The sequence below is a fragment of the Lygodium microphyllum genome, chromosome 26, assembly GCF_053477565.2.
Source record: "Lygodium microphyllum isolate KBCC chromosome 26, Lygodium_microphyllum_v1.1.10, whole genome shotgun sequence".
Taxonomy (NCBI): Eukaryota; Viridiplantae; Streptophyta; class Polypodiopsida; order Schizaeales; family Lygodiaceae; genus Lygodium; species Lygodium microphyllum.
In genome coordinates, this window is record NC_141160.1 from 74,934,484 (window position 1) to 75,078,662 (window position 144,179).

Here is a 144,179-nt window from a genome sequence, read left to right on the forward strand (position 1 = left end):
ATGATTTACTATAAAAGAGAATATCATTGAAGAAGTCTAACATAAATTTGAAGAGAAATGGTTGCACTATCCTATTCATAAGACATTGATAGGTGGCTGGGGCATTCATTGATCCAAATGGCATCATAAGGAAATGATAAAGCCCTCTATTTGTTCTAAAAGTTGTCTTCAACTTATCACCCTCTCTCATCTTGATCTGATGATAACTTGACCTCAAATATATATTTGTGAATAACTTTTTTCCCTTAAGCTCATCCAAGAGATGATCAACTCGTGGGATAGGGTACATGTTCTCAATAGTAATCTTATTTAAATCCCGATAGTCAAAATACACATACAAAAAGTACCATCCTTCTTCTTAAATAGTAGCACTAAAGAAGCATGTGTGGAAGAACTAGGCTCTCTGAATCTCATCTCCAACAAGTCCTATATCTGCTTGGCCACCTTCAAATTTGCACTTTGAAAGCCTATAAGGGGTTTATTGACAACATTTTAGTTGGCTCCACATCTATAGGATGATCAACTACTCTTTTTGGAGGGTGAGTAGTGGGCACCTAAAATAGATCCTTGTACTTCTCCAATAGAGCTTTTAGGGTTGCATCTCCTGCTGAATTCTTAGGCCGATTTGGGATTTCCTTATTGAGATGCAAGACAAAAATCTAAGACCGTTGCTTGAACTATTTCTTAAATTTATTTTAGTAGTAATAAACTAAAAATATGATGTATACTAAACCCCATCTAAATGTACTAATTGTCCATCACTCCCAAACTCCATAAAACATCTCATTTAGACTTTGGATCAAATGGTACATGCCCACCAGGTCAAAGGAAAAGCCATTGGATGGATCATAGAATTGCTCTTAAGTACCCTCCTCATCATATTCTTCAATTTTAGCATGAGCCATATTGTTTGGATCCTCATCTTCATCCTCAATATCTTCAATGATAAACATATTGTTAACTTTGGCCTTTTTGTATGCACATTTGGAAGCATGGAGGAGAGAGAAATACTAGTAGGGGAGAGAGAGATGAAAAACAAAAACAAAAAGAAGAGAGAGAGACGAGAGGAAGCCATAGAAGCTGAAGGAGAAGCTTGGAAATGAAGAGGATCTTGCATTATTGATTGAATGAATGAAAAATTAATCCTCTTATATCTTACACTTATGCTAGTGTGGCTAGAGTATTTCTCACACTAAAAATAATTGCCCATTTCTTCTTCATTACAAAATTTTAGGCAATTAAATTGAGAAATAGATTTGTATGTGTTTGAGTATGTTTTCAAGAAACATACAATGTCTAATTATGAAGTAATATTTTATAATCTATAATGTCATTGAAATAAATATCACATTTTTTTGTGTTCAATATTTATATTAGAGCAATATCTTTATTATTTATAATATCATTGAAGTGTGGATCAAATTTATTTGCATTTAATATTTGTATTAAAGTGTTTGTTAGTTCTAATTTACATAAAATTTTGTTTGTGAATTCCCATATTATTTCTCTTTCTAATCTTTATGTGTCTTCAATTACTAAAGGATGTACATGTATGTGGCTTTTTTGAAGTGGGCTTAGAAAGTCACTATAATGGATGAGGAAAATTCTAACACAAAATTCTATCACGCATCTTTAAAAAATCAAAATACCTATATATATATGCACCAGTGTTTGTGTCGATATGCCCATTTGTATGTGTGTTGGTATTCATTTATAAAAATACCAATGCACATATCAATGTGCATAGCAATGCAAATTAAAATATTTTCCGTTGAACATTTTGATGCATATATAAATGCTATCACTTCGATCAAGACTTCCCTACTCTACTCATTTTCATGCCATTAAATGTGGAGGTAAGTCTTTATATCCTAATGTTCCTTTTTTCCCCCACTTTTGTATTATATTTTTGAAAGCTTGAGCATGAATGTGCAATGCAGGTTTAAATTAGTGAAAATTTATGTGTTTCTTTGAAGTTTTAGTGTGGATTCACACACACACAAAAGAAAGAGGAGAGAGGTAGAAAAGAGAAGAGAGGAGAGAGAAATTGGGAGAGAGTAGAGTAATAGGGAGACAATACAAAGAGATTGGAGTAGAGAGAGAGAGAGAGAGAGAGAGAGAGAGAGAGAGAGAGAGAGAGAGAGAGAGAGAGAGAGAGAGAGAGAGAGAGAGAGAGAGAGAGAGAGAGAGAGAGAGAGAGAAAGACAAGGGGACTAGAGAGAAAATAGAGTAGAGAGGTGAGAGGAGAGAGAATAGAGACGTGAGAGTAGATAGCAGAAAGAGAAGGGAGGAGAGCAGGAAGAGCATAGAGAGAGGAGAGATAAGGAATAGAGAAAAAGACGAGATAGGAGAGAGACTAGAGAAATGAGAATAGATAGTAGAAAGAGAAGGGAGGAGAGTAGGAAGAGAGTAGAGAGAGGAGAGGTAGGGAGTAGAGACATAGTAGAGTACAAAGAGCAGAGGGAGTAGAGAGAAAGTAGAGTACACATATAGGATACATAAGTATGCATCTTTAAAGTAAATGTTATTAGTTCTTTTGCTAGTTTTCTTACATGAGTAGGATATGTGTATGTGTATTATAAGCTACGATACCACAAGGTTGGTTGTCTTAGTACTATAGCTTTGTGCTTCAATGCTGCAATATGAGTTAGATGCACACATGAAAAGAGGAAAGAATGGTTGTGCAATTACACTTCGATAAATGAGAGCCTAGTTGTGCACAATGCATTCTCTTCTTGCATCATATGTTTCATACTCATGCACCACTAATTGCTTTTGGACCAAGCATGTGAGGATCCAAGCTATAGGGTAGATATGTTAGAATCTAGATTTATTTGGCTTTGGTAAGTGAAAGTGGAGTCTTTGTTTATGATGTTACTTGTACGAGATAGGAATGATGAATATTTAATCCCTCAATTGTATAGAAACACTTGTATTTAAGAGCCATGGTGGCTATCTTCTAGGAGGTGCTTATTGTTATGTGTGTGAGAGGTGATGTATTCACCACTTTATTTGGAGTAAACTCTCACTTGGGGAGTTTGGGATGGGTAATTATCAAGATTAGATAGATGTGCTATGATTGTTTATCTCCTTTTAGTATGACCAAGTTGCCATGGCCACCAAGCTTCACTATGATGCAGAAGGTGAGACCCTATGAGCCCCTTTGGCAAGCATGCAAACCCTTGCCACTTGTGTTGTTGCCATCTAGACACCACCTTCACTTTAGCCTCTATTAAGAAAATTAACTTTTATTAAAAATAGAACATTTAAAAATAGAATTGACATTTTTAGAATGAAAGAAAATTAGTGTTTTGATCAAGTTTGATTCCTAGTGACAAATCAACTTTGATTTGCCTTATCCATATGGGGGTCTTGGCACCTTTAAAATTTTGTGTGTGTGTGTGTGTGTGTGTGTGTGTGTGTGTGTGTGTGTGTGTGTGTGTGTGTGTGTGTGTGTGTGTGTGTGTGTGTGTGTGTGTGTGTGTGTGTGTGTGTGTGTGTGTGTGTGTGTGTGTGTGTGTGTGTGTGTGTGTGTGTGTGTGTGTGTGTGTGTGTGTGTGTGTGTGTGTGTGTGTGTGTGTGTGTGTGTGTGTGTGTGTGTGAATAGTCTAATTTTTTCACGGGATCTATGAATCAAATGCATGCACCCATGTTCATAGTTGGGAGATTTAACCAATAGCCAAGCTATGCTCCTAACATCAGAAAAATTATATTTTAGAGAGAGAAGAAATAGTATTTTAGCTACTTTATTTAAAAAAAGCCAAAAAATAAATGGAAAATAGAATTTAACAATTTTTCTTAATACATCATATTAAAAACGAACAAAAGCTTTCTACATCTATGTTAAGAAATAGCATTTTAAATTAAAAAAGAAGGATTAGTATTTTAGATTTACATGAGCTGCTTTGAGGTAGTCCCTCACCCCACAGTGTTGAGCCGAGTGTGTCGTGTGTTGGATACCACCACCCTCACCCGTGAAACTAAGTCCCTCACACCTTTTGGCACCCTTGTAAAGCTTATGTGCCTTCGTGCCAATGTGCAATATAACTTCGGGCCCTCGTTTTTTAGCCCCCTCTCACTTGTTGTTTCCTCATGTCGTGTCGTGTTACGCTTTCGCAAACTTGTGGGCACACCGAGTGGTGGGTACTACCCCATGAGTTGGGTTCCAAGAGGCAGGTCACCCGTACCCCAAGATGGACCCATGGCATGTTCATCACACTTGGTATAAGAGCAAACTCCATGGTAGGTGCATGTGTGCCCCCAGGAGGTCGAGCCTGGTCTAAGGAAAACGGCCCTTGTGCGAAAGTTAAAAGCCGTGGTGCTTAAAGAAGAAATCAAACGTACATATGCCAAAAAGAGGCAACTCCTACTAGATTACATGATGCTAGAATTTAAAAGAAGGGATATGTGGCAAACCAAGGTGAACTTGCTCAAAGGCAGTGAAAAGCCCCTTGGCATGATGCTATTGGACTTGGACCAGCGCATCAAACAAGTCCGTAGTGACCTCGCATGGAACCATCATGAATTGAGATATCTAAATACAAGATCTTATTGAGGAGTGGTGCGACCACCTCATCGAAGCGAGAGATTGGGATACCCTAGACTATGAGAGCACCCTCAAGTGAGAGATTGCAAGGGACTACAATGTGAGATTGTGGCGGCAGGCACCACATCGAATTTAGCATCTTAGAAGAAAAACTTTCCTTGTCCAACTCAAAAACAGGTGACCACATCAACCCTAACTTCCCACACAATGTAGTGTGTTGCTCCTCATCGCCGATGACTCTGTGGAGTTAAGCGATGATGAAGATGGACCGAGTGCCCCAACATTTTTGAAGAAGGCCGCAAGGGCCATGGTAATGCTATGATGGACTGAGGCCCAAGCTCAACAAAAGAAGCATGTTTTCACAGAGCTGGGTTCGAGCTCACATGGAGGTGACCTTCCTATGGCACAAAGTCAGGTTTGAACTCTTGTGACCACTTCATTGGCAATGCCACCCTCTTGTCCCAACCTTCATGCAAAGGTTCGACACGTGGTTATGAGGTCCATGTTAAAACAAATCTTACTCATGATGCAGAGGGGGGATGAGCCTCCTTGTGCGGGAGGGTAAACAAATGGCCTACCCCAAAGCAGTCACCAGAGAAGACTCCTTGAGTCGGGAGGATAATGAATGGCCAACTCTCATGCCAAGACCCACAAAGACTCCTTGAGTTGGGAGAATAAAGAAATGGCCATCTTCAAGGATGATACCCGAGAAGACTACTTGCAGCGGGGGTAGAATAAAGAAATGGGCAACCCCCATGCCAATGAAGGATATCAAACAAGCTCCTTGTGTTGGGAGGATAAACAAAAGGCCACCCACCTTGAGCCCCTATCGCATATCACAAGGATGAAGAATTCCTTGAGCAAGGAGTCTAAAGAAATGACCACCCTTGAGGTGTAAGACTTCAGAGTCGCACAATGGAAGACTCGTGGAGTCACAAGACTAAAGAAACGGCCATCCCCCATGCAAATGAAGGTTATCTAGCAATCTCCTTGTGTCGAGAGAATAAAGCAACAGCCCTCACAGTAGAAAGGATAGAAGGAGCCAAGTTGAACTCCAAGAAGCGGAAAAGATGAAGGCCTAAGATGATGCATGAGTGAAACCAAAGAACTTGACTCCTTGTCCTAAGGTGAAGGATGTGACTCCCATGTCAACTCTCGAGCCTCAATTTGAGTCCGTGATTAGGAGAAAACGGGTGACATTTGCTACGCAAATGACCATCCACTCCTATGAGCTTAATGAGGAGATAACCATCTATACTGAAGTGGCTGAATCAAAGGGGATTGAGCCCTCACACAGTAAAGCAAAGGCAACTGTTGGGGTGCCTCTTTTGTGGACTGATCATGGTGATCGGATCTTCATGAATGGATCCCAAGTGATTGAGTTACACATCAATGCAGAGCCTGTGCTCACCATGAAGGTGAATTTCAAGGAGATATCTTTGGTTGAAAGGCCTACTTGTGCATTCAAGCCCATTTCAGCCTTTGGACCAAAAGGGTGCAATCTTCTTGGTGAGATCAAGGTAGTTGGTTGGCTACATGATTGGATCCAAGTTGGTTCCAAGGAGGCTTCACCCTCCAGGTCACTCACGATGGATACAACTCATCATGGAGCGAGAAAGGTTGGAACGAGCTAGGTGTGAAGACTTAGCTTGCATACATGCCCCTCAGACAGATCTGGACATGACAAGGTTCCAAAGTGATGTGGGCATGGGGCACAATGCTAGTCCACACCCAACCTCATGTGCCTTCAAGTATTATGCGGCCGTTGAGGGTCAATTCAAAGTTGTCACGACGCAGGCATGGCATGGGCCATGCAAGCTAGGTGGTTTGATGCTATGCATTTGATTGTCCTACTTGCACCCAACGCCTCAAGTTTCGGGCACTTTGCTTCTGGTTTAACTGAAGCACTTATGTAAGTTTTATTACTATTACCTTATTATGTATTTAATGCGTAATCTAGCCATCTTAGTTGGGTTACCCTCCACTCTATGCTTGTAAATATGGTCAGTAGGTGGACGAATTGAAGTGCACAATAAAATCTATCTTCCTAGCCAATATGCCCGGGCCACTCCACACTTGTACATTGAGTCTGTGGGTGGTACCTCAACTGCAGTCTGAAAAGATCATGTTCCATACTTGTAATCAAGTCAATGGGCATGGTACCTAGCCAATAGACCCTGGCCAGCTTGATAGTGAGTCGACAAAGACCCTCGAAGTTTTGAAGTCAAGCAGTCTAGCAGGTAGACATTGACTGGCTTGATAGTGAGGCGTGTTAGGACCCCCAAATTTTATACTCATACTACCACCCCTTGGGTTGAGTTATTGTTTTAGGGACTCGACAAGGGCGTCGAGTTCTTTAAGGGGGGGTGTCTATGAGGGATATGAGCTTCTTGAGCTAATCCCTCACCCCATAGTGTTGAGCTAAGTGCATCGCATGTTGATATCGCCACCCTCACTCGTGAAACTAAGTCCCTCGTGCCTTTTGGCACGCAAGTACCTAGAAAGCCACATTTGGATGCAGTCAGACGCATATTGAGATATGTGAAGTCCACATTACATTATGGACTTTTCTATGAGGCCAGTACAGATGTACAAGTGTTTGGATACATAGATGCAGATTGGGCTGGTAGTATGTCTGATAGAAGATCTACCAGTGGATACATGTTCTCTCTTGGTAGTGCAACAGTTACTTGGAGCAGCAAAAAGCAATCTACAGTTGCTTTGTCGAGTACAGAGGCTGACTATAGAGGTGCTGCTGTTGCAGCATGTGAGGTAGTATGGATGCAAAAGCTATCTGGGTTCCTAATGGCCAAGGTCACAAATCTGGATTCCTAGTGGCCAAGGTATCTCTGCATAAAGTAGGATGTCTAGGACTCGACACTAGAATGCTGTTAGGAGACCTTGGCCACTAGGAACCCAGATTTTAGGTCAATCGTAGTGGGTTCGACTGCGAACATTCCGTTGCGAGGTGGAATTGGGAAACCCTAGGTAGAGTCCGATTATTAGAATCGGGCGTCCAATTTTGGGTTGGTCCGATCGGCCTAGTGGTCTGATTTTGGTCACGTCCGATTTCTAGAATCGGACGTCCGATTTTGACAGGTGTTCGACTTTGAGCCATCCGATTTCTTGTGTCCGATTTTCAGGGTCCGAGTGTCTGATTTTCAAAATCAGATGGTCAAGTGTCCGATTAGACAGGCAAAGGCGGTCCAATTCTAGGACAGCTTCGAATCTTTTGAAGCTTCTCTATACCCAATGCCTTCGTAAGATGTTAGCTATCTGATCATGTGCACTCACATACACCAAGTCAAACTCACCTGCTAGTACCTTCTCTCTCACAAAGTGGTAGCGTACCTCAATATGTTTTGTTATCAAGTAAAATTTTCCAAAGAAACCTGAAGCATAGTCCCCAACAATGGGCACTAAAAGCCATCTCCCAAGAGACACAAAGTCATTGTCAATATATCTCCTACATGAACCATGAATGACTTCTAACATTAACTCTGATAGTGAGATAGAAGCATGGATATATTTTTCTCCCTATTGCATGGCTATATTAGAGTCAAAGACAAAAGCAAAAGCTAAAATAGAGAGTATGTTCTTCTCTTACAAAGCCCCTATAGAAGTAGAGACAGAGCTTGAAGAGGAAGATGGAAGCAAAGATGAAGATAATGAAAGCAATGATGAGCAAGAATCCCTACAACCTAAAAAGGATATCCATGACGACATGATAGCGCCTATTATTGGATGGAATGGTCACTTTTGGACTCGTCAATGGTCCACAATGTATGTAGAGGATGTATACAAAGTGGAACAAACAAATAAAAATCTCCTTTACCAATGGCTATTATCATCTTGCACCACTAGTTTTTAGAAGTGATGATGATGATGAACCATACCAATAGGCACCAATCCTTTAATAGTAAAGAACCTTAGAAGGCCCTTGTCATGTTACATTCCTATATGTATCCTTAGAAGATGAATCCTCAAGTCAAGAAGTGAGTATCCCACTACCTAAATTAGAGAGAACTCGCATACCATTTTAGCATCTAGAAGAATCTGAAGAGGTGTAGCCAAAAGCGGAGAATGATGGTTCTAATGGAGCCTTAGAGGAAGAAGCTACTTGCTTAAATAAGTCAGATATGTATCCAAAAGCAATTCATGGAACCTTCATCAAAGAGGTAGAAGGTGAAAAGCAGTTGACTTTTATTAATGGAGATAGTATAGAAAGACATCTCGAAGTGGGCAGTTGTCTTTCAGAAGAGGAGCTGTTGACTCTTCATAACCTATCGAAGGAGAATTTGGATGTGTTTGCTTGGTCTTATAAAGACTTGAAGGGTATTGGTCCCATTGTATGTTAGTATCACATTGACATGGAGCCTAATGGCAAGCCTATATAGCAGTGCTAGAGGTGTATAAATCCCAATTATTATTTCCCCATTTTGGTCATACCAAAGAAGAATGGAAAGCTCCATACATGTCTAGATTTTTGTAAGCTGAATTCCAAAACAAGTACATATCATTTTCCTATCCCCTTCACTGATGAATTGTTAGACACAGCGGGGCAAGACATAAACTCTATTCCTTGCTAGATGGTTTTAGTGGATATAATCAGGTGCAGATCACATCACAAAAAAAAGACTAGTCCAAGACAACCTTCACAATAGAATGGGGTACTTATGCCTATAGGGTGATGCCATTTGGGCTCTATAATACTCCTACTACCTTCCAATGAGTAATGATTGCCGCATTCCAAAACCATTCATGTGACTTGATTCAGGTATATTTAGATGATTTCTATACTTCAATTTACTTTTCTAGCATTGGGGACACTTGGAGCAATGCTTTGAGCAGCATCGAGAGTATGAAATCTACCTCAACCATGACAAAATGCATCTTTGAAGTCTCCTTGAGTGTTCTGTTAGGCCATATTATTTCTACATAAGGGATAGCAACATATCTTGCTAAGATTGAAAAGATTGTAGTTCTAATTGCACCAACCAATCTAAAGTAGTTGAGAGGATTTATTGGCCATCTAGGCTCCTACATGTAATTCATCGCATATTTTACAACTAATGTAGCATCCTTGTATAAGGTTCTCAAGAAAGATGCAGAGTTCATCTGGACAGATGATTGCAAAGAAGCTTTCAACACCTTGAAGCAATGCCTGATGAAAGCACCTATCTTGTAACCTCTTGATTGGATGAAGAAGTTCCATGTGCAGATAGATGCATCAGTTGAAGTGCTAGGTGCCATTATTTGCCAGAAAGGTACCTCAAAGCTAGACCAGCCCATTTATTATGTGAGTTGAAAGTCATTGATTGGAAGGAACTATACAGTGACAAAGATAGAGTGCTTGGCAATGGTGTTTCCTTGGAGAAGTTTTGGCATTACCTCCTATCAATGCATTTCAAGTTTTATGTAGATCATGAGGCTCTTTCCATTTCCTTGTTGATCATCTATTGTGAATTCCTTAGAGTGAAGAAGAGGAGCAAAATGATCCAAACATTCCTAATGCAGCTCTGTTTCTCCTAATGGATATTGTGATCGCAAGGTATGAAGAAATTGCCAACCTCTTGAAAAACACAATAGTATCCTCTTGGTATCTCTAGTAAAGAGAAGAAAAAGCTTCTATTAGAATCAATCCTCTACATCCTACTAGGCAGCACTCTATATAAGAATGGTAAAGATGAAATATTGCAGAGATGCATAGCATGAGATGAGATTGGAATCTTTTTGAAGGCATACTAGGATAAGCCATGTGGTGGACACTTTACTGGAGAAGCCACACCGTTTTTGTGAGATGAGTCACCATGCATATTAATTTCTTTGGTAATTATTAGAGACACCAACTCATCAAAATTTGAAAATGGCTTTTGTATATATACAAAAGTGATAAATGATTTCCAAGCCTTCCCATTATTAAGGCCACCCAAAGGAGATGAAACTAAATCATCATTATCAAACATTGTATTAATTGTTTTCAAAGCATGTCAGGACCTAAAATGAGCCCGTCACTGGTTGTAGGCACTAGCCAAACCTCTAATGCTCTCAAGAACACCCCACACGGCCTCACTACCAAAAGTGTCTAAGGGACACATTGCCCTAATTGCTAATGTAGATATTGTGTTTGTAGTGGAACGTAGTCCAAAGATTTCCCTTTCCTACTCCTCAGAGGGAGATCCCACATATCTTGGTGTAATATACCAACGTGATACAAACAAAAAGGAGCCACCCTCCTTCACTGAATGTCATGGCCCCATTGCAGCTCTCCTACACCTCGGGGATTGGCCCCTCAATGCGTTGCTAACACAAATAATACAGACGTAACAAGCTCCACTCTTATTTTAAATGTTCCAGGATATAAAATTTCCTCACTTGAAGATTTTCCCAAAGAACACAATGCCTAAACCTACAGCTTAGGTGCCTTACAACTTAGTGTGGATCATATATATCAGAAACCAATTGCAATGCATCCAAGAGTTACCATGTGATATGCACAATGCAATTGTGGATGACACACATCGTGCTCAAACATTTTATGATAAAAAACTAGCAACATGAGGTGCAAAGACAATCCTTTAATGATTTCCAAGGTACTCGTAATTGCGACACTGTTAGAGACTTTCTAGCACCGAGTTTCCTCGTGCTACTAGTCTCTCTTAAATTTAAATAATGATCAGCCTGTATACTATGCATAATCAAATGAATCAGAATTTAAAACATTTTCAGCGGGGGACTTACACAGTTTGGTATTGCCACCGGCTTGAGATCACTCATGTTGATAGTTGCCTTTTGACCACTGCTAACTCATTTTTGAGTAGGAATTCCACCTTAGCAGTTTGTCTAGTACAAGTGATTTATTGCCCATAAGTTAGCTCGATAAGCAAAGTGGGTGCAACTACATTGGTTATCCCTAATCTTCTTAAACAGGCTGGTAAAATGAAAGAATGAGTGTTTTGGGTTTTGAATTTCTTACCCTCGTAGTCCGATGGTGTTTGAATTATCGAGAATTAGTGGTTTGGCCCCTTCTTATGGAGAGCGGCATGAATGGTTGCCCTCTCAATCTCAGCTTCCATGGACGAATCTTCTTCTTTGACGATTCCTTTAATGGTAATATTGGAAGTTTTTGCCCTTCCCCGACCCCGGCCATGGGTAGCCTTGGCTTGGCCACTAAATTTTCCTTGACGACAATCTCTGCCAAGTTTGGGTCATTCCCTTTTGAAGTGCCTAGGTTCATTGTAGTGAAAACAATGTAGACTTTGATCACTTCTTTGAGTGGGGACAAAGTCACTGATTGCATTTTCCCTCGGTTTCTTCCATTGGTCTTGACTCTGTCCTTGCAACCTTTTAATTTGAGCTTTCGACATCCCCGGATTCTGGTCTTTGTTAGACTAGGGTCTGGACTTCGGCTAGACTTCTTGGGCAATAGGTCCTGCTCTTATCAATGCATCTTGCAAATCTAAAGGACACATTGATTCAAGCCGAGTGTTCATTGGTGGGTTCAGCCCATCATTCTAGGGGCATATTTCAGCAAAGAGACTAATCTTGAGTAGTACGCCTCCAAAGACAACAGGCCCAACTATTTCAACTTGAAAAACTCATTCATATTTTGAGTTCTATATGCAGGTGGCATGTATCTTCCCTGCACTCCTTCCTTTAGTTTTTCCCAAATTATTGTGCTTTCAGGTGACTGCTTGGTCTTTACACCATTACTTGCACCACATCCTAGCTTTGCCAGTGAGCTTGAGCTTGAAAATCATGGCTTGGTTCATAGGTACTGTTTGTCAAGAATCGTATGGTGGGAGAACTTGCTTAAGCTGTTGCGCCAAACACACGCGGTATACACAAGAGAAAGCTCACTCAAGAACACAAGAAGAGAGATGGAGGCCAAAACGTTTTCTTGTTGATTTCTTCTTCTTCTTCCACACACTATACAATGTACACAAAGTATATTCATCAATTTGGAAATCTGTTACTTACAACTGGTACCACGGTTGGATGGGCAGTGATGTCCTCGCTCAAGGCTTTCATTGCAGGATTGCCATCCACATGTGACATCTTCCACTCGGGGGTCATTCTTGGTCTTTGTCTCCCTTAGGCACAAATCACACAAGACTTCCGCACCTTATGTTTGATTAGTGGGGACAATTGGGGGGGGAGGGGGGAAACTAGGCTGCAAATAACCAAGCGAAACGAGGGGGGAAGAAGAACACCGCATGTGATCACCCTCTAAGGAGGGAAAAAGAAGGAGAACCTTCTTGGGGGGTTCTCTCTCTCTCTCTCTCTCTCTCTCTCTCTCTCTCTCTCTCTACAGCAAAGGGGGGCAAGAGATGGTTTATATGTCCCTCGCTTAAAGATGGGGGGGTTATAAGGGTTTGGGGGTGTATTATTGGGGGGAAGGAACAGCATGATAAGGAGGCATTTCCCTCCACCTGGGTGGGCAAGTTTGGCTTGCCACCATGCAGTTTACCAGTGGGGGGAAAAGAATAATGGAGGGGAGGAATGCCATTGTCTGCATCGACTCCATATTCTTCCACGTTGGGATCACCTTTCACATCATCATCGATATCTTCGCCTACTCCTCATCCCGTCGTCTTGCCCCTACGTCATCTGCCACTCCCTCCTTCTATCATTGACGATAGAGAATTAAAAAAAATTTGAAATAATTGGGTTTTTTTTTGGGGGGGGAGAGGGAGTGGTTCCCATGCGGGACCGGAACGGGGTGTTACAAATTCGAAATCCCATTGCCAATGTGGAGATGGGTCAAAATGATGCATTGGACACATTGATTAGGGCAGCTATGAGAGAGGAGAAAAGACTTGGTACCTCTAGATCCAAGAATAGTAAAGATGAGGATTCTTCGAACTCAGATTTTGGTACAAATTTAGAATCAAATTCAGACACACATGGTGATGCTGAGGATAGAGATTACAGCTTAGATTCAGATGATGATTCAAGTGATTCTGATGAGGATTACTCTAGCAGGAGGAGGCATAAGAAGAAGAAGAAATGAGGATCAGTCAAGACCAAAAAGAAGAAAGCAAAGGACAAACATGGGAAGAAGTTAGAGGACAACAAGTTGGAAAAAATGATAAAACAAAAGTTAAAAGATTTGGGTATTTCTAAAAGTAAGAAGAAGGAAAAGCATTGTGAAATAGGTCAGAGAAAGGGCTATGAAATTGGGACTTGCTGGTATAATCCTAATGTCAAGATGGCACAACAGATACCAATTATGTAGGCTAGGCCAAGACCTATTCAACCAGCTGCAGTAAATCAGATTATTCCTGACAACATACCATGAAGACCCTTTAGAGGACCTAGAAGAATGCAAGCAAGAGATCCTTGGGAAAATTTTCAAGCATAGCAACAAACTACCCAAATGGGAGCATGCCACTATTATGGAGGTCAAGGACACTTTGTTGGACCAAACTATGAACTTTGGGCAAGACACATGACTGAGAGAGGAATGCCAGTAGCAAGGTCCCGCAATGACAAAAGACCTGCAGAAGCATCTTGTCAACAGCATCCACTTGCCCCAATTGTATCAATCCTTATAGAGTTACCTAATCAAGATGAGAAAAGGCAATCTCCTAATGGTGTAGGAACTGTTGGCTATAGGAAAATTCAGCAAGAGAAGGTTCAACATGAGGCAAAGGGGATGTCATGTAATATTAATGCTGCAAGTATGCATATTCATTATGATTGTTCTAATTGTATTGAAGTGTTGGAATGTCAGGAGGAACCAAGTGTTCTAGCAGTAACTAGGAGCCAAGCTAGTATGAAGCTTGATTGGTAGGAGCAAGAGAAGACAAGGAAAAGGCAAGAAAGCAAGTTAGAAAATGCAAAAAATGGCTGAAGAATTTGAATCTAATCAAGTTGATGATGTAGGGGATTCAGGTTTGCAAAAACCTAAACTATAGAAGTAGTTTCTTGAATATCAGGAGTATGTTCCTGAACAGTGGAATCAGTCTCCTGATGATCAAGAGCAGGTTCCTGATAGCATAAATGCTCGAAAATTACAATAAAGAGACTATGAGGAGCTATTTCAAGCTTTAGCAAAGTGTTCTTTGCATTTGACCTTGGAGCAAATTTTGGATCTAATACCAGGATTTAAGGAGAAATTACTACCAAAGATCAAGTAGAAGCAACAAGAAGCTCTTGAAAGTATAACAATTCAAGATCAAGTAATTCTTGAGTGTCAAGAAGTCATACCAACCATTCAAGTACCCACTATTCAAGTTGAGTATGCAGAAAGAAAATATGATGATGTCTTATTGGATGGAGGTTTAGAAGTTAAAATGCTTCCTGAACATACATATTTGGCAACTAAGCAAGAAGAGTTGTTCCCAGCCCCATTTCAGGTCCGGATGGCCGACCAAAGGAGGTTACAACCTTTGGGTATTCATAGAAATCAACAAATTTGAGTAGCTGGCCTGAAGTTTAGGGTTAGTTTTGTCGTTTTGAGAATGTCAGAAATTGGAGACTCTTCTACAATGCTATTGGGAAGACCGTGGTTTAGACTGGCTAAACTTAAGCAAGATTGAGGAAATGACTACGTGTGCATCCCAAGCCAAGAGGACTTAAGGAAATCTGATTATCCACATTAAATAAGATTGTTTTGAAAAGTTCAACTAGACCTGTAGTAGCTCAAACTATTAATTTCATAGATGAGGTAGAAGATGATGAGGAGGAGTTATTTCTTCAAGAAAATCCTTTTGTGGTTCCAGTTTTTGAAATTGATGTTGATGGTATTATACATGAGTATCAGGAGCAGCCCAATATGGTTGGAAATGTTGCCCAACAATAGCAAGCTGTTCAAACTGTAGTACAAAATCAGTCAAGGCAAAATTTGGAAGGTTTTCCTGAAGATCAGGAGCAACCTGTATTTCAAGATAGGTCTGGGAATGAGCAGAATAAATTAATTCAGGATCAAAGTACAACTTATCCTGAAGTTTCTTAGTAGGAGATTTAGTAGGAGATACCTAAAAAACAGCAAACTGATATGGATAGTTTTATGGATAGTTTTATGGACAGTTCTGGTGAATTGGATGAAGAAGGGCAAAAAGCTATTCTTTGGGCTGAACTAAGATATGAGCATACAATGAGAAGATCAGCAAGAGTGGTTGAAGCTGAGGTTCAGGAGGTTAACCTGAATATTGAAGGAGAGCCTAAACCCATCAAGGTTAGTATTTTTGTGGAAGACAATTTCAAGTAGGATTTAATTTAGTTGTGTAGAGAGTTTCAATACATTTTTGCTTGGGATTACACAGATATGAAAGGATTTGATCCAGGTATGTGTCAGCACATGATAACTTTAAAGAAATATGCTAAGACTATTGTCTAGAAGAGGTATAGAATGAATCCTAACTATGCCAAACATGTCAAGGAAGAAATTGACAAGCTTTTGAGAGTTGGGTTTATCAAACCGGTTAATGAGGTTGCTTGGTTATCTCCTATTGTTGTAGTGCCAAAGAAGAACGGGAAGATCAAAGTTTGTGTGGATTACAAGAAATTGAATGCAGCTACTATCACTGATCCCTTTCCCTTTCCTTTTACTTGTTATCTTCTGGATGATGTAGCAAGTCATGAGATGTATAGTTTCCTGAATGGTTTTTTAGGATATAATTAGATCAGGATGTATCTAGAAGATATGAATAAGACAACTTTCATTACAGAGTGGGGAGCATATGTTAGCATAGTTATAAACTTTGGGTTGAAGAATGGACTGCTTGAGTTCCAAGGATCTTCTCACAAAACATTTGAACCATATTTAACAACTTTTATGAGAGTATTCATTGATGATTTTGTGTTTTTGGTAGCAAAAGAAAACACTTAAACCACCTCAGACTATGCTTTCAAAGATGCAAAATGTTTGATATGTCATTAAATCCTTTCAAGTCAATGTTTGCAGCCAAAAGAGGTGTGTTGTTGGGTCATATCCTATCTAAAGAGGGTATGAGTATAGACCCCAGGAAGATTGCAGTTGTGCAGAAGGCTAAGGCTCCCAGTAATGTACAAGAGATCATGAGGTTTGTGGGGTAGATTAAGTGGCATAACAAATACTTAAGGTACCTGTCACATATATGTTCTCCTCTTACAACTCTCACAAAGAAGGGGATGCAATTTGTCTGGAGGGAAGATCAGGAGAGAGCTTTTAGTGTTTTGAAAAAGATATTGGTGGTGGCTCCAATTTTGCAACCTCCAGCATTGGGAATCACCTTTTCATGTTTGTGTGGATGCATTTAATTTGGCAATGGAGCTGTTCTCATGTAGGATAAAGTGCCAGGTTGGTACATGCCAATTTACTATGCAAGTAGGAGATTGACTGCTGCAGAGAAAAACTATTCAATAATAGAAAGAGAAGCACTTGGAATGATCTTCTCCGTGTGCAAAAATTCAGACATTATTTATTGGGAAATCGGGCTGTTTTCCATGTGGATCATCAAGCATTGTTGTTTTTTATTAATAAGCCCTAGTTGACATGTAGATTGGCTAGATGGATGCTACTGCTGCAGGAGGTTGATTTTAAGGTTATTCATACCCTTGGGAAAGAGCATGCCATTGATGATTATCTCAGCAAATTGCAAACTGATGAGTTTGAAACAGGAATTCATGATCAGTTACCTGATGCTGAACTTTTTGAGGTTTAGATGCTTGACCTTGATTCATATTATGACCATATGCTCCATTTCCTAAAGTCAGGAATTATGCATGCACACCTTTCAAAGTAGATCAAAGAAGAAGGGTGGCATTAAAGAGTAGATTATTTTAGGTTATTTTGAACACATTGTATAGAAGGGGAGTTGATAATTTATTGAGAAGGTGTGTTTCTAAATTCGAGCAACCAGCAGTGTTGCATGAAGCTCATTTCGGACTATCAAGAGGCCATTTTTCAGGTGAGATTACAAGTAGGAAAATATTGCAGGCAAGCCTTTGGTGGCCTACTATGTTGAAAGATGCTCATCAATATGCTAAGGAGTGTTTGCAATGTCTGAAGGAAGGTCAACCACTTGACAGGGATAGGATGCAAGATCATCTTGTATTACCACTTGAGCCGTTTCAAAAATGGGAAATTGACTTTGTCAGGCCCATCAAACCAGCAGCTAAAAGGACATGTAACAGATACATTTTGGTTTGCACTGATTATGCTACAAAGTGGGTAGAAGCTCAAGCATTAAAAGATAATAAAGCAGCAAGTGTGGCCAAGTTTTTATACTCTAACATTATGACCAAATTTGGTTGTCCTATTGAGCTAATTAGTGATCGAGGAAAGCATTTTTTGAATCAAGTGATTAGAAAACTCACTATCATACATATGATTTTGCACAAGAAATCTACTCAGTATCACCCTCAAGCTAATGGTCATGCTAAAATTTCCAACAAGATTTTACTCCGCATTTTGAAGAAATTTGTTGAGGATAATAGGGAAGATTGGGATATTAAACTTGATTCAGCATTATGGGCATTTAGGACTGCATACAAGGTTACAACTAGATTGACACCTTTTAGACTTGTGTATGGGTTGGAGGCTGTGGTGCCTATGGATTTTGTGGTCCCAAGCCTAAGGATAGCACACATAAATTGGATCCCCAGGAATCAATGAACCACAGGTTAGGACAACTCCTGAAGCTAGAGGAGGACAGGGTTCTTGCTGCCTACATTTCAAGGATTACTCATCAGAGGAGGCAAGCTTGGGTTAAGGCATATCAAAAAGAAAAATTTTCAAGAAGATGATCGGGTTGTGGTGTATAATTACCAACTTGGTAAGTTTCTAGGTAAATTGAAACTCTGTTATGCAGGCCCATTTATGGTATTTAAAGATGTTGGGTAGGGCACATTTTTTCTTAAGGATCTGCAAGGCAAGGTGTTGCAGCTTGCAGTCAATGGATTCAGGCTCAAAAGACTGGTTCAACCTTATTATGCACAAGTTAAATTAATTTTACCATGGTTAGTCAATTCACGTGTGACATACAGTGATTGTGTGGAATGGCCTGAGATACCTTGTACTGAAATGACAAATGGCACGAAAAGATGTAAATTAGTAGTATACTGGGCCATAGAGATGGAGAAGACGAGTTCTTCATTTGTTGCCTCTTCTTTCTCTCCTTCTTTGTTTGTGTGTCGACCTGTGTTGGCTGCCATGACACACACTCGGTGTACATCTACCAATGCACTATCCACGAAGTGAAGAGTTTGTGTTGAGGATGATGAATATACTGAGTATGATCCGAAGCAGCATGAGGCGACACCAATAATGAAGACTTCTCGTAAGGTAAATGCTGCAAGTGTTGCATCTAAACCATTTGTAGACTCTATTTTGACATTGGATGTTAACCATGAACCTACTAAGGCATGGTTGGAAAGGATAGGGCTGTATGAATTTGCCTGTCTTCCATGGCACACATGGGCCAATAGCATACATGCCTCAGTACAGCTAGATGTCCTGAGACAATCTCTAAGATTGCAGGTCAGTTGGAGCTTACAATTGATGTGGTAAGCCATGTGTTCACACTTCCAATGAATGTGAATCCTACCTTGTGGAGATGCTCTGATGAGCAAATGCATCATGCATTTGGTGATGCCACAAGTCCACGCAAGGTTTATGTTATGAAGAGAATTGAGACTGATCGCAGGATGTATCTTTGGTGGTTTATGGAGAAATTCATGATGTTCATTAAGACTGATTCAATAGCTCGGGAGACTTATGGGCTGATTTATTATGTAGAGAATGTTGGGATGCCAAATTGGGTTGGAGTATTGTATGACACTAACATTAGGAAATCTCCGCTCTCGCCCCCCTAAAATGATGTTAAGCATGGTAACTAATCTTACCGATATTGGGAGGGTCATGATTTAATCAACTCTATCTAATGTTGGAAAGTTACCCGACTTATTGGGTCCTCCCATCATCCAATCAGCTTATCCCTCATTAGGAAATTGTGGAGTTTATAGCTTAAAAAGTAATCCTTTTTTTTATGTACTAAACCTAATTATCTCCATTCAGCCATCCATCGTGATTACGGTTTATGGCCGCAACCTCGATTTGTTGTGGAATAACCCATCCTTAGGGTTGAATTATTAACTTCCGCTTGTGTTTCGACGGCAACTACTTCTTCACATTGGGGAGTCCTCTGAGCATGACCTTGCTCAGCATCTCGACATCTCTTGGGAGCCATGGAAAAAGCTTGATGGATTTGAGCAGCGCTTCCATGTAGGGGTGAAGAGAGAGAGAGAGAAAGAGAGGGTGATTGCATTAGAGATTTGTCGTGTCAACAGCAGCGAGACTTTTGAACATGTCATTATGTGTGTGTCAATGTCTGTCAAACATGACACTCTACCCCTGTTTATATAGTAACCAAGGGGTAAAGAGAGGACGCTTACTTTTTCAGTGTTTTTGATTACGTCATCAAGATGACAAAGAGAGAACGCTTTCTTTTAGCGTTTTTTTTATGATCTCATTGATAACATCAAGGAGGGGGTCCATTTTTGTAGGGTGAATATAGAAATTGACGAAAATATGGGCGAGGACGCACCGGGGTAGTGTCATCACTCCAAGGTATACAATCAAGGCGAGAACCAAGGCATAGACCTTGGCATACTTGGCAACAGGCTACAAAGGCTTCGTTGGTGTGGTTGGCTGCGCATGAGAAGCTCCCACTAGCTTGTAGGAAAATCTTCCCGAGAGGTCACCCATCCCGGCAGTGTCGTCACCCAAGTGCACTTAACCGCCCACTAGCCTAGTTATTTTTGTTGTTCTATACTACAAACATAGTTTTAATAAGCTAGTCTTGGGAAGGTTTCCTCATAATTATAGCCAGTTTGTTTAAAAATGTGCAACATAAATCAATTTTCTTTGGAATGTATACGCACATTGTTTATTAAAATAAACTGAGTAATGGGGACATTACATATTAGCATACCTCTCTTGGTCCTATGCCTTGCTCAAAGTTCACAATTTGATCCAACAAAATGTCAATGACCTCCACAATAGTGGCATGCTCCCGCTATGCTTGAAAATTTTCCCAAGGCTATCTTATTTGCATTCTTCTAGGTCCTCTAAAAGGCCTCTGAGGCATTGTGTCACTAATAACCTGGTTTACTTCAACTAATTGCATGGGTTTTGGCCTCTACTACATCACGCACATCTACTGTGCCATCTTGACATTAGGATTGTACCAACAAGTCTTGGTTTCATGGCCATTCCTTTGGCATATTTCACAGTACTTTTTCTTCCTCTTGGTATCCAAAAGACTTAAATCTTTCAACTTTGGTTTGATCTTCTTATCCAGTTTACTCTCCTTTGCCTTTTTCCTAGTTTTATCCTTTGATTTCTTCTTCTTAATATTGGCTAAACCTAGTTTCTTCTTTTTCTTCCTATGTTTCTTCTTGCTAGACTCTCCATCATTAGAGTCACTAAATTCATCATATGATTCTAAACTAAACTCATTGTCCTTATCCTCACTATTAGTTTCTAATATTGAATTGGAATCTACATCAAAATCTAAAATCCAAGGAATCATCATCCTTATAGGCCTTTGATTGGGAGCTACCACGTCTCCTCTCCACCCTCAGAGAAACTCTTATCATGGTATCTAGTGTGTCATCTTGACCAAGATCCACATTAGCAAAGGGATTCCTAATTTGACCCCTAAGACCCTTAATGAAATAAGTAATCTTCATTTCTATTAATGGTGCATCTCCACCATCCAGCCTATTAAGCAAATTTTTAAACTTTTGAGCATAATCTTCAACCATCATATTCTTCTGCTTGATCTTCTTGACCTTTCTTAAGATGTCTCCCAGAGATTCATCCTTTTGGAACCTTCCTCAAAATGTTGTTCTTAATGTATCATATGTATTAAATGTTGCCATACCATAATTGGCAAACTAGTCCATGGCTTTTTCTTGTGAGGTGGCTACAAATTGCTACTTCTTAACTTGATCTCCATACATATGGTTAAATCCACTTGCCATACCTTGTCTCAAATTGGGCCACATGACAATCAAGGTATTTCCTCTTTTTCCTTGAAAATTAAGATGTTCTCACCTTCGAGTTAACAAGATTATTTGGATTCATTGTTCTTTTCTTTTGAGACTTCCTCAATAGTGGTAAGGGATTAAACTTAAGAGACTTCCTTGATTGAAGTCTTGTCTTCTACAATAGCACTACCCTCCTAAATACTATATGTTGCAATCTCTCCAATGCTTGTTGAGGAGGAGTATCTTGATATTTAGGTAACAATATTGAATCATCATCTTGATACACTTGGTGGGGTTGTTGGAGACTCTGTAGATGTTGCAAGGGAATGGTATATTGTTGCAGTACCCAGAAAGGTACCCACATCTTGATAGTCCTATCTATCATTTGTAAATTGTTCTTTATCTAGCCTGCCCAATCCTTCTACTTTTCCTCTATTATTCAGCAATGCCTCCTGTTCCTGTTTCCTTGCAAAGGCTTCCCTTAATCCTTGTTCCTCCTTGTTAAAATGGGTTTTGAGGTATATAAATAATTAGTTGATATATATGTTGCCCATAAAAGGCACCTTGCATATGTTCAATGCCATCCTACACTCCTATCACTTGACCTTGTGGAAATTGGTTCCATGCTTGATGCCTAAATTATGAGAATTTTTCCAATGAAACTAGAAAGATCACCAAAGTGTTATGGCCTCTCAAGACCACAACAAGAACACAAAACATATCAATCTGCCTGAAAATAGTCCTAGTGTTGCAAATGACTTCTTGAATCTATTTAGTACCATATTAAGCATTTAATATTCGGGAATGATATGCAGACATGAAAAACATATTATAATCATCCAATTGACATCACTCTCTTGAAAATCATCAAACAGTTTAGTGTTATCACAACCATTCCTAATTGAATAACTTGAATTAGACATCATTAGGCCAACACATATAGGTAGAATCAAATATCAATGACCATATTTTGATGTTGTTCTAAAAGATGTTTCTCATTCGTGATCATGCTGAATCTGAAAAGATACAACTCTTTAACCCCCAAGACAGGGATCTGAACTTCAAGTGAACATCATATGAAATATAAAGTTGCTTTACACATGTTGATTCTAAAAGCTTACATGCATATAAGTACTAAGATATAAAAGCATTAAATAAATGATGGAATCCAAGCCCTAACAGTATGCTAGCTTGAAAAAATCTTAAATGAATTGAAATAGGCTCTTAGGGAATGATATCATAAATTTGCTCCCTTCGTACAATCTCAAGGATACACTAGGAATGGGACCAATTATTGCTTATATACCCAAATAGCTATGGATGGTAGCATTATGATCTTGTTACTTTATATAGTTCATATACTAATTCTTAGAAAATCACTCATGGATGTGGATCCATTGAAGAAAAGGTTGCATGAAACCTTTGATGTGAAGGACTTGGGAAATGTAGGTCACACTCTTAGCATGTAGATTATGTAGGACAAAGGTTCTCTATCTATCTCAAAAGGAGTACATTCAAAAGCTACTTGAGGATTTAAATATGAAGAGGAAAAGACTATTAGTATTCAGTCACCTCCATATTTGAAACTTAAACAATAGGAAAGTCTTAAATCATATGAGTAGAAGGCTTAGATTGTTGATGTTCCTTATGCATCTGCTATTGTAGCTTCTTATATGCTATGATTTCCATATGTTGAGAAAATAATTATGCAATGGGAGTGGTTAATAAAAATTTATAGCAAGCAGTGGAAAGGATCGCTCGAAAACAATGAAGAGTATTATGAGATAAATAACATTAGAACCATGTGCATATGCTTTAAAGGAAGGACACATTCATCCTTAGATTTGTGAATGTTGATTTTTCAAGGGATGTGAACTCTAGAAATTCTATGATGGATTTTGTCTTCATATTCACAAAAAGGTGCAATTCTATAGGTATCCTAATTATTATATCCACTAAGGCATGCAAGGAACCCATATGGCTTACTTATCTAGAGGGAGATTTTGGTACTACAAGAGAGGTGCTCACTTTGCATTGTGATAGTTAGAGTGCAATCTAGTTTTGATAGGGAAACTTGTATCTCACACAAAGGCAAAGCACATTGAGATGAAGTATCACTTCATCAAGGAGGTGCTTGAGAACAAGTAGATTGACCTTGTTAAGATTTATACTAATGACAACAATGCATATCTTCTTATAAAGAGATTGTCTTCTAAGAAAATTTTCACATTGCAAAATACTAATGAATATTTGAATAGTATTTTAATTGTTATATTCTCCCTTAAAGGTACATTGCCCTTTAAGTGGGAGGTTGTTGGGGTAAAGGCCAATGGTTCAAAGGTTGGGTGGACAACCCTTGTACTAGTATAAATTAGACAATCATATATAACTAAAGTATACATTGGATAGTCATATATAAGTAAAATTACTGAAGAAGAACTAAGTACCCACCAAAAAAACTTCATGTCTTCTTCCTCTTCCTTTCTCTCTCTCACTGACTTGGTTTCTCATTGCATTAACTATGCATCCCATCATTGCTTTCTCTCAAAAATGACTATATGCACTCTAAGAATAGTCTCTTGCAATAGGGTGGCATTCTTGCCATATAGCAAAAGTGTGTTACATGCTATTTTGCCTATTTAGGAAAGGAACTACTCATTACTTCTAGAGGAGATACCCTATATGACAATTGTTCTCAACATCCTACAATGATTTTGTAGAATACCCATAACTAGTTCCCTGAAATGAGGAAGGCCCAAACACCATAACTAACCTAAGAAGGGGCATAAAAGGAGTAACTAAAGAGGTTTTAGGGAGAAAATACCGTATCTCTAAAAATAATTATCGTGAAATTAGGCATGCTTGCATGCCACACAAGTATCTATGCTAGATTTATGGATAAGGCTAAAGCACCTAAAATATGGGAGCCCTACAATCCTCTTTCCTTTTGAAATCGTGTATTTTCCTAGTGTGGAGAGGATATACTTGTTGAGATATCAAGTTGACACTCACATACCTAAATGATCATTTTTGCATTCATATCACTAGAGTGGTTGGTAATTGTATTGGCATAGACTTCTAGTTATACTTCACAACTAGACATCAATTAGTTCACCTACCCGAGTTATGGTATATCTATCTAGACATCTTGCTAGTTAGTAATGTTTACACTATGGGCTGGTTATATATTATGTATGGTGTATTTTTCATTTACATTTGGTAAACTATTATTGTCAACGATGATGATGATGATGATGATGATGATGATGATGATGACGATAGGATTTTTAGCTTTCTATCTTTAGTGCATTATGTGTAATTCTATGCCTTGCAAGAACTCAAGCTCCCTCTCTCTCTCCCATATCTTACCATGGTATCAAAGCCTCGTCATCTAGGTGAGGAGATGTGAGTTGCAAGCACAAGAGTCTACAAGGAAGCTTTGTTTTGGAGCACACCTTTCAAGATCTCTCTTATATGATCTCTAATTGTTGAACTATCTTTGCAAGCTTAGAGCATCTGAGGAAGTAGTATAGACCTATGGTATATACCTATCCCATCAAATTCATGTTTCAAGTACATTTCGGTCTATGTTCCGAAGTGAGATTATTTACCCACAAATCTAGTAAGGTTTGAAATCTTTATCAACATTCTCCATTTCATATATAGATTGCAAGTTTTGGGTGTGGAAAATGGTATTTTGCAAACTCTCATGTATTATAGGTATTTTCAAGGATATATATGTTTATTGGGGCTAGTATAGGTGATAGTTTACATGAATCAACAAGTTATTAGGAATAGGATCTTTTTGGGTGCCAATGAACAATATCTAAGGGATTTAATCAAATTATCTGTGTATGCAACTCAGGAGGTAGTTTATATATAGATATACTCCACAATAAACTAGTGTTATTATGAGGAACAACAAGAATATTGTAGAAATTTCATGAGCCTTGATAACTAAAAAGAGAATGTATCATTTTTATTATTATTACTATTATTAAGATGAAGCTATCTTTATAGCTATGTATATTATAAGCAAGGCTCCTAGTTCTCCAGTACATGATGTGACACCAAAGGAGAAGAATATTGGCAATGAACTAAATGTGTCTGATGTTAAAGTGTTTGGATGCATTGCACATATACATGTACCTAATGAGCTAACAAAGAAGTTGGATCCAAAGGGCTAAAATTTGTGTATTTGTTGAGTATTGAGCAAAAGGATTATAGGTGTTATAATTAGTTTACATGCAAGATATGAGTGAGTAGAGATCTAGTGCTTGATGAGATGAAAAATTGGTATGCTATTGAAAAACATGTTGTTGCAAACGATGTAAAAGAAAATGTCATTGCAAAAAATGTGGGTCCATGAACACAATTTTTGAGTGAGCTAGTAGAGTCCACTTCTAATAGGTCTACAAGAGACCATGGGGTGGCAGACTACATGCAAATAGCACTTCTACAAGTGTAAAATCATATCATGAAAGGGAAAAGAAAAAGTGGTCGGGCCACTTGGTGTACCATATGTTTTTCTAGTTTACTCACAAATAGATGTTTGACTATAGTGGGTCAAATTAAAGTATGGATGAGGAATTTAGAATTTGAGTTATTCATAACCTAGTAGGAGAAAAGTGTGCACAAATATAAAGGGATCCTAGAATGCTCCAAAGGTTCACATGTTAACTAAAGTAAGGTATCATGTGCATAGGTTGATATATGATTCTTATATTGCTTATGATTATGTGTATATAGTGAATTGTTATGTTCTTTACTATTATGTGTATATGTCACAAAATCAATTGAGTACACTTGTTTTGAGAAAGCCATGGATGACAAAATGGCTACATTGATGTAAATCAAACTTGAAAAATATATATAGACTCCAAGTGGCTTTATGAAGTAAAACATAATATAGATGGAAGTGTGAGCAATAATTAAGTAAGGCTCATTCCCAAAGGTTATGCATAGACTTATGGGATCGATTATGATGAGACCTTTGCTCTAATGGTAAAGATGATAATTATGAGAGATATCATTGTAGTGGCGGTAAAAGATTGGATGTTACACAAAATGGATACAAAAAATGTATTCTTACATGGTGAGTTGCAAGGAAGACGTGTATAGGAACAGCTATAGGGTCATGAGAGTATATATTATACTGATTATGTGTGTAAGATGCATAAAGCCTTATATAGGCTAAAACAAGAACCGAAAACATGGCACAACAAGATAGTACAATATCCTATCTCTATTGGTTCCATGTTGCAAATGTTGGGTCACTCACTTCATGTATGTCAAAACTGATAAGGGTATTGTTATAATTACTCTGTATGTGGATGATTTGGCTATTCGGGGTGACAATATGTGAGAGGGGGAGCATATGACAAGCTTTCTCAAGTAGAAATTTGACATAAAAGATTTAACAGAGCTAAAGCAGTTTCTTGGCATTATGGTGATCAAGACATCTAAAAGGATTCTCCCAAAGGCAGTATATCTTGGATATGGTGACAAAGTATGGTATGACTAATTGTAAGTAAATCTAAATGCCATTGGATTGAAAAGTGAAGCTAAGTGCTAACTCAGGTGACATATTGGTGGACTCCACAATGTACAAGAACATGGTGGGAAGTTTGATCTTCGCTACTATCTCTAGGCTGGATTATAACTACACATTTGGATTGGAGAGTTAGTTTATGTAAGTGTCTCGTAAGTCTCACTTGGACAATGTGAGACATACTTTATGATATTGTAAGGACACATTGGATTCTCGTATCTCTTATGAGGCTGATTTGGTGGTACAATTTTTTTGTTACAAATGATGCAAATTAAGCAAGTACTGTATCTAATAAAAATTCTACTATTGACTACTTGTCCTTTGGGAGTAGGCATGTGACTTGGAGCAATAAGAAACAACCCATTATTGCATTATCCAATATAGAGACAAAGTATACGAGTGTTACTAATTATTTGGGAGACTTGGAGCAATAAGAAACAACCCATTATTACATCATCGAGTATAAAGACAATGTATACAAGTGTTACTAATTATTTGGGAGTATAGGTAGACAAGAGACTTGTGATTTATTGTGGCACATGTGCGGTGTACAATTGGTAAGAAACTCAATGTTTCATGCATGTATGAAACACATCGAGGTTCATTACTATTTCATCAGAGAGCAAGTCTTGGCATGTGACATTGATCTGACATATGTCAACACATGCAACAACATAACTTCAATGATTTCAAAGCTTACTTGGAGTATACTTGCGGAGTTAAGCTTGAGCAGGAATGTTGCTCAACATAAGCTAACACTCACGTACCTAGATGACCATTTCTACATTCGTCGTCTTTTGCATGATCAATACCTACATTGGTATATGCTTATGGTAATACTTCACAATCGGACATGAATTAGTTCACCTACTTGAATTATGGCATACTTATCCAATCGTATCGCTACTTAGTGTAGTCACACTATGGGCCACTTGTATATTATGTATATTGCATCTTTCCTTTATCTTTGGTAGACCATTCCTATGAAGAAGAAGAACGTAACTTTCTAGTTCCAGTGTTGACTGCATTCTCTGTTTGTTGTCCAGTGTAAGCTCTAGCAACATCTCTCCCCTCCTTATCTTTTCAATACCTAACCCCCTACTAAAGCAATTGCTTTATTTGGTTTTAACAAAGCTAGCCTGAATAGGGGGACAAAAACCTATGGTCTAAATTGAAGGATGCATGTGGGCATTTGTCTAGGGTGGAGTTTGAGTGGAGTTTGACATGTGCGCACCTCAATTGGTACACCAAAGCGTTAAGAGTTCTCTTTTCCAAACTTCAATTGGGCATAAAGAGGATTTATTATCTTCCCAAGTGTGATGGAGAAGAAACTATCATAGAGTGTAATGACTTCCTCAACATTGGCTTCACCTAAGCTTGTCGTATTCACATATCTAGTACGGAAGCTACTCTTAGATTGGATTGTGGTACCTATTAGTCTAAAAAATGATGATCTACACTTTCTTACTGGATATACAAGTGAGGGCAAACCCAACACCCTGAAATAGTTTTGATGGCTCGAAGCCAAGAGTTACTAGGATCATAAATCTACTTGGTACGAAAAACCTAAACACGTAAGTATTTCTGGACCCTTCGCCTTATAGTGACCTAATTAGGTTAGTATTTTCAATATGGGAAGTTACTAGGTGGGTACTTTTTTTTTCTTTCTTTTTACCTAGCAAAGTTTCTACACCAACTTGGTCTTCGAGCGACACTTATCTACTTGGCAAAGTTCTTAGCACCATTTACAAAACCTATACTTTTTAGGCAAGTAATGCCAAAGGGGTCTTTGCAATGTTTTGACTATACAACACATTTTTCCCTTCAATGAAGGAGACTGATCATTGGCACAAGATCATGGCCTGCATTTAAGATCTACTACTAAGGATGGAACTAGGTCTCAAGTCTGTGAGTGATTTCTTCTCTCTCGATTTCCTTCAACGAAGGAGGTGGCCCGTGAACTAAAGATTGAGATCCTTTATATTTGAGCATTCAAGGGTGGAAGAATGGGGTAGAGGGGGATCTCCCCACAAAATTAAACCAAAGAAGAAAGTGTAACTCACTTGCCCATATGGGGGGCATGCATAGTATATGGTTGGCATTCCCAATAACAAAGCAATAGGGTGCAAGAGTAGAAAATCAATGCTCAAGAAGAAAGACTCAAAAGCTTACTAAATTGTGTTCAACTATCGAAGAATTTAATTTTATTACCCTTCACTAAAGATATATCAAAGTTGACACACCCATAATAAATAAAAAGAGCAAGTGCATGTAATCTTATCTCAAGCTTTGTCTTCAACATTTCTACAATTTGAGAGACCACTAGGGGAAAGTACCAGGGAGTTTCAATTATGGGTGATCAATATATGAGAGAACAAGCTCACCACAAGCAGTCTACAATGATAAAAGCAAGGTGGACAGAAATACAAACAAATTGAAGTGATATACATGCTCTCAACTTTGATAGAACAAGCTCATCACAAGCAATCTACAACAAGAAAGCAAGATGCTTTTGGTTAAACGAATGCCTCACAACTGATTCATGCTTTCTTTGGCTTTGAAGTCTCATTGACACAACTAGCTCCAACAAAATGTCATACCATCTTCAAGTAAGGTTTTTGAAATTGAGACAAAGGATGATTTTCATTAAAAGGCCTAATGCTACATGTTCCACTTGTTTTGCATAAAAACCTGGCCTAAGGAGATTGTGACATGGCAGGCTGGATTTATGGCGATGACAATACAACCTGGTTATCAATATGTTGGTCACAACTGATCCGTGCTTCCATTGGCTTAAAGGTATTGCTAGCAAACCAGCTCCAACAAGTGTCATACTATATTCAAACAAGGTCTTTTAAAATCGAGTCATAGAGGCTCCTTTTCAGTAAAGGTCTAATGCTACATGTTTCTCTTGTTTAGCATACTAACTTGGGCCAAAGCATTCGCAACTTCAAGGACAGACTTGCGGCAATGACCAAATAACTTGATTTTGCTTCACTGCTGATACCAAGAGAAATTGAGAAGTTTTATTTTAGAGCAAGTAGGTCACAAATTACAATTGATCCATCCCTTCTTTGGCTTTGATGTCTTGCTCGCAGAACCAACTCCAATAGGTGTCTATTATCAAGGTCTTTTATATTGAGGCTTGTTTTCAATAAAGGCCTGATGGTACATGTTCCACTTAATTAGCATACAAATTAATTTCTACAAGCAGCTTTTGAAGAGATCATTTATCATTTGTCAAGAGGGGTTAAAGAACAAGATGTTTTACAATGCCAGCTCCCATGCAAGCAGAATAGCCATGGTGGTAGCCTCTTCCATCGTTGAAAGCCTAGGCCTATTCATTTACATCCAGAAACAGGATACAAGAGTCTAATACTGATTATGCCAGTCTCTAGGTAGACACACAGGGACACCCTGCGGCAACCTAGAGGAAGACATGCAGGGACACATGCATACATAGCTCATGCAAGAACACAAAGATAGATACCTCCACTAACATCACATTATTGAAAAGGATCCTTTTTGTCACTCTTACAATCCATGGTACTTTCCAAAACTTATCTTATACATTTCTTTTTGTGTTTGCAACTAATAGCATCTTAATGTAAGTGTACAAGTTACATTTTTCTGTAAAACCATGTGATGTCTTATTGAAGGATATGGATCAAATTTGAGGTATTATATGTGGTCTTCTGGCTATGCAGAAGAACAAATTGAATAGCCGGCAAGGGGTGATTTACCAAAACCTGAAACTTACTGCCGATGGCCTGGGTTTCCAACCAGTAAGTTGGAACCTGATGCCGTGAACTAGCTTGGCTCAAAAGTGTACAATCCCCGGACTTTTGTAAGCACAACGGCCTTTGCTCACTCTCACACCATTGGCTTGTGTATTCACACATACAATGTGACTCTATTGGCATTCCCTGTATTGGAACACGACTATTGCTTGCTTGGACTCCAAACCTGTCAAGGCCTGGGAAGATAACTTTGGTGTTGAGTGCCACACTAAGGAGAAGCACATACTGAATACATAATGCTTAAACAGGAGCTAAGATCTGCTTTCTTCTGGAACGTGTTTACTGCAACAGGAATATGATATGTTTCTGGTGCATCTTGTTCACCACCCAATAGCTGTTTTACAAGGGCTTAATCCCTTACAGATCGCCGATTTGCCCTTCTCTTGTTAGCATCAAGATATTTTTTACGGAGCCTGACAACTTTTGGAGTGACCTGCAAATAAGGAGCCAAATTAGTTCCCGCGAACTCCTCCAAGAATGAATAGAAATAAAGCTCTTGGTTTGAATTAAAAATACCTCGATCAGCTCATCAGCAGCTACATATCCAATTGCTTCCTCCAGTGTAATCTAAATAACACAAATGAATGGCATCAGTGCAGCTATAAACAGAAATGGAAAGACATAGCTATATAGAGAATAATACAGACTTGACGGTGACTCCCAGATGTTTTAACAAGCACATTATCAAAACATTGTGGTAGAGTACTCATTTGTGTCAGATTGACTTTGTCGACCATAATAAAACTTTCTTGTCAATTGACCCATGCTGATAACTTTTAAAGACATAGCTACATAGAGAGCGATACTTGCTTTAAGGTGACTCCCTATTAATTCTGAACGTGAAAAACCAGAAGTTTTAACAATGTTAGCACATTATCAAAACATTATGGTAGAGTACTCTTTGTGTCAGATTGACTTTGTCAACCATAATAAAACTTTGTCAACTGACACATGCTGATAACTCTTGAAGTTCTGGCAGCTGTACCTTTATGTGCACTGTGAAAGAGGTGTTCAAGGCAAGTGCACTAGGGTGGTGCACAGTGAGTGCACTGCTGCATGCGTGCACTAGGATATACTATGCTAGAGTAGTGCATTAGGATAGAGCACATACAGTGTGTCCTAGGGGATGTATGTATTAGTCAAGGTGAAAGGTGAGTGCACTAGTGGTGTTGGTGCAAGGGATGGTTCTAGTGCATGTGTGCACTAAGAGTGCATTAATATACATGCACATGTGCACTAGTGCGTGAGTGCTAAGATGAGGTGTTTTAAATGAATCCTGATGCCTACTGTGAGTACACTACAGTGACAATGTCCAAGACCCTCATGCACTGGGTGCATACCAGTCAGCCTCTGTGTACAAAACTTCCTAGCAAGGCTATGTGCACAAAGGTCTTAAGTGTTAAAACTACATGTGATAGATACCTACCATGTCTCCTGCACATTAACTACAGCAAAACTTCATCAACTAACCCTCACAAATCTTCATTTGCACAAGCAGAAGTATAACCACAACTACAGAAAAACATATAGAGATGCAACCAAACTGCATAGCAAAAATCTGATACTATTCTCTCAAGTCAAATTTACCTGCCGTGGTGGGGAAAGGCGGACATTCTCATCCTTTGTGACTGAGCGGACATTAGTTAACTCCTTTGTCTTGACTGGGTTGACCTTTTAAAAACATTTCGTCACAGAAATCAATTAAGACAAGTCTTTAGTGTTCACTGGGTTGGCCTTTTGAAGGCATTCAAGTGCAGTGCCAGATCATAAAACTGAAAACAAAAACAAAAGTTACTGTTTGTAAGCACCCACCTCAAGATCCATGTCCCTTGAATATTCTCCTATAATCATGCCATTATATGCCTAAAATTTTAAGATAAACAGTCAGAAGACACACAAAGAAATCAAGAAACAATACTAATCCAAGTAGGCAAAATCACCTCCGTGCCAGGAGACACAAACAAAATCCCTCGAGCTTCAAGATTCATTAAAGCATGAGCTGTGATTGTTCCAGCGGCCATTGAAACCTATCACCAGATGTCAACAAAGAACACTCAACCCATGTTTTGCTGGTGCATTAACAGGGAAAGACTTGGAGCTTACATACTGGTACTGAAATAATGACACACTGCCTAGTTACACTCATTTTGTGACTCAAAAATATAAGCATTTACACTTCCCCACAACACATTATTGAAGGAAGTTTCCCCTCTGGCAATTTCTTTTGATGGTTGCAATACTGACCGATGTCCCAAAAGATCAGGATCATGGATGTAATGCAGCAATCAATCACCAATACAAGAGAGCTTCTGACTCTGCTCCAGCCATTGGAACTTGGATGTTCCAAATGTGTTCACGAAGCAATCTATTACTTGATGCTGCTGATGTAGAATTTCATGGCACAGCGAGCAGAATCTAAGCAAAGAAAAAAGGTACAGCAAATTGAAGAGAGAATGATGGCTTCTTTGTTTGGAAACAAATGATGCCCATCCACCCATGTGCTTCCACATTGAAGCTTAGATGGATCTAGACAAAATCTGGTAAAGAGATTAAAGCGTGCTGGCAAAGAATGACAAAAAGGTGTATTGTCCATGATGACTATACCACCTTTGTCAGCTAATGAGACCATCCTAGAACCTTGGGTCATCCGTTCATCCAACCAAAGATTATCAGGTCGACCAAGGTTCATGCTCCTTACCAATGCGTTGGAGACCCTTGGGACCCAAAATTGTAATAACTCCCACACCCTCGGGACTCCATGTTGTGTGCCTTGAGTTGCTAACACCCTCATTGCTCTTATCTAACCCATAGGCTAGACAGACAAGTCACCTATTTACCATTTGGTCACATAGATACTTTGGACATGAACATCAAGACTCAACCATTACAACTTTGAGCACCATAATCATTGTTGGCACCCCATGAGCATGGGGCATTGGCATACCTAACACCCTCCCTCAATGTCTACTACCCATGGGTGAACTACTTTCTCGACCCAATGTCGAAAGTCTGAAGATGAACTTGAAGCAAATCCATTGAAAGCACCTCAATGAAGATACCCTTCTATTCTACTATGTTGGATAATCAGCCAGCTTCACTATCCCATCCTTCATTAAGTCACACATACAATGATATTGAATCTCCAAATGTTTGGTTACACATGGAAGGCTAGATTTTTGGCAATGACTATACAACTTGATTGTCACATCCTCACAAAGCTAGCTCTTCTTCCTACACTCCCATGTGCCATAAGATGCTTAGCCACACAACTTCACATGCAACAAAGCAAGCTACCTTGTACTCTAACCTTGTTAGAAGCCAATGTCATTGTTTGATGCTACTTCTTTTCCAGTATAAATTTCTTGAGCCCAAAGAAAAACAATGAACCAAAGGCTACTTCTTGGCATTACTATGTTCCACCCAATGTGAGTCACAAAGTCCAATTAAACAAGTTGAAGAACTACAAGTGATGGCCTTAGTCAAGAGTTCCTTTTAAGTACATACGCACCCACAACCCAGCTTTCAATGATTCTTGTGGCAAAACAACAAAACTAATATCTAGTGTACCTCCCAAAGTTTAATAGTGTTGAGGTATTCCCCATGGATAACTTCTCCATAGGTATAGCTATCTCCTTCTAAGCCATTATAGTGAATGCTCTCAAAATCTACCCTACATACAATATAAAAAATGATCTTTCTTGGATTTTTCTAGGCTTCAATCCCCAAACATTAGTACACCAAGTCTAAGTTATCATTTCAAATGCAAAACTCAATGCCCATGGATCAAACCTTGATAGTGACTTGTAACAGGTACCTCATCCATAGTGCACTTAGACTGCATAGGTATCACTATAATAAGTTCGCATCTGAAACATATTTTTTGAAATGTAAATTTGGGGAGAATTAATATATTGAACAAGTGCTAATTAAAGTTTGCTCCCAAAATAGGAGGCCTTGAATCTTGGTGGTTAAGCCATACCCACCTCTTCATTAAGCTCATGAAATGATTTGGCATCCATCTAGCAGACTCGCCACTAGAATTGCTAATAGTATGCAAATAGTAGTCATCCTTGGAATTGAAGCAAAGGATTTTAGGATAGCAAACTTTCTTTACTTCCATTGTATGATATCATGGCTCTTGGTCATAGTTTATAAACCTTCTACTCACCACCACACCCAAACAGATACATTTGGTGCTTGTTGGCTATAACTTGTTTCTCTTCTCACTCATTCTATAGAGTCAACACCATTGTCTCGCTAAGTGCAAACCACACCTCATAAAGGTGCTTCAAAATGATTCCACAATAAGATGAATTCAATTGAGGGAAGCTCCTTGAACTAGAGGGACATATGCTCACAACACATTGCAAGCACCTTCACCTTTAGTATGAAAAAGGTAACCATGGACGTAGCTTTTTGCACCACCTCCACCCATTTGAGCTTCACAATCAGCGATGTCCTCCACCATTCTACAGCCTACATTTTCAAATCTACAACCTCTGTATTTCCAAGAATGAATATCTTTACTATCCCCTATTGCTCCTTAGGTTCAGTTTCAGCCAACATACCCCACCTTTTATTGTTGGAGTCTACATTGACATCCTGTTGAGAAGGGTTGTGTTTTGCTTTCTATTGTTGCCCACGTCATCATTAGTAAAAAGTAATCTTGGGTGAGGACTCTCATGGCTATGCGCTCAAGAGTCTCAAGTGCATTGAAACCTACCTTCCTTTTCAGAAAGGGTGGTAATAGCCTAATTAACCAATAATTACAACAAGCAATTAAAGAACATAAACTAAAATGCACAATTTACCACTTAATCTTGGACAATGGACAACCTGCTGGCCCCAAAAATGGCACCCCTTGCAGTATTCCTTTGTCTCTTATTGGAAATAGATGGAGTACATTGAGATTCTTCAATCTCCTCCACTAATCCAAGTGCCCCTTGGTATATATGTCTCCTTAGTTTGCTCAAGGATTGGCCTTCAAATGTGCTCCTTCGGTGATAAATTCAGCCCCAAATGTTTGCAAGCGGAATGCCCACTTGTATCTCTTGCAATCGCCCTGATTTCAATTATTGAAATTCAAGTCACTAGGCCTTTTATTTGAGCACGCTTCCCGAGGTGACTGTCAAACCCTAATTCCTATTGTGATTTGGGGTTTATAGAAAAGATTCTTTAAAATCTCCACCTCCAATGGCTGAATTTGCTGACATTGGTTGAGGAAATCTGAGATTGTGTTAGGGACGAGAGAGAATGCTAAGGGGAGAAAATCCTGAATTTTATCACGAGAGCTGAGCAAAAATCAGTTGTTACCCTACTGCACCAGCCCAAACAGCATCCGCCTACTGCCAGGGACCCTCCAGGTGCTGTCAACACAGTCCTATTGCTGTTATCTAGCTGTTGGAACCCTCTCACTGCTGTGGCCTGGTTTCTAGGAGCTCCTGATGGCTGAAAACTAATCCCTAATGGCTGGCACCTACTGCTACAGCCTTCTCCCAATCTAATCCAGCTAAGAATGCTCTCTCTCTCTCTCTCTCTCTCTCTCCAAAGCCTCCAAATAGGCTTCCCTCACTTGCATGGGCAAGTTTTGCCAAGTGGTAGCCATCCAAATCCAATTTCCAACATTACTAAACTAAAATTTAGAGTATTAAGTCTGAAAAATAATCTAATAATTATTAATGGCTCAAAAAACTAATCTAATTGGCGAACAATGAAATTGGCTTGTCAATTTATCACCCAAGTAACCCTGAGGACTTGATAGTCGCAAAACTAACATCAATTCATTAATTAATACCAATTTCCTAGTGTACCCACTGATACTTATGGCTAATTAGATGTCCTAGCCCAAAATCTAACAACAGTATGACCATAGCCCCCAAAAAATGTGTTTCCTACAAGTAGGAAAAGTTAGAAACATCCAAGCATTTCTAAAACATAGAAAACGGCCAAATTGAAATTTGGGTCTGTGAAGATTACAATTGGGTGGTCAATTTTGCACACGAGATCAAACTGTCCTTTTTTGCCTGATCAAAGCTAGCCTATAGAAAAAAAAATTCAAAGTTTGAACATGTTTAATAGCAACATTTATGGTCACATGGTCCATGGATTCATTTTGAAGTCAATAGCAATATGAATTGTTTTATATTGCTTGTTTGTATGTTTAAGTAGTTTTTAATCTACGACATTATGCTTCTTTTATATTAGCAAAGCTTATGGTCACATGATCCATGGATTCATTTTGAAGTCATATAACGATATGGATTGTTTTTTATTGCTTGGTGTTTGTATGTTTAAGGAGTTTTTAATCTACAACATTATGCTTCTTTTATATTTATGAAATCTTCATAGAGAGGTCACATAATCAAATGATATCTCTTTCTTACATTTCAAAAAACTCTTATGAAACCTTGGAAACCCATTTCATACCTCTCATTTTTTAAACCCCCGGCAACTATGGGTACCATCTAGTACCTGCCAAGTATACTTATTACAAACTTTTGCCTTAAGCACCAACTAATATGTGGGGGTCCCAGGTCCCACATGTTGAAATAACTGACATACATTTGCACATTTGATTAACTCTTTAATCAAATTCTAAGCAAAGCATCAAAATTTTACATCCTTATGACATGCATAGCTAAAACTTGCAACCAAAACAAAGACTTCCCAAGTGAATCCCTCCTTTGATAAGTAGGAGACGCAAATGCCATAGCCGTTGCATGTACGCAAATTGGTCTATTATGTGCTTTGGATTGATATTTAGTTATATTGCAGACTCCTTTCGACAATCTATTGCGTTGAGACAAGCCATCAGATGGTGAGGAGCTGTAGCTGAAAGTTCAAGAAGCGCCCCTCCCTTTTTTGCCTTGTGCTCCATACATGCTTTTTGCATTAATCGTATCTAGCTTTCTCTAGATACATTTCTCCTTCATTGTATGCAGCTCGCATTTAGTGACTTTTATAGATAATTTTCCATATTGTTATTCCTCCACCCTATCATTTAATATAGCTAGTACTATGGAATGTCATCTTGACATTGTGCTTGTTTGTAAATTCAATCAATAGATTCCTTCTTCTTGGCAAGTCACGATGTATAATTCTGGACAACAATTGTATATTACATAGCTTTATAGCACTCAATGCTACTATCTACGTGATCTTAGACACATTGGATGCCAATGACACACTTGACTTTAAGCAAGTTAGATAACTCCCAAGTACTTTTATATTGAACGCTCTGCAACTCTGATCACATGGCATCCAACCAATGTGTAGCTTTTTGACATTTTTATCACCTACACCCACTTGAGCACAATAATGAAATTTGAGCATACAAATCCTAAGCAAGTGACAAATGACAATGCTTACCTCCAAGATGACTTGCCTAATATGGTGGTAGATAAAAGCATCGTCATTTTTTTCTCCCTCTTATGTTACACTTATCGTGTTCCTCCTAAGTTCTAGTGTAAATGCTCCTTTATCAACGAACACTTTTTACCATCTAGCTAGAGAAGAGTTTTTTTCCCGTGTGGGTGTGGTACTTAGTACCTTAGGGATAATGCCTTCAGATTATGGTGGTAGATAAAGAGCATCATCATTTTTTCCTCCCTTTTATGTTACACTTATCGTGTTTCTCCTAAGTTCTAGTGTAAATACTCCTTTATCAACGGACACTTTTTACCATCTAGTTGGAGAAGAGTTTTTTTCCCCGTGTGAATATCAATCAATGGGTGTGGTATTTAGTAGCTTAGGGATTATACGTTCAGATTATGGTGGTAGATAAAGAGCATCATCATTTTTTTCTCCCTTTTATGTTACATTTATTATGTTCCTCCTAAGTTCTAGTGTAAATGCTCCTTTATCAATGGACACTTTGTACCATCTAGCTGGAAAAGAGTTTTTTTCCCCATGTGAATACCAATCAATGGGTGTGGTACTTCGTACCTTAGGGATGTTCCTCTAAGTTCTAGTGTAAATGTTCCTTTATCAATGGACACTTTTTACCATCTAGCTGGAAAAGAGTTTTTTTCCCCATGTAAATACCAATCAATGGGTGTGGTACTTAGTACCTTAGGGATTATATGTTCAAATTATTTTCACATAGTGGATGTGACATTCCAATACTCTCTTCTCTCTTGTTCACTGTGTGAATACCAATCAATGGGTGTGGTACTTAGTACCTTAGGGATTATATGTTCAAATTATTTTCACATAGTGGACGTGACATTCCAATACTCTCCTCTCTTGTTCACTGTGTGTGTGCACGACACGTGCTCATGCTTCTAAGCCCTGACCTAATAGTGCTATCACAACCATATCTCTTCTCGGTGGCCGCCGCCAGTACTACTATTGAGCCTCATGCTCATTTCCTGCTCCAAGTTCAACAGGCTGTATATTTGCTTAAGTCCTTCTCTTCAAATCAGTCGCCGCCAATACCTACTGCCCATCATATTTGCTGGTCAAATCTGTCAGGTCCTGCTCATCACTTGCCTTTCCTAATAGCCTGCGCATCACTAACACCAGGTCAAATCTGTCAGGTCCCGTTTTGCGTACCCACAGCCCGCATCACTAACACCAGGTCACACTTGCATCGATAGTTACGAAACCAGCCGAGAGTCTTCGCTTTTAATCAGTCCAATAGTTTGGATTCTTTAATCTTGTTGTTCCAGCCCATTGAATTCAGTGCAAGAGACGAAAAAACATTGAAATATTCATGCTCCCAAGGTTCCATTAGCATTTAGCCACATAAAATAGCCCTTATTCATGCACAATCCTCCTAATAGGCACAAATTTTGGGGATTTTCCAACATGCATCAATTTCTCCCAAATTTCTTCAAAAAGTTTGGGCCTTTTGCCTAAAAACCCCAAACCTCACCAAAAATTTTGGTGATTATACATTCGCTGCTGAAAAATTGCTCAGTTACACATAAAATTTTAGGAGCCTTTCACATTCAAGCTCAAATTTCACAAAATTTCTGCAACCAAATTTGGGACTTTTGTAAAATTTCCCCAAATTCATTGGCATTGAGTCTAATTACACCCTGTACATCAACATTCGAGCACATTGGAGCCATTTCAGCTAGAAATTCTTCCTTGTCATCATCAATTTTGCAAAAAAATTTAAGTTTCTTGGCCTTTTCTTTGCTTTGTTTGTGTTTTGCCCCTACATTGGCACTTTGGACAACAGCTGGTCACAAAAACCAAAAATTTGTAGCAAGCAATGGCAAGGCAAAATGATTTGGTCAATATGTTTGGGGACTCCGACAAATTGGATGGCACTAATTATCCCATGTGGGCATACATGATAAAGCATGTTCTAGTTGCCAAGCAGCTTTGGGGTTAGGTATATGGTTCAAAGGTTTGGCTTGCAAGCCCGGCTACATAGAATGCTACAGGTTCTTCTAGCTCATTTGCTATCACCAATGGATCTTCCACTCCAACACCTGTTGCACCTCTAGATGAGTCAAGATTGGATGGATGTAATGCCCAAGCTCATGCTTTGATGGCACTCTTATGCAACTGACACGTTATTCGGCATATTCGGTCACGCACAAGAGCCAAGAATGCTTGGGATCAGCTTGCTTTGTTATATCAAGTGCACAATGAGGCTCTTAAGCCTATTGGTGCAAACAGCTTGAGATGGAGCACATGACAAAGGTTGATTCTATAGATGCATACATTACACATATTAAGGACATCATGGAGCAGCTTGCAAATATTGATGAAGTAATTTCTGATGCCTCTCTTGTATCTATAGTCTTGGCGGTCTACCTAATACTTATCAAAGTTTTGCCACTACACTTCGCTTACTTGCAAAAGGAGATGCTGAGCCATGCAAATTTGATGCATTGGTATCATTGTTATTGCAAGAAGGGCAATCAAGGATGAACCGATCAAGCATTTACAACCAGCCATCGAAATAAAGGGAATTCATGGCAACCCTCAAACTCAAAGAGTAAAGGCAAACTAGCTTCTTCAATGAACTCCTCGAGCACCAAGGATAACGGTGCTAAGAAAAAGAGATGCAATTATTGCAAAAAAAATAACATCCTTAAAGAACGCTAAAAGAGCATAGCAAGTGAAAAGAGGAAACAATCCGGCATGAGTGTTGCTAAAAATTCAGAAAGTGCAAAGGATGCAACAACACATTTAGCAAGCTTGGACATTGGTAAAGCCTTATGCTTTTGTTATGCATTGTTCGTATGATCCTTTTTCACATGAACATTGTCTATCAATGGCTGAAAATTGCAACACATGCTATTTTGACAACGGAGCTTCCAAGCAAATAACGTCCTTTCGCAACTTGTTTGCATCGTATACAAATGTACAAAAATGAGAGTCCCTTGTATGTGCAAACAATGCTTCGTATGCAATTCAAGGCATTGATCAAATTCCCATCATTGCAATAGCTAGGAAAGCTATCATGCTTGAGAAGGTCTCGTATATGCTAGGCATAAAGAGAAATTTACTTTCGATCTCAGCCATAGCATATGCTAGTTTTGTGATTAAATTCCACATGGATCGATGCAATGTCTATGACTATAGTGATGGGATGCCTTCATTGTCAGCGGTCATTGTACAATGGACTCTATCAACTTGATTTATATGAGAGCATCAAAGGATGCATTACATGTTGATGCCACCATTGTGGATGACACTGACTTATGGCATGCTTAGTTTGGTCATCTTAATTACAATAGTTTGTTTCGCTTAAAAAGCAAAAATATGGTGCTTCATCTCCCTCCATTAAAAGTATCTACTCACAATGCATTTAAAAGTTGTGTACTTGGCAAAATGCATCGTGCTTCATTTCCCAAAGGTGGATCTATGTGTGTTGATAAAATATTACAGCTTACGCATGGTGATATTTATGAACCCATACATATCAAATCCATCGAATGATACTTAAACGTTGTTACCTTCATTGATGACATGACTTGACGTTGGGCATATGCTTTGAGACACAAATCAGATGTATTTGCATGCTTTTAAATCTTCTGGGCCTTGGCTGAAAATGGCAATGGACACAAGCTAATTAGACTACATACTAATCGAGGAAGGGACTACATGTCTTGAGAGTTTAACTCTTTTTTGGTTGCAAGGGCATTACTCATCAGCATACTATGCCTTACACACCTCAACAAAACAATGTGACTAAAGGAAAAAAATCACACTTTGAAGGAAATGACACATTATATGCTTTCCAAAGTTGTTAGGTACGAAAGGTACGATATGGTACGGTACTAAATGGTACCTTAAGATTTTATAAGGTATGGTACAATATTAGTATTAAAAAAAATAACTTGATTATTTTAAACTAAAGATAATAGAATAGATATTTCAAGTCTAAATAGCAATGATATTAGAGTATATAAGATGAGTACTTGAGGGTAACATGCCAATAACTAATGCTGCATGGGCAACATGCGCTACTACTATCTACAACTTATAACTACATAGATGGGAGTGGATACATCATACATACATGATCATCCAAATAAGAGAAGTGTGGGCTTGAGAGAGAAGGTTGAGAGAAATTGTTTGAATCTCAAATGATCTAATCTCATGGGAGAATCATACTAATATAAGGAGCATTTAGCTAGTCCCAAAGTGCAATTTGAATGGGAAAGATGTATCCATTAAGCTACTACCTTATGGTACTAATACGTAAGGTATGGTACCTAAAGTATGGTATAGTATGAAACCTTTCGTACATGGTACTAGTGCAACTATGGTTGAGAGAGAGGAAGAGGCTAGAGAAAGAGGGAGAGAGAGGGTTGAGACTTGAGAGAAAAAGTGGGTGTGAGAAGCTTGAGAGAGAGAGAGAGAGAGGCTTGGGGAAGAGAAATAAGAAAGAAAAAAAAAAAGAAAGGAGAAAGAAAAAAAGAAAGTTGTAGGCTTGAAGGAGAGTGGCCAAAAAGTGCCTATTTTTTCGTACTAAATTGTATGGATATGTACTGTACCATACCGTACGGATCGTAACATACGGATCAGTCTATACTACATACGCAGACAACCCTAATGCTTTCACACAAAAAGCTGGCCCAAAGTTTTGGCTTGATACTATTATGTGTGGAGTGCAATGCTAAATTGCAGCCCCACTAAAGCATTGGCTGAATGTATACCTTATGAGGCTTGAAATGGCCGAAAATCAGTTGTTTCATTATTTCGAATATGCTTTGGTGCCACAACCACAAAGACATAAACTACAAGACAAGGTTGTCAAATGCATTTTTATTGGTTACTTGTACCAACCCTCCACCAACAAGATTTTTTTTAGTAGATATGTGGTATTCATTGAACATGCTAGGCAGCCCTTCATGGACTCCTAAAATTAGCCCAATGTGGAGCCCATGGACATAATCAATAGTTTTTTGCCATTGTTTCAATAAAGTGCACCTAATCTTGGTCAATTTCAACAACCTATTGAAGGTTTACAGCAACAAACACATGCTGAACAACACCTTGATTTTCGGCCCATTGATCAAGGCATTGCTGATAATGAAGTAACCAATGAGAGGGTTGCTATTCAAGAAGCTAAGACAATCCCTAGATGGTTGTTAAATACATTACAGGACAGCAAGCTGTCCATTCCACTTCCCAGTAGAATTAGAGCAGCCACTCACCATGTACAAGGAAACTTTGCTGCACACGTACTCTAGCTAATGCATGTAATAAGGAACCTGTCTCTTTACATGATGCTTTACAGAATGAACATTGGATAGTAGCTATGTAATCAAAAATGGGTTGTTCATAAAAATGACACATGGGAGTTATGTGACTTGCCTCTTGGCAAGGGTGCTATAGGCACAAAGTAGATTTACAAATTAAAACATAGATCTAAAGGTAGCATTGATTGCTATAAGGTACCTCTCATTGCCAAAGGGTATACCCAACAACATGGGATGGACTATAATGAGACGTTTGCATCCACTTCAAGTATGGCCACCATTCGCAGTATCATTGCTTTGGCTGCTCACTTTGATCAGCATGTGCATCAATTGAATGTGAAGACTGCTTTTCTGAATGGTGATCTTCATGAGGAGATTTATGACACAACCTCTTGGCTTTGTTCAAAAAGGCTCGGAAAGCATAGTCTATCGTTTGCATAAGGCTCTCTATAGTCTTAAAGCACACACCTAGGGCATGGTATGAAAAGATACATGCATATTTTATTGCTCTGGGATTCAATAATTCACACACTAAAACTACACTTTATGTCCACAAAGATGCGGATAAACTTTTAATTCTCATTTAGTATATGGATGGTATGCTGTTGACTGGACCTCAAGAGAGACAAATTCAGCCTTAAAATCTGAATTGCAGCATGCTTTTGATGTGACAGATCTTGGCCACTTGCACTACTATCTTGGCACACACTTTATTGCAGTTAAGGGGGGCATTAATTTGCAACAGTTTTAAGTACATTGGGCGGCTTCTTGAGTGTTTACAAACACAACACTACAAGCCCACCTATGCTCCAATTGAGACAAGCCACATGTTTACACTAAGGATGCAAAAGATCTATTTGATGCTTCTCTTTATCAATAGGGTGTTGGTTGTTTATTGTATTTGTGTAATACACAGCCAAATATTCACCTTGGGACATTGGCAAGCAAAAATGTATCTTTCGTTATCTCAAAGGCACTCAAACATTGGGCCTTTTTTATCCTAAAGGCACTTCCCTTTGCTTGCATGCTTTCACACACAATGTTTGGGCTGGTTGTTTTGACACGAGAATGTCCACTGGTGGTAATTGTTTCATGCTTGGTGATTCATGCATTTCTTGGTTGAGCAAGAAGCAGCCTATAGTGGCCACATCTAGCTATGAAGCTGAGTACATGGCAGCATTTACAACTACATAACAATGTATATGGCTCAAATGCCTTTTGATCGATCTTAGTGTGGGACAGCAGTCATCCACTCCTATCTATACTGATAACCAAAGTGCCATGGCAGTTTTGAGAAGTCCACCTTATCATACTCGCACTAAGCACATTGAGGTGCATTATCATTATGTGAGAGAGAGGCTCCATGCAAGGGAGATAAACTTGGTTTATGTCCTTACACAAGACAACTTGGAAGATATGTTTACAAAAGCTCTCTAGAGCGAAGTTTGAAGCCTTAATCAAGGCTCTAGGCTTGATATCATTTGGGGATCGATCTGCCTATTCCCTATATACGTTCACATCATTCACTCGAGGGGGGTTTGTTACATTTATCACGTCCCTCCTAAGTTCTGGTGTGAACGCTCCCTTATCCACAAGCACTTTTCACCTTTTAGCTAGAGAAAGGTTTTTCTTGGTGTAAACACCCGTCAGTGGGTGTGGTACTTAGTACCTTAGAAATTATACTTTCAAATTATTCTCACATAATGGATGCAACATTCCAACACTCTATTCTCTCTTGTTGTTCACTTGTTCACTCTGTGTGTGTGTGTGTGTTCACACCTACTGCCAAACCCTAATCTAACATTTTCACGGTATCTACGATGAGCAAGAAGTATGTGCCAAGCAAACAAAATGCTCCATACAGCTCGAATTGGATTGATGACTCTGTCAACCCTCCGCTTCTCTTCATCAATCTTCTTCGTCTTAACGAATTTCTGCAAAGAGGGTTGTGTGACATTTTGAAGACATCCTCTCACACTCCCTCTTCTAAGCATCAATGCTTCAAGCTCTCTCTCACACACACTTTCTCCTCCTAGAGTATCAAGCTCCCCCCTCCCAAAAAAAAAGAAAATATATAAGGCCTTTCTCAAGCCTCTCTCTCTCTCTCTCTCTCTCTCTCTCTCTCTCTCTCTCTCTCTCTCTCTCTCTCTCTCTCTAGGATGGAGTGGGGGTTCTGGGCTCTCTCTCTCTTCCCCCACCTCCCCCCTAAAAAAAGGGCCTCAACCTCAGTCTGTAGAAGATTTGTTGTCATTTGCCAATGTAATTGGGTCTATTAAGCTTTACTCTACAAAAGCAGGTTATGGAATGCACAGGCAAAAGCCATGCCACTTTGGCAGAAGATACCTGATTCAATCTTGACTTAGAACCATACAACTCTTCCTAGTCAAGCATGGTGCACTAGAAAAAAACTGGAGGCTTTGGCACATCAAAGACAGAAATACAGTACAAGTTGCCACCATTTATTATACATGTAGCAACAGCAAGAAAAATCAATATGAGGAAGCCTACCAGTACACCCTTTCTGACATTTCCCAAAGGCCCTCTATATTTGGCATAATCTACAATATAAAACAGAAAAGGATCAGTGTTTTCCCTGCTCCTAACCAGCATCATGACTCAGCCAAAACAATTGTTGTTGAATATTTGAATGACAACTTAATATCATGAAACAGATCACAGAGGTTGGGATTATTTACTTAAGAATGATCTATGCATAAAACCAGTTCCGTGTGTTTCTGTAACAAAAACACTTCTATAACCAACAAGCCCCCTGCAAGAATGTCAACATAGTTAATTCTGGGCTTAAAAGAGGTAAATTGACAGAAAACTCCATGGAATGGAAGTTAAAGAACAAACCGTGAAGGGCAAGTGAAACAGAGTTTTGTTCTACCCACAGCATCTCCACAAGGACCCATGTCAATCAGCTCACCACGCCTGTGAGACATGCTTTCTATGATAGCTCCCGTGTGCTCATCATTCACCTGTAGCTCAGTGATGAACAGATGTTAAGAGTTTCTGTGTATTGACCACCAGCACATAGCACTTTACATAACAGAAGTCACCTCAATAACAACTTCCTCAATGGGTTCAAGTTTAGTGCCCTTCTCAATCCTGTACCTGCACATCAACATTCTCCAAACATTGCCATAGTTGCAACATACCTCTAACTTCAATCAATCACTCAGTTAAAACATCCCATACAAAAGTGGAGCCAAGATCCCCATGCAACACGTGGTTATCTGAATGCATGAATATATAGCATGCGTGTGTACAAGAAGAGTGAACACATGAATATATAGCATGTGTGCATACAACAAGAGTGAACTGAAGATAATATCGGTATATGTGCACACACATTTGCACATGATTGTATAGTATGAAAGGCACGATACAGTGCAGTAAGATTAGATATGGTACTAAATAGTACCTTAAGATTTTAAAGGTGCGGTATGATAAAAATATGTTACTCTCCCCTAAAAGCTACTTAAAACCTGATTGTTTTAACACGAAAAAGGTAGAGAAGTTCTCTGTCAAACAGCATATTTCCATGAAAGAATCATATTAGTAAAAAAAGCATTTAACTCATCCTAGAGTGCAAATCAGACCGGAAAAAAAGTATCCGTTCTATTGGTACCATATGGTACTGGTATATATAGTATGATACCTATGGTACAGTATAATATGAACCCTTTCATACATTGTACTAGTGCAACTATCCATGCATACTAATCTTTTTGTGAAACCACTATTGTGTGTGAACGCATTCATAAAGATTGCTGAAATTTAAGAATAACAAGGCGTACAAGAGGCTCTCCAGCCAACATGCAAAAGCCATATTGACCGTTGTGAAAAACATGAGACGAGGCTTTCTGGCCAACATGCAAAAGTCATATTTACCATTGTAAAAAACAAAAGACAGAAGTGTGACAGCAAGAAAGAAAAAACTTGTTGAAGCACTTGAACAGTAAGAGTATCCTACACCATCACACACAACTACTGAATGAAGTCATGCAAATAATGTCTACCCCTAGAACAGCCGCGTTGCAGAGGACAATCCCTACTGATATCATAGGAGTTATCTGCAACAAAAATAAGCCTCTAATACAACCAATATGACTATGGGTTTTATCATAACACAACCCAAAAAGAAGGGGGGGGGGGGGGAGTTGTATCCTTTCTAATATTTTCCATATTTAATTATTTTTTTAAATCGTTTCCTTTGCACTTACTGTCAAAAGTGGATGCAGCAATGGAAGCATAAACAGATGCTGAAATAAACTGCTGAACACAAGGCAGAAGAGAAAAACACTGAAGAATACTGCAAAGAAAGAACTCAAAAGAATGCTCGGAAAATAAAATCCATTTACCAAACACAAGATAATCATGTACAACAGTGAGCCACTGGCTGCATGGACATTGGCACCGGCTCCCTCTCTCTCCAATAGCACCTCAAGTGATGAATGAATGAGACTAAGGAGGGAGCCTAAAATATATAGGCCAAAATAATGCCATAAATGGCAGCAGGTTTGCCAGCATTAAATTCACAAATACTCATCACTGAGATTACCACCATAAAATGCCTAAAATACCTAGTAATGTTACGCATAGCCCAAACTTATACATGAGCTGACTAGATTGCTAACACCATCTCCCATATCATGGGTGATCTGATACAATACAATGATTCAATGATAATAACTCATCATAGGCCATACAACAAAGACCACCAAAATAGGACCATGGATACCCGAGCTATGGGTGATCAAGCCACCACCAAGATGCCTCGGAGAGAACCAGAGTGTCAATGTTGACCGTACCAAATCCTGAAAATAGAGAAGAATCATAATAGATCTCTTTGTCTAGCAACAATGTCTCATAGTAGCATATAAGACCATTCTATCAAAAATGCCTATGAACATACGTGACCATGGATTCTCCGAAATCGGCCAAACTGCCAAAGTGTCCCCTCAAGTGAGCTCAAACCAAGAGCTAATCCCATTCTCCATCGAGTAACAGCCCATCTGGACATCAATCCCAACTCCAAGATTTCAAAACCTGCCACACTTCGGTCGTTACATCAAGGAAGCCCCTCTTTGGAACGTATACACCCGTACATCTATATAGATGAGGCTCATCGGCCCCACTTGACCATCCTCTCACACTCCCTCTCTAGCACCGGAGAGTCATGAAGAATAACCACATCACTTGCACTAGAAAGTAGTAGGGGCTGCGAAGCCCTTCCCTCGATCTAAAGAAGATGACCCTTGCCATGCCTTGGCCTTGGCCAGAGGATCCAAGTTAGAGTCGAAGGAGACATATGGCCCAATGGAGTCGTCTCTATCCTGCTTTTGCTTATTCTCCTTCTTCTTCTTCCTCGTAACCACTAACTCTTTGCGATCCTTCTACAAAATGTCCCATCTTCCCACAATGATAACAACTGTCCTTCGACTTCTTCTTCCTCTCACCCCTCTCTGAAGCTATAAAGACCTCACTAGAGCCACCAAACTACAATGAAAGTTTCCCCCGTAACCGAAGATATCTCATGGTCAAGGAACATCAAGGACATATGTAGAAAACTTACAGGTGTCGATGACATCTGAGCCTGCAAAGCATTGGCTACTCCATCAAACTCCATAGGGAGCTTGTAGAGCACAATCCCCACAAGATGAGCCTCTAGAAGGGCAAAAAACATGTGTAAAAGCTAATCTCATAGCTATATGACAAGAAGTAAGAATGACTGAATAGTATCCTTTCAATGAAAACTTCATCTATTGAAACTCTCCATAAGGGTAACATCACGCATAGGCGAAGGAGTCTCGTACAACATCTGAAGCTTTGCCCAAGTTGCTGGAGCACATTGTCGAAAGGACTTCTTTAGAGATACAACAAAAAAGAGCAAAATAAGCACAGGCATCATTAGTATCCCGTGTGAGCATAGCTTCTTCATAATTGTCCTCATCAAAATCAGCTAGAAGAGGAGTAGGATACTCAAGACACTAGCAAACTCCAAACACAATGTACCATAACCACTTCTGCACAAACCATGCTTTCATAACAACACTCCAAGTCAGATAATCACGGCCATGTAATTTTTCATAAGTAGAACAGCAAGGAAGGGCCATCTAGAGAGGATAGAAAGAGAAAATAAAGGAAAGAAGAGGAAAGAGAGATTAGAACCAAATCAACAACACAAATTGCACTAAACAAAATTCATCACACGTTGTGTGCACAAGCTAATCACAAAAACACAATGCTGAAATCACAAAAATCTACAGCAACTTAGCCAAAAGAAGTTGCCCAGCAATGTATCAACAGCAAATGCTGAAAATGCAAGTATGTTGAGCAAAAGACAGCAGTTGCCAACAGTTCAAGAGCTGCTTGGGGCAACACATGGAAAGCAGACTGAAAACACAGCTGTAGGAGTACAAACACAAATGGTGATTCATTAAATGCAGAAAACACACATCTAAAGGACTGTAAACAGCACGATTTGCAGCAAGAATGGATCGCCTGGATAGCAGAGGGCAAAGGACCTGTAATCAACAAAACATAGCATGAGGAGCAGAGATCCTGAAATCTGATACCATGTCATAAGAGGATGCAGCAATGTAAGCATAAACAAATGCTGAAATAAACTGTTGAACAAGGCAAAAGAGAAAAACATATAAGAACATTGCAAAGAAGAGAACTTAGAAGAATGTTGGAGGAATGGAATCCATATACCAAACACCATACAGCCGCGTACAACAGTGAGTCACTAGCCGCATGGGCATTGGCATCGGCTCCCTCTCTCCAACAAAACTCAAGTGATGAATGAGAGACTGAGGAGGGATACCATAATATATAGACCAAAATAATGCCATAAATGGCAACAAGTCGGCTGGCATTCAATGCTGGTCGGCCAACATAAAATACCTAAATAGTCACTAAGGCAACCACCATAAAATGCTCAAAATACCTAGTAATGCTAGATATAGCCAAAACTCACCAATGAGCTAACTTGATTACTAACAGTTATTAAATGTAAAGAAAAATGAAAACTAGCCACTAATGAGTGGTCACAAGTTATGGTGAATGCACATATATTTGCATAGAAAACTCGTATGAAGATCTCATCAATGTTTTATAATGTACTCATAAAGCGCTTCCATATTACACTATATTGAAGGGTTCCTGTTGGGATGTAAAGGTCCTTTATTCACCTCCGTGTATTTTACATGTGTATTGTTATGTTGTACATGTGAATGCACCCTTACGGGCCCCAAGTATAAATACATTTTATTCTTTGTGTACCAACACATTGTTGGTACACCCAAATCAGTTCGTCACTCTTACTCTCACTCTCACTCACCTGCTCACTTCCTCTGCTGCAAATCTTCATGCTTCCGCCACCCGCGCACTCCAACAACTGGTATCAGAGCTTCGGCTAAGGTGTGCGCGCTTCCCGGAGCCCGTGTGAGACATTGCCAGTGTTTCGCTCGCAAGAAATCAGCAAGTCGTCATCTCTGTTGGTCAAGCGAGAGCACCCGAGAAACAGGCGACAGTGCTGTAGGCTCGTTTTTGCTCAGTCTGCAACCAGACAGGTCAAGCACAGCCATTCAAGGTCAGCACAGGTCAGGTCGTCACTGTTCTCAGCCACGTTTCTATTCAAGACAGCCAGGCGACAGCTCGTGCAGCGGGCAACAGGTCAGTTCGTCACTTCTCCAACAAGCGACAGCTCGTGCAGCAGGCGACAGGTCAGTTCGTCACTTTCTGACCAGGCGACAGTCAGCGATAGGCTGCATGGCATCAGACGACAGCGACAGGCTGCGTGGCATCAGGCGACGGGCTGACAGGCAGGCGCAAGGTCAACAGCTGCAGATTCGTCACATTTTCTTCCAGAAATTTTTTAAATTTTTCTAAGGTTTACTACAAGCAGCCCCTTTGCCACTGACGGGAGTTCGCGCGCGCAAGCACAGTTCTCAGATTTGGGCAAATTTGAGCCTCGAAATTTGGGGCTTTTCCCAGATTTGATGCTGTTTATGCTTGACGGTGACATCTATGTCAGAAATTGCAGACATTGTGCGCATTGACCTCAATTAAATTGGGGATTTTTCCAAATTTGTTGAAATTTTGCTCATCCGAGTAAAATTTCTTGGCATTGGACCAAGAAAAATTGGGGCTTTTCATGTATTGATGTAATTTTGCTCAGCTGAGTCAGTTTGGCTGACATTTGCGCACATTTGGACCTGGAAATTTGGGATTTTGTGCAGAATTTGATAAATTTCTGCATTATTTGCCTGTGCAATGGCTTGTTTATGTAAAAACAGCAGAGGATTATTGCTGGTTATGCAAGAACAGCAGTGTATTTGCTGATTTAGCTTGTGCTCTTGCAGTTCAGTGCATTTACACTTATACTTGTGATAAAAATGGCTGCAACTTCTTCCAGTTCTGACATTAAAAGTTTGATGGAAATCAAGCGATTTGATGGTCAGGGCTTTGATCTTTGGAAAGATCGTATGCAGGGCATACTGTTCTTAAAGGATTGTGAGGATGCTTTGCAAAAGGATAAACCCACACAAATGTCTGAGGCGGATTGGGCCAAAGTCAATAAAAAAGCTGTGGCTTATATAAAGATGGGTGTCACTGATAACATTTTGACTGACATTAAGGGTTTAGGCACTGGTCATGCAATATGGGAGAAGTTGAAAACTACCTATGAGATCACCACACCTGTTAATCAGGTGCATTTAATGCGCAAGTTGGTGAATATGCGGCTGGATGAGTCCAAGCCTGCAGCTGAGCACTTGAGTGCATTTACTGGCATTTTAAATCAGCTCAAGGATGCAAGTTTGGATTTTGATGATAAGTTGAGGGCGATCTTTTTTATCATGACATTGCCTGACTCTTGGGAGAATTTGGTTGTTTCTCTCAGTAATAACCTTAGTCTCACATATGATGGTGTGAGGGGTTCGATCTTGAATGAAGAAATTAGACGTAAGTCTAGTGGAGAAGGCAGCAACTCAGCTTATAATGTTAGAGACAGGGCTGAAAAGAAAAGTGCAAATGCTGGACAGAGAAGCAGGAGCAAGAGCAAAGGAAAAGAAAAGAGTGATGTTACATGCTATCAGTGTGGTCGGAAGGGCCACGAGCAGTCTAATTGCAGGTATTACAAGAAGGAACAAGAGAGAAAGAAGAATGCAAGAGACAAAAAGAAGAAAGAGGAAAAGACAGATGCGTCTGAGGCAACCAAAGGCCAGGAAAAGGCCAATGTGGCCTCCAGTGTTGTCATAGAGGAGCTCTCAAATATAGAGGCTAATGTATTATGTGCAATGGATTATGATGCCCTTGTATGTCACATGCACGATATGCAAATCACCAAGGCTGATGTGATTGATACACTTTTGTCACTTGATGATGGCGTTACTCAGACTTGGATTGTAGACTCTGGTGCCTCTTTCCATGTGACTCCATGCTTGGAGTGCTTTGCTACTTTTGATGCAGGCTATTATGGCAAGGTTTACCTTGGAAATAATCATGCTTGCAGCATTGATGGGATTGGCACCATACACTTGTCTTTGGATAATGGACAAGAACTTGTGTTGAAAGATGTCAGATATGTGTCTGGCATCAAGAAGAGTTTACTATCTGTTGGACAGCTTGACTTGCATGGTTACACCACACTGTTTGGTGGTGGTTTGTGGAAATTAAAAAGGGGTTCCATGCTGATTGCTAAAGGAACCAAGAAGGGCACTTTGTATTGTCTGCACTGTAAAGCTTTGAATGGCAAGTTTCTTGCAGTTGCTGAAATTGGCTGTCATTTGGAGTTATGGCATAAGAGATTAGGCCATATGAGCCAAAAAGGACTTGATGTCCTTACCTCTTTGAAGAGGGTTGATGGAAAAGGCTCTAAACTTCATTTTTGTAATGACTGTCAGTTTGGAAAGCAAATGAAAAATTCCTTTTACTCTGGTGTCTCCCGTAAGTCAAATGTCTTGGACTTAGTGCATTCTGATGTATGTAGCATGCCTATGAAATCATTGGGTGGTGTTGCATACTTTGCCTCTTTTATTGATGATTGTTCCAGGAAGATTTGGGTTTATTTGTTGAAAAAGAAAAGTGAAGTGTTTATTGTTTTTAAAACTTTTCATGCATTTGTGACCACTCAAACAGGTAGAAAGTTGAAATGCTTGAGAACTGATAATGGGGGTGAGTTCACATCTAATGAGTTTAAGTCCTTTTGTGAATTGCATGGAATCAAGAGGGAGCTTACAGCCCCTTACAGCCCTTCTTCAACTGGTATGGCTGAAAGATACAATAGGACTCTATGTGAGAGAGTGCAGTGCATGCTATCCACTGCTAATCTCCCTCATGAATTTTGGGGAGAGGCACTTAAAACCATGGTTCACATTTGCAACCGCTCTCCAAACAGGTCCTTAAATAATGGCATCCCTGAGGAGGTTTGGTCTGGCAAACCGGCCTCATATGACCATTTACGAATATTTGGCTATGATGCTTTTGTGCATGTTAGAAATGAGCTAAGGAATAAACTTGACCCGAAATCCACCAAAGGCATTTTCATGGGCTATGGTGATGAGGGTGAATTTGGCTATAGAGTGTGGCTACCTCAATCTAAGAAAATTGTTCGCAGCCGTAATGTTGTGTTTAATGAGGCAAAGTTGCTGAAAAGTACTTTAGCCTCTGATGAAGACATGAAAAAGATCAAATTTCAGAATTTCCAGCCACCTATTACTTCAAATGATGAGCCTCATGGTGCTGTACCACAGGCTGAAACTGATGATCAGCCGGTTATCTTTGAGCCAAATGATGATGGACAACAAATACAAGCACAGGGAGGTCATGGACAGCAAGATAGACTTGCTGATTACGAAAATGCAGGTGCTGGAAATGAAAATGAAGGTGCTGTACAGCATGAACAACATGCTGAAAATGGCTTACAGCAGCCAATAAATGCTGAAAATAACATGCCTCCAGATGTAGATCCAATTCCTGAGAATGTAGTTCATTGGGTATGCAGGTCTACACACCTAAGAAGGCAGCCACATAGGTATGACCCCTCTTTGCATTATGTGATGCTTACTGATGAGGGTAAACCTCTGACATATAAAGAGGCTAAGTCATGCAAATTCAGCAATAAGTGGGAGCTAGCTATGCAGGAAGAGATTAAATCTCTGTATGCTAATGATACTTGGGATCTTGTGTCGTTGCCCAAAGGAAGAAAGCCTCTTCCAAACAAATGGGTTTACAAAGTAAAGACAGTTGATGGGAAACCTAAGTACAAGGCAAGATTGGTTGCCAAAGGGTATGCACAAAAGGAAGGGATTGACTTCCAGGAGGTCTTTTCACTTGTCGTGAAGATGACCACACTACATGTGCTTTTTGCTCTCACTGCTGTATTGGATTTAGAGCTGTACCAAATGGATGTGAAAACAGCTTTTCTGCATGGTGACATTGATGAGGAGATCTACATGAAACAGCCCGAGGGTTTTGTAGTTCCTGGAAAAGAGCAGTTGGTGTGTAAACTAAAACGCAGCTTATATGGGCTGAAACAAGCACTACGGCAGTGGTACAAAAAGTTTGACAATTTTATGCTCTCTCATGGGTTTACACGCAGCCATGCAGATCATTGTTCGTATATGAAAAAGAATACAGATGGCAGCCCTATCATACTTGTTTTGTATGTGGATGATATGTTGCTAGCTGGGAAGAGAAAGACTAGCTTGGATGCTCTCAAAGATCAGCTGAAATCAGCTTTTTCCATGAAAGATTTGGGGAATGCAGAGCATATATTGAGCATGAGGATTTGTAGGGATAGAACACAGAAATTGTTGTTCTTATCTCAAGAAAAGTACATTGAAAAGGTACTGGACAGATTTCACATGGCTGAAGGTAAGCCTCTCGGAGTACCCTTACCTCCATGCCTTAAGCTTAGTAAAGCCAACAGCCCAAAAGAAGACATGGAAGCCAATGCTATGAAGGAAGTCCCTTATGCATCAGCTTGTGGCTCTCTTATGTATGCTATGGTGGCTACTCGTCCAGACATTGCTCATGCAATGGGAGTTGTTACCAGGTTTATGTCAAATCCTGGCAAACCACATTGGAGGCTGTCAAGTGTATTCTTAGATATCTGAAGGGTACACAAAGAAAGTGTATTTGCTATGGGCAGGGTGCAGTTAATCTGCAGGGTTATTGTGATGCAGACATGGCAGGTGACTTAGACACTCGCAGGTCCACTAGCGGGTATGTCTTTACAATTGCTGGAGGGGCCGTCTCTTGGTGCTCCAGGTTGCAAAACATCGTAGCACTGAGTACTACTAAAGTTGAATACATATCAGCTACTGAAGCGCCTAAGGAAGCTATATGGTTGAGCAAACTCGCAGAGGATCTCGGCATGTCTATGAGTACTCCAGTGTTGGGATGTGATAGCCAGAGTGCTATGTATCTGGCTAAGAATGCCATATATCATTCACACACAAAGCATATTGATGTGCGATATCACTTTATCAGACAGATTCTGGAAGATGGTTTAATCACATTGACCAAGATCAAAACACAGGACAACCCTGCATATGTTCTCACTAAAAGTCTAAGCAAGGCTCAGCATGAGCATTGCATATGACTACTGGGAGTTGGTTAAAAGTTCACTCCAAACTTTAAGTGGGAGGTTGTTGGGATGTAAAGGTTCTTTATTCACCTCCGTGTATTTTACACGTGTATTGTTATGTTGTACATGTGAATGCACCCTTACGGCCCTAAGTATAAATACATTTTATTCTTTGTGTACCAACACATTGTTGGTACACCCAAATCAGTTCGTCACTCTTACTCTCACTCTCACTCACCTGCTCACTTCCTCTGCTGCAAATCTTCACGCTTCCACTACCCGCGCACTCCAACAGTTCCTAAATTTAAGGAAATCCCAAAATTTTAGGAGCCTCAGATTGATTTTAAAAAGCTAATCCTAAAAAAATTGGATAAGATTTTAAAAATAGCAAGTCTTGTGTTCAAGCAGTGCTTACTAAATTTAGTTGTTTCTATTTTTTACAACACTCAATCCAAAAATAAAGCCCATAGAGAAGAGAGAAGTGTCAAGATACTTATCACACAAGCTTTGAAGTGCCCTACCACTTACCACACCTCATGACATGTGGTTGGACACTTGTCTTGTGTTACTCTACTTTTCCTTTTTACACAAGCTCTTCCTTTTCTCCTATAAACAACACTCATTTTTCCTCATTCTACGTCAATTTTATTGGCTATAAACTCTTCTACGATGGCTGAAGATAGCCTAAAGTTGGCCCCATCCATCTACATCATCATCTTCCACTACTTCATTGTCCAATACATCCACATTCTCTCTTGTTTCAATGTTATTTTACAAGACAGTAGACCTGTAAATTCATTAAAGCCCCTTCTCGAGCTCTTTTTCCATTTCAACAAGAAGAAGCAAGCCATATCGATGTATTGTTATTCATCAGTGAAAAAATGCTAATTTTTCCTCTTTCTTTCTCATCTTATAAAGAAATCGATTATTTTTATTGCATTGTAAGTGACACATGTGTACATGTACATCTTTACATAAACTTGTGAGAGTGAGAACAACTTCTCCATGCTCTCTGGTTAATTATAACTGAGCTCTTCCCTAAAGGACTTGGGTTGAGCAAAAATGTATTCCTTCACCAAGGGCCACAAGGGGGAAAAGCAAATATTAGTTACCCATCTCCAACCCTTGTGGTAGCCTAGCTCATACTCCACCGTACCTAAATGTGGATGAGGTTGGAATGTCCCATCTTCACCACTCATTGATACCTCCTCTTTGGCATTGAAGAGTTGTGAGGAATGACAACAATACTAGGAATAGAAGACTGATTTCGTGGTCACTATGGCCCAAACCATATGATTGGAATTTGTATCTGAGCTTAAGGATGATGAAGAGTCGATAAAATCCTTACGTTTTTCTCCTACTGCAGCAATGTTGCTAGCTTCTTCCAAGAGATACCCCCCTCTCAGAACAAAAGCAGCATTGCTATCTCCTCCTCCTCCCCCTCCTACATCATGTCACCATTGTTTGAAGCAACGAATGTATCGATCATGGATGTTGTCACACCAAGATGGCAATCTCCATTGTAACTTCACTGCATACTTACCCTCCAATTCTAAGGAGGTTATATGCTCAAAATTAACTAGACTCGATGACATTAGAGCTCATAAGACATTGGCCACACCATCATAAAGCGAGTCATGAATTTGGGTCACTTAAAGAATGGATGAGTGCATATGAACAAGAAGTGAGAATGGTTCAACTTGACATAGAAAAAGCTTATGAATCTCAAGGTAACCGCGAAACATTTCACCCTAAGATATTCCACCCTTGAAGTGTTGTGCTCCACTTCAAAAAGTCACCTTTGAGAAGGTCCCAAGTGAAACGCCAACAAAAAATCAAGTAATAGATCTTGCACCATCTTTGAAACGAGGCACGGAGATATTCCAAAAAGATATGAGAGAACAAGCTATGTCAAAGATGATAAATCCAAGAGATGGAGGCAAAAGACATATAACATACGTAGATGTCTTGCCTACTATGGCATGAGGCTACTACCATTGCCTCTTAAAATGATTTGCTCTTTAAGCATTCTCAAGGCGATTCACTCATCACATTCTATCATAGAGAAATTGACATTCCTCCAACATAACCCTATGATGAATCTTGTAGATGGTAGGAGAGCCAGGCTAACACCAATACACAGACAACAAACTCTCATATTCCCATCTTTGAGCAAGATGACCCCAAGTTCAAAAAGTACCTCCTATCCCTAATGGGCCCATGGCTTGGCCTTTTACAATCGCCTTGCATACTCGCCCCATTTTACTAGACTCACTTGCTTCTTGCAAAACAAAAGAAGAGTCAACGTGGTGAATTATGTACTAGGACTTACCTCATTGATTCTAAACATCCACGACTTCTTTGTCTCCACCCATCACATTTATGTAGCCCCAATACATGCATACCCTGCCTTCACAATTAGTAGATGCATCCTTGCTCATTACACTCCCTCTTAGATACTTCATCACCATCACTACCATCAAACTCCAAACATATCGAGGCTACTTAGATGAGATATACCACCATGTCATGATGCTAGATCCATAAGCACCCTTTGAGACCCTCGCCACAACTTGCCGACTAGCTCTACCTTGCAACTACAAACATTGTTTCCTATACCCCCAGTCGCTCAAAAATGCCAGCCCATGGTACTGTGCCTCAAAAACAAGGAAAGACAAGGAGTGTCGTGAGACTAAGGCAAGTCTCATCCAAGAGATAGCCTTCACACCAACAGGCATACACTCCTTTTTTGGTGAACTATACACCACAAAAAAAAGCATATCTCATGTGCCTCAAGCAACAAATAAATGAGTTATTCTTAGGTTAAGACTACAAGGAAGCTTGAAGAAGCGAGACCCCATCCTCCCACACCACAACATTCTTATGCATCTCTCTTATACCTCATACCACACTAAGAGCTCCATCCCACACAATGATCTCTCTTTGGAATGGCCCACTAGTAGGTCACACGACAAGAACCATGCTGAGAGATCACAAAATCATTATGGATTGTTGATCGATTGTTGGGAAAGATAGTAAAAGACATCAACATTTAATACATTATGTTTTATTTAAGGATGACCTTGGTGCTTTGGATTCTCAATTCCTGCACTTTCCTTCCAATTATTTCACTCATTTAGATTCTTGCACATTCCATTTAGAGTCTTTATTTGAGGTGTCTTTGGATTTTAGGCAATAGCATATTCGAACTACATAAATGAGACTAGGAGAGTACAAGTCATGCGACGAAAATTTTAACATAAGAGCTTATTTTAAATAAAAAGAGAGACCTCCAATATATAGATGTGGAGCTTGGATGCTCAAAAGTGAAAAGTAGAGGCTACAAATAACAAGTGTTTGTTGAAAATAACAAGTGTAGGAACACTTGTCTCTTTAAAATGAGACGTGTCCTTTTCTAAATGTCACATGTCACTTTTCTAAAAAAAGAAGTTTCCAAACCTTTCCACTCTAAAAATCTCTCAAATGGTTAAGAATTTGTGATAGTTGCAGAGACAAAACTGTTCCTTGCAAAATTCCAGAGCGTTTGATGAAAGTAAAATTTCCATTTGAGCAACTTTCGAAAATAGTAATCTCCTAAATTTTAAGAGTAGCCAAATTTTGCTTTTGGAAAGCTTCATTATATAGATTCACCCGTTCATGGTTTGTTCTTCGATCACGAGCATCTGATTTCACTTTCAAAAACTACTCATTATATATGCTTCTAGTCAATGTGACTATGACCAACCATAGGATATCCAATCTTGTCAAAAGTCACTTTAGATCCTCATATAGGCTCTATGCATCTTAGCTCACATGATTTATCCCAAAGTGTGTACCACTTAGCACCTAGTACTCGCAATACCCACAATGTGTCACCCTTTGACCCTTCGTATTGTATACTAGGAATCCCCCACCTATACATTGTACCGCCCTCCATTGTTTATCAAAACTAAGAATCCTCCTCCTATGTGTTGAGCTAAAAAATGCATTATAAACTGATTAGATCTTCAAATAGCCCCAAAATATATAAATTACCTAAAGTTTCATTAAAGGGTGCATGGTCCTAGAGAGTGTTTGTGTCCCATAAGCCAAACCCTAATTTGGAAGGATACACTCATCTATAAATAGGCATGCTGCCCACCATTCAGCTCATCCCTTCTTTGCAAATTCTACCAGCCATCAATCTTCTTGTAGCTAACCAGCCCTTGGCACCCTATTCCCAGCTAATAACTTGCTGCATGGAGAGCTCAGTCAGCTCCATTTGCAGCCAGCCTGCAGACATCATCATCTCTCTCATGCTGCCTGCATTTTCAGCCTCTCTGTCCACACCTATTGCCATCACCATCATCCACATCAGACCAGCCTGTTTTTACAGCAGCTGCAGGCTGCCTGCATCAGCACATCTCCTCAGCTGTCACTCAGCCTCCAGCTGCTGTCAGTGATCAACTCCCTCCATCTCCAAGTGGTATACTTCTGTGTTTGCCAAATTCAGCCTCAAGATTTCTGTGTTTTGGTTTCCAGCTTGCTGCCCTTCCACATTGAACATCATCTCAGCTCCAATTGGTGGTTAAAGACCTTGGGATCAATCTCCAATGGAATTCACTTTTCCAACTACTCCCACTACTCTACCTTTGAGCATTCTATACATTATCACATTCATTTACAGCATTGATTCATTCACTTCACACTTCTCTATATATGCATGGGGTTTTTCTATTTATTGCATTCTTGTCTGAGATCTTATGTTTTAGTCACGTTTATACACACTGTATTTTTCTCAATGAAAACCTCATCCACCAACCTCATTAAGGGGAAAATTTTTCAGTACAGTACATTCAGTACGTGAATGTGTACAATATGTTCATTATGGTATGTCCGGTATACGTTGTACAAAATGGGACGTAGACAAAAGTTTCACAAATAAAATACATTATTTCGTATATTCATTGGAATTTACATATAAAATCAACTTTAATAATTAAAGCACATTACACGTACATAAATATATGTCAATTAAAAATAGGAAGTTTAGATATCATGAACTAGAAAAGAATTGCAAGATTATAAGTATAAGAGACCAATTCCAAGAGTCGTATCATTATGAGGCTACAATGCTTGAAGATGCATTGCTACCTTCATAAGATATGGGAAAGTACTTCTTCCTTCTCACTAACTAGTGCTTGAGATATTTCCGGACATGGGCCGAATTGTCCACCTATCTTGGACTTCTTTAAGAAGCCTAGTTTAACAACTTGTTTAGGACTTTCCACAAAACTTGCAAGTCCATGAGTAACAATTAGGCTTCAAGGTCTTCTCAAGGTTTGCAGTGTAAAATCCAAAAAGCTTCATGAAGAGGGCTAGACATTGTGGTAGAGCAAATATGAGTAAGTAAAAATAGGGCTATAGATAGAGGTAGAGGTAGAAAGGAAAGAGAGAGAGAGGTGGTGGAAGTAGAGGACTGAGATAGATGAAGGGGAGGAGAAAGAAGGAGAGGGAGAGGGAGAGGGAGAGGGAGAGGGAGTGTATGACTTAAGAGGACGAGGAAGACTAGTGAGGTACATTCAACAATCAAGAAGTAGATAAAGAGAGGTGTGAGATCGAATGCATGTAGACCTCTTTTTTATAAGGAGGGTGAGGGCTGAGCAAGAAATTCAAACATTTGAATGGGCTGCTTGCATCGCATTGTTTTATGTTGGACAAGAACATCGTACACCAACCATATGGAACATACTAGTGCAAATGTTACTACAAAGATCATACGAATCCGTTTAGTATGTGAACCAAATGCAACCAGGAATGTACCTTTTGCCAAAAAAGTCGGGCCATCTTGATGACAATATTATTTAAAGGCCAAGGGTAATTTGCTCACGCCCAAAATTTAATCTCCTCCTAAATCAACCTCAACCCCATCCAATGGTGGTAGTGCCACTCCGTGAGGGGTCTCCCTAGAGTGGTAGCACAATCGCTCCACCACCTAATGTTTGTGTCCATCAATGGCTATTCCTTGCTGCTGTAGATTTTGGACCTTCCCCTTGGTCAATGCCTTGAGACTTAACCAACTGGTTTCATTCTCATCCTTCTTTTCGATTATTTGGATTGCTAGCTTACCCTTGCCAACCTCATGCTAGTTGGGCCACCTTTCTTTCCGTCAAAGTTGAGCTCATATTTGTTCAGGCCAGTCTAGCTAGATCTTTAGGCTACTTTAGTCAAGCCAATGGGCTACATGACCTAGGCTAACTCATTAAATTAGGCCCCTTTAGGCTATGCACCACACTAACAACAGCTGTATGATTGCTATCCAAATTCCCACCTTTGACTAACTCCAACCATAATTGCATGATTGTCACCCCATGTGGACAGAGTGGAAGCCCACCAGAAAATGCTACTCATTTGCAGCCAATTGCAAGATTGTTATACAACACATATTGAAAGAGGTTGCTGAAGGGCTCATCAGTCATCTGATAAAATCTTTTCCTTGCCTTTTACCTGTGCATCAAAGATAACATTCACATGTACAAATGAAGGTGGCACTTGCCTTTGCCTTCCTCTTCACACTGCAAAATTTAGTACTGCCCACTTTGCATTTGTTTAATGAATTTGCATCTGAACTGCATTTCACTCCAGATGCAGTCAGAGGATATCATTCCAAAGATGTATGGCCAAACATGTGATAACCAAAAGCGAGCACCATTTCAATATGAATAAGGGATTCCGCAGTCCAACTTTTCTTAAGCACTATTCCATTATGCACGAGTTGACTATTGTTGCCAAAAGGTTTTCTTAATCACTATTCCATAATGCACAAATTGCTTATTGTTGCCAAAAGGTCTTGGCAAACAAACCACCTTACCTATGCTTGCTACAATACATCAAAGATGCTCTTGCATATATTCCAAAAAGTCAACAAACTATCCAATGAGATATTCTATAGCCTGTGATATACTGAGTACCATGCATGAGTGCAAATTTCTGAAGCATCATCTATTTATGTGCACTATCAGTGAGCAATACACAATTAAAGCAATGCACACTAAAATACACCCCTTCCACAAACTACCCACAGCAGATGTACATATGTTACATTGATTTCATAAGTAAAACTAGCAGTTTGATTTCATATTTATAAATGCAGTTTGATTTAGTATTTATAAATGGCAAGGGATCTATCCATTTTCCTCTGCTTTCCACAAACTCTTCTTGAAGAACATTCTACATGGTCTAACCATTATTCAGCACAATAAGCTGTCTTTTAGTTGTTTCTCACGTCTTATCCCAATGATCATGCATTGGAAAATATGAGCTCACGGAACTGTAGACAGAAAAGAAAGACCTGCACACACCAAACACAGATGCACAGATATGCACACCCCAACTGCACAGGGTCGAGTCATGGTATGTAGACGTGCTTTGCTTTTGCAAAGACACTACTCATCAGCTTGTTAACATAGAATGGCTTATTCAGAAAAAACAAAAACGATAGTAAGCACATGTATATAAGATGTCTGTAGCAAAAACATGGGATGCTATCATATTTGAAGTGTCTATACAGAGAAACAAACTCCAACACACACACACTATGACTACTGTGTGGGAAACCCCAATTAGACTGAAAAGTTAAAACCCACTAAGACAGGAATGTTGCAAAACCATGATCACTTAGCAAATCAGAGGCAACATGGTTTTTCACAAATGGCTAACCTTTATAGGGGAGTGCTCTCAGACTTTTTCTTTTCAAAATCTTTGGTTATTAAGAGTATCAGTGGGAACCCAAAAAGGGGATAAAACAACAATTCATATATAATTCAATAATACATCTATGCTCTTGCTGCATTTATAGAATCCATATAGAAAAAGAAGGAAACCATGATGTAGACTTACAGATACGCATGCACAGGTATGAAAGGGCAAGGAGAGCAGATTACATTACAGCTGGAGGGGAGACCGATAGCTCATAGCCTTCACGCCGCATATTCTCAATCAAAATCCCTGCATGAATCAAAGGGCAACAGACTTGGCGAAATGATCCTTCGGTTTTGTGTGTTAATGTACATTTCTCGTCAATTTTGTCTTATCAGTAGGGGAAAAGGTGGGGCAGGAGATGTCAAAGGCCATAACATAGGTGCATACAAGGTCAACTCAATTGCAAATTTGTAATTAACACCCTAACAAACATAATGAGACCACAATCATTCAACAACTCCAATTAAGAACAACACATAAGGATATCCATACTACTTTTTGACGTCTTTGCAGGATGTGACAGATGTAGAGCTCTTATACGGTAAGTAGACTTTCTTTATGTTACAACTCAATTGTGAACAGTCTATGATAATCTATGGTGCTACATACAGCATTATATGGAGAGCTGTGAAAAAGGATAATCAAACAAGTAATGGCTGTTGTCTACCCACACACTGACAAAAGATCTTACTTGATAACATAGACAAACAGGTAGTGTGGGTGCACACATGATGTACAGCATGCAAGGTTGGACAGCTGTTCAACAACTGTCAAAGAATCATAATTCAACCATCACTATAAGCGATGCTTTCAAACAATAATTAATCATCTCAAACTATAAGCCAATTACAGTATCCTTGCCAGCCTGTCACCTCTAATACTTTGTTCATACCTACTTAAGCCATCTCCTAGACATCCAGCCAGTTCCAGATCCCTTCCAAAGTGTAAATTGGTACCAATGTCCATTGCATTCCACAGCTTCATCTCTTACAAGGCCTTCATACAATGGAGCTACACTGCTCATAGCAAAATCCTCACAAATATCTTGACCACGACACTAACAAAAATATGTTGAGCTTCCATGAGAAAAAGTTTCTGGTAGATAGCCGTGTAATATTTCTTTTCTCCCTTCAGGAAGAACTCAACCCTTAATCCTCAATGAGGTCCAGCATATGATATCAAGCTACTATCACTCCCTAGGGTTTCTAAATACTTAGCTAAGCAAACCCTAATCCTAACTCGTGTAAAGCTTATAGTGGAGGTACAATTTCCTGACAAACCCAATATGCACAAGAGAGAAGTCACCTAGATCATTTTCCAAAAGATTACGCAAAATGATTGACTAAAAATGTGCAGGTGAGGCATAGTCACAAGTGGTAGCGGATGAGAACAATGATGGGGACAATAACAACACAAGAGATGGCCAAAAGTAAGGAACAAGCGTGAGGTTGAACTTGTGGGTCATGGTGTGCACACAAAGGGGGAGAAAAGGAGAAAAAAACGTATATTAAGACTGCCCAAAAGTTAAACATAAAGGCTATCTTACATCTTTGTTTAAATGCATTCATTATACCTCCCAAACAACGGAATAGGATTGGATGCTTACTTTCACTTTTGGTTGCTTTGGAGCTTGTGTTTCCAATTCAGGACCCTCTATTGAGGCTAAGTTAATGACCAAACATCAAATTAAGTTTGGGGAGTCCTATTCTATGTAACAGATGACCTTCACCTCTGATACTCTACAGTTGGAGGTTTTGACTTGGAGCTTGAGTCTCAACAAACTTCAAAGGTATCTACTATACACAGCTCTGTCTGCAGATACTTTATTTGTGGCTTGGAGGTATAATTCCTATTTCGCATGGACCTTCAATATCCTTGTTCAAAATGATGCACATATGAGGACATTAAAGGAGACCTTGAATTGAGTATGAGCCAGAATGACATGTATATTCTATTGGCTTATGGGACTGCATGTTGAGCAACCAAAGTCATTAGATGCATTACCATTTATTGTAGTCCATTAATTCCTAAATTTGGTCTCCATTAACAGCCCTGAAAATACTTTAATTGTATTATTGGCATCAGTTCCACATGATAGGAAAATTACTCCAAAATCCCCTGTAAATAGGGCATGTAGGGCATTCATCTATACACCACCAATAATTCTTTAGTCATCGCTCCTTGGCCTCTCCAAGTGCCACCACAGCCTGGCGCACCTGTTCCGTGAGTGTCCCGTCTCATTCAGCTGCTGGTGACCATCCTTCACAACCTGACAACACCTTTTCCAGCTGGGCAACCTGATTCCCTGCTGTCCAGCCCAGCACTCACTCACATTCTGTGACAGAGGGCCAGCTTCTCCCTATGCTCCCTCAGTTTTCGCCTGATCTGCAGCAGGTGCATTTGATCAGCTGATATCATATCCAGGATCTGCCCTGCTGTGTTTTGCTGCTGTTGACCTGCACATAGTAGTCATCTCCATCAGCAGCTAACTGCTTCATTGAGGAGCATTCTATTACTGCATTTTGCAGCATTCTTCTCTCCCACAGTAGGAGACTTCACTTTGCCACTCCCTCTACCGCTGTTCTTGATAATCCAGTGTCTTCTCAGCAATTGCAACGGCTGTAACTTTCAAATTTGATTGATGCCTAATGTAGAGAAGACTGGCCATTACTTGCATAGGTCATGGATTGCCAAGGTAAATTCTTTGCAATTAAATGTGTAAACCCTGTGTCCATTAGTTTTGCTACTTACGTGCGAGACGATTTGCTAAACTCTAAATGCTTGCTTCGTGTCCAAATATTTCCAAAACTGTTGGGGCTAACATGAATTGGTTAAAAACATGCATTGTCCACGGACTCCTAAAGCTTTACTCCTACCATGGGACACTCTGTGTGTGTGTGTGTGTGTGTGTGTGTGTGTGTGTGTGTGTGTGTGTGTGTGTAAGAGAGAAAGAGAGAGAGGGAGGAGGAGGAGAAGGGGACAGCTTTTGACATTGTAGGAAACACCCTAGAGAGTCTCGTGCACACACACACAGAGAGCATGTGTGCAGCCAAGTGTGCAAGAGCACATGGGGAGGAAGTGCATAGAAGAGAAAAAACAAAGACAGTGCAAAAGACAAAAAAGTCCTTTAAACATAAAGGCATAGGATTTAAAGGGAGATGAAAGCTGTATCAACCAACACCTCTACGTGTAAGGAGTAAAAAGAGAGACTTTGACCAAGTATGAAATAATGAAACTTGCCAGGTCCAGCATCAGCAAGAACAACGACAATATCTGAACTAGATGGGCCCTTATTAACAATATCAACATAGAGGTTCACATAAAAGATTTTTGAAGCATTATGACCAAGGTTAGCAAACTGTACGCAAGACAAGTACCAAGCTGCAATTCTCCTCTTCCTTGAACTTCAAATGCATCTTGTGCTGGAGTAGGTGCCACATTTATAGATAAATTGCTCTCAGCTTCTGCCATTAGACGCTCTCCAATTTTTGGCCCAGTTAACTACGATCAGAAGAAGAGCATTACCAAATCAAATATATGTCTGTGGACTCTGCAACAGTACGCAAAAAGCTTGTTGTGGGTTCCAATTGTTACCTTGCTACCTTCACGGCCAGCTAAAGGAGAATCATTAACACTAAAAGTCATAGATATAGTCGGAGGATCCATCTGTATTGCTGGCAATGCAACGTTTGTCTGTATTGCCCACGGAATGATTTGAATTAGCAAGTTAAACATGTCCAAAGGTGTCAGAAAGGAAGGCCATAAGACAGCACACCTCAGTTGAACATGTCCAAAGGTGTCAGAAAGGAAAGCCATAAGACAGCACACCTCAGTAGATGAGACCGTATTTCCTATTGAAGGATTTGACAATCCAGACAGTGATACAATGTCTCCAGCCCCAGCAATATCCACAGGGATGGTCACAGTGCCTCTTCTTTTCATGAGTTTCACAACCTGCACCACAATAAAACATTGTAGTGATATAATCAAAACTGTTTAGCTTTCCAAAATCATAAATGGGTTACAAAAGGAGTCAAGAACCCAGAAAATATAGGTACGAGGACAGCAAAGGCACCAATCTGTATGTAGCACACTAGACCAATAAAACTACAACAGTTGGACACTGCCCCAGCAAGAATTGTTGACACCAAAGCTTTGTACCCAAGATTGCATGGAAACAGTTTAATCACAATCTACACTGGTCAGGGAAAAAAACATAAGGTAGACATGAACACTAAATAGTCAATCAGGTTCATCTGAAGAATCCATAATCATGCAGGCCCCTGCCTCTATCAGGCATGGTGGAATCAGAAGACAGTACAGTGCCAGGCTATGTACAAACAACCCATCCCATAAGATCTACATGATCAGTCATACAGATATTGAAAGGGAAGGGCACATGCACGTGGGTTAAAACTTAACCCGTATCCAGCACTGATTGTGTCTCATCATTCTTTTAAACTCTCAACCTCCTCTGTTGTCTTTCATGACTGTTGAAAGGGGCTTTAAGTACTTGATTAAAAGTAAAATGTTTTTCCAAGAAAATCTGGACACTGTTTCAGGCCGGAAAACCACATCAAAGACTGCTCAATAATAATTTTAGAGAAACTAGCTTGCAAAATGTATCAGACCCTGTTAAAGATGAATTCCCATGCCAATTTCAGCCTTCAAGATAAATGCTGGTTCGCAGAACTTTACCTGGATCTTCACTAAAATCTGAACTAACATGACTTGAAATCTGCAACGAAAATAATACCATCATGCATTAAAATGAGAGTGAGGATCACTTGGGATTTTACCTTACCCACTTCAATCACATCTGAGACTGCACCATTTTGACGTAATCCCTGCACTTTATCACCAACTCGGACAACTCCAGACGTAATACGTCCAGTCAGAATGCGCCCAAAATAATTGTCGCGCTCCATCATAGACACCTGCCATGACAATTTGATTGTATTTCTTAAAGTCGCTGCCAACCAACGCCTACAGTACACGCATCATTTAAAGCAGACTTTGGTCAATTAGCAGCTTCAAACACTAAGGCTCAGCTCTTTGGTTTCCAAAAAACACTGGCACATACAGATCAGATCATGAGATAAAAAGATAAATCTAACAAATAATACATTTGAAAGAGTATGCAAGATTATCTACATCTCTACTCATTGAATTCTACTAGAGAGCTTGTGCCTACTGAAAGAATGCAAATATTTGCATCTTCTTTGCAACCATAACCCACATAACAATCACTCACCAGCATCTGAAAAGGTGCTCGAACATCACCTTTTGGAGGAGGCACAAACTTCAAAACTGCATCAAGTAGTGGGGCCATAGTACGCTCATCCTCTTTTGGATCCTTAATGAATGTCCGAGAAGCCCAACCCTCTTTGGCTGAAGCATATAATACTGGAAAGTCAAGTTGCTCATCTGCAGCCAAAGACAATTGCAGAAATAAGACATACAAGACTTATAATTATGAGGACACTCTTTCAAGGTGAAGTCACTGTAAATTATGCACTGAATTATTGAACACAAATCATACACACATTCAATGGACATCAAAGTGTCCAGATCCTCAAGAATCCTAAAGAAAAAGGAAACGATCTTAAGAAAACGTGGCAACATCCAGTGACCAGTACAAGCAAGTTATATAACAGAAAGTTGAGACTGACCAGTGGCACCCAGATTTGCAAAAAGGTCAAATATCATGCTTTCCACTTCTCCACACCTTTCGGCTGTTACTGTTGAAAACAACATGCCAAAAAGACAAAATTTATTCATATAATAAGACTCCAAATAGTTAGGATACATACATTTTCCTTACATAAACTCACATTTGTAATCAGAAATATACAAGATTATAGTAAGAAAAAAAGTAACAGATTTAGAGGACAGACATATCCAAATTTGAGCTTATTAAAAGACTTGTGTTGGACCAAGCATTCACAAATTTAAGATGGCTTTAAGAGTAGTCTCTACATGTTACCTTTGTGCATTGGGTCTCATCCTTATGCCTGTATATACTCCACTACTCCTTTGTTCATTGTATCATTGGATCAGATCCACCTTGAAAGGCAGACCAGAAGCACTGCTGTCATAACACATGCTGGAACCTGTGTGGTATTGTACTGTAGATCTCATCCTTTCATTTATGGATTCAATTGCCTGTTTATCATCTACTCTTAGTTCTTGTGTTCATTGCTCATTGTTCTTGTGCCAATGTTATAGCTGTGTTTTCTCGTTTCCATTGATTCACACATTCTCATGTGGTATCGGACAGCTAGAATCTTCAATTATGGTGCTGTAGCTGCTGTGTTTACACTCGTTACAGGTCTGTGATCTTTGTGTTTTTCTGCTCCAGGGCCAGTCTATTTTGTGCTTCTCACTATTGTGCTACCACGGTTTCATTCATTCACACATTTTCACATGGTATCCAGACAGCTAGAATCTTCAATTCTGGTGCTGTTAGTGCTGTGTTTACACTCATTACAGGTCTGCAATCTGTGCATTTTGCTGCTCCCAGTCCAGTTCTGCTGCTGCAGGAGAAGAAATGAACCTTGTGTTCTTCACTCTCAGTTCTTCCTTTCATCAGGGAGGCCTGTCTACCTGCTGGGCAAAACCTCCCTTGAGGCAGGCAACCTGATTTCAGCTTCAAGCACTGGCTATTCCCTGCATTTTTAGCTGCTGCTTTTCTCGTGAGAGCTGGGAGTACTTCGCCTAGGCTGTAATACCTGTTGCCTGCTGTTTTAACACCCTCTAGACCTTAAATTTTCGGTTGGACTGCTCTTCACTGCTAGAAACACTGTGTTTTTTGCTGATCTGTACTTTTCACACTAGTGTTTCGCTTTTTCAGCTTAAGAAAGGGTATTTTGTGTTGGTGGTTATGAGCTCCCATGACACTCACTTCCTTATTGTGCCCATCTTTGTGCTTTTTGACTGCTGTGTTATTGAATTGTGAGTGAGCTATGGGGCTCTTGTGTTGTTCCAGCTGTTGACCTCAAGTGGCCCGCATATCTCTCACTCTCCTCCATTATCATCTTGCATATCGCCATTATTATCTCAGAGTCAGATGACTATTCTCTCCAATTGGCTTGAGATTCTCTCATGATGGCCTAACTTTGTTCTTTTGGGGGATTTCTTTTCAAGCATGATCCTCCTTGGATTTTGGTCCTCAACTCCAAGTTCTTCGCCACGTACTTCAAACATGTTAAAACCTTTGTGGATTCATTTGCATCTACGGTGCTTCTAGAGGCTTCTCCAAAGGTGGTGGTTTTTGATGTGCTTCATTAAGTCTTCTTGGTGGCTGCTTTTCAATGACCTTGGTGCCACATCTCTATGATAAACAAATGAGATGGTGCCATGCTGCTCCAGTGCTGGTCATGCAGATTGATCTATGTTGGCGATTGATGCAAAGAGAGTTACTAGGTTCTTTTGATGGCATGGTCATTTTTGTTCAGCTCATGGACAAATGGCTACTATAGCGACTCTTGAACCCTTGAACACACTCGAATGTTGGTTCCATGTCAAGGAGGGAAGCTAACTTCTCCTATGCCACAAATGGGCCGATAACATTTGATTGAGTCATTAATCAAATGTGCAAGGTTGTTTAGCACATCTAATGCACATGGCAGTTATTTCATGGTAATAAGCCAAGGACCTGGAGGGTGCAATGGGTGTCAAAGGCAAAAGTTGTGATAAGTTATGCCAACTAGGCTTTGGGGATAGTTGGTGTCAGTTTTGACCCTAGGACAATTGTTTGGCCAATAAGTGTGAGTGGTGACACTAGGGACTAACATAATTAGTTAATTAATGCCAGTCTAAGGGTCAACAAAGGTTGGGGACCACTCCAAGTTGCAAATGGCCTAGCCAATTTAATCATGGATGCACATTTAATTTTTAGTAGGGTCGAAATGACTAAATTTAATTTTAAGTCCTATGTAATTTTGAATTTTAATTAAATGGCTAGATAATGTTGAAAAATGGGTTTAGAAGGATGCCACTTCGCAAAAATGCCCATGAAAACTAAGAAAACGTTTTTGGGAATTGGGTCACAACCATTCAGTCAGTTTATAATGTAGAAGAGGGAGAGAGAGAGAGAGTTGTCGGTCCATTTTCTGATCGGAGAATAGCAATTTTCTATAGAAGACAACCATCTGGGGACTTCATTAAGTGACAACATTTTGGAGATGCCTTGTAGTAGGTGACTACATTAAATGCAAGTTGGGGTGTGCAACACCCAGATTTTAGGGTTTTCTCGCGAAGAAAATCAGATTTCTCTCTCATCTTGGCTTTCTCTCACCTTTTCCAGTTAGTTCTCCAAAGATCTCAGCATTTCTCAACCATTCTCAGTAGATCTCAACCAAATTTTGTGGACAACAAGAGGATTTCTGCTATAAGCCCTAAATTTTTGCAAAAATTATGCTTTAGCAACCACCTCGAGAAACATGACACGGCATCGTACACTGAAATCAACACCTACAATTTGTTGTATTGATAGGGATTTCAAATGCCTAGCCATCCATTCTGAATCGGGATGACATTTGGCCAATTGGTGGTTCCATTTGTGCAAGCCCTAGGTAAAAATCAAGGGGTAATTGGCCCAAATTGCTTGCTCATAGTTTGTACAGCAAGGGGCTTTTGGATTAGCCGAGGAGATCAGAGAATCTCAGCTTATAATTGATCCATTGATAATTGACCTTAAAGAAATACCAAAAGGGCGCAAATTTTGAGGCCAATAAGGTGTCTATTGTCCAAGACTATTCAAGTAATATGTGCATTTCAATTTATGCTCAATTATCAATTGTTGTATTTAAGAGCTTGACCAAACTTTGCCACCCTATCCAAGAAGACCAAACTTTACCACCCTATCCAAGAAGAAAGGTTGGTTTCATGGTTCCATTGCTAGGATGCCACTCAACCCCTTGATTTGGTGGGCTTGAGGCACCTAATTGCAAGTCAAAGCTTTGTACTAGTGTTGATTTTTGCTCTCAGCTTAGAAATTACAGCAATATATCTTCATGCAATGAGATAAAATCAAGCAGTGATGATGCCTCTCAATATGGACGCTCACATGGGGAAGAAGGACATACAAATGCCTAATCTTGGACAAGGCTCAAACCATGGACAGCAAGCTGAAAATGTTGTTGTTGGGCAAGATGTAAGGCCTTCAAGGCATAATGAGGCTGATAACCAATAAAGTGAAGAGGAATTTGATGACCAGTCCAAGAACCAAATGAGGAGAGCGCCAAATCTCCTTGCTGAATTGGCAAAGGATCCTCAGTTCACCCAATTTTTTAATGTCCAAAGAAGAAAAACAAGGGTAAGAGGAAAAAGTCATCTTCTATACCTTTGGGACAGCAAGGTGTACCAAAGGTAATGTCAAAGCTTTCACCTGAAGTTCCCAAAGATTCTAATGAAGCAAAACAATTGGTACCTACAACACAAGGAATGCAAATGCAAGGCTATCATGGAAGTGCCAATTCAATGAATTTTGGACAGCCATGCATGCATGCTATGATGGGACAACCAGGATACTTTGGTGGTAGCATGATTTTTCATGCTATGATTAGACAAGGACCGCATACGGGAATGTATGGCACAAATCCCTATGATATGCAACAACCAATGCATGGTATGCAAGGCCCAATGTATTCGAGTATGGCTGGAAATATGCAAAACCCTATGTATGGCAGCATTGGCTTGATGGCAACGTAGCATGTTTGGTAATGCATTTGCACCCCTGAATTTTTATGAGACTCAAGGAATGAGACTTAAGTGCTAGTCATGCAAATACTCCGTTTGGTGTTGGTTTTGATGTAAATTCAGCAAATGCACCCTTTTTGCAACCGCCACAACTTGATACCCAAAGGGGTAGCAAAAGACTATGATGAGGGTGGATAAGCACTTTATCGAGTCTTCGATGATTTAAAAGGCAGCCGCTTTCTAGAAGGGGAATGCATTGCAATGGTGGTCCACTCTTTTGATACAAGGTAGAGCTTCATCAATGTGGGTATAATTCAAGCAAATGTTTGTATCGAATTGGTTGACAAGTACCTTTGAGGTGGATATCATGACAACTAGGAATAAGTCAGATGTTAAGGAATGTAAGAATTTGAAGCAATACAATGAAAAGTTTTCGGATGCATTGCTGCCCGTCACTTCTTATTGCCCCATACCCCTTCATAAGCAAGTGGAAAACTATATTTGTGAGCTACCTAAAGGAATCGTGGATTTTTGCATTAAATTCACCATCTCTAGCATATCTCAGGTCATAGAGAGTGCTACTACAACAGATGCTTTGCTGCTGGAAAGGATTCGAGCTTCCTAGAGAGTAGAACAAAAAGTTGTTTGGGGCTCAGAAAAGGAGCAGTGTCAAAAGATGACGTACTAGCGAGACAGTAGGGTTTGCGAGGAGGACCACGGAGTGAACTCGGTAAACATGGAGTAGAGAAGAGAATAGAAGAAACTCTGATAAATGGAATGATGAAGTTCTGAATCATGGAATGAATGTGATACAAGGGGACAAGGGTGCCGTAGCACAAGGAAGATGATGAAGACAGCCACGAACCACAAATCGCAATGTCCTCCTTAAGGGATGTAAGGGTAGTGGAGAGGCTAGAGAGAAGAGGTGACGGACTAAATGAATCAACCGTAAAGAATGAGTGAGAGAGTGGCCTAAAAATAGGCACAATTAGTCTAGGGTGGTGCTCCTTTTTGGGACTACAAACCCTAAACGCAAAACATAGAAACGCAAAAAACACAAACTACGGATAAAAGGTGAACGGTTTCTCAACACCCCCTCTCGCGCCCAAAACTGGGAACAAGAGGAGAGGTGGAGATACAATGCTACATACTAAAGAATACTCATGTAGCAGGTGCCACTTGGACAATGTCCCTTGTGGGAAAATTGTTCACTTGCTCAAGCACCCTAGTACAAAGATGAAGAAAACATGCAATGCATAGGAGAAATGTTGAACTTTGTGTGGTGTCGAGAACCCTAAGGATATGCCCATTCTCGATCATGGGAGTTGGCTTCATACTGACCAAGGGATGAAGAAGATCCACCTTGTAATCTAAGAATACCACTTGAAAGGAGACCTTTGAAGTTAGTCAAGAGATTGGATGAGCTGTAAAACCCAAAACTCAACCTTGAGAGAGAAGCCACTAGCTCTGTGACTCCATGCTGGAAGGAATGCGAAGGCCTAGCCACAAAAGTCGCTACTAAAGACCCAAGGGCCCCAATCTAGATAGATCCTCTAGATCCTGGGTATGAGTAGAGGAAATGATCACTCAAAGGAGAGTGCTACTACAACAGATGCTTTGCTGCATGGAAAGGATTTGAGATTCCTAGAGAGTGGGAAGCAGCCAAACAAAAAGTTGTTTAGAACTCAAAAAAGAGACAGTGTCAAAAGATGACGTACCAACGAGACAGTAGGGTTTGTGGGGAGGACCATGGAGTGAACTCGGCAAACATGGAGTAGAGAAGAGAATAGAAGAAACTCTGATAAATGGAATGATAAAGTTCTGAATCATGGAATGAATGTGATACAAGGGAACAAGGGTGTCATAGCACAAAGAAGATGATGAAGACAACCACAAACCACAAATCGCAATGTCCTCTTTAAGGGATGTGAGGGTAGTAGAGAGACTGGAGAGAAGAGGTGACGGACAATTAATCAACCGTAAAGAATGAGTGAGAGAGTGGCCTATAAATAGGCACAATTAGTCTAGGGTGGCGCCCCTTTTTTAGGGCTGCAAACCCTAAACACAAAACATAGAAACGCAAAAAACGCAAACTGCGGATAAAGGGTGAAGGGTTTCTCAATGTCCCCTCTCAAGCCCAAAAAGGGGAACAAGAGGAGAGGTGGAGATACAATGCTACATACTAAAGAATACTCATGCAGTAGGTGCCACTTGGACAATGTCCCTTGTGGAAAAATTGTTCACTTGCTCAAGCACCCTAGTACAAAGATAATGAAAATATGCAATGCATAGGAGGAATATTGAACTTTGTGTGGTGCCGAGAACCATAAGAATATGCCCATACCCGATCGTGGGAGTTGGCTCCATACTAACCAAGGGATGAAGAAGATCCACCTTGTAATCTAAGAATACCACTTGAAAGGAGACCTTTGAAGTTAGTCAAGAGATTGAATGAGCTGTAGAACCCAAAACTCAACCTCGGAAGAGAAGCCACTAGCTCCGTGACTCCATGCTGGAAGAAATACGAAGGCCTAGCCACAAAAGTCGCTGCTAAAGACCCAAGGGCCCCAATCTAGGTAGATCCTCTAGATACTGGATATGAGTAGAGGAAATGATCACTCAAAGGAGAGCCACTCCTTGAAAGTGAAAGGTGGTGGTATGTGAAGAACTTCATGGCACATAGGGTCCCTCTCTGAATCGGAAGGAGTAGAGGTAGGATCCCCCTCTGAAGCCGAAGAAGAACTGGAAGCCCCCTCTAAGGGCAAAGTAAGAAAATCCCCCTCTGAATCCCAATCTGAGAGAGCAAGGGAATCCAAGCACTCATGGCTCACGGACTGCAAAGCATCTAATGACGAAGGAAGTGCTGTCGGTCGTACCAAAGAAGGTATCTGGGACTTGGAAGAAGAAGCCAAAAAGCACCCAGAAGTAGCCTCTCGAACCTGAGTGGAAGAGGGTAGGGAAGAAGAAGGCTCAAGATGAGCCAAGGGTAAGGAACAATCGCAAGTTCTTAGGAGAGTGGACTGTGGAGGAGATGTGGGCCGTGGAAGCCACTGTACCCGAAAGTGGGTTGGGGAAACCTCCGCACTTTGGGATGGTCTCCAGGAGGGCTTATCGCCTCGTAAGGTCTTAGAGCCTCCGTGTGCTCAAAAGGACTTAGTACGCGTCGGGTGCGGCTTATTGCCTTGAGCATAGTACTCCAATAGCCGATGTAGAGTGATTTCTGTGGCCTAGAAAGGAGAGGTGGCACAAGGAATGCCTGATAGAAGACGCATATACTCCGGTAGGCTAAGGAGCAAAGGTCGATGTCGATAGTCATCGATGGAATGACCATTCTTGCCACAATAGGAACACCCAGTAGACATGCAATTTGTCGGTGGAGACACCATGGTACCGGTGTGGCAAACTAGAGAAGAGAGGGTGGAAGGGAGAAAAAGGATATCTCCCAATGCACAACGAAAATGATAGAGAAATCAAATGGTGATGCCGAACCCGCCACTAATCTTTGTCTTCTCTAATGAGGAGGATCTTTGTGGGCAAACACAACCAAGGCTAGATCTGAATGCAGACGAGAGTGCAAGAGAGAGAGAGAGAGACTGAAAACGCAAGAAAAACCAGTAGCAACAGTCAATATGCTGAAATCAGCTCCGAACAGTGTGAGGTAAGCCGGAAACAAGTGCCAAATTGTTGTAGACAGCAATGGCCAGCTTGGACCACGATATCCTCCACGTCCGGGGTGTGGGCAGCAAGCTGAAATACCTGAAATCTGCCAAAACGAGATTGTTTTCAAAATGGAGAGTGATCAGCAACAATCGCTCTGTTGTAAACAATTGCAAACTAAGGGTGAAAGACTGGAAACAAGCGACGAACTGTAGATGACAGCAACAGACAACTGAGACTGCGATGTCCTCCGTGAAAGGGGTGTGAGCAGCAAGTTGAAACCATCTAAAACCTACAAAAACGAGATTTCGAAGCAGCAGAAGAAGAAGAGAAGTGGATATCGAACCCACCATCGATCTTTGCCCATCACTGGAGTGGAGGATCTTTACTGCTGTTTGAGTAGATCTAGCTCTGATACCATGTCATTTCAAAAGATGACGTACCAACGAGACAATAGGGTTTGCGGGGAGGAACACAAAGTGAGCTCAGCAAACATGGAAAAGAGAAGAGAAGAGAGAAGAAACTCTAATGAATGGAATGATAAAGTTCTAAATCATGGAGTGAATGTGATACAAAGGAACAAGGGTGTCGTAGCACAAGAAAGATGATGAAGACAGCCACGAACCACGAACCGCAATGTCCTCCTGAAGGGGTGTGAGGGTAGTGGAGAGACTGGAGAGGAGGTGACAAACTGAATGAATCAGCCATAAAGAATCAGTGAGAGAGTGGCCTATAAATAGGCACAGTCAGTCTAGGGTGGTGCCTCTTTTTGGAGCTGCAAACCCTAAGCGCAAAACACAGAAACGCAAAAAATGCAATCTTCGGGTGAAGGGTGAAGGGTTTCTCAATAGGTAGATCTGAAAATCAACCTAAAATGAGGCCAAAACAGCAAAGAAAGGGCTTAAAAACATTGGTAGCAATAGGGCAAAGTTGGTGATCAGCATGCATTGTTTTTCTTTGATAATGGTGCACGAGCCAACTTCATCTCTATAGACATGGCAACCCATCTAGGCATCAGAGAGGATGAGATGAGACCCATGGGAGAAGTTGGAATGGGATGTAAAGGCCATACAAAGCATGTCACACTACTCAGTGAAAAGCTTCAATTGCATATGCAAGGATATGTGGATAGCAAAGAGTTTTTCATTGCTTCACTTGAGGGTTGTGATACATTTTGCTTGGAATGCCATGGTGTCATCGTATGCATACAGTGATTGATTCTCGTGCAAAAGAGATCACTATTCAATGTAAGAAAAAGACACTCAACACTTGATGTAAAGTTAAAGGGGAATCTATCCCTATTGTATCTGCAGTTGTCATTTCTAAAGTAATGAAAAATTATCTTTTACCATACTTCATTTTTCCTAAGAAAAAAGATAATAGTAAGAACATTGGAAATATCTCTAAGTTAGAGAAGGATCGTATGTCATTTCTGAAAATGTATACTAATTGCTTCTCTCGGTCACTTCCAAGGCAACTACCTCCTAAATGGCCTAATGATCATGGCATAGATCTTATCCCTGGAAGTAGCCCACCTAATAAGCCACCCTACAAAGTCAATGCAGCCCAGCAAGAGGAGATTATGAGTCATGTGAATGAGCTGTTAGAAAAAGAGCCGATTCAACCTAGCTCATCTCCTTTTATTATCCAATGCTTTTGGTATAGAAAAATGATGGTTCATGGTGTATGTGCATTGATTATTGTGCTCTTAACAAGATCACGATAAAGAATCGATTTTCGATCCCTCGGATTGATGACGTTATGGATAGATTATAGCGGCAACCATATTCAACCATATAGATTTGAAAAGTAGATATCATCATATATGCATTAGACCAAAGGATGTGCCTAAAACACTTTCAAGTCATCTTTTGGGTTATACGAGTTTCTTGTCATGCCTTTCAGGGTTACAAATGCTCTTACCACTTTTAATTGAATGATGGATTGCATTTTTAGGCCACACAGGATTTATGGGCACTGGCCATTGTGTTCAATGAACTACATAAGCATAGACTAGCTATCAATGGCAAGAAAAGTGAATTCTTTTTGCATGAAATCCACTTTTTAGGGCATATTGTATCAGTGGATGGTATTTGCATGGACCTTGCAAAAATTGAGACAATACAATCATGGCCACTTTTGAGAAATGCACACAAGAACTGCAGCTTCTTGGATTTATATTCATAGTACAAGAAGTATATACATGGATTTGCTAAAATTGCATCTCCATTTGCATGCTTTACAAAAGAAAAATGTGCCATTTAGATGCACATCGGTGAAATTTCAGCATTTAAAAAATTAAAGAAAAAGATGAGTTCAAATCATGTACTTGTGTTACCTGATCTAAGGAAGTCATTCATCATTCAATGTGATGCATGCAAAAACACCATTGGGATTGTTCTTATGCAAGATGGTCACGTTGTGGCTTATGAGAACTGAATTCTCCATAATGTAGAGAAGAATTTGTAGGTCTATGAGAAAGAGCTCTTGACTATTAATTATGCATTGTCTACATGGAAACATTATTTGTTGGGGGCTGAATTTATGATGTAGACAAATCATCAAACATTGAGATACTTTCTAACACCAACGAAGTTATCAAAGTAGCATATGAGACATGAGCACTTTGTGCTCAGAGATGGATTTCCAAATTTTGCTAATATTTATAATCAACTTTACAATGACCAAAGCCCTGAGCGCTTTGTGCTTAGAGATAGTGATGATGCATGGACAACTGTGTGTCACAAAGCAATTAAGGCCTATAGTTATCACTAAAAGTCATACTCCTCCGTATGCAAGGCATAGAGGCATTAATGCCACTGTCAAGGCAATGGAGCACTTCTTATATTGGCCACCATTCAGACATGATATAGAGCAATTTGTCACGACATGCATTGTATATCAAAAGATAAAGAATGATAGGCAAAAGATATCGGACTTGTTACAACACTTGCCTATTCCAAATAGGCCTTGGCAAAGCATTACAATGGATTTTATTTTTAAGCTCCTAGGACATCTATAGGGAATGATGGAATATGGACTATCATTTGCAAGTTTAGCAAACAAACCCATTTCATTCTTATGAGAAACAAAATAAAGGCTGATCATAAAGGCTGATCATATGGCATGATTGTTTTTACAGCACATCTATAAGTATCACGATATACCAAAGTCAATCGTCAGTGATTAAGACTCTTACATGACCAATTTATTTTGAAAGTGTTGTTTGAGAATATGGATACCACACTGAAATTCTCATCATCCTTCCATCCGCAGATAGATGATCTAAGGAAGTCGATTCCACAGTATTGGATCTTTTGAGGTGCTATATTTCACACCACAAGACACAGTGGAAGCACTATTTGTCATTATTTGAGTTTGCATATAGCAATACAGTATATAGTTCCATTGACAAATCTCCACTTGAGGTGGTCAAGGGTAGCAAGAAGGTACCACCTATCTTGCAAACTAAGGATAAGATCTTTGAGGCTGATTGTTGTATGGAAAACTTGGATGGAACCTATGCAAAGATAAAGTGTACACTTCAAAGATCACAGGAAAAGCCAAAAAAGTCAGCTAATCGCCGTAAAGGTGCTTTGCAGTTTGTAGAGGGCGATTATGCGTTGTTGCGTTTTCAAAAGGCAAGGCTGAAAAAGATGAAAGGAAAAGAGAGGTTATATTCAAAGTTAAGCATGAGATACTATGGGCCCTTCCAAGTGTTGAAGAAGATTAGCGATATAGCATATTCTTCCAAGTGTTGAAGAAGATTAGCGATATAGCATATTGGTTGAAATAACCTCCGCATTGGCAAATACACAATGCCTTTCATGTCATTTTATTGAGGCCTTTCTATGGTGATGTGCCAGAAGATATGTCTGCTGAAATTTCACCTAAGGTTGAGGAGCCGAATGAGATTTTGGTACTTAAGCGGATCTTGGAACATAAGGAAAGAAAGCTTAGAGGTAAAATTTCAAAGAAATATTTGGTGAAGTTTCAAAATTATTCACCAATGCATGCGAAATGGATGGAAGAGAATGACTTGGCAAACCATCCTCAATTGTTACACCTTTACCTAGATCCCTTTTACTTAGAGCCAATTCACAATAAAGCAGGGGTCTGAAGTATTGCCTTATGCTCAAGGGGAAGGTAGCACTTCCACCCCCTCAAATTGTGGACAGCTCTCATATGAAATGGATCTTGAATGTATTCAGTATGCATCCAAGATACTATGATGACACTATTTCTGCCATGGGGTCACTACTTAGTCTACTAGTCACTATGAGATGTGCTCTGAGCCTATACTTTTTTTATCAATTTATGATCAGTTGGGTATGAGCTTTTGCCTCGGTTTTTAGATCAAATTTTAATCAATTTCAACTCAATTTTCAATCTGTTTCAAAACCATTTATGGCCACTTTTGGGATCAGTTTAGCATTAGCTTTTGCCTCGATTGCTGATCGGTTTTTGCAATCAATTTGTGATCAGTGTGAGGTCACATTTGCAACAGTTTGTGATCAGTTCTCGAATCAGTAAATGATCACTTTATGATCAGATTATGCTCAATTTCCAATGGTTTACAACTGGTTCCATGGATAGCAGCATGTTAGTAAATGCAATTGATAGTTTCAGCCCATGGTTTATGCTAAGAATATGCTTTACTATGGTTATGAAGTCAAAACAATTTAGAAACATGAGTTATGGATACATCCAATGGGTTTCTAGCAACAATTCTCGGCTAATTCTCTATATTATCTAATGTTTATGCTCGCCGGATATTTTCAGCAAGGTTTGGGACATGTGGCATGGTTGGACAACAATGGCCAATGTTGTGACTATGATGCCTTATGAAAATTCCAGTGCAATCTACTTTTCCTTTGGCACAATGCAATGCAATCAATGATGATTACAGAAATTTCCAGAGGAAGGTCTATCATAGGGTCGTGAAATTTTGAGATACTTTGATCTTACAGATAACATTTAATTAAGTTATTCATCAAATGTGCAAGGTTGTTTAGCACATCTAAAGCACATGACAGTTATTTCATGGTAACAAACCAAGGACCTGTTAGCAGAGTATTTGTCAGCTCATGTGTGAGTCTACTTTTCCTTTGGCACAATGCAATGCAATCAATGATGATTACAGAAATTTCCAGAGGAAGGTCTATCATAGGGTCGTGAAATTTTGAGATACTTTGATCTTACAGATAACATTTAATTAAGTTATTCATCAAATGTGCAAGGTTGTTTAGCACATCTAAAGCACATGGCAGTTATTTCATGGTAACAAACCAAGGACCTGTTAGCAGAGTATTTGTCAGCTCATGTGTGAGTCTGAGCTTGATCTGGGCTGGGCATTTTTATTAGGTATTTTAGGTATTTTTCTGGTGTGGCATTTTATGCCAGTGGAGCATTTTTATGCACCAATCGGCCAGCATTAATGCTGTCCGACCAGCATTATTGCTCCCCACTTTTTCAACCTATTTATACCCAGTGCTCCTCCTCAATCAGTATCATCATCATCTTCACCATCTACAGACTCTGTGGAGAGAGGAGCCAGTGCCAGTGCCAGTGCCCACGCAGCCAGTGACTCACTGTTGTATGCGACTGTCTCGTGTTTAGATATATGGATTCCATTTCCCGTGCATACATCTGAGTTCTCATCTGTATCGTGTTCTTTTCTTTTCTCTTTTTGTCTTGTGTTTCAGCAGTTTATTTCAGCACATGTTTATGCTTCCACCGCTGCTCCACTTCTGACATGGTATCAGTTTTCACGATTTGTGTTTCTGCTGTGTTTTCTTGCTGATTTCAGGACTGTTTTGTACCCTTGCTGATCAGACGACTGTTGTCGCAGCCAGGCGACCTGTTTTGGGGCTGTTTTCAGCCTGCGTTTTCTGCAGTTTTACCATCACCTGCTGCCTACGCACCCTCTGCTGCCTGCGTTTTTCATCTGCAGCTGCTGGCGACAGTTTTCTACCTGTTTTTCTGCAGTTTACAGCCTGCGTTTTTGCTGATTCAGCATCTTTCGTGGCTGGGTGACTGTTAATTCAGGCCGTTTTTACTGTTTTTGACTGTTTTTTTTTTACTTTCTGCCGCAGATTTTGTCTTCTATTGATCGGATTTTGGGTTATATTGCATGAGAACTCTCATTTTCAGCCGTCTGTGCTTGTGTTTTGGCTGTGTTTCCTCTCTACATTCCATCTCTTCTCTACTTCTCTTCTTATCCTCTCCATATGGCTCCTCCGTGCACTTCCACTGATGATAAGTTACATGGACCTGATTATCTCACATGGAGTGCTGTCATGAAAGCTTGGTTTGTGCAGAAGCGGTTATGGTACATCGTCTATGGAGCTACTCCTCGTCCTCTCCGTCCTTTTCCTCTTCCTGAAGACTTTGATGAGGACAACCATGAGGAAGCGGTGCTCACATGGGACTCAGACAATGCCCGTGCTTACTCGGTGTTGCTTCGGTGTATTTCTAAAGCGGTCTTACCGGCGGTTACCTCCTGTAGGACATCTCCTGAAGTATGGCAGAAGTTGCAGCAGATGTACGAGGCACTTTCCACCATGCGGGTAGTCACACTTTATGGCCAGCTCCAGCAGATGAAGTTTGAGCCGAAAGATACTATTCAGTCTTTTCTTCTTCGTGTTACGCAGATACAGGATCAGCTTCGGCACATGCAATCTGCTCTTCCCGAGGAGCATCTCGTCGGGAAGGTCCTCTACAAGCTCCCCCTGGAGTTTGATGGAGTGGCCAATGCTTTGCAAGCGCAGACATCATCGACTCCTATCAGTTTTACACATATGACCTCGATGCTTCTTGAGTATGAGACATCCTTGAGATTACAGGGGCGGCTTCCGACACATTATGGAGGTGAGGCTTATGTAGCTTTAGAGAGGGGTGACGAGGAAAAGAAGTCGAAAGCCCAATGTTACCACTGTGGCAAAAAGGGACATTTGCAGACGGACTGCAAGACGTTAGCGGCTTCCAACAAGAAGGAACTGAAGAAGAAGCGGGATGTTGACTCTACCGATCAGTTCTCTCCTTCATCAGACTCCGACTCTGATCCTCCGCCCAAGGTGAAGTCCAAGGCGCGGAAGGGATCCTCTTCTTTCGATCGCGGGAAGGGCTTGGTGGCCCCTTCCTCGGCTGCTTTCTAGTGGTGGTGATGAGGTCATCCCTCACGACTCTCTTGTGCCGGAGGGAGTGTGAGCGGGTGTTCAGATGGGGCAGCCGCGCCTCATCTATACTTTTATACGGGTACACACGTTCCAGAGAGGGACGTCCCTAACGCATCAACTTCAGTCTGGCGAAATCAAATCCTGGAGCTAGGATTGACATCCAGGTTCATACTGAGCTGGATATCTGACAAAGAGCGGGAGGCTTTCGTCTGGAGCTCACATGAGGAGACACTTTGGCGGTCTGGCCAAAGGCGGGGAATCCATGGTCACCTATGTTCACGGGCATTTTTGACAGGATGGTCTTGTATGCTAATGCGAGACATTGGTGATGGACACAGAGACATGCTATGATCTTCTCTATTTTCAGGTGTTTGGTACGATCGACATCGACATCAGGTTCTCTCCGAGGCACCTTGGTGGTGGCTTGATCACCCACTGCTTGGGCATCCATGGTTCTACTTGGTGGTTCTATGTTGTATAGTTTTTGATCCCTTTTCATTGTACTATTGTATTGTTTCAGATCGCCCATGATCTGAGAGAGGGTGTTAGCATAGCATTTGTCAGCTCATGTGTGAGTCTGAGCTTGATCTGGGCTAGGCATTTTTATTAGGTATTTTAGGTATTTTTCTGGTGTGGCATTTTATGCCAGTGGAGCATTTTTATGCACTAATCGGCCAGCATTAATGCTGTCTGACCAGCATTATTGCTCCCCACTTTTTCAACCTATTTATACCCAGTGCTCCTCCTCAATCAGTATCATCATCATCTTCACCATCTGCAGACTCTGTGGAGAGAGGAGCCAGTGCCAGTGCCAGTGCCAATGACCACGCAGCCAGTGACTCACTGTTGTATGCGACTGTCTCGTGTTCAGATATATGGATTCCATTTCCCGTGCATACATCTGAGTTCTCATCTGTATCGTGTTCTTTTCTTTTCTCTTTTTGTCTTGTGTTTCAACAATTTATCTCAGCACATGTTTATGCTTCCACCGCTGCTCCACTTCTGACAGGACCTTGAGGGTGCAATGGGTGTCAAAGGCAAGAGTTATGATAAGTTATGCTAGTTGGACTTTGAGGATCAATTATTGTCAATTTTGATCCTAGGATGGTTATTTTGGGCCAGTAAGTGTCAATGGTGATACTAGGGACTAGCATATTCAATTAATGAATGTCAATCTAAGAGTCAACAAGGGTTGGGTACCACTCCAAGTTGCAAATGGCCTAGCCAATTTAATTATGGATGGACACATTTAATTTTGTACAATGTCAAAATGTTTTTTTTTAATTAATTGAACGGCTGGATAATGCTGAAAATTGAATTTAGAAAGTTACCACTTGGCGAAAAAGCCCATACAAATTGAGAAAAGGTTTTTGGAGGCTGGGTCTCAACCATTTAGTTAGTTTACATCATGGGAAAGAGAGAGAGAGAGAGAGAGAGAGAGAGAGAGAGCTGCTAGTCCATTTTTTTATTAGAGAACAGCAATTTGCTATAGAAGACAGTCATCTAGGGATCTTAGCAAGCAAGTGATAGAAGGGAGACACCTTCCAAGGGATGGCAACAACATTGCTAATCAAGTGAGAGCATTTTGAGAGTGGTTGGTTGTAGGTGACAGCATTAAATGCAAGCTGGAGCACACAACAGATAGATTTTAGGGTTTTCTCACAAAGAAAATCAGATCTCTCTCTCATCTTGGCTTTCTCTCACCTTCTCCACTCAATTCTCAAAAGATCTCAGTATTTCTTAACCATTCTCAATAAATCTCAACCAGATTTGATGGACAATAGAAGGATTTCTACTATAAGTCCTAAATTTTTACAAAAATTAGGGTTTAGCCACCACCTCGAGACCCATGCCAACAGGATAAGGCATCATACATTGAAATCAGCACCTACAATTTGTTGTATTGACAAGGACTTCAAATGCTTGATGTCACGAGGACGTGAAAATTTGATGCTTTGCTCATGTTTAATTGACATTTGATTAAAGGATTAATCAAATGTGCAATTAAAAGATACACATATGTTGCACATGTGAGGTACAAGCTACTTTTTCACAGTTGAAGGCCGAAGGACCCTGTGAAAAAAATGGATGTCAAAGGCAAAAGTTGTAACAAGTTACACTTGTTAGATTCTAGGTGAATTTTGGTGTCAGTTTGCCCCTAGGACCATTAATTGGCCATTAAGTGTCAATGGTGACACTAGGGACTAGGCATTAATTAATGGATTAATGCATGTCCAAGGATCAATTAATGCATGGGACCACTTTGGGTTGCAAATGGCCTAGCCAATTAATTTTTGGATGGGCAAGGTCAATTTTCTAGGCATGGATTAAGGATTGAATTAATTTTTCGAATTAATTAATTCTGAAAATTAATTAAATGGCTGGAAATTGCTGAAAATAGATTAAGAAAGCTGCCACTTGGCAAAACTTTCCCATGCAAGTGGAGGAAAGGATAAATAGGGCTGAAGGGAGAGAGAAATCTCGTTTTTCCATTTTGGAGCTGATGGGAAGAAGTGTTGGACTGTTGTTGCCAGCTCTTAGGGTAATTTCCCAGCCATTGGAGACCATTTTGGTGATGGAGATTGCATATTCTTGACCTTGGGAAGCTGGCAATTGCTATTGATGCACTTTCTCTTGAAGATCACAGTCTCTGATGCTCCTATTGTTGTTGGTGCATCCATTTGGGGCTGGTACAGCAGGTCAACAGCTGATTTTGATCAGCTCTTCACAACAAATCTCAGAATTTTCTCTCTCTACAGCATTCTCTCATCTCCTTCAGCCTATGCTCAGCCATTCTCAGCAATTCTTAGCCATTCGGAGGAGATCTCAATCATTTTTGGTGGGCTGATCTGTAATTTCTGCAGTAAACCCTAATTTACAGCAAAAATTAGGGTTTAGCAGCCACCTTGGGATCCATACCAAGGACTGAAATCAACAACTAATAATTGAAGATTATCAAGGAATTTCAAGAGCCAACCCATCCCAAATTGATTTGGGCAGCATTTGGCCAGCCAAGGGTCAAATTTGAGAAGAAGGCCTGGGTGAATCAAGGGGCAAATGACCCAAAAGGCTTGCTAGTCATTTATGACAGCAAGAGCAATTGGTTATCAGGAAGAGATTGAAGAATCTCAAGTTCTACTCCTAATTGAATGAAGCTAAAGAAATACCACAAGGGGCGCCAATTTTGGGGCCAACAGGGAGTCTATTGTCCAAGAATGTTATGGTAAAGTGTGTATTTCATCTTATGTGCATTTATTTATTGCTGTAATTAACTCTTAAATCAGGTTATCACCACCCATTCCAAGAAGGAAGCCTGGTTTCACCTGACCATCCATTGTGAATTGGAGTGGCATTTGGCCAATTGGTCGTTCCATTTGTCCAAGTCCTGGATAAAAAATCAAGGGGCAATTGGCCCAAATTGCTTGCTGAAAGTTTGTACAACAAGGGGCTTTTGGATTAGCCAAGGAGATCAGAGAATCTCAACTTGTAATTGATCCATTAGCAATTGAAGTTAAAGAAATACTGAAAGGGGAGCCAATTTTGGGGCCAACAAGGTGTCTATTGTCCAAGATTGTTAAGGTAATGTGTGCATTTCAATTTATGCTCAATTATCAATTGCTATATTTCAGAGCTTGATCAAGCTTTACCACCTTATCCGGGAAGGAAGGCTGGTTTCAGCTATAAAATGGGACGTGGGGGTTCCTAGAGGCTTGTATCGCTACCATCATTGTATACACATCACACATGATCTAAGATAGGGTTTAGCTTTGTATACTTCATGGATTCTAGGAACTATATTGGGTTGTTTGTTTGGATACTTATATGTTATTTGGCATGTCAAACATGACAATACATTTGTTCATTCCATCTAGGTCAGTGCTTCACTCTTCGCTTCTACTTGCTTGAATATACCTAGTGGCTCACTTTGGGGTAACTCTAGTGTGATCTTAATCATTATTCAGCCACTTTAAATTTGTCATCATTAATTTTTTTTTATGTCAAACATCGTCTTGTTACCAACTATGTGCATGATCTTGTAATGTTCTATTTCTCTCCCAACTCTTGATCCCACTAGACTTCCAACCCTCAAAAGCTTTGGGGTTGTGTGTGTATGGATCATGCTTATGCTACACATACCTACCAACCTGGACCCCATATTACACTTGAGATGCTTGAGATAGAAGCTCCCAGCACAGTTATTGTAGTCTTTGCTCTTAAAACTACATATTGGCTCTGCTTTATCAAATATAAGACCTGCACAGTCTAGGCAGCCATGATGCTGAAGCAAACTCTATGGTCTCTACAAGTCTCAGAATCTTTGGCAAGTAGTAGGCTTTTACTTAAAAACATGAACCAATTCACAATGCAATAATGCTGAAGTGGTTGCCCAATCTGACAGCTATACTCAAGTGCAAGTAAAGAACTAATTATGTACCTGAAGTTTCACTGAGTTTTCCAGTCATCAGAAAGATACCAATCAGGATACCCTTTTACTCTATAATGCTTCAGATCTTAAGTATCTGCATGCTAAATCTAGCATAGACTCGCTTATTGCATTTTTCAAACCTATAGCTTTTAGTAAAGTTTGGATAATCAACATGCATTAGCATCACAGCGATTCACCAGCTCATTTGTTCTTCTAAAAACTTGCAATGATACATATGATATTTGAGAGTTTTTTTATGCCATTACATGTTGCTCATGAACATTATGTCTTATTCCCACGTTTTAGTTATCAATATACAAGTCCATATCACATGATTGTGCAAATGTCAGTTCAGAATGCCAGTGTTAACTCATACAGCTAAACCACAAGACTTTTCTTTCATACTGAAACCCCTCTGTTGGGCATTCTGAAACTAGTCTCAAATCACTTCCTTGATCTTACTTGGATCAATCTACCAACAGTTCAGTAGTTATAAGATACAGTAACATTGGACTTAAAGACCTTCAGAATCACTTAAAATGCACAGTCGAATTTCAAAGCTCAATCAAAACATTGCTGGCTACCTATCTCGATTCTCTATGCAGACTCTTCAAACGTGAGCACTGAAGAAGTCAATTCTGGAGCCTGCTTGCAATCACAAGTAAAGGTACAACCCAAAAAAAAAGGCATTTGCATTGTATACTTGCTGAATTTACAAGGATCAGGGTGAACTTCAGGTTTCATTACAAGAAACGGGTCAAAGTACTGTCGCATCAAAGGGGTGTGACATCAAGTTGACATAAATGAAGGGCAGAGTCTAGGCTGCATAGTAAGACTTTACTAGCAGCCCCATGCCTTTTCTTCAGCCCATATAATCAAATTCTTTTGTGATACTGTATAAGAGCTTGCGAGGCAAGCATGCCAATCACTCAGGCAGCAGCCAGGGCACTCTTCCTGTCAACTGGATGCTGACCCCTAAGAAGTACAATAACAACAACCTGCTTGTTAGCCCTGCTCAAACCTTTTACTTAAGCATCATCTCCTCGTAAAACCAACGTACTGACAAGAATCAGTGTGTGCACATGCATTTTATAAAGCCATCACATAAAAGCCTCATTGTGTCTCATGGGTAGGCCATTATGTTTAGACCACATGAAATAACTTCTTCTAATTAGGTGGACTCTCATCGAGTAAACTTTAACAGCCTGGTGGGTCAAGCACTTACGTTTAAGCATTCTATGCACTAACTAATAATTTGTTTGATGATGCAATTATGCAACAAATAGCATGCTTCCACTATGCTCCAGGTGACCACTTTGCTTCATGATTCATTGCACCATAAGTACAAACCAGACCTTATAGCAAAATCTCCTGCTAGACAACTCAGATTACAGCTTGTATAAATCGGAAAAAATAGCTTCTCATTACCTAGATAAACCTATCCTTCAAAAAGTCTCATTGACATGCTGGATAAAGTAAGTAAAATCCTTACCACCAACTAAGGCTTCCCATCAATATCCAAGTTCAGACACAGTGTTTGCTTGTAAATACCCAATATAAGAAAGAGGCAAGACTAAGTTTTTTTGTGAAAGAACTAATGAAGCATGTGGGGTGAGAGTCTGCCGATATACTCAAATACAATTGGCCTACTTTACCAATGCCCCGTCTGGACAATGCCTTTTAATAAAACATCAAGCATGAGAGAAGAAACTTTGCAAATCATGTGGACTGGGACCCTGCAGACGACCAAAGCCATGAGGACCTTTCCCTAATACGAGAGGACCAAGAAGGACGCACCTCTCACCTACTATTTCTCTTTGCAAGGTTGAGACCAACTTCCTTATGAAACTAACCTCCAAGCTGGCAAGTACAGGAATCTTTTCATAATCATCATACTGAGTGTATTAAGGCAGATAACCAGAACAATAGTGCTAGAAATATGGGTCTGAAATTTATAGAACTTGTAACTGAGGGATTTAAAATGCTCACTGAGACTACAATTGGCTTACAGATTCATACCAGTAGGACGGTCTACTTTGTTCAGCAGAAGAATGGGACGTAGTCCAAATTTCAGGGCCTTTGCCACAACGAACTTTGTTTGTGCGAGAGGACCTTCTCCTGCATCCACCACTAGGATGGCACCTTCAACCATTCCCACCACTCTTTCCACCTTTCAGCATAACACAAGACAAAGTGATTATCCAAATCATTATATCCCTTGAACAAAATATTTTTCCAGTGAGCATCACAACTATGCAATTCGCACGGGTAAATGTTAGCTGCTTGCATAAGATGAAAGACATTTGAGATCAGCTAGATAAAGACCTCTCCTCCAAAATCTGCATGACCAGGAGTGTCCACTGCATTCAGGTCCACCCCTCCCCAGGACATTGACGTATACTGCAAAAAATAGAGTTCAACCCTGTCAAATTTGAATGCTGAAAATATCATTCAGTACGTGACTCCAACACCAGTGCATTTCACCCAGCTGAAGCAGGTTAAATTCTGCATAACATGAATAAACATCTTTATTAACAGAGGTTCAAATGGTTTTTCAGTCAGCATCACCACCCATCTAGAGATGAAATGTTTGCATGATAACAACGTTCAAGATGTGAGATTGACTATTAAAACATGAGGGCAGAACATCCAGGTTTGGGCCACTAACTAAATAAGAATAAAACAGGTCAGTTCAACAATAATAGATGCAGGAGAAACTAGCTGTCACATAAGGAGTTCTAATAAACACTTTGAAGGTGGAAATGTCAGTGACCACCACATGTCAAAGGCAGCATACCTGTAGAATATTGTCTGATCAGAGCTGAGAATAAGATGCTTTGCTTTGATTTGGAACATACTCTCTAGATTTGATAAATATCTAAAATGAATTCTGCGTACCTCTCAACCTACCAAATTGGATCTCCAAAACCAAAACCAACAACTGCACAGGCGGCTTTTGAATCCTCCTCCCCAGCTTGGTGGTATAGCTAAAGAAAGCTACATTGCCTCACTTGTCAAGGAATGGGTCTCTCCAAACCTGTTCTTAGATCCCATTGTAATCTCCCAAGGGCCTCCTCTAACAAGCATAATGCCTACATCCATCAATCAAGGTTTGGGTCAATGGACCATCTCCCTCCGTATTATGCCATGAAACCTTTGTCTAGAACAGCCCATGCACTCTTACCTCATCCAATTCCTCTATGTGAAGGCAACCATCTTGCTCCATCATGAAAGTAAAGATTTCATCTCTAGTAATGGCCCCAAAGAGGATGTCCACTCTCAAGAAAAGATCCATCTAAATCTTAGAAAAGGGTATATTTGTCATCCATTCAAGAGGGACTTCCTCTATCACCGTCTCTACCATGACTCGAACACCTCTAAGACCCTATAGTCTCTACCTCTAGATCTCTTGTGGTAGTTCCCAAAAGATGAACCATTCTCCCACTGAGAAAGCAATCTAGATGGAGAATGTCTCACAAGAAACATAAGTCCTCTATCCAAGAGTGTGGCCAAACTTTGATCTCCAGTAGTGATTCAAGCAATGGATTAAAGAAAATATAGTAAACACTTCTGCCTATATGACCCGATTGGGCATCTATGACCAGAGCTCAAGAATATCAAGTCAAGCTCGCACACAAAAAAGATTACTGCCTTGAATTGTGGCCTAAATCCACCAAAACAAACAATTATGATTACCACAAAGGCATGATCGTGGAATGTTTGCACTTTGTGCACATGTAGACTGAAAACTCAAAAATGCATATATCTTTGCATGGAAAAACTCATATGAAGATTCCAACATTGTTTTTGTAATGTACCCACAAAGAGCTTTCACATGAGATCACACACCTATTTTGAAAAGGTCCCTAAATTATTTGAGACCTCTAAATTTTAGGAGCCTAGGATTGGTCTAATAATGCTAGTTCTAAAGAATAGACATGACTTTCTTAAAATAGTAAGTATTGTGTTCCAACGATACTTACCAAATTGGTTGCTTCTATTTTTAACCCAAAAAGGAAGGATAGAGAGAAAAAACAAGTGTTAGGACACTTGTCACACAAGCTTCCAAATATCCTACCACTTGTCATGCCTCATGTTATATGACAAGACACTTGTCCTATGCTACTCCATCTTCCCTAGGAGCCCTTGACCAAGATTAATTAAGGTTGGTCACCATCAATTTTGCATAGCCCTTTAAAGCAAATTTTGTGCGTGGCATAGACATTATCAATTTTTGGTTTTACCTTTATGATTAACCTAGTACTACAACTTTTCAATAGATGATAAAAGATTGATTTTTCATATGTATCTAGAAAAGTAATTAGTTTTCTTCCTCGAATCTTGATCACATACCGATCTTTAAAATGTCATTAGAGGAGCATGTACATAACTTACATGTTGTTTTACAACTTTCAAGGCAAAACTAAGTTACTTGTGAAACTATCCCAATGCAAAATTGGACATGTAATTCCAACTAGGATTAGCCCAAAAGGTGAGGTGATGCTTGAATCATAGCTACCCAAGGTTTATGAAACAAAAGGTATAAAATGGATTTCATAGTCCCTTGAAGAGCCAGCCACTAACACATCAGCCTATAATATTCAATCCTCACTTAGCACATCTTGACAAACCCTTACAATGCTAGATGACAAAGTTAATCCCCCAATGTTTTGCAAAAGAATAAGGGACAACTCAATTGACACAAGATTGTTGCTATGGTGGTAGCACTAATCTTGGAATACACCAAAGTCACTTAAGATGCAATATACAAGCTAGGTTGCTTTGGGCCAAATGCTACACAAAATTTAAATATTTCCATTGTATGACATTAAAATAGAAGTCCCAACATAAGTAATGAGTTTACCAAATAGGAATGTCACACCTTGAAGCAAATGCCTTGTCACGTGCTTTGTATGCTCATTCCTTTAATCTTATAAAAGTAATCCTAAAATGCCTATGTCAAATGTCACGCCTTTAGTTTCAATTACTCACTTTTTTAATCCATAGATACCTTGAAATGCCCACTAAATGTCATGCCATATATATCAAAAACTTATTCATAGATACCTTAAAAGTAATTGCAATACTTATTCCAAGCAATGCCGTACATACCATATCAAATGTTGTGCACTATGCTTCAAATAGTCACTTTTCCAATCCATAGATTCTGTAGATAGCTTGTAATGCACACTGTACATCATGCCTCTAAAAAGCAATGGCCAATGCACTTTTATTTAGATAATAAAGGCCTCATAAAGGTGGCCATCAAAAACAAGTAACCATAACTTTAAACAATGATCTTATAGATTGACCTCTAATGTGGAGCCCTTCACCAATACTAATTTAAGTTGGTCACCATCAATTGTGCATAGCCCTTGGAAGCAAATTTTTCAATCAATGTCGTGCATACCTCTGATGCGATTGTACTACTTATTGATGCTATGTTGTACATACCTTGGAAGCGATTGTGATGCCCCGCTCTCGCTCCAGAGAGATGGAATCCATGGTGCGCTCCTGGGAGAGAGAATTCCCACATTGTCTGAGAAGCCGGTCCATGAGCGTGGTCTTGCCATGGTCGACGTGAGCTATGACGGCAAAGTTGCGGATGTTGGAGGGATCAGGGAGCGCGCCGGGGTCGCCCTGTTCTGCAGCGGCGACGGAAGACGAAGGAGAAGAGAAGCATCTCCGGTCGGAGCCTTGCCATCTCCAGCCGGGGCCGGAGCTTCGTGCTCTGCGCTTGAGACCGGAAGAGAGGACTCCGTAGGCCGAGCGCAGGAACGATGGAGGCCCTGGCATTGTGATATCACGGCATCAACCCTACCTGCTGGTGTTTGTGCGACGGGCTTCGGTAAGCCATGCGCGCTGAAGAGAGTGATTCGGAAGCAGCCACCTTAATTTATGTAGAAGCAATTTTTAGGGTGAAATTACAACAGGTTTTGCCAATTCGTCTACAAGCCTGCGAGTGGGTTACCCCAGCCTTAAAATCGCATTGCCAAATCAACTAATCTTCGATAATTAGCAGGTTTTTTTTTTTAAATAAAGGACCCCTATGGTTACTCCCAGTATGTAAATAGGTAGGTGGGTGAATCTTTCATTGATCATACACCAAGATTTTAGAAAATAAGACCAAACATTGCTTTTTTAAAGAAATTAAGACAAAATGTTGTTATTTTTTAGGCTTTTCATCAAGAGGTTTTTGTCAATTTCTTCGTCAGAAAAAACATTGCCTTTTTTAACCCTTAGTTTTTTAGGCTTTTTGTCGATTTCTTAATCAAAATGTCTCTTTTTTTTTATGTAAGGCTTATTTTTTTTTATATTTAAGGCCAAACATTCATGCGATCCATTCCTCCTCTCGTCTTCCCTGAAGTTGTTGCTCAAATTATGCTACATCAATTTAATTGATGTAACCAATGCTTCTTCCCTCGTTTTGGTATATTTTACACTTTTTGCTTTTTTTCTTTTCTCTGTGTACCTTTTTCCCTCAATTTGTGGAGTGTTTATTACAATATGGCAAGGTGGGTTTATGGATTGTTAACTGTGATGTGCACTTGTCTTCATCTTTAATGTGTGCTTGTGTTGGACATCAAAAGCTTTTGTTGGCAATTTTGGCTTTTCAACACAAATAGATTCAATGATTTTGGATTTTTTATGTCAATACATTACAAAGTGTCTCCCTAATAGACCCAAAGTGTATCCATTATTGTTGTGCCTCATGAGAGCTAAACACAACGATCAAACTTAATAGAACTCTTACTCTTTCAAGAGCTTCCACTCTTGTTTGCACAAGCTATCCTTAAGCTTTGCACCAACAATACTCTCTCCACTCAAACCCATGAATGCAAGAAAGCAAAGGATGATTCAACGTTAGGTGTCGTAAGCTCACCATATTCTACCTCTCTATTTGAACTTTGGTCTACCAACCAAAGGAGCTCTAATGGCCTAACAATTCAAATTGTCTCTTTGATCTAATCTGTCATTCACCTCTAAGAATGTTATGTCTAAAAGAAAGGGTAGAATAATAATAGAAGCAAGGGAAGGTTCTCTCTCTCTCTCTCTCTCTCTCTCTCTCTCTCTCTCTCTCTCTCTCTCTCTCTCTCTCTCTCTCTCTCTCTCTCTCTCTCTCTCTCTCACATGATTGTGGTATTTAACTCGTAGGATATATTTCTACACATAGGCTTACTAGCATTTTTGTTTTAATTGTAGGTTCATTCAAATTTTGCATGGGAGTAAGCTCAACAATTTTACAATAACAATTCTCTATGCGCTTCAAGTATTTTACAAAATAACTCTAAAATGCTTCAGACTAGTCACAAGACTAAAAACTAAATGGAGATACAATTCAAAGAGAAGTTGGGCCTCTCCTTAGTCTATTCTTAACATTCTCAACATCCCTCATTACTTGCTATCTTTATTTATTATTATATATGGCATTTGTTATTTAGTACTACTTCTAGTAATTATTATTTCTAACAACATTTATTATCAGTAGTTTATCTTTGAAATTGGTTAATATTTGGATGGTGTTAATCCCTTGGCACATATTAACAAAGGTAGGACACTCTAGCATGAACCATTCACATGAAATATGTGGGACTTGAGTGCTAAAGTTTAAAAAAGGAGGAATGATTATTGTCAAATGTCATTTAGCTCATATTGTTGAAAGTGAGGGTGTGTGTGGCCTTCTTGGCTAGACTATAGGTAAGGCAATGGTGTATGATAAGCAATTACTAAAGACAATACCACTTGGCTAGATGATAGTTTAGACCATGGCAGATGATAAGGTTTTACCAAAGATGATGTCATTGTGGCTAGGATAAAAGTACCAATACTATGGCACCTAGCTTTGCCTCTTCTAATCTACAAAAAAAAGTGCAAATGTGAGGCACCTAACTCTAAATCTTGTTGCTCCCATAATCATTTAAAAAAAAGTTGGCCAATTTTTGTACTCTTTAGCTATGCAATGGCTATTGATTCAACATCTTGTGTTATGAAAAAAAGCACATTAAAGCATTTCAAAAATGGTATATAGGATCTAGTAGGCAAGATGGAATTGAGCTTTTGCCAACCAATTGGAAGACCACTTAACTTCATTATAAACCATTAGACCATCCATGAACATAATTTCATGTTACTCCACATAGGGAGTGGTTCTCTACTTATGATGCTAGGAAAAGAGGATGCATCCATCTTGGAAACATCTAGGCATGCAACATTGTTGGAATTGGAGATCTACACTTGTCATTACCAAATGTCTTTTATCTTGTAGAATGTACAACATATTCTAGACTTGATAAAGAGTTCAATTAATACAAGACAACTTGATCATTGTGGCTATAGAGTTATCTTTGGTGATCATGTGTTGAACATTTGCAAGGGATCTCTTGTTGTCGCCAAAGGGCTGAAATCTAGATATATTGTATCATTTGTATGTGTTTGGTGTCAAAGACCATGTTGTAGGAGTTCACTAAACAACCATATATCACTTTATGGCATTGTTGTTTAGGGCATATGTTAGTCATTGGAATGAAAACTTTGTGCCATTTAAACTATATTCATGGTCTATATATTTTTAATATTGGTTTTTGTGAGCATCGTCTCTTTAGAAAGCAAAGGAAAATGTTACATAAGATATCAAAATGTATTGATTTGGTTCATAGATATTTGTGTGGGCCACTATCCAAGATTTCATTGGGCAAAGCATTGTACTTTGTCACTTTTATAGATGATGCGATAAGGAAGGTTTAGACTTATCCTCTTCATAATAAGAGTAATGTGTTGTATGCATTTCAAAACTTATTGACATTTGCTGAGAATCAGTCAAGCAAGAAACTTAAGTGCTTGAAGAGTGATAATGGTGGAGACTATACCTCACATGCATTTACAAACTTTTGTATAGACTATGGTATCAAGAGAGAGTTGAAAGCTCCTCAGAATCCTACTTAAAATGTGGATGAGAAGATGAACACGATGACTTAGGAAAGGATCTATAATATGCTCTTTAGTCTCAGTTTCACTAATGGATTTTAGGTTAAAGCTATAAAGACAATAGTATATTTGATCAACAGGTCTCCTAGTAAGTCATTGGTTGGCAAGTTACTAAAGGAGTTAAGGTTTGGCAAGGAGTAATATTGATCCTAAGTCTAAGAAATGCATTTTTCATGGCTATGGAGAATCGTGTGTAATAGGCATTGTTCATGGGATCCCGAATCAAAGAAGATAGTATGTAGCCATTGTGTTATATTTAATTATAATAAAATGCATAAGAATACCATTAAAACAATTGAGATCCATAGAGTAGTATTTTGAGAGGATAGGCAACCAGCAGTGTTTCACATTATGTAGGGCTTGGACAACCAACAAATACTAAGGTAAAGTGCTTTATGTGGGTTTATAAGGGTTTTTAGACCACCATATATATATGTTTCGTCTCTAGACCGCGTCACGGTCACGAATTGTAGTGACCATTTTTGTTATGCAAATGTTAGAATGCATTTATTCTTGGATATGTAGATATTGAATTTCGAGGAATGTAGACTCCATGAGGTATATCACAAGTTTTGTCTCCACTTTTACATGCAGTGTAAACTCTTGGATCTCTTGATTATAGGCATGCACAAATTTATCTACCATTGAGGTAGTATGTTGTAGCCATTGAGGCCTACAAGAAACTTATATGGCTTACTCATCTAGCAGGAGACGTGGGTATTGCAAGAGAGGTACCCACATTGCAGTGTGATAGTTAGGGTGCCATTCAGTTGTGCTATCTTTCATGCAAAGACAAATCACATGCAGGTGAAATATCACTTCATTGGGAAGGTGCTTGAAAACAAGAGCGTTGAGCTTGTCAAGATCCATATAGATGATAACCCTGCAGATATATCTACCCTTAATGAGAGGGAAGCAATGGTGTGATGCAAGGTAGAAGTTATTGACTACGAGAGGGTTCAAGAAGAGAAAAACACAAGACAGTTATGTGGGTACAAAAATGAATGGTAATCTTATTCTTTGTTGTTTTTATTTGTATATGACTATATAGTGTACACATATACAAGGCATGCCCACAGCTTATTGACCATTGGTCTTTACCGCAATACTTAAGGTAGCTAAGACTACAATACCTTGCGTAATCTTGGAAGCACTTAGCATTGTAGACTCTGTCAATGAGGTGTTAGCTCTTAGAACAAGTTGTGCTTAAAAGGATGCAAGAGTCTAGGAAGTATAGAGTCAAGGTATTCTTCATGTTGGGGTAAAGGCCATTGTGACTAGCTACCCATGTCACTCACTAACCCTAACTATATGTGCACACTCATTCTTTATTCTTTGAGCGGTAAGATAATAAGATGCTACTCATAAGAGAGCTACTGGACGCCCCACAAACACATCTCTCTCTCTCTCTCTCTCTCTCTCTCTCTCTCTCTCTCTCTCTCTCTCTCTCTCTCTCTCTCTCTCTCTCTCTCTCTCTCTCTCTCTCTCTCTCTGTGCACAGCCATGCCATCGAAGATGGCACATTATTATACACAGTTCTTGAGCATATCAGAGCAGGGATTCATAGAGATTCCGAGATATATGCAGATCTATATGCCACATCGATTGAGAGTTCTTATTGGACAGCTCAGGGTATCATCACATCAGCTTATGATTGAGAGTGGCAGAACCAGTGGCATCCCACGGGAGGAGAGGATATGCCCCCTTTACAGATCAGAGGTGGAGAGTGAGGAGCATTTTGTTCTCAGATGCCCGGCATACTCAGAGTTGAGATCTAGATACACATTGAGCAACTCACTTCAGGGATGTATAACTGATATGGATCAGAGATCATTTGGCCGTTTTCTGGGAGAGGCATGGCACATCAGAGAGCAAAGCACACAGCGGGTCCCAGTCAGAGAGGGGCCCACCCAGACGACTATTACACAGTTCTTTCAGACAGACAGAGTGAGAGCTATTGTACCAGCCTCCAGCCAGACCTCCGGGCTCACACTATAGCAGGCTGAGGACCAGCGTACCCGACGCCGCACGAGGATTTGTGGGTTTCGGACCCCATAGCCACACCGATAGGAGATCCTGAGGATTCTTGATCTACATCGACAGCAGACTGAGATCCGACGACACTCGACACATTGGATCTCAGATCTCCAATTTGCTCTTTCTCCACCGCCGATGTACCACATCCTGCATCCAGGAGGGATCACCTGCTATTAGCGACTTCGACGACTGCTACTACATCCCAGGATAGTATATCTCCCAGCATGTGTTACATATACACATCGCACCACTTTATCACAGCCAACAGTTGTTCCCCTATCACAGCTGACATTTGTTCCCCTATCACAGCCGACATTTGTTCCCCTTTTGTAGCCATTATCTGGAGTACCAGAGCTACATACGCACATACACATACACGACACTTATCACACTCACAGCACTGTATTTTCAATTTCCAGTTTTTAGCTTTTCATTCAGCACTTTTATTTTGGATAGCTAGACCTCATCAGTTGTATCACAGTTTGTCTCATAGGCCAGTTTTGGTCTTTAGAAGACGTTAATATAACTTTCTCTCTCTCTCTCTCTCTCTCTCTCTCTCTCTCTCTCTCCCCCCCCCCTTGTTGCAACCCCAACAATAATGGTTGCACAAGCTGTTTTATCTTTTTCTGCAATTCAATATAAGTTATTCAAAAATGACAAAATAGATTAAGGATTACAATGTCCACTTTACAAATAATGTATACAGGTTACTAGGCATTACTAACTAGTGATTTGATAGACTACTAGAAACAAGTAATTTCAGGTTGCACACAAGTTGCAATTTATGGATTTCACAAATTTGGAAGTTTTTATTGGCTATTACTATATCCAGCAAGTATTACAAGAGTAGAAACTTTAATGTATGTGTTGTAGCAAATTTTGAGCTACACAAATGGTCATATTATCCATGAATATTTGCTCACAAATGAGAAAGAACACTATTCTTGGATCTATTGTTGTGGTTTCAAGGAGATGAGTCTTCTAATGTACTTCTAAACATTTGGATATTCCTATGCTGTTATATTTTTTAGGAAGCATTGATGCTGTATTACTATACATTAACTATATGTAGTGATTTTCATAACATTTAGACAGTGATATAGACATTATTGTTGAGTTGTGAATTATTTACTATCTTCTCTTAGGTTTGGTATATACTAAGCACATGTTATAAAAGTCTACTATCTTTGTGGTGTAGTTTGTTGATTTCCTGTGGCTGTTGCCACTTGATAGTTGGTTGCTATTTTGCACAAACGATTTTATCTTCAGCAACGGACATGGAATCGTACAATGTCAAAAAGTTTGATGGTACCAACTTTAGTATGTGGAAGGAGTAGATCTAATATATCCCGATTCAAAATAAGTAGTTAAGGTCCATTAAAGACATACATGGAAAACCATTAGACATGTCTGAAGATGATTAGTCAAAGTTCGATGCATTGGCCAAATCCACTATTAGTCTACACTTGATAAAACTTGTGTAGTATATAGTTGTGAATGAGGCCACTACACAACTTATGGAAGACGCTATGTGACATTTATAAGAATGAAATTTTCTCTAACAAGATGTATCTCATGAAAAAGTTTTTTGAGTTGAGAATAAAGGAGAGCTCTACTATTGCTTCCCACCCCAATGAATTGGACATCATATTCAATCAGATACAAGCTCAAAAGTTGAAGTTTAAAGATGAGGTTAAGGTAATTTTAAAAATATGCTCCTTGCTAGTATCATGGGATACCTTTAGGATAGCCATTAGTAATTTAGTTCCAAATGGTGAGTCAAAGTTGAATGATGTTGTGGGTAATTTATTGGATGAGGAGATACGCAGGAGATCCATGGACCAAGGTAGAAATGGCCAAGCATTGGCAACTTAGGAAGAAAGAGGCAAAAAGTAGTGTAAAGGCAAGAATCAGGACAACAGATAGTCACTCAACAAATCCAGGTCCAAGAAAGGCATTGAATGCTTCCATTGTGGTAAATCGTGTAATGTTAAGAAGGATTGTTACAAATGGAAGCATGAGCAAAAGGATAAAAAGAATGATAAGGATGCTTCCATTGTGGTAAATATTTAAGGATTTTGGGCGGATGTTATGGCGACTGCTGTACATTTGATAAACATGTCACTAATACTACTTTGGATGGTGACATTCTTGAAGAGGCATGGTCAGGCAAGAAGCCCTCTTATGATCACTTAAGAGTGTTTGGTTGTGAAGCTTATGTGTGTGTGCCGAACGAAAAGTGAAATATGTTAGAAACAAAATCCACAAAGTGCAACTTTTTGGGCTATGGACAGAGTGGCAAGGTGTTATGTTGCCTTTTGGATCCAAAAGGTAGAAAGATTGTCTATAGTAATGATATGAGCTTCAATGTGAAGAAGATGCATAAGTAGCCTCTTTAGAAAGTGGAAACAGGAAAGGTTACTTTCCAAGATGCAATGACACCTATTATATTGTTGTGAAGGGTAAGTGATGGTGCACAACTGAACAGTGAGAGGGCTCAAGTGATGGTTTAGCTAGTAAGGAGGAAGTAGAGAGATTTATTGAGTTGTAGACTGAGAGGACACAAGTGATGCTTCAACTAGTGAGAAGGAAGCAAGGATATTTACTAAGTAACAAGTTGAGAGCTCTATGGTGCCTCGTGAAGATATAGTGGAGGCTAAAATTCCCACTCTAATTCAACCCATTATGCTATGTAGATGTACTCATATCTCTTGTCCCCTTGAGAGATTTTGGCCTAATGTTGACTATGGTGAAATGAATTCCATTATGAAGAATAAGACTTGGCAGTTGGGTTCCTTTACCCAAGGGAAAATTTTATTTGCCATGGAAGAGGATTTATAAGTTGAAGGTTACAGGTGATGCTAAACCAAAGTATAAGGTAAGATTAGTGGCCAAAGGTTTTAAGTAAGAAAGAGGTGCGGACTTTGATGAAATATTATTAGCTATGGTGAAATTGACAACTCTTTACATTGTGCTTGCCTTGGTGGCTAAGGATTATATGGACTTGTATAATTGGATGTCAAGACAACATTCCTACATGGTGATCTTCGTGATGAGATCTATATGTAGTGGCTAAAGAGTTTTATGGAACATGGAAAAGAAAAACTTGTCTAGAAGCTATAAAAGAGTGATTATGGATTAAAGTAAGCCCCATGGGAATGATACAATAAGTTTTATGCCTTTATGTAGTCTCATGGCTACAAGAGAAGTGAGATAGATCGCTACTCATACACTAGAAAGACTAAATATGACAACTTGATAATGTTGATTCCTTCTGTAGACGATGATAGTGGGGAAAAACAAGTATGAGATTAATGCCTTGAAGAAAAGGTTAATGGAAATCTTGAAATGAAGGATTTAGGACATGTAAATCACATTCTTGGTATAGCAAGTTTAAGGGATAGGACAAAGAGATTGCTATATTTGTCCCAATAAGACTATGCTAGCAAAGTATTACAGTATATCAATATGAAGGGGTTAGGTAATTACTAATCCATTGCCTCTATATGTGAAACTTAGTTTTGATGATTGTTTCAAATATGATGAGGAGAAGGTTGAGATGGCCAAGGTTCCATATTTTTTATGTGTGGGTAGTCTTACATATGTTGTGATTGCCACTCGCTTGGACTTTCCATTGGAAATGGGAGTAGTGAGCATGTATGTGCCAAAGCATTGCAAGAAGTAGTGAAAGGCATCTTGAGGTACTTGCATGGTGCAAGAGGTACATGCATATCCTTTGGAAGAAGTAGTAGTAGTGCACTTGGGTACATAGATGCAGACTATATAGGGAATGCTAACAATAGAAAGTCCACCACAATATATGTTTTAACCTTGTATGATGGTGCGATCTCATGGATATATCACTTGCAAAAATGTGTGACATTATCTACCATTGAAGCTAAATATATTATAGCCAATGAGGCGTGGAAAAAATCCATATGGCTTACTTTTCTGGTGGGAGACTTTGGCCTCGGTGAAGACATGACATTGTTATAGAGTGATAGTCAGAGTGCCATCATGTTGGTAAAGAATCATGTGTGATTGCAATGTTTAGTAGAGGTATTGTTAAAGTATCAATCTAAAGGAGATGAGAAAGGGGATGTAAGGGTGTAAAGTGTGGCAACTCAATGTATTGATGGTATTGTTACCTTGATTTTGTCAAATTTGAACTCTTTTGGGTCATTCTATAAGCTACAATAAGTAGCAAATGTCCTAGACATGTATGCAATTAAAAAGATGCATAGCTAAAGGTTCAAGTCCTTCCAATCAAGTATATATGTCAAAAAAATGAATACTCGAGCTATTAGAATGCTACGATGCCTCACATTTTTATTTTTAATATGATATTGGATCTCTTTCATAACACTTTGGCATGGGTTGGTATACATGATGCAAGTATAGGGTACATATTACACTTAGTCATAAGCTTGATCACACAATACATTACACTCCACATACACACCACACATCAAGTCACCAACATAATCACATAAGGCACTATACATGCAATACACTCACCACACACAGTGAACTATTTGTATACCTTAGAAAACACACATCACACACCCACTTAGTCTCAGTAGCGCATGAACTTTTTACATACCTCAAAAACTAGAATAGGAACATAAAAGCTCTTTAATCACAAGCACGAAAAGACAAGCACTTTTAGGCACTCGAATAGAAACATACATGCACACTTAGACACAATTATAAGACTACACACTCTTAGGTACTAGCATAGGATCCCACACATGTACTTAAGTACTAGCATAGGAACACACACATGTGCTTAGGCACTAATTCGAGAGAGTGTCGAAAACACTATATGATAATTCACAAATCCACATAGGAACACTTTCAAGCACGATGCCTTAGAATACATGTGCATCTCATAAACAACACAATCACATAGGAGCACTCATGCACAAGGCATAGGCAAACCCTTTGGGTTAGCCTTGTATAAATCCCATCTAGTCTAGGAGCTTAGTAAGGGTGTTTTAGGATGTGTGAACTACAAGAATGGATTTAGTTAGTGCTTAGAAGAACCAAATTTTTTCATGTATGTATGCACCCCACACCACAAGTACATGCTCACACTAAGTACCACATCAGCACTTATATATGCTAGAAAATGCTTGCTCATCCATGTTTAGGAAGTGCATGATCCATCCTTACCTTGGACTTCTTGTTAGAAAACTTACTTCACACATATCCTTGAAGAACTCACCCACACCACTACTGAACTCCCCAAGATAGTGCAAAGTCTTAAGTTTCCATTTCACACAAACATAATGATGAATATTGCACTATAGGAATCTTCTTGTCAAAGCTAGGGTTGTGACCTTGCAAGCAACAAAAGATAGTGACGACTCGAGTTAGGGTTTCCACCCTTTGGCCAATAAGCATCACTCATAAGGAACCAAGTGCAAAAGGAAACGTAGACTCAAACTCTATTGTGGTTGCAAGTTGAGTCCATAACGTATACACTAGCTCTCAAGACCACAAGAGTGGGCAAGACGTAACTCCTCACCAACTACAAATTGAGGCAAGCACCATAATCCAAAAAGGAGTTAAAAGGAACTCAAAACACAAGAACATAACTTGATGTACTCATAATATTGAGGCATGCCAACTCGGGACCTTTAAGGGTCTCTAACCACACTTTTAGCTTTAAGCTACTTACATGTCATTCTTACTTAGTGTTGGGTCATTGAGTACTTATGACATACATGCACCTCACAAAGAGCACATAGTAGTTGTGATCACCCTCCTTTAGGAAGCAAGGACCTTACGATATCATCATGACACCTTCTCACATCAAAGCCTTAAATCAAGACATCTAGTCCATTAAAGTATTGGGTGGCGCAATCGATTAGCCTTCTTAAATGCTCTACACCCAAGGATTTCCTCTTATGTCCTCCATGGGATAGAGACAAGTTCTCCCTCTAGCTAAGGAGTCTTAGGACTTGCTTATCTTGATAGAAATTACAATCAAATTATACCTTCTAGACCCTCGTTCTTCGTGCATTGATGCCAATTTCTAGGTTATTGAATTGAAGAAGTAGGCCGTTGTAGGGTAGGATCACATGGACCATAAGCACACTACAATCTTACATCACCAACTTATGCAATCACTTAGGACTAGGACATTCTGTTGTAAGACTTTAGAAACAATGTCAAAATTGTATGTGATTATTACCTTGTAATAGAGTGCTAAAAGATTCAAGAATAAATAGAAAAGGGTTGTAATTCCTTATTTTGATAGTTTGAATGAGCGCACATTGTTTTGTAAAGTAGAAAGTTGAACACTCATTGATTTGCATTAATTGAGCAAAGCAAGGAACTTACTACATTATTGACTAATAAGGCTAGATCTAGCACCAATAGTGCCATCGTGGCTAGTCAAAGGAAGAAAGTCATAGCCTCCAATGAAAATGCGAAATAATAGACAAGGTTAAGAAATGGGTATAAGGAGCTTAGGTAGCTAAGCAAGCACCAAACATTGCCTTTGACATGACTATAATAGGATTATCTAGCAGAACACCATTGCCTTACCCAAGATAATCTAACACAGCATAACTGCAATAGGATTATCTAGAATGACACCATTGCCTTGCCCAAGATAAGATGATGATATGGAGAAGCTAGCTTCAAACCCAACCAAACACATAAGAATCTAGGGTTTGACAAAAGGTAGTTAGGCAAGATGGTAGGTATACAAACCATTGATTCTACTGCAATAAGGTAGTTAGGCAAGATGGTAGGTATACAAACCATTGATTCTACTACAATAAGGTACTTGGCCTTGTTTCCATACTATCATCAACTAGCATGACAACGCATCTAAGCTTACTACTATAGCGTAGTCCCAACCTCTAAAATAAATTCAAACTTTGGATAAAGGGAGGGATAAAACCATGGAAACCACCACTCCACATAGTACAAAGGAACAACATAAGGATCGTGTAATATCCTCCCCTCACCTTACATGAACAAGGGCTCAAGGGGGGGTTAAGGTTATAAGCCTTAGTTTTTTAATGAAAAAGGTTAAAAGAAAAAAAGAGTTTACTTGGTCATCGTCATCCACTTCCCTTGCCACATGCACGTCACTACATAAGAACACTACCATGATTATCATCATCTTGCAAGCTCCTCCCTTGTTCTCATCAATCACCATAGCTTGGCCGCCATATGCACTAGGCCAATCAAACATATGAGTGATAATGGCAATGAACGAGAAAATAAGAGGGAGGGATATAGCAGCCCCCCCTCCCCCCCTCTAATGAAAATGAATATCCCAATAGAAAGCATCATCTAGAAATAATAAACAAGGTTAAAAAATGGGTATAAGGAGCTTCGCCAGCTAAGCAAGCACCAAACATTGCCTCTGACATGACTATAATAGGATTATCTAGCAGAACACCATTTCCTTACCCAAGATAATCTAACGCGACATGACTACAATAGGATTATCTAGCATGAAACCATTACCTTCCCCAATATAAGATGATGATATGGAGAAGCTAGCTTCAAACCCACAACTAAACACATAAGAATCTAGAGTTTGACAAAAGGTAGTTAGGTAAGATGGTACCTATACAAACCATTGATTCTAGTGCAATGAGGTACTTGGCCTTGTTGTCATACTAGCATCGACTAGCATGACAATGCATCTAAGCTTACTACTATAGAGTAGTCCCAACCTTTGAAATACATTCAGACTTTGGATAAAGGGAGGGATAAAACCATGGAAACCACCTCTCCACATAGTACAAAGGAACAACACAAGGGCCATGTAATATCCTCTCCTCACCCTACATGAATGGGGGGACTCGAGGGGGGGATTAAGGTCATAAATCTTAGTTTTTTAATTAAAAATGTTAAAAGAAAAATAGAGTTTACCTAGTCATCGTGATTCGCTTCCTTTGCCACATGCACATCACTATATAAGAACCCTACCATGATCATCATCATCTTGCAAGCTCCTCCCTTGTCCTCATCAATTGCCATAGCTTGGCTACCGTGCACTAGCCCAATCAGGGGAAGGGCAAGAAGCGAGCTTTTCGAGCAAGCATTTAAGTGAGCTTTTCTGGGAAATCTTCATTTCTTGTTCCACATATTCCACTTATTCCTCCTATTCTCTTGGGCACATATCAAGCACCACTACCGCCCCTACTGCCACCACCACCTCTACTACCGCCTCTGTTGCCGCTCTGTCACTAGCACCTCCACTGCTTCCACCACTATCGTCCCCTCCCAAGTTTCTCCCCCCATGTTAATTACCTCAAGTACAACTCTCTCTCTCTCTCTCTATCCCCCATCTTCCACTAATTATTCTCTATTTTCTCTCCTCCCTATCTCCCCCCCTCTCTCTCTTTCACACACACACACACACACACACACACACACTCTCTCTCTCTCTCTCTCTCTCTCTCTCTCTCTCTCTCTCTCTCTCTCTCTCTCTCTCTCTCTCTCTCTCTCTCTCTCTCTATCTCTCTATGAGCAATTTCTCACTTCTCCCTCTCTTACACTCACCTTCTCTCTCACTTGCTCTCTCTCTCTCTCTCTCTCCTTGTGTCGCTCACAAATACATATACATCCACTCTCTCCCTCTCCCTCTTTCCTTTCCTCCTCTCTCTCTCTCTCTCTCTCTCTCTCTCTCTCTCAAATATAGCAACTAAATAAAGCAACTAAATAATATTAGATCACAGAGCATTAGACCAAATAAGCAACTCCTCTCTTTCTCCCCCTCTTACACACACACACACACACACTCTCTCTCTCTCTCTCTCCTTGTACGCTCACAAAGACACACACACACACACACATACTCTCTCTCTCTCTCTCTCTCTCTCTCTCTCTCTCTCTCTCCCCTATCTCTCTTCATGTGCATAATTTGATATTATATCCTGTTATATCACTTCCATTATGCACACATAAGCAAAACTACATCACACATGTTTTCGCTACTTTCAATCAAGCATTATTGTGTGGACTTAGTACAAGAGGATAGGGTATCAAATAGTTTGTTACACTCACTGCAATAACGTGTGATATCTATTGTTTTTCACTTTATTCGAATAGTTAATATTGAGACAACAATATTACCTCATTGTTACTCAATCCACTATGCACATATACATTCACATGCATGCATATTTCTACCCTCCACCCTTCCCTAGATATTTTTCACGTGCTCTATTTACACATTTTGTAGTATTGCAATTGAGTGAATGCATGTACACAATCTCCTTCACTTGCACATTCCTCTCTCTTTCTCCTCTTTCCTCTCATTCTTGTTTTATTGCACTTGTAAATAAAAAGAATCTAACAATTCTAAAAGTACATATTCATCATGCACATCAAATATCAATCGAGCTCCATTACTAGGGGGTGGAATTGGTGACCCCTAACAAAGTCTAGGGCTGAACCATGAAAGCACGCTAGCTCGATCAAGTAGGGAAGTGTGTGCTCTAGAAGGACAGTGTCCATGGGGTTTCCCTCAAATGGGGGTGGGCATATAAAGGCATTGGGTGGGTTCATCTGCATCTTCTCCATGCTATCATCCACAAATAGTGTTGTTGTTGTGGGCTGAAGTGCGGCCAATCAGTGTCATCAAAACATTTCATGAAAAGGGGCTTTGTGTAACTCCTTCTGGCAGAAGTTGTTGTGGGAGTTGCTTTGCAATTTCCTTGTCCATATTGGAATACAAAGGTTGGTGCTTGCTTTGATGACTTCACACATTCACTTCTAATCAATTGGAGTAGCTCACTTAAGTTGTCTTCCTTCATGGAGCTCTAGATGGCAATGTCAAACAATGTAGATATTTCCTTAAAAAACCATGCAATCCCTGGCTGCAAAATCACCCAATACTTGCCCACTTCTAGGGGCTTCACTGGTAACGATCCCTTTTGCTTTGACCACCTATGTAGAAGCACCCCATTCATATCGAACACGATTAGTTTTCGGGTTGTGAGAGGTAGCTGTACATGCACACGTGAAAGGGCAGGTATGCATGTATTGGTATGACAAAAAAGAAACACTACATTACAGTTAGATATTGTACAAGTTTATGTAAACATGTTGCTTTTGCTCTTAGATATCTTCCATCTTTGGCGAAGCGATATAGACATGCAATCTATCTATTGGAATTTAGTGCTACCGATGCAAAGTCACCACATCCCGCATTGCAATCTAAAATGGTGTCCCCTTCTTTTGTGTACATTTGCAAGAACGAGCTCCAAAAAGCCATGTCATGTTACATGCCACCTAGAGTATTTGATAGTCATATAATGAATTAGGTCTAAAACATATCTACAATAGTCTAACAACATTGGATCTCATATTGACCTCTCATTGGGGATCTTGATGTATCTCGCACCCACTCATTCGTAGTAACATCGTCTTTTGTGAACTTTGGAGGGACTGATTCCATTGTAAGTGATATCTGAATGCATGTACGCTAGAATATATAGCACATGTACCTGCATTTAAAACTTGAAATACTAATTTTAGTAATTGTACTCACTAAATGGAGCCAACAAGTGTGATACATAAATAGTATCTAGCATGACCATATTACGACTTTAAAACTCTTACACCTCTACCTCTAATGACACATACAGGCGTCTCACAATGAACAACTTGTGCCATGTGTAATGCCCAACACTTTTGCCTTGACTCCATCAGTCTTGGGTGGAAAAAAAACACACTATGTTGCTTTGTCTTCTTCCCATGCTGTATATTCTTGGAACTGTGGTTTGTTTTTTCGCCAAAAAAGGAGTCACTGGCAACTCTTTATTGGGCGAAGAAAATCCACAAATCCAGTTGGGCAAAAAGTTACCCTTGCCAGAAATGGGTCACCTGAAAAATTTTTCGTTTAATAAGGGGTTGCCAGAGGTGACTCCTTTCTAGCAAGAAAAATTTACACATACCACATGTCCTCTCTCTCATCACCCTTTCTCTCTCTCCCCTCATCTTGGGTATCCTTCAAGGGGAAATTTATAATAGCTCTTTAGAAATAGAGTTACTTAGTCTTTTTATTCATGCTAAAAGGTTTGGACAGTCTATTTGGCTACCATTTTTTCTAATATAATGACAATAGGATAAGTAACTGTTAATATAATAGGTAAGAACACTACTTGTTGTGATGGGTCTAGTAGGCTTCTATAATACCTCGATAGGGGTGTCAAGATAACGTGTAAATTAGAACATTGCTAGATGGCATAATTAAACATTTGAAATAGGTTTCAAGTAAAAATGGTATATTAAAAATATAATCTTTTTAAAATTCTAAAATCAATCAAAATAACACTCAAGAATGATATTTGGGGCTATTGAAAAGATTGATAGTTTTGAACTAATGGTATTTTTGTTAATGGGAAAACATTCTATACATGATAAATAATTTCTCTAATACTTTTAGTATTAGATATGTGGGTTGGGAGGCCGCGTGTGGTAGGGAAGGTTTTGTTTGTGGGTATGTTGGAAGGGGGTGCTGGCACCCCCTTCCTAGCGCTAGATTGACTTGACCGCGCCTGCTCGTCTGCGTACGCGGGCTGCGCCTGCTAGTCCTCCCACGGCCGCTCGCATGTCCACCCACGCACGCCCTTGTTCGTTTCTCTCTCTCTCTCTCTCTCTCTCTCTCTCTCTCTCTCTCTCTCTCTCTCTCTCTCTCTCTCTCTCTCTCTTTCCACCACATGTATATTTAAAAAAAATAGAACATGCTTTTTCTTATCCGAAATTGAGAAATTAATTAACTAACTACTTAATACTAATTAATCAGTTAATTAATTAACAAACTAAATAATTAATTACTAATTAATATTTTAGTAATAGTAATTACTAATTTTAACAAATTTTCCAATTAACTACTATTTAATAGTAATTAGTTAATAACTAATAACTAATTAATTAACTTATTGATTAATTAATTAATTATAATAAATAACTAATTAATTTAATAACTATTAAGTCAAATAATAAGTGAACAAAATCAAGTAATTAATTAATTAAGAATAAATTAATTATTAAATATTAAGTTAGTTAGTAATTAGTTGATTAAGTAATTAATATTCCATTAGTAGTAATTAAAAGTAGTTAATCACTAATTTTAACAAATTAACAAATTAACTAGTTAATTACTATTTAATAGTAATTAGATAGCTAATCAATTAATTAATCATTAATAATTAATAATTAATTAATTATATCAAATAAATAATTAGTTTAATAACTATTGAGTCAAATTACTAATAATTAATAATTAACAAATAACTAATTTGTTTAATAATTATTAAGTCAATTACTTAGCCAACAAAATTATATATTGATTGATTAGTTGAAATTAATAACAAATTGCTTAAAATTAATAACGAATAATAAAAAATCAATTAGTAATAACAAATAACTAATCACTTAAAATTAATAAATAATTATTTAAAATTAACAATTGATTATTTATTAACTGGTTGTAAATTACTTAAATATATTTAATTAGTTATAAATTAGTTTTTGACAACTAGTAAATGTTTTTAATTCAAATAGTAATTGCTAATTTTGATATTATGTATTTATTCTATTAAATATTAAGTAATTTTATCACGTAGTTGTTTGGTAGTTAGAAATATTTATTACTTAATTAATTAATATTAATAAGTAATTAAATAATTAATTATTTAAATATGAATCAAATAATATTTACAAATATGGTATCAAATAGTTCATTGATTAGTTAATTAGTGTATTGATCAAATTATATTATTTAAATTTTATCATTAATTTTTGAATTGATAATAGTTTTTTTAGTTCATGTATATCAACTAGTTTATTGATTAATTGGTTATCATAGTAATCAATTAGTATGAAGTGAACCATTGGTATATTAATATTACTTAACTTGTTTATTAATTTATATATTAGTATTAATCAATTTATATAAATTAATATATTAGTATATTAATACTAATTAATTGGTTAATATGATTGTACATTAATACGTTAGTTGTATGGGATTTTTTTTGGAGGGAATGAAGAGAGAGTGCAAGTGCATGTAGATTAGGTTCGTTCTGTCCGTCGAGAAAGGGGTTGTCGGTGCCCGCATCTCTCTTAGTTATTTGGGTTTAAGATCCAGGGTATGAGAGAGAGTGTGTGTGTAGGCGAGGATGGCTGATGAGAGAGAGTGCATGTGGAATGGGATCATTTTGTCGCCAAAGAAGGGGTCACCTGGCAGCCCAATATTTGGTGTAAAAAATATGACTAGCATCCCTCTCCCCCTCCCCCCCTATCACATCTCTCTCTTCCTCTCTTCGTACGTCACATGTCTTCCAATCTCCCTTTTTCCATCTCTCTCTCTCTCTCTCTCTCTCTCTCTCTCTCTCTCTCTCTTTGTGTTATGCATTTAATGCCCCACTATCTCAAAGTGGTTATATAAGGCCACACACCCCCTATGACACAATGTCTCCCCCTCCCTCAAGTTGTGGAATATTTTCTTAATCTCGCATGTACGTACACATCTCCCCCCCCTCTCTCTCTCTCTCTCTCTCTCTCTCTCTCTCTCTCTCTCTCTCTCTCTCTCTCTCTCTCACACACACACACACACACACACACACACACACACACACTCTCTCTCTCTCTCTCTCTCTCTCTCTTTCATATCTGGCACTTGTATCCATACACAAACACGCACACATACACACACACACACACATGCGCGTACACTCTCTATCTCCCTCCCTTTCTCTCTCTCATGCACACACTTTATATATATATATATATATATATATATATATATCGTATATAACATACATCCCCACACTAAGTCTTTCAATGACACCCATATCTGACATGAGTATTCGTACATGGGTAGATAGCTTTGGAAATAGATCCAGCATCCAGTGACCAAATACTGAGGTCCGCATATACGTATCGTCTCTCTTTGCCAAACTTATTACGCACTACATAAGTAGTCGGCTCCTAATGTTGAAGAAGGAAGACATTTGCAATGGCAATGGCTACCGTATTCTTGCTATCACCCATGCAAATGGCAGAATATTGTGGGAGCTTTCGCTTAACAGCCAAGACCCATGGACCGCTTATTGTTTCAAGCATTCCAAGTTGAGCACTAATGGCTACCTCTCACATAGCCGACGCGCCATCCATATCTACGGGTGTAGTGAGCTTACCTCCATGCCGATCGAGTTACCTCCTCTCCTGCGCACTCCGGTAGCTCCACGATTCAAGTGCAAGCTTCAAGCAAGCTCCATCCTCAAGCTCTACACTCCAAGCTCCATCGCTGCGAGCAAGACAAGAGAAGAGAAGAGAAGAGAAGAAGAGAGGAGAAGATGGAGAGCTTCTTCTCCCCGGTCCCTCACCCTCACACACTCTCACACTCCCTCTCTCAAGCACAAGCTCAAGCAAGCAAGCAAGAAGAAGAAGAAGAAGAAGAGACCCACTTTTGGCCACACACAAGAATGAGCTTCTCATTCCCTTTTCAACTTTATATACAAAACCCTAAATCCCTTTTGGGCGGTCATCCCCTTATCCCCTTTTTTACATGGCTTAGGCCCTTTTTCCCATTGTGCTCCTATCTTTCTAGCTTCCTTCCTACCACCCAGCTACCTTTACAAATTGCACGGGTGAGAGCTCGGCACTCCTTAAATTAAATCACGATGCGCTTACGCTCTTTTACAATATTGACTTGCGCTTTTCCTTGTGTGCCTTTTTCCCTTATTTAGGACTTTTTTGCGCTTCTTGTGTTTCTAGATTTTTATTGGCGCGCCTTCGTCTTCCGTTTCACTTTTGCCTTGGCCTTGTCTTCTGCTTCAACTTTTTCGGATTTTCCACCTTTGTTCGTTTGAGGGTTAACATTATCCCCCTCCTAGATGAGTGCCAATCCCATGGCAATCACCGTCGTAGGTAGTAGGCTTTGGCATGCATTGAAGACGTGGGTGAAAGGGACATCGATGCGTGGAGGAGTGTTGGTGGTGGTGTGGAGGAAGGTTGTTGGGGGCACGTTGGTGTCCTAGGTGGTTGGTGGTAGGGTTGTTGGAGTTGGTGGTAGCACTAATGGCCAGCACAAGTGTTGGTTTGTTGGGGGTCCTACACATGACGATTCTTGGCGGGCTTGCAAGAGGATAACTGATAAGAATTCAGAGTTGGGTGTCGACGAAGAGCAAACGACACTTTCGTTGAGTCTTCAATACCTGCAATTGAAAACCTCTCATAGGTGGTCTCTCCCTAGGGGTAGTGCTAGTCTTCTCTATCGTGCACAAGACATAGTTCAAATAGTTTGGGAGACAGGTCGAACTCTAAGCAAGCTGAGAGTATTGTCCTGCACTTGAGGATCCAAATTGTGTATATATTTTGGTGCAGATATTATGTGAGTGCTAGAAGCGTCAAAATTTGTGTTCTAGATACATGTCCGATTTTCAGGAGTCCGATTATCAGAATCGGACGTCCAATTTTGGGTTAGTCCGATTGGCCTAGTGGTCCGATTTTGATTACATCTGATTTCTGAAATCGGACGTCCGATTTTGACATGCGTCCGATTCTGAGCCTTCCGATTCCTTGTGTTCGATTTCCAGGGTCCGAGTGTCTGATTTTCAAAATCGGATGGTCGATCAGACAGGCAAAGGCAGTTTGATTCTAGGACTCGGATCGGAAAAGTGGTCCGATTTTTGGAGTCAAACGGTCCGACTCTAGAAATCGAGCAGTCCTATTCTGGGACTCGGGTGGCTTGGTCCGATGGCATGGACGACGGCCCGCGGGTTGCACGCGATGCTTTCAGGTCAACGCCTACTCCCTGGAATCGTCCCGTGCCTTCCAAATAGGTGCAAAACGATACAAGGAACTGCCAGGCATACCTGGAAACGATGTGGCGCTCGAATCGATCAGCACTTCGCAATCTCCCTGCAGCTCTCTCTCTCTCTTTCTCTCTCCCTGGCTCTCAAGCTCACTCTCTTCTCAGAAGGTAGAATGTCAAATGTGGTGCTCCTGGTTCCCTGGGCCTCTTATTACCCCATCCCTGTACCTCATAAATTAATCCCTCATACTCTTCCAGCCAGCAATCTGAATCTGTGCCTCTATTTCCCTGTTTCAGCCTGTTATACAGCAACAGAAAACCCTACTGTTTGCTCCAATGTTTTGCTCATATCCTTCCTAAATGCAAGAAAAAATTATAAGAAAAATACATACACTACTCCATCATGCTTTCCCAAGTCCAAAACAACAAGAACCTTCTTGCTAAGGAGATCGAATACCTCTTCAAACTCCCTCGCTTCCTACCTATCTACCTCAAGCACCAGTTCGGGGAAATCCCTACTTCAATGCTTGATTCGAAGCGCGCAAGCGCTCAAGGCTTGAATCTGTTGTCCCGGCAAAGGAACCAAAATGTGGGAGCTTTGCTCAACTGCCAAGACCCATGGACCGCTTATTGTTTCAAGCGTTCCAAGCCGAGCACTAATGGCTACCTCGCACATAGCCGACGCGCCATCCATATCTACAGGTGTAGTGAGCTTACCTCCATGCCGATTGAGTTACCTCCTCTCCCGCGCACTCCGGCAGCTCCACGATTCAAGTGCAAGCTTCAAGCAAGCTCCATCCTCAAGCTCCATGCTCCAAGCTCCATCGCCGCGAGCAAGACAAGACAAGAGAAGAGAAGAGAAGAAGAAAGGAGAAGATGGAGAGCTTCTCCTCCCCGGTCCCTCACCCTCACACACTCACTCCCTCACACTCTCACACTCCCTCTCTCAAGCACAAGCTCAAGCAAGCAAGCAAGAAGAAGAAGAAGAAGAGGAGACCCACTTTTGGCCACACACAAGAATGAGCTTCTCATTCCCTTTTCAACTTTATATATAAAACCCTAAATCCCTTTTGGGCGGTCATCCCCTTATCCCCTTTTTTACATGGCCGGCCGTGGCTTAGGCCCTTTTTTCCATTGTCCTCCTATCTTCCTAGCTTCCTTCCTACAGCCTAACTACCTTTACAAATTGCACGGGTGAGAGCCCGGCGCTCCTTAAATTAAATCACGATGCGGTTGCGCTCTTTTACAATATTGACTTGCGCTTTTCCTTGTGCGCCTTTTTCCCTTATTTAGGACTTTTCTGCACTTCTTGTGTTTCTAGATTTTTCTTGGCGCGCCTTCGTCTTCCATTTCACTTTTTCCTTGGCCTTGTCTTTTGCTTCAGCTTTTCTGGATTTTCCACCTTTGTTCGTTTGAGGGTTAACAAATACAAAGCACATCGATCCATTGTAACAATGACCATGAGGTTGTTCATGTATATGTTATGGATACCTTGGTCTAGCAAGACTATCTTGTTGAACAAGGAAATGGACCTATATTGTAGCCTTCCCCCACCATAGACCTCACCTAGAGCCCTTGCAGCATTGAGAAAACAACAATCACAATGGAAGCCTCGCCACCCCCCTTGGACATTGAGAAAAACAAAACCATCCCTATCACACTTGATGTGGAAGAGGAGGGGATGCAACAGTCCTCTTATGTTGTAAGTGTGGTTGAGTAAATAATGTCTTTGGGGGGTCAACACCGAGTCTTACGTCATTTGCTTTAGAATACGAGCGCTATAGAGAGAGTGGAGAAGATCCTAGTTTTCTATGATGGTAATGTGGCATACGAGCTTCCACACTAGTAGTAGTAGACAATATGCATTCAATGGAGGGTATGGAGCAAAAGTATGATGGCCATTGCTGGATAAACCCCGCGTCAACATCGATGGCATTCCTCAATATTGTTCACTGAAGCAAATGTATCGGAGAGCTAGAGTGTCCTAATAGAGATTGTACTGGTAGATCGGTTTTTGGCTCCCCAAACAAGGTAGTATGGACATGTACAAGATTCTTCATTTGCTCCACTATCATTAAAATGATTGCAGAGTCGCATGACATGGTTCTAGTACCCTATTGCAAGTAAATCGCACTAATGAAGTCCCAATACATGCAATGCAGATAAACTCAGTACTAGCATACCAACTATTGAAATGTCAGCTGATGGTCTCGAAAACCTGGATGCTTCTATTGTGAGAGCCCCCCCATCTTGCTCTCCAAGTGCGAGTCTGTAGTGTATTATGTGATGTCAGCAAGGCCAATGTCAAGACTATTTATTCATCAAGGCACACATGACCATGAGGTGCAAAGAGGCACATGTAGAGCTAATGTCAAAGAGGTGCTAAAGACCATGGAGGAAATGGTAAGAGACTTTAGTGCAACTGGACCTGGACACCTGCAAATGATTGTGGCTAGAAGGCTAGTGACGGGTGCCTTGGTTTGCGAGCAATGTATCCCTATGTCTGACACTAAACTCTTGAGACGATGCTCAAGGAAATCCAATCACTCATTTAGAGGAACATGTAACATATTATTCCATTCACAACACATTCCAAATATCATTAAAAATCCATGAATATGAAGATCAATATTCTGCGCATGCAAGTTCAAACACATGGTCTGTGCAGCATACACTGAGAGTGATTAGGGAATGGAATCTCATATTCTAAAGTTAAAGCAACGTTGTGCATATAGATTTTTCCATGGTAGCCTATTTCTTGGGCAAGTCATTGACAATGATAGTAGGTGCTTTATATTCAAAATGTCAAGCCTCAGGGGTTGACTTAGTGAATCGTATGCGAAGCAATGGCACTGGGGACCTATGCAATAGCTGGGTATGCTTTGACCACGTGCATCGCATTAATGATTGGACCACCATGGCAGTACATGTGTATGACCCAAGGTAGTTTCTCTTACGTGATTCTACACAAAATTAAGTAACATAGTTCTCCTTACTTTCCCATTTCTTTCTTGTGTTTCTGTAGTGTACAATAGTTGATGACTCTAGCAATATGTGAGATGAAGGAAGACGATATAGATGCACAAGCTCTTTTTTGGACAAAGATGAATGAGGTGATGGAGAAGTATGGACACCCAAGCGCTAGTTTTCGAGGATTCATGGCAGACAAGGCAAGCACCAATTGGAGGGCCATCCGCATAGTGTTAAATGGTGGTCCGGACAACATAATGCAAGGAAGGGAGAGATCTTCCTTATTTCATTGGGAACAAAGTCTCCAAATATACACATCACAGTACGTGCATAAGAGTTTTCAAGATGAGCATAAGCATGTGCTGCATGTGGAGGTGTGCAGTCACGGAAGATAATGCAACAATACAATATCAATTCATTCAGGTTTGGTGGGCCTCAGGGAAAGTTGTGGATTGCAATATACCAACAATGAATTGTTGGCTTAGTTGGTGGCATATCAAATATCCACGTTGGAGGCAACACTTTGTCAAGGTAAGACTAGTTCGTAATAGTAGGATGTGATGTGTGGTGCATTTATTTTCTTGTGCTCCATACCTTCTCGTGGTGTATTTTTGTCTAGGTGGTGGAGGACATTGCTCATATGCCAACCACGAACTTGGCAGAGCCAATGCATGCAAGTTGGTTGGTAGGAGAGGGATTCAAGGGATTTATCAGCTTGTATGATGCACGTGTCAATGATTTGGCCTATGCTCTACTACAGAGTACAAATCGACATGCATTCATTGGTGGAATGTTCCATGGTGTAGGACCTATTGCAAAGAAGCTTTTGAGTTGACTACAACAAGGAATTAGCCCACACCTTGAGAAATGGTAACGATGGTCGAGGAGGTGGCAAGAGAAATTGAATTGCATAAATGTCCAGATTTTTGGGGGGACAATGTGATTGTAGTAAGAAAACGCAAGGTTGATGGGAAAGTGGGGTCCGAGGGAGCCAATGCCTCTCACAGGCCTAAGTATTTGATCGAAACATACCTAGAAGAAAGGGTATAAGAAAACTAAACTTTGAGGACCCTTTGCCTTTCGACCAATCAAGGGCAATATTAACAAATTGTTCAGATGAAATGGTGGTGGAGACAATCCTTCATGACACCTTTTGGGCTACAAGAAGGATTCCAGCTCGCAGTCATGTACAATGTCAAGGATGGTTGGGAGCTAGAGAGCAAGAATGCAAGGAACCTATGAAAGTACGTCAGATGGGGTGCTTGCACCTTCATTTTGGGGCATCATGGAGTGGTCTAGCTCAAGAGGAGAAGCTAGCAATCAACATGGAATGCGGCACCAGTTCATGTGGTTTTGTAATGATAGTGTGGACCATACATGGAACATTTGTTCTTCCATTCATCATGCACCGCCCAAGGTTCCACAAGTATGGCCAGTGGCACGAGGCACTAATTTGACTATAGAAGAAATCCACATGTTGGAGAGTGGTGGGTTTGTTTTACAAAAGGTGGCACAAGAGGCAGATATTAACGAGGGCTTGTGTAGAGAGGTGTTTCATAGGCTGCAAGGAAAAGGATAGGCTTAGCATTGGCTCTAGATGCAACTGTGAAGGGCTACACAGTGGTGGTGAAGCCCTTGAAGCATGAGGTTTTCAAACTAGAGACAGCTACCTCAAGTGGCATGCACAATGTTATGATGTGCACATTGTAGAGAATCCAACATGTAATTGTCGGGATTTCATGGACCGTGCCGCAGAAGGAAAAGCGTATTTGGCATGCAAGCACCTATACTATGTGTACCTTCGAGTATTTGGGATGGATGCAAATGCCAACATGTTTATACACCAACCCAAACTCATTGAAGAAATCTTGCACATTGTATTTGGAAGCAGAAGAACTTTTCCAACACCACCTAAACAATGCAATGCCAACACTACCTCTTGGCACAACCACATTTTATTTTGTTGAGAAAGTCATTGTTATACAATCTAGTTGGATGGCAAGCCTTTGGTGACCTTGTCTCTCTTAATTTGACAAGGAAAAACACTTTTTCTAGAGTTAATACAATATAAATGTACATTTGGATTGCTTGTATGAATTGTCTTGTATCATATTTGTTGGGGAGAGGGGAGGGAGCTATCAATCCATTAAAATTAAAGTTCTAAAAACACCAAGTGGCTACCCAAGCATTCATATCATGAGAGAGAGAGAGAGAGAGAGAGAGAGAGAGAGAGAGAGAGAGAGAGAGAGAGAGAGAGAGAGAGAGAGAGAGAGAGAGAGAGAGAGAGAGAGAGAGAGAGAGAGAGAGAGAGAGAGAGAGAGAGAGAGAGGTATTTAGGATTGAAGAGAAGTGTTTGTTACAACACATGCCATAATCTGATGTGAGGCATTATGATACAATGTGGACTAATCGCATGCATGAGAGAGAGAAAGTGAGAGAGAGAGGGAGATAAACATGGCATGGAGAGTGAGTGAGTGACTAAGATTTACACACACACACATGAGAGAGAGAGAGAGAGAGAGAGAGAGAGAGAGAGAGAGAGAGAGAGAGAGAGAGAGAGAGAGAGAGAGAGAGAGAGAGAGAGAGAGAGAGAGAGAGAGGTATTTAGGATTTAAGAGAAGTGTTTGTTACAACACATGCCATAATTTGATGTGAGGCATTATGATATAATGTGGACTAATCGCATGCATGAGAGAGAGAGGGAGATAAACATGGCACGGAGAGTGAGTGAGTGACTAAGATTTACACACACACACACATGAGAGAGAGAGAGAGAGAGAGAGAGATTGGTAGCAATGGTGGAGGTGGTGGGGATAATGGTAGTGGTGGTGGAGGTGGCGACAATGGTGGCAGTGGCAAAGATGATGGTAGTGGTAGTGGAGGTAGCTGTGGTAGTGGTGGCGACAATGGTGGCAGTGGCAGCAAGGCGATGGCAGTGGTGGTGGAGGAAGCTATTGTGGTGGTGGTGGTGGTGGAGGTAAAAAAAAAAATCAAGGGATGGAATAAGTGGACTATGTCGAATAAGAAATGGAGGTACAGCACCCCCCCTCGCAAAAGGCTATAAAGGTATAAAAAGCCTTAGTAATTAGCCATTGGATGCTGGCCAAAGTGTTGTTCCAACATTGTTACACACACACACACACACACACACACACACACACACACACACACACACACACACACACATATATATAGAGAGAGAGAGAGAGAGAGAGAAAAGAAAGAAAGAAAGTTATATTAACATCTTCTAAAGACCAAAACTGGCATATGAGACAAACTGTGATACAACTGATGAGGTCCAGCTATCCAAAATAAAAGTGCTGAATGAAAAGCTAAAAACTAGAAACTGAAAATACGGTGCTGTGAGTGTAATAAGTGTCGTGTATGTGTATGTGCGTATGTAGCTCTGGTACTCCAGATAATGGCTACAAAAGGGGAACAAATGTCGGCTGTGATAGGGGAACAACTGTCGGCTGTGATAAAGTGGTGCGATGTGTATATGTAACAGATGCAAGGAGATATACTATCCTGGGATGTAGTAGCAGTCGTCGAAGTCGCTAATAGCAGGTGATCCCTCTTGGATGCAGGATGTGGTACATCGGCGGTGGAGAAAGAGTAAACTGGAGATTTGAGATCCAATGTATCGAGTGTCATCAGATCTCAGTTTGCTGTCGATGTAGATCAAGAATCCTTCGAATCTCCTGTCTCGGTGTGGCTGTGGGGTACGAAACCCACGGATCCTCGTGTGTCGTCGGGTACGCTGGTTCTCAGCCTGCTGTAGTGTGAGCCCGGAGGTCTGGCTGGAGGCTGGTATAGTAGCTCTCACTCTGTCTGTCTGAAAGAACTGTGTAATAGTCGTCTGTGTGGGCCCCTCTCTGACTGGGACTCGTTGTGTGCTCTGCTCTCTGATGTGCCATGCCTCTCCCAGAAAATGGCCAAATGATCTCTGATCCATATCAGTCATACATCCTTGAAGTGAGCTGCTCAATGTGTATCTAGATCTCAACTCTGAGTATGCCGGGCATCTGAGAACAAAATGCTCCTCACTCTCCACCTCTGATCTGCAAAGGGGGCATATCCTCTCCTCCCGTGGGATGCCACTGGCTCTGCCACTCTCAATCATAAGCTGATGTGATGATACCCTGAGCTGTCCAATAAGAACTCTCAATCGATGTGGTATATAGATTTGCATATATCTCGGAATCTCTATGAATCCCTGCTCTGATATGCTCAAGAACTGTGTATAATAATGTGCCATCTTCAATGGCAGTGGCTGTGCAGGGCTGACCCATGTCCTCTGTATATAAATATGCCATATCTCCTGTCTGATGACTCTGTTCCTCAGAGAGAGAGAGAGGGTGTAAGTGGGAGCCTGAGTAGTCTGTGCATACCATGATGTGGTATCCCCCGCTCGAGCCATCTCCTGAGATGCCATATATGCTCTGTATGCAATGCGATATCTGTCCATATCCTGAAATCTGTGTAGGAAGCAGACTGTCTGAAATAATGCCTCGACTAGCATGGGCGGTGTGGCAAGCTCTACTCGCACAATGTCATGTGGGACTAAGGCCTTGCTGCGAATCAATCTAGATATCATGATCACCTGAGGTCTCTCCATCAATGTCCATACATAATCGGCAAGGCCTGGCCCCCATATAGCTGCTCCATACATCAGTGCTGGAGTGACTAGAGTATCAAAGAGCCACCCCTTGGTGCGGGGCTCCTGGAAATGTGCCTGATGACACTGTCGCTCCATAAGAGCCAATGCTGAGTATCCTCTAGTGAGGCGGTCACGAGCTGCCTGTGTCATCGAGAAAATCCCTGAAGCTGTTGTAAAGGTGACTCCCAAATATACATATGATCCAGTGACCTCAATACTCCCTCCTGCTGCCATGAAAATACTCTGTCTGCGTATCTGAGCTGATGTATGGAATATAAGAACCTTGGTTTTACCAAGGTTCACTGTCATGCCTCTCTGTATGCAAAAATCATCCAATGCTAATAAATGCTGCTGTAATCCCTGAGCTGAATCTGAGACCAACACAATGTCATCTGCATATAGTAAGATATGAACTGTGGCTCCACTGAGATCTATACCTCCACCGGCTCGCTGTTGAATAAACTATGCTATCTCATCAATGTATAGCCCAAATAGAGTCGGTGAGAGTGGGCATCCTTGTTTCACACCAATGGTGCTCACAAGGGGATCTGATATACCTCCCGATCATCTGACTCTGCCAATAACTCGCTCATATAGTGCATAAATACCCCACATCATGTCATCATCCACCCCCAGATCAAGTAGGCGTCTGAAAAGCCTCTCTCTCGGGACCGTGTCAAAGGCTTTGCGGAAATCCACAAAGCAACAATAAATCTCTGTTTCTTCACTCGTGTCTGGTCGATCAGACAACGGAGAGTGAAGATGTGGTCTATGGTAGAAAAAGGCCGTCTGAACCCTGCCTGTCCGGGTGCGCGCATGCACTTTCTCTCTGCGAGCGTGCTGAGCTCCTCCTCCATCACCATGCCATAAATTTTGGCCAAAACTGGCCCAATCATGATGGTCCTATATGTGTTAGGATCCATAGGATCCCCTGACTTGTGGATAGGTACAATGGTGTGCTCTGTCCACGAGTCAGGGAACCCCTCAGACAATGCACGGTTGAAGAGGTGAGCAATGAGTGGAGCCAATGTGTCTCTGCCATATATAATATGCTCTGCTTGAAGATCAAACTGGTCTGGAGCGCGGCCATGCTGTAACCGTGAGATAGCATGTTTCACCATACTAGTGGTGAAAAAGGATGAAATACGCGGTCTCGGTGTACATGGTGTGGGTATCAGCGGCTGTGCGGGTACATGATATAAACTCTGTGCGTATCCATGCCATACTGCAGGGTCATGTATCGGTGTGGGTGAGCGTGGTTCTCTGATCTGCCTCCATGCCTCTGCACAATCTCTGTTCATAAGAAGGTGGTATATATCCCAATATCTCTCCTCCTCCCATTCCCGCTTTTTACGGCGGGTCAAGCGGTGCATGCATCTCTGCACCTGTCTGTGTGTGATCTCTCCTCTGGCCTCCAAATCGCGTAGCTGTCGACATAGATCTCTGCACTCATCATCATACCACCTGTTCTGTGGCATGGTACCAGTCCGAGGGGGGTGCGTGTATGTGTGATGTGGGAAACTGAGTGTAGAAGAATCATGCAGAATGCGTGTGATATCAGTGGTCAGTATATCAAGGGGTGCGTATGGATCAAGTGACGTGATGTGCTACTCCAGATGCTGTGAGTAAACATGTGAGAGCTCATGAGTGAAGTGTATGGTAGTATGCATGTGGGGTATGATATCTGCAGGTGGTGATGGTAATGAGGTGAGGAGTGAGAAACTGAGAATGGTGTGATCGGCACCGAGTGGAAGTCTCCCAAGGCTGAAGGACTCGATAGTATGCATCCCATCGATCGGTCAGAGCAGATAATCTATAGTACTCTCGCCCCCCCATGTAGGAAGCATGTAAGACCTCCTGAATATGGCCATCGTGCCATCCCGTTATAAATAACGAGATGATGTCTACTACCAAGCTCAAGTAAATGCCCTCCATACCCTGTGGCGTCTGGCCTAGTATCTGCTGACTCCCGACTGATCCCCAACTCCTCAGGGTCTAATGCTCTCATGATCTCTGGATGCTCCATATCAAAACTCTCACACTGTCGGCTCTGTGTGCGCCCGTTGAAGTCCCCCATAAGGAAGACCTCACCCAAACTAGAATACAGAATAATGTCCTCTGAGAGCTGTGAATAAGGGGAGGGGGAATCTCTGGCCTGAATATCACCCTGCGTAGTAGCATATTTGGACCCTCGTGGTGAAAAGTAGCATACTGCCATATAGATCCATCTCTCATCTAATATCTGCACTCTGATCCATATGTAACTGGCCTCCTCATCTCGTCTCACTAACTGGATATGTCTCTGTATCCCCTGACGGAATAGAACTGCCACCCCTCCTAAGCCCCTAGATGTACTCTGCCTAGTAGTAGCCCGGTATGCAGATACCCACTCTAATCCTGTAATGCGTGGAAGCCCTCTCTCTGGGCTCTCATGTGTCTCTGTGAGGCATATAACATCATGGTCGGGTAAAATCTCCTCAAGTCTGTCCGGTTGTGACCATAGGGAGCCGTTGTAGTTCCAAACTGCCACACGTATCGAGAGAGAGAGAGAGAGAGAGAGAGAGAGAGAGAGAGAGAGAGAGAGAGAGAGAGAGAGAGAGAGAGAGAGAGAGAGAGAGAGAGAGAGAGAGAGAGAGAGAGAGAGAGAGAGAGAGAGGAAAGGAAGAGAAAAGGAGCCAATTACTACCATCTCTTGAAAGGAGAGTTTCCAAGACAAGCCTTAGGCACAACCATATGAGATTTGCTAAATTGCCCATCCTAGTTGCTTGAAGCCTCCAATTACTAAAGGAATGCAAGAGCATCATTAAGGTTGAAAAGGAGTGCCAGAAATAAGAAAGGCTGTGTGATGGCATCCAAGGGGAGCACTTTAGATATGAAACATGGACCCAAGATGATATCCACAACCCAAATTATTATGCAAGCTCATTGAGTACCATCGTATTAAGTTGAATAAAATAACATACGAGTAAGGGTTATAAATTAAGAATTATCATTTCCTAAACATGTTCATCACTCATTATACAAGGTTTCATTGCATGGCTAAACTATCAAAAGGCTTGTACTAAGCATGAGCACTAGAGGAATTGAACATGACTTGTAATGGGGGAAGATAAAAACTTTTCCATGACCTTGTTATTAAATATTATTTTCATTGAGAAAGAGCAAATTTGGTAGCTTTAAAAGGGAAGTTTGACAACGTTTTTAGGAGCAAGATACAACTATTTGAAACCTTAACTCGAGAAGGGAAGAAACCCTAGATTCGCTTGAAGGGGATTAAAGTTAAACTTAGGCTCTAAGTCATTGAGTTCTAACTTGAAAAATCGAGTAAACCTACAAGAGATTTGGTAATCCTAGGATGAGATTAGGAAGAAGGTATTCTTGGATATTTATATATTATAATTTTGATAGACAATTAAATGTTTTAATCCAATGTCATATCTTTTTTTGAGAAGGATATAGGGTTTCATTATATTGATTTAAGAAAACTTGTAAGAACCTATTTAGAAGTGTGAAGACATGATGTTAGTGACTTCAAAAAAGGAATGTTTTCCTAGTCAATGATGATGGGATGTTTGCATTGGTTCTTTATTTGTACGAAAGGTTATTGTGCCCATTGGGAAATTTTCTAGTTATGCACTAGACCTCCCCCAGAGCCTTTCACCAAGGGGTTGGTTTGATAGCAATGGAGGCTTGGACTAGCCCCAAATGTGAGAGGTCTCTTTGTAGGGAGAACATTAGGCTAGGAGGTGGTAAGGGTGCCATGGGGGCTTTGGTCATAAATCCCTTGGATCCATCGAGGACCGGACATATACCCTACGAGCTTAGGATGAACTTCCTAGAAGGCCCCAATGCTAGATAAGGGGTGGATTGGTGGATTGTGTGCCATGAGATTTAGACATAAGTCTTAGATTAAGGGATGGAATTTTGGGTTAGCATTTTACCTTGGAGAAGGTGCATGATAAATATTCTCTATTTGCAAGAACTATCTTCAAAAGAATGTTTGACACTATCTTTGTGTTCTTGATTAATTTATGTAAAAGAACTTAGGGCCCTGAATGGTTAATTAAGGAAGCTACCTTTATGTGTTGGACTTAAGTGTGATAGATGATTAGACAACCAAAACTGATCCAAAGAGGGAAGTGGGAGGGTGAAATCCCCAATGGGTCCATCTTAAGGCAAGGTGGCCTCAGTAAGTTGGGAGTTTTCCTTCAAGGCACTAGAATTAGGAAAAGGATGAATGTGTGATTTCCTAGTGTATTTTCTTAGATCCTAATCAATGTTGTTTTAGGGGACCGGAGTTGAGACTATATCCCATGGATAGAGGAGTCAACGCGTTGCTTCGGTTTGAGTTGACTTGCAAATGGTGGCTTGAAGATTGATGCTAGATAAGATGTTAGGTGACCTTAGCATTGAATTAGGAACCTAGATTCAAGTCAATCCTTGTGGGTTACGGTTGAAACCTTCCATTGTGAAGTGGACTCAAGCAAGCCTAGGTGATGAAACCCATATTATTCTAAGGAGTACTTTGTGGCATCACTTAGGAATATCTTGTGATAGGCCATGTTAACCCCAACACAAAGAAATCAAAAGGAAATGAAAAAGACGTAGAGCAAAGGCGGAAAAAAGGTAGCCCGATAGAAGAAAGAAGAGGAGAAAAGGCCAAAAGAGCAGGGGCAACCTTAAAAAGCCCAAGGCAAATGCAAAAGGGTAAAGGTGCATTTTAAAATACAAAGGCGCACCCTGAAATCTTGTAGAAGAGTGCCAGGTGGTGGAAGATCCGGAAAGCTAAAACAGAAGACAAAGACAAAGGCCAAGGCAAAGAGAAACGGAAGACAAAGGCGCACAATGAAAAGCGCAAGTCAAAACTTTTGTGAAAGAGCGCAAGCGCATCATGGTTTAATTCAAGCAGTGATGGGCTCTCACTCCTGCAATTTGTAAATGTAGACGGGCGGTGGAAAGGAAGCTAGGAAGATAGAGGGACAATGGGAAAAGGGCCTAGGCCACGGCCGACCATGTAAAAAAGGGGAAAAGGGGATGACCGCCCAAAAGGGATTTAGGGTTTTGTATATAAAGTTGAAAAGGGAATGAGAAGCTCATTCTTGTGTGTGGCAAAAAGTGGCTCTCCTCTTCTTCTTCTTCTTCTTGCTTGCTTGAGCTTGTGCTTGAGAGAGGAAGTGTGAGAGTGTGAGGGAGTGAGTGTGTGAGGGTGAGGGACCGTGGGGTCAAGAAGCTCTCCATCTTCTCCTCTTTTCCTCTCTTATCTTCTCTTCTCTTCTCTTGCTTGTGGTGATGGAGCTTGGAGCATGGAGCTTGAGGATGGAGCTTGCACTTGGATCGTGGAGCTACCGGAGTGCATGGGAGAGGAGGTAACTCGAATGGCACGGAGGTAAGCTCACTACACCCGTAGATATGGATGGTGCGTCGGCTATGTGAGAGGTAGCCATTAGTGCTCGGCTTGGAACGCTTGAAACAATAAGCGGTCCGTGGGTCTTGGCGGTAGAGCGAAGGCTCCCACATTTTGGTTCCGTTGTTAGGACCAACAGATTCAAGCCTTGAGCACTTGCGTGCTTCGAATCGAGCATCGAAGTAAGGGTTTTTTCCGAACCGGTGCTTGAGATAGGTAGGAAGTGAGGGGGTTGAAGATGGTATTCGATCTCCTTGGCAAGTAGTTTTTTTGCTTTTTTGAGATTTATGTTGTGAGATAGAGTAGTGTATTTACTTTATGATTTGGATACATTAGAGTAGGAGAAAACGAAGAAAATAAGCATTAGGTTTACTGTTGCAAAACAGGGCAAAAATCGTGCAAAAAATGGTAAAAAGCTCGCTTGTGATGCCTAGGATCGGCAAGTGAGTGATTGGGGGCATCAATACCATACCCGAAAAGGGGTATAAGGGCCAAGAGTGGCAAGAAAGGCCACATTGTGCATTGCAGGGTTTTAGGAGAGCAGGAGAGAAGAGGAAAGCTTCGTGAGTGGTTCCACTTCGATCTTGTCATCTGAGAGATATTTGCCCAGCCCAGGTAATTCTACACCTTCCCCTACATGATTATGATGGATTTGGAGCTGCTTGACTAGGGGGAAGGCCTCCAATGCTCCGCGCGGCAAATTTCGTGAGGTTCGACAAAAAAACACATCGCGCTCGACGTGTCCGAGTGATGGCGATTCTGGGCCGAGTCCCAGAATCGGCCCTCGGACCATCCGACTCGGCCCTCCTGACCACTCAACTCGGCCCTCGGCCACTTGGTCCTCAGACCAAACCTCAGACCATTCGGCAACTACCACTCGAACACCCACCGCTCGACTTGTCCGAATTGAGCACTCGGACTACCTTGGAATTCGATCCTCGGCCCTCCTGACTCGGCCTCGGCCCACTCGGCCCTCGGACATCTAGGTTTGGACTGGCCGAATTTGGCTTTCGGATAGTTACATACGGCCCCTTCTACTCGGCCCTCGGACGATCTGAATTGGGCATTCGGCCGCTATAATTCGGACCTGTTGGGCCGAATTTAGATTTCCTTAAATTTTTACCTGAAGATGGTAAAATTAACCAAGAGACCACATAGAGCCGAAACCCTATAACAGGTCGATCATTGGGTTGAATCTTAGAGCTAGTAGTTCAAAATTTGGCTATAAACGGTCTCTCAGATCACGTATGGTATTTACCGTAACAGCCCTGTGGGCTGAGGGGGACTGCCCCCCCAGACCCCCGCAGAGGGGGACTCTGCCCCCTTCGCACCTCCCCCAAGTAGGTTGGAGAGAAAATGCGTGCCGTGACATGTCCTCCAAATTCGACCCTAGCATAGTAATGGCTCTACATGAACATGGATTCTTGTAAAATATTACACGGTGCAGCGAACAGAATCTGAGAAAGAGATAGAGAGTACACAATAGATAAGAGGAGAATCAGTAAATTCTTTGACTCCAAACAACTCATACAAAGATGGCTCTGTCCACCCATGCGCTTCCACTATGTGAAGCTTAGATGGCGATCTAGACAGAAGATAGGTGAAGAGCTTAAGGCTAGCTCGAGCAACAACTTTGACTGGGTGAAAGATGAGTGAGAAATGGCTGTGAAGGGGTTTAGCTTTTATAGCTTGTGAAGGCCATGAGATTGGCCTGACCGACCTACCATATAAGCCTCCACTAGTCGGCCAAGGAATATTCCAGGGAATATTCCCTTTACCATCGGGCGCCTCGAGTTGCTACCAGCTTAACCACTCCGTCTATCCCAAAGATTAGACCCACAACGGTCACCTTTTTGCCATCCGGTCACATAGACCTCATCTGATATACAAGTCAGGACTCAACCAATGTCCGGGCTCACATTTGGCTTCTCCTCATAATGGGGACCTTACAACTTTGAGCACCATGGATCATTGGTAGCACCTAATGAGGGTAGGGCATTGATCATATTTAACACCCCCCCTCAATGTCCACCCATAGGTGAACTATCTCCTCGGCCCAATGCCGAGTCTCTGAAGATGAAATTGAAGCAGATCCTTCGAAAGTGCTTTGGTGAAGATATCTGCTCCATTCTCCTCTGTTGGACAATAGACCGGTTCCACTATCCCATCCTCCATTAAATCATGCACATAGTGATACTGGATCTCTATATGTTTGGTGCGTGCATGAAACACTGGATTTTTGGCAATGGTGATGCAACTCTGATCGTCACATCTCAGCACAGTTGGTTCTTCATCTTGCACTCCCATATGCCATAGAATCCTTCTCAACCATACTGCTTCACATGCAGCAAAACAAGCTGCCTTGTACTATGCTTTGGTAGAAGACAATGCCACTGTTGGTTGCTTCTTACTAATCCAAGAGAAAATTCTTGAACCCAAAGAGAAACAATAACTAGAAACTGACTTCCTGGAATCACTGTCTCCTACCCAATCTGAGTCACAATTTCCCACAAGAGAAGTTCCGAAATTGTATGTGATACCATAGTCAAGAGTTTTCTTCAAGTATCTGAGCACCCGCATCCCAGTCTTCCAATGACTCTCATGAGGTTTGTTTGAGAACCTGTTCAAAACACCAACAGCAAAACTGATATCTGGTCTGGTGTTACATAAGTAGATCAGACAACCTCCTATACCTCCCAATGTTTGCTAGTGCTGATGTATCCTCAATGGATAACTTTGCATTCATCTCCATAGGTGTAGCTATCTCCTTGCACTCGGTCATGCCAAATGCCTTCAAGATCTCCCATGCATACTTCTTCTGAGAGATGAAGATCTTTTCTGGTTCTTGCCAGACTTCAATCCCCAAACAATAGTGCAGCAAGCCTGAATCTGTCATTTCAAACTAAGAACTCAAAGCCTTTCGAGTTTGGTTGATCATATCTTCATAGTCACCTGTAATAAGAAGGTCGTCCACATATAGGACAATCACTACAGACTTTTTACCATCCCTGTAAACATACAAGTTAGCATCTGAGGCACATCTTTTGAAGTTTAGGTTTAAAAAGAACCTATCTATCCGCTAGTACCATGCTCTGGGGGCTTGTTTCAGCTTTGTTCTCAGAATGGGGGGCCTCAAACCTTGGTGGCTGAGCCACGTACACCTCCTCCTTGAGGTCACCATTTAAGAATGCTGATTAACATCCATTTGGTACATTGGCCACTTCTTGTGGGCAGCCACTGCAAGTACCGTGCGAATAATGGTCATTCTGGCAGTTGGGGCAAATGACTCTTGAAAATCAAACCCTTCAACTTGTGAAAACCCTTGGGCAACCAGTCTAGCTTTGTACTTTTCTAAGGTACCATCAGCCTTGTACTTTACCTTCCAGATCCACTTGGTGCCAATAACCTTCCGCTTTGCTGGTCGATCCACTAGCTCCCAAGTGTCATTCTTCATTATGCTGTCATACTCCGCCTGCATAGCAGCCTTCCATGATGGATCTGCAAGTGCTTCTTCTAAGTCAGTTGGCTCCTTTACTTCTCTCATAATCTCAACCATCAAGGCCATATTGACTATGTGAGCAGAAGCCCTCCTTTGCTCCTCTATTCTCTGAGACCTCCTTGGTCAGTCTGCCTTCTCCTCAACAGATGCAGGCATAGGATTATTGTGGTCATAGAGCTGCTTCACCCAGCGCGGCAATGGCTTTTCCGGTGGGGTGATGCCAGGTTGGTGAACTTTTTCCTCATCATCTGAAGATGATGCTTCCTCCTCCTTAAGGATAGGGATAGCTCTCGGGACAGGTTCATAGTGGACTACTTCTTCGCTTGATGATAAAGTGGAAGAACTTGCCTTATCCTCCTCCACTATTTGTGGCTCCTCCTTGAACACCACATCATGGCTCACGATGAGCTTCTTTGCCTCTTGGTCATATAATTTGTAAGCCTTCTGCTCATCACTATAACCCAAGAAGATACATTTTTTGCTTTTTGGTTGTAACTTGTTTCTCTTCTCATCTGGAACATGTGCATAACATTCACATCCAAAAATTCTGAAATGTGAGACAGATGGTTTCTTATCAGTGTAAGCCTCATGAGGTGTTTTTCCCTTGAGAGCCTTTGTGTAGCTCCGATTTAGAATGTAGACTGCAGTATTAACAGCTTCAGCCCAAAAATGGTTAGGCAGTCCATTGCCCTTTAGCATGCATCTTGCCATCTCCACAATGGTGCGATTCCTGTGTTCCGCAACACCGTTCTGCTGAGGTGTGTGAAGCGTCGTCAATTGACACTTGATCCCTTTGCTCTTGCAAAAGCCTTCAAACTCCTTTGAGTTGAACTCACCACCACCATCTGTTCTAAATTTCTTCACACTTTTCCCTGTTTCATTCTCAACAAGTTTTAGCCATTCTTTAAACTTACCAAAAGCTTGAGCCTTATCACGAAGGAAGTACACCCACATCTTCCTACTGTAGTCGTCAACGGTCAACATAAAATAAGAAGATCCCCCCAAGGCCTGTGTAGGCATCTTACCACACAAGTCAGCATGCACCAACTCTAGAGGAGCCTATGCTCTATTCTTGCTTTCTTGTGGAAATGCCTTTCTCTGTTGCTTGCCCATCATAAAGCTTCACATGGTTCCTTCAATTCAGTTATTGTAGGTAGGTGAGCAACCATACCTTGCTTTTGCATCTCCTTCAACACTACAAATCTGATGTGTCCAAACCTTTCACCTTTCATGCCAAAGCTTACTTGTGCCCACTCTAGCGGTGGCTGTAAGAGCACTTAGCTCATACAGGTTGTTTCTTCTTTCTCCTTTGCTAACAATTGTGCCAGCACTATCAAGAATTTCTGCACCTGTCTTCTTGAACCTCACTTCATGACCAAGATCAGTTATGGCAGCAACTGATAAGAGATTTCTCTTGATTCCAGGAACATACAACACATTTGAAAGCTTTTTGACTTCACCATTTGCAGTAACAAAAGAAATAGTACCTGTGCCCACAGCAGGGCATTTAGCATCATTTCCAACCGTCACAGTGATGGATTCTTATAGAGGTTGCATAGAACTGTATAGACCTTTCTTGTTGGTCATGTGACGGGAGGCCCCACTATCCAACATCCATGAGTCAGTGGTAGATTCTTCTTGCACCGAGGAGCACACTTCCTCAATGGTCGCCATGAATAATTCCAACTCTGCTTCAGTCGTATTGGCTGTCTCTTTCCCTTTACTTTTAAGGGTACCATTCTTTTCATCTGCCTTCTTAACACGACAATCTGCAATCACATGTCCTTTCTTCTTGCAGTAGAAGCACTCTCCTTGAAACTTCTTCTTGCCGCCCTTTTTCTTTTTGTCACCATCATTTTTGGTGGAGGAAACACCTTTGCCTTTTGCATTGGCAAAGAATGCAGCATCGCCATTGTTGCTTCCTTCTCGGGCTTTCAACCTCAACTCCTCCTCCATTAATAATGCACAAAACTCCTCAAAAGTCAAAGCTTGAGGTCTCACCTGAGTATTAAGGGCAGTTACTAGTCCATCAAACTTTTGTGGACAAATCCGAAGACACCTCCAAGCTAGCTCTTCGCTAGTCTTTTGTATCCTAGTGCCAGCCATCTGGTTGTGCAGATTCTTAATCCGAGTGATGAATGCTTCAACCGTCTCTCCTTCAGCAAACTTCTCCGCTGCTAGTTGATTGTCCAAGTTTTGAATCCTTGTTTGGTTTCGTGTTTCATACTGACTCCTTAGTACATTCCAAGCCTCTGACGCTTTGGTTGTATGCTGAATCAAAGTCAGAACACTATCAGAACAGCTTGTAACTAAGGCACACAATGCATCTGCATTCCTTCGTTTCCAAGCTCGTAGAAGATCTGCATTTGGAGGAATCATCATACTAGGATTTGATGGGTCGGAGGTAGGCTGTGGTTTTGCGTCAGTCCCCAGCACAGTCTCCAGAAGCTCATAAGAATCAAGGATAGTTGTAATTTTGAACTTCCACAAGGTGTAGTTTGTACCATCTAACTTGCCTTCGCTGAAGGTTAGTGGACGAATCCTCAGTGTTTGAATAGCCAGTACAGCAACACCACCTCCTGCACCGCTTCCTGATGCGCCAGAACCGCTTCCGGAAGTCGACATAGTTGCTCTTTGCTATTGAAGCCTTTGCCTCTTGCACACTCTTCGATCTCTAGAGCCCGCTGGGCTCTGATACCATGTAAAATATTACACGGCGCATCGAATAGAATCTGAGAAAGAGATAGAGAGTACACAACAGATAAGAGGAGAATGAGTAAATTCTTTAACTCCAAACAACTGATACAAAGATGGCTCTGTCCACCTGTGCGCTTCCACTGTGTGAAGCTTAGATGGCGATCTAGATAGAAGATAGGTGAAGAGCTTAAGGCTAGTTGGAACAACAACTCTGACTGGGTGAAAGATGAGTGAGAGATGGCTGCGAAGGGGTTTAGCTTTTATAGCCTGCGAAGGCCATGAGGTTGGCCTGACCGACCTACCATATAAGCCTCCACTAGTCGGCCAGGGAATATTCTAGGGAATACTCCCTTTACCATCGGGCCGGGGGCGCTACCTCCGGACCCCCGCCAGCCCCCCTGGGACCCCCTAGCCAGGGGCCGCTTCCGCGGCCCCCGGATCCCACAATAGGGGCCCCGTTTAACTCCCTTACCCCGCAACTCAATGCAATGTGCCTTGAGTTGCTACCAGCTTAACCACTATGTCTATCCCAAAGATTAGACCCACAATGGTCACCTTTTTGTCATCCGGTCACATAGACCTCATGTGATATACAAGTCAGGACTCAACCAATGTCCGGGCTCACATTTGGCTTCTCCTCATAATAGGGGCCTTACAACTTTGAGCACCATGGATCATTGGTAGTACCTAATGAGGGTAGGGCATTGATCATATCTAACAATTCTCACTGATGAAAGAGTAACCAAAAGCCCATGCCCGGACCGAGAGAAACAAAGACCTTAGAATCTCAATGGGCCAATCTAGCCAACAAGGGCAAAAAGGCCACACTGCAGAAACACATACGTGTTGCATTTGGACTGCATCTAGTCAAAGCGGAGAGCAACAACATCAAGCTACAATAGCGAGAATGATAGATACAACAATCCTGACAATAGATGCTCCTTGAATAGGACTGCACTGACGAGCCAAGACATTGGTGGAGAATCCACATCTGGTCGTGCAGTTGGGGACTCAAGGGCATTTGTCAGAAGGCTTACATTTACAAGCCAAGACCCGGAAGATGAAGACATAGTACCACCTGCTTATCTTAGGGTCAAACTCACCGCGAAAAGAGAACATACTATCGATGCTCTGATTGATGAAGGAGCAGATTTTAATGTCTTGACCTATGAGGCATGGACCCTACTAGGCCAACCAGAGCTGACACCGACTAATGCAACTCTTAGCCCTTATGGGAGACCTCCACAAGCACTCATAGGGAAGTGCAATATCCTTGCAACAATTGAAACTGAGAGCTTGCCTATCCTATTTCATGTTCCTCCAAATGGTGCTGAATATGGTAAGGAAACCCTCCTAGGAAGACCCTTCAAAAGGGCGACCAAATGTGAGGCTGACTACGTAGCTCAGAGGATACACCTGACACTACCGGGTGTGAGGATAGTTACAACCTTTAGCAAGGGTGACCTCATCAAACCTCGGGGGAAAGGCAAGGAAGGCGCTGACGTAACAGCCAAGCCTAGTAATGAGAGCAAGGAGTTGTGGGAGGAGTTGATGCAAGTGCAGGTTGAACGGAGAGAACCAGTGAGTGAGGCTATACTTGAAACAAAAAGGTCAGGAGACAAGGCCAAGGATAGAATTGGGACTTACAGATATCGTAAAAGACCACGAAAGAAGCCCAAGCCTTATAGACGAAGGCATCGATGGAGAGCTAGCACAATACCTCGATGGATTTCCAAGGCGTTGCTTCATGCTCAAGGGTATTATGCAGGCAATCGATGGATTTGGGTACCAAAACCCCCTGCTAAACCACCTCTGCTAGAAGCCCAAATTATGTCAAAAGCAAAGAGGCGTAGGAGGAAACCTAAACGAAAATCCAAGTCTCGAACCAAAAATGTTGGAGCGATTGAGCCCCTCACGATCGAAGTCAAGAAATCGAACAGGACCTATAAAAAATTAGATCCTCAGCCTACCGCGCTTAGCAAGCAGATATCGGAGTTAACTGTCGAGCGTGCACGAGGTCCACTAGTGGCCAAGCAGCCTTTGACTTCCCAAGAGGATAATGAGCACCACAGGCACAACATCGCTCATGGTAAGGCTGATTACTCAACAAAGCTAATGATTGAATTGTCTAACAATCACGAGCAAACCATTCAGCCCCAGTGCCAAGTCCACCTAAGAGTCCTGGATCTCCTACATCCTCTTTTTCCAAACAGACACAGGAAGCACAACAGCGGTTGTCAATGGCGGCTGCTCACTCCCAATCTCTATCTCCATCAAAGCTTCCAAATATCCAAGAGGGGGGACATGATACTAGCCGTAGCTCTCGGCCCAAGGATATGCCTGTGCAACCCAATGTGACCAAATCAACTTATACTTGATCTACACAGATGAATGCTCAAAGGGCAACAAAAGACGCGACCACTTCCGATCGCCCTAAGGACTGGACACCGCAATCCACCAATAGTAGCAAGTCCACTGAACTAGCTGCTAGTACTTCAAATCAGGGATCACAGCAGTCACAACCCTTGGCTATGACAATGCCCCTTGCGGAGCGTGTCCTTAGCAGTTTACCTGTGAAGGAAATGTCACAACCAACTTCCTTAACAACTCCAGCACCCCCAAAGTGCCTAAGCCAAGGCCGGAGGAGTTAAACACATAGGAATTGGCTGAAAAGCTAGGCTCTTCCAAAAGGGAGACAGTTGTACCCTCACAACCTCGTGAGGCTAGTCAGCAAGCAATGGTTATGTCCCATGAGGGCACCCTAGAGATAGGAAATGCCAAGCCCCAACCAAGCACAACAATGGTTGACCTAGTCCAGGGTCCTGAGATGTTGAGAGATGCACCTTCATTGACAAAAAAAAAAGGAGGAAACAACGAAAACAACAACAGTTGCAGGTGGTTGTGGACCCCAAGAACGTTGAGACGAAGAGCGCTGGAGAGCTGATGAATAAAGCATAGAGTCCACCCACCAATGAACCCATTGACGCCTCCCCTAATAGCTGTAAAACCTCAGACACATCCGTGTGCTCTGAAAAATCAAAGCATTCGTTACCATCAATGGCTGCTTGCAACACTCAATCCACCGATAATAGAACTTGCATTGACCAGTCAAGAGTGGATACAATGCTATCACAATAGGATGACAAACCTATACCACAGTCACATCCAAGGAAAAGGATGACGCAATAACGAAGCCTCAGGAGAAACATGGAAACCCCAGGAGCGTCAGACATCCTAGCGTTGACCGATCTTGCTCATCTAGGCCTGAGCCCCCAGCTATGCTAAAGCCTAGGCAAACTCCTAGAACCTTGCATGAGATAGCAACCGAGCAAGCCCTCGTTGAACATAGAAGTGTCACCAAATGCTTAACCGAGTTGGATGCCAAGCTCAAGGTGTTCGCACATGTCTATGTCTTGGCAGACATGCGCGCATTCCCTAAAGAGCAGCTTGGAGAATACTTGCCATTTCCCTTATCTTGGGAAGAGCAAGAACATCTTGACGAGCACTATAACAGGCTCCTGCATGAACGCATGCTACTCATCTCAGGCGAAGAAGCCGATGAACTGTGCTTAACTATCACATTCAATGATGTGCTCTGCCAACCAAATCTCTTAGAAATAGAGCAACTAAAGTGATTGTCAGAGGGCCGAAGGCAATTTGAATGGTGTTGGTGTGAAAGCCACGTTGCAATGGCAGAACTAGGAGCTCAGATCATGACAGTCTCTGAGGAGCGATTGGCCAAATGGTGATATCAAAGAGACCCAACATATGTGGCACCAACTTCCCTTCGAGTGCTGACTGCCATTCGGGGTACGGACTTGCCTGAACCTAGCCAAAAAAACTCTTTGTTTGATAAGGTTCTCACTGAGGAGGAGTTACATGTTGCCAATAGACTCGGGCAAGGTTCCATGCTACTCGATGTGGCAAAATATCTATCGGTATTGAGTAAGCTGCCACGAGTACTAGATGCATGTGCCATGCTCCAGTACAACCCCGAGTTCTACAATTGGTTTCTATCCTCGTGAAGTGACATGGATTTGTAAATATGTATATATATATAAACAAGGATTTTTGTGTGACCCTGTATAGACAATATCAACATACACAAGCAATGATAGTCAAGCACCGGGAGAAGAGTTGGGTCTGACAGGCTAAGCCCCTCAAGTCCTCCTCTCATCACACATTTAAAAGTCGGGTGACCATCCCCACCTCCAAGTGAAGGGCATGCAACCATCATTACTGCCATAGGAAGCCCTAACCAACATCTCTGATGATGTAAGCATGGTGCAATCCCTTTCTATACACCTTTCCCTTTCCGGTCCATCCTTCCGAGAATGAGCCCTGCCCAAATCCATGACCACCAGCCGATGTAACTCGGAGTGAGCCAAGATCTGCTAATGGCGGGAGGCTAAGTCAACATCATCACGGGGGCCACCCCGCTACAACGAGCACAGCATGTCCAACTTCGACTCTTCTAGTCATATGCGTTTGATAACCCACACTATAATTCAGCCCATGCGAACGGTCTTATTCCGTATCAAGGCCTAACTCTCGGTTTGCATATTGCAGGTCCCCTACAAGAAAAACATGGAAAATCTAGGGCAGTTGGCTTGCAGAGATGCTCTCCGCAGACAACCAGAACATGCGGCACATGCCCCTCCACCGGTGCGCTATGTGCCCACCCTCAAAAGGTATGCGAAGAAGCGAGGTCCTAAGCAACACCGTCCCGGATGAAGGCCGAAGAATCCCTGGGCCAAAAAAGTCGAGACTCAAAGAAATGCGCAGCATGTGGCAACGCCAGTTGCATAGACCCCCAACGTATGCTCGGGCACCAGGTGCTCACGGAAAGAAAGGGCGGCTCGGGACAGGGAAGAATTTGATGAATTGTTTAAAGGCATTTTGGAAACGGTGGCAGCCCGGGACTACACCATTCATGTCTCGGCTGACATGTGCCCTGCCCAACCTCACACAAGCCCCGCACCAGCACCGCCCCAGTTGCCTAACCAACCGAACTCACCCCGCCTAGCACAAATCGAGTAAGCCCCTATGATGTATAAGTAGCTTGACAAATCATCATGCCATAACTTTTTGTCTTTTGATGAGTAAAGGGGCAAGATCCCCACTTGTACACACTTCCTTTACCTCTTGTTAATATATGTGATCTTAACAAGCAATGGAATAGGCATCGCAGTAGACATCATAGCATTCTAAAAAATTATGTCTTAACATGATTGCATTTGTTCGACGTACTTAACGCAAGCAAGCATATACTCTCACGAAGTGACAAGTGGTTGCAGGATGAGACAGGTCTTCGTGCAAATGTGTTCAACGGCCAGGCCATTGCAAGACCACCAATCGCACAAAGAACCACAACAAAGCCATGCTGTTGAACGCAAAAAATCACCCTTGCGAGTGCCCACATCGCACGAACCAAAGAATAGTCATGGGCTACACTCTCTTCTTGAACCAAGCTCTACAGTGAGCTCACGACAGGTGTCACCGCAATCGCACCAATATCGCAACAACGGCTCCCCTAACAATGAGGCTAGCGCAAAATCATCACGGTCATATCCATTTCCTGAGCCTTCGAGGCTTGACATGTCCCGACCCATTGAAAGGCTCATAGCCTCTGCATATTGCAATGGTTGTATTGTTTAAAAAAAAAGAAAAAAAAAGGGAGACGAAAAGAAAAGAAAAGAGAAGAAAACAAAAGAACGAAAAAATAAAAAGCACCCACGATCACAGCACCGCCCCTAGGGGCCCTCAAATTAGGTGCGTCCAGTGCCCTTGGTCGACTGACTCCACCCCTAGTCCCCTAGCCCCCTAGCACCCCCCACAATAGTTCAGGGCACATCAAGGGCAAGATAGACCTACAGAGTTTGTCGCACCTATGGTTAGACCTGTCACCCTGACCCCTTCACACAAGTCTCTCTTACACTCTGCCTTAAAACCATGGCAATCAATTGGGACACGCACCGCACGAATGGTCATGAACTGTACACCGTCCTCATCGCACAAGCCCAATGTCTACCACCTAAGGATAGTACACTATCCTTGTGTTCCATCCTACTACGTCGTGCAATCACAATGCACAGGATGTTGCACCCACCTTCACGTGTACTTCTTTCCATCATGGACCACTTTGCTTCGTTCACACGACATCATGAGAAACCAGCCTGCGGTCTTCTACCTATGTAATATCTAAGTATGCACGTGCATTCACGTAATATCTGCACCGAAGTCTATACACAGTTTGGGTCCTCAAGTGCAGGACAATACTCCAAGCTTGCTTAGAGTTCGACATGTTTCCCAAACTAATCAAAATAGGTCTTATGCACGCTAAAAAGACTAGCACTACCCCTTAGGGAGAGACCACCTGAGAGATTTTCCAATTGCAAGTATTAAAGACTCCAACGAAAGCTCCGTCAGCTCTACATCAACACTCAACTCTGAACTCTTGTCCTTTACTTCATCATGCAAACCACCAGAGATTTATCATGAGCAGAATCCATCATGAGCATCCCACGACCACCAACCCTCGTGTTAGCTATGAGTGGCCATTCCCAACAAAGAGTAGCCCTATCACCACCTACAATGATCATATCACCAGCCAATCGCAAGAGCAGAGTGCCATCAACGACCTTCATCTATACCCATATCAGAACTCCCCCACGGCAAACCACAACAGTCCCTTCCACCCATGTCTTCGGTGCAAGCTCCGCATGCTACCTTCGACGAAGAGTGCCATGGGATTGGCACTCATCTAGGAGGGGGTAATGTTAACCCCAACATGAAGAAAGCAAAAGGAAATGAAAAAGATGTAGAGCAAAGGCGGAAAAAAGGTAGCCCGATAGAAGAAAGAAGAGGAGAAAAGGCCAAAAGAGCAGGGGCAACCTTAAAAAGCCCAAGGCAAATGCAAAAGGGTAAAGGTGCATTTTAAAATACAAAGGCGCACCCTGAAATCTTGTAGAAGAGTGCCAGGTGGTGGAAGATCCGGAAAGCTAAAACAGAAGACAAAGACAAAGGCCAAGGCAAAGAGAAATGGAAGACAAAGGCGCACAAGGAAAAGCGCAAGTCAAAACTTTTGTGAAAGAGCGCAAGCGCATTATGGTTTAATTCAAGGAGCGCCGGGCTCTCATCTGTGCAATTTGTAAATGTAGATGGGCGGTGAAAAGGAAGCTAGGAAGATAGAAGGACAGAAGGGCCTAGGCCACGGTCGGCCATGTAAAAAAGGGAAAAAGGGGATGACCGCCCAAAAGGGATTTAGGGTTTTGTATATAAAGTTGAAAAGTGAATGAGAAGCTCATTCTTGTGTGTGGCAAAAAGTGGCTCTCCTCTTCTTCTTCTTCTTGTTCTTGTTCTTGCTTGCTTGAGCTTATGCTTGAGAGAGGGAGTGTGAGAGTGTGAGGGAGTGAGTGTGTGAAAGTGAGGGACCATGGGGTGGAGAAGCTCTCCATCTTTTCCTCTCTTCCTCTCTTCTCTTCTCTTCTCTTCTCTTGCTCATGGTGATGGAGCTTGGAGCATGGAGCTTGATGATGGAGCTTGCTTGAAGCTTGCACTTGGATCGTGGATCTACTGGAGTGTGTGGGGGAGGAGGTAACTCGAACGGCACGGAGGTAAGCTCACTACACCCGTAGATATGGATGGCGCGTCGGCTATGTGAGAGGTAGCCATTAGTGCTCGGCTTGGAACGCTTGAAATAATAAGCGGTCAGTGGGTCTTGGTGGTAGAGTGAAGGCTCCCACAGGCCACTAAATCATGTCACTAAGGGCTTCTCAATTGGGCACATTACAGATTGAAGAACTAATCTCTTCTCCAAGAGTAGTGAGAGTTAACATGTTCTAGGAGGAGCCAAGAATGACAACATTCTTCCTGTGGAGGCTCTAGGAAACTTATCAAGGAGAGGCATCATAAACATAAGTGTTGGAGTTATTATAGTCAACCAATTGATGTTAGAGATATAGGGAAATCTACCTATTGAGAGTTTGCACTTCTACCTTATAGTGGATGATGGTTACCAAGTTCTACGACTATGAGTATTGAAGGATGGGCCACAAGGTTTAACTTTACTATAAATTTCATGGTAATGAAGGGTATAGATTGTGACCTATTGTATTTGGATGTAGAATGCTCAACTCATTGAGGAGGACCATGTTAATGGACCAGTCTTCTTGGGTAATAGTTTCCAGGCTTGTGGACTTGGATCCCATATCTAGTCTACTTCCAATAGATATAAACCGTGAAACCATATCCAACTCCTTGAATAAATATATCCCATGTTTGAATGATGAATAGGATTGGATGTACATCCTTGCCACACTTGACTTACATTCACAAAAGAAGTAGAATACAAAAGAGCATGCAAGCTAACGAGTCAAGTAGGTGGATATGAACTCACAACGTATATGGTTTAGTCTAGTATCATTGAATTGATGATTTGACATCTATGGATCTAGCCTTTGGGTTAGATAAAGTGGTTATGCTAGTGGAAACTTGAGGTATAGTGCATCAAGTTGCAAGGTGTGGGAGTATTCAAGGATCCCTATTTTGGGGTCTAGGGGGTATGAAAGTGGCCTTTGATTGGGGTTCTTAGGCGGCAAACACCTCTTGACGGGGGTTTGATAGTATGGCCTGAGCCCAAAGGTAAAGGGAACTTTTATTGTCCGACTAGGGAAGGTTTGTAATATGCTAAGTTGAACATGTTGGTGTGACCACCTTCCTGGGCTATTAAAAGGAAGACCACTCCAAAGCCATAATCAATCTCTCTTTCACCCAGTCAGAGTTCTTTTAGCTAGCCTTAAGCTCTTCACCTATCATCTGTCTAGATTGCCATCTAAGCTTCATAATGGAAGCACATGTGTGGAAAAGGCTATATTTGTATCAATTTTTATTTGGAATTAAAAAAGTTTATTCTTTACTCTTATTTTCTGTATACTTTGTATTCCTTCCTTAGATTTTGTATATTGCGCAATGTAATTTTTTACACGAAGCTACCAAGAGAGACCATTATCCATACCATATACCAAACCCATGATGGAGCTTGTGGGAGAAATATAGCTTCCTCTATAGTTTCCTAGGATATAGTCTAAGTCTGCTCTCTACATGTGACTTTCCAACCCTTGATATGCACAGCCTTCAAGGATATGGTTCACAAGTATCTTCAAATCTTTGTAAATGGCCTTTGCATCAACTCTTAATGGGATGGACACTTAGAGAAGATTTAAGTGGTCTTTGAGCAATGTAGGCAATACAAACTCTCATTGAATCCAT

General features: G+C 40.8%; 1 protein-coding gene across 2 annotated transcripts; it reads right to left on the reverse strand.

Annotated features, from left to right (window-relative positions):
- Positions 1–30,562: 30,562 nt before the first annotated feature.
- Positions 30,563–94,765, reverse strand: EMB2785 (elongation factor family protein). Of its 2 annotated transcripts, XM_087667763.1 has the most exons (19): positions 94,310–94,763; positions 91,181–91,255; positions 90,875–91,025; positions 69,565–69,633; positions 69,147–69,319; positions 68,692–68,829; positions 67,721–67,846; positions 67,487–67,585; positions 67,270–67,393; positions 64,075–64,138; positions 46,611–46,665; positions 46,405–46,529; positions 46,245–46,318; positions 46,057–46,106; positions 32,818–32,904; positions 32,690–32,740; positions 32,465–32,548; positions 31,394–31,444; positions 30,563–31,310 (listed from the first exon to the last, which is right to left on the reverse strand). In XM_087667763.1, exons 1-19 carry the CDS (start codon positions 94,649–94,651, stop codon positions 31,227–31,229), a joined length of 2,022 nt encoding a protein of 673 aa, XP_087523889.1. In that variant the 5' UTR covers positions 94,652–94,763; the 3' UTR covers positions 30,563–31,226. The 2 variants fall into 2 exon arrangements, with proteins under 2 accessions (XP_087523889.1, XP_087523890.1); XM_087667764.1 differs by lacking the exons at positions 30,563–31,310; positions 31,394–31,444; positions 32,465–32,548; positions 32,690–32,740 and adding an exon at positions 41,797–41,885 and having other exon boundaries at positions 32,828–32,904; positions 94,310–94,765.
- Between the last annotated feature and the right edge of the window lie 49,414 nt (positions 94,766–144,179).

Bases quoted from the DNA above. Each gene is read 5' to 3' on its own strand.
- EMB2785 (XM_087667763.1), bottom strand. From the start codon at position 94,651: ATGCCAGGGCCTCCATCGTTCCTGCGCTCGGCCTACGGAGTCCTCTCT. The intron at 67,847-68,691 runs GTAAAATCCCAA...ATTGTGGTGCAG, and splicing joins ATGTGATTGAAGTGGGTAAG to GTTGTGAAACTCATGAAAAG. The intron at 31,445-32,464 runs GTAAATTTGACT...TGTGTTATTTAG, and splicing joins GCCTTTCCCCACCACGGCAG to ATTACACTGGAGGAAGCAAT.